Here is a 140,033-nt window from a genome sequence, read left to right as displayed (position 1 = left end):
TCATGTGTTTTTCCCCTTTGATGCAAAGCCGAGAGGAGGATGGAGAAGGAGGAGGAGGAAGAGAGCAACGAGACGGGGAAGGACAAGGGTGGAGGACGTAGGTGTAAAAGCAGCTGGGGAGAGGAGGCAGAGCTGACACACAAAGGTGGACGATGCTTCATTTCCAGGGAGAAGTCTTCCCATGAGTCCTCTGCCTCCTCCGTATACATCCAAAGAACGACTGAGCCCTGCAGCACCCGGACACTGAAGCAAGGATCTCTCTGGCTGTTATCTTGAAAACACACAGGTGAGACACAAGGTTAAGTACACAGGGAGGAGGAGGAGAATCCAACATTATACTGTGTAATATGTAACCCTGGGGAGGATGTGGGAGAAGAGCGAGTATGTAGGATGCTGGTTTGTCTGTGTATGTGTGTGGTAGCAATATGTTGAATTCTAGAATTCTAACAAGATGGGACAACTCCGGGGAACAATAGCACAAGTGTGTGCCTAAAACTCCCATAATCTTACCTGTGTTTGTATGTTCCCATATTTTTCTACAATTATGGGAAATTAAATTTCACAAAACAAAAGAAAATTGACCAATGGAAAGGGAATTGTGCTGTGTTCATGTTACAAATAACTGTATAACAATCAGCAAGTCAGCTGTCTTCTAACAGGAATAAACTGGATCTCTTCAGCTGAACTGCTGCTGTGGATTCGGAAGTATTTTGACAGAGCTTACATCTCATTATACAATCATGTAGTTACATGAGCGGGTGGAAAAATAGAAACAGCCCTAAAGCCTAAAAAGATTTCAGTTGCGATGCAGCTCAATAGAGTAAGATCTATCTACAACTGGGCTGAAACAAGTATCCTGTACCTATTACAAGTAGAAGTACCAAATAAGTCAAATATGCCTATATCCATACTTATATTCCAATATCATTATTCCAACTTTTATTTAACCCATATCAATTTCAGGCTTAAAGCTTCAGTGTGTAAAATTTAGGAGGATCTATTGTCAGAAATGGAATATAACGTTCATAGGTATGTTACCATTAGTGGATAATCACCAGAATATAAGAACTGACACAAAAATGCCAAAAATTGAACAAGTTCGAAAAATGGACGAAAGTTTCAGAGTCGGTGTTGTAAACAATATTGACAAAATGTGAGGTCGTACTTATTTTTAAATGTGCAACAATTTTGGACAAAAAATACTGGTGCAATGGCCTTTTGACGAAAATGCTTATCAGACTTGATTGGCAAAGCCCTCCATCAGGAGACCCTCCACCTGGAGCTGAAGACCTCCAGCCTGTGCCACATTTGGGGCCCTACCTGGAGATCACTTTGACAGTTCAATTACTATCTTTCCAGTGCCAGGAAGATGGTGGATTTGGGATCCTTGCTGTCCAGCAGAGACTCTACCACAGAGTGTTTGGTGTTTCACCAAAGGCAGCAGATTGCATCCTCCACAATTTCCTACGCTGGGAGGAGGCTGATGATGAAGAGGAAGGAAGGTGTGGACCCCTGCCATCGGCTTGCAGCCCTTCCAACAAGTAGGCAGCAACAACACCTCTAGGTAAGCACTGGAAGTTAGACAGAGGTACACCACCTACTTCTCATCTCCTGTATGCGTAGTTGTATGGCAGCATCCTGTCATCTAATGCCTCTCCAAGTCCCTCCACCATCAACCACCTATTTTTTCTTCACTAACATCAATGCAATGCAACCCATAAAACAGTAATCTAAATCAACAGTTTTAATTATATAATTTTATTATCAAGCACAGATCCATAGATAACAAAACAAAGTCTGAGTTGTGTTGTATTGGGTCTGGGTCAGGGATAGATGGGTTTCATCCAATTGTGAACATATCTTGACATCACCCATTGGTTTGTGGAGCACTGTTTTGCAGCTGAAAATCCAAAAACTATATATTATAAGCCAGACAGCTACACACTAGATGCTAGCCAGCTAACCGTTAAGCAGTGGCCATTGTTAGTTACAAGTTGGAAAGTTTGAGTAAGAATAGTAAACCACAGACTTTATTTCAGGCATCCAAAAACCCACTGACTTTGAGAACATGCTAAAAATGCTAAGGTTAGGGATCATTCCATCAGAACTCTATTTAACAGATTTATAGTTATTAGCTAACGGACTAGCAGCATGTTGTGTGGCTTTGCTTATGAATGGTCTAACATTACAGAATATTAGCATAAAATTAACATTTCCAAGTTCTGTTTTGGCTTGAGTCACTGATGATCTAATGGTGATTTCCCAATTAAAACGCAGTAGCTCAAAACAGTTTTGGAGGGAGGTTTTTTTTTCTTCTTCTTCTACACAAATATGATCAGTGATGAATACTAATTATTACAAACTCCTATTCAACCTATGAAAAATCATAACCATAAAGTTACTTCATACTTTTCGTGGAATAGTTAATTAGCCTCATTAGCTTTGTCATACTGTACAAGTTATGAGCTAATCAGTCATCAGCTATTAGCAGTTATATTTCTTGTAACTGCCCACAATTTTTGTAAAGTTACAAGTGGAGTGCAGTCAATAAAGAGTCAAACAACCTACCAGTCTCTCTCTTTGTATCTTTAGCTTAACTGTTGGAGAGCCAGTACAAACCCCTCATGTCCACTGTATGGAGCGACTTCAAGCAGTCCGTTATTTATGCACGCTACCTTATTAGGGGCCGAGCCAGCGACCACTGGAGGTCCCTATTTTATTTGCTATGTTTCTTCTTCTTACCTATTATTATTATTTTTAGCCCCCTTTGACTGCATTTTTGCCCCCCTCAACATATACGAAAACTCAATTTTATTTGGCAAAGTTGTCAGGCCTGGTGAAAATGGGGATATTCTACGCGTCGCTCTCGGGCTCTCGGCTACTAGGTGGCGCTACTATCATAAAAAATGCGTTTAGGCTAGTTTGTCTCACATTCAAAAACCTTGTATCCACGCGTTCGGTGAATAGAGCTGAATCTCCCCATATAGGCCACGCCCACTTCTGCATGTATTTTTCTCCGCTAGAGCATAAAATGTCCATAAACTACTTTTCCTTGTTACCCCCATGCGCTTTGTCCGATTCACACAAAGAAATTCACGTAGCATCTGGGGACAGTCCTAATACAAACTTATTCAAAGAATTTTGATATTTCAAAAAATAAGCACGTTATAAAATTAGCACTTCCTGTTTATTTTTCAGCAAAAAAGGAAGTGGACCATTTGTCCACATTGCTATGTCCGATTGTCACCAAGCTTAGGTCCATAGTTCCCCATGTCTTCCTTAGGCATCGTGCACAATTTAAGGCCATCACCACTAGGTGGCGCTCTTTAAAATGAAGAAGTTTATATCTCTGCAACGGCACATGTGATTACAATGAAAATTGGTACGATGCTTCCCCATGACTCCCTGAGGCTCACTAAAAAATGTGTCAACAATCCACAACTAGGTGGCGCTCTGGTGGCATGGTAAATCACTGTGCGGAGACCATAATAGTTATGAGTATGAAATTCACAGGGCACGTGCCGATATGTATGAGACTCGGTAGGCACGTGTAACATGTCGAGATGTACAAAAAAGCCTCTTGGACCCATACCCCAAACCCCACAGGAAGTTGGCCATTTTGATTTTGATTTTCACTTTCGGCTAACTTTTTGTGTTTTTTTTTAAAAAAAACCCCTTCGAGAATTTTTCACGATCTGCTTCAAAATTTGTCAGTACAGTCAAAAAATGGTGCTGATTAAAAGTTGTGCTATTTGAGACGTGAAGGGCGTGTCTGTGGCGTGCCATCAAAGTTGGCCATTTTGAATTGTGTGGTCATAAAAAACTGTAGATGAAAAGTCGAGCTATTTGTGATTTGAAGTCGAACCGCCTCCTAGGTTTGAATTTATCAGATCTGCTTCAAAATTCTGTCAGTACAAGTCATAAATTTAAATTTGTAGTCGCCTGCATTAAAAGTTGTGCTATTTGTTTGATAAATCCCGCCTTGCACGTTTGAAAAAGACTAGTGATAGGGTCTAGTGGCGCTTTTGGCTATTCACGTGAGTTATGTTGTGGTCCGCACGTTTTGAATAGTGTGTCCCCGCTGCTTTTTTTTTTTGTCATAAAAACTGTAGATGGGGGTCCTGAAAAGAAAAAGTCGAGACTATAAATGTGTGTTAATGAATTAGTTTCTGTTTGTGATTGCCTTTGCAATGTAGCATGTAGGAAGACTAGAAAGGCGCTATAAAAGTACAGTCCATTTACTGACAATTACATGCACAGCAATGCTAATTGTACAATCAAGTAACATTTTCACTTGTCACAATATGAATTTACTGTCCAATATCTAATAAACTTCATGGTTAGTGGAAAACTGTATTCTGAGGAGGAATTGGCAGTGTGAGCTCGCAGCTCCTCAAATGCAAGCTATCACTGAGTGTCCCATAAGTGCTGATCACCTGTACCTGCAATGAACTTGAGACACCTCATCACACTTGTAAGTTTCATATTGGAGCATGACTGGCTCCACACTAGTTGTGATGTCACAAAATCATCTTATATGTACTCGTCTTAAACTGATATTTAAGGTGAGAACTTTCCATTTTCAGCAGATGAATGTGAAAACAAGTGTCAAATTCTGCACATACATCATTCTGCGCAAACTCGAACATCTAAGTAATGGAACAATAACAAAACACATTTTTCCGAGGAGGGGGACTATGTAGCTGATCCGCCTGTTTTGAAGAAACTGCCATTATAAAAAGAAAAATGTCCTGTCATTACTTCCTCTCAGATTGCTGATACAGGGTGTTACTGTATGTGCAAAGGACCCACAACAAGATGCATTTTTTTATTCAAATTTCATTATATTTCATTATGTAACTTTCAAGGAACTAAAGGCTGTTGTGGTTAAGAATACAGTTGCTGCTGTGCTGTTGAATCATGGACAGCTGACAGTACTCAGGTCGGGGAATTCCAACAACGGCAACACACACACACACACACACACACACACACACACCTGTTCACCTGCACACATGCATTTGTTAGACTCACACACTCACATACATACATACATGCAGAAATGAAAACACTTGGTCACACATGGTTGTGATGGGTACTGTAATGGGGCAGGTAGGGTCCCCTCTAATTCAATTCAATTCAATTCAATTCAATTCAATTTTATTTGTATAGCGCCAATTCATAACAGAAGTTATCTCAGGACACTTTTCAAATAGAGCAGGCCTAGACCGAACTCCTTATGAGCCAGACTCACCCCAGACAGGATGGAAAGGCTTGACGGGGCACAAGAAAAATAAAACACTACACTGTTAAATCATGTCTGTACTCAACCAGTAGCCATGTAATGCCGTCCACCCGAGGTTGGGATGGAAAGAAGTTGATGAAATACTCTGTCAGTGCTCTAACTGTATCTTCCTTCCGGCACCTTCTTCCCTGAACCATGTCCACATCCTCTGCCCAGCTTCCCCACATACATCACCCAGAGAATAATACACATATCGTCATACGATATGCTAAAACTTTAGAGAAAGCAGCTAAAAAGCTTGTTCTCTGCTGCCCGTCGAAAGCTAAACTTGGCTGAAACAAAATGTCACTCAGCTCTGTAATGCCTCTCTGTGTCCTGCCCTACAATGGGAGAACATCTCGTTGACTTTTTCTCTAGTGCTTTCCCCATCAGAGCGGTGAAGGTTCAACTAGCTGCATCATAACGTACTGATGGATCAGCAGGGACAAGGACACTTGAGTGTCTGTCGCACAATATACAACTGGCCAACCCCCAAGAAATGGCAGACTGCTAAGACAGAAAGCATCCATTAAACCCATTTTGAAGTCTTTGTATTAGACTCAGTGTGCAAGGTTTCTATGCGTAACGATTTTAGTTAAATGGTGGGTTAAAAAAACACATACAAAAATAGTCTTACAGAAAAAGTCTTACCAGTTTGGGAAGAGAAAACATTTTATTTTCCCAGTATGAGTTAAATATAACAAGGCAAGACAGAAAAATACAGCGGAGTACTTGGCTTATAACCCTAGTCCTTTAACTTTTTTTAAACAGCCAAAATATGCAAATATGCTTTATTTTGTGCCCCACTACAATGAAAAATGTTTAGATGCCAGTGTGGTCATTATGTCATATGTTAGAAAAACACTTGAAAGGCATATGTGACAGAGCTGAAACTGTCGTCATCAAGATGACACATCTGGATGAAAAGGAGGTTTGAAAGGTAGAAGAGGATCAGAGAAGTTTCCAGCACTCAGAGTGAGAGGTGAGCTCTTGCCCGGGACACAAGTTCCCTCTGCAGAGAGAAAACAGAGGGGAAGTCCCTGTCCAAGGTGAAGGGAAATCACACACACAGAGACACACACATACAATGTCTGCATGCATGTGCACAAGCTTTTTTTTTTTCATGTTTTTCACATTCGTATTTCCCCGTCACTGTCACAGCCATATGGGCTTTTATAGCATATGAATAAGTGTAAGATTGCTGGCTGCTACAATCATATGGTGCATATAAGGTGATAATAAGGTTGTCTAAGTGTGTGTGTGTGTGTGTGTGTGTGTGTGTGTGTGTGTGTGTGTGTGTGTGTGTGTTCTGGGTGGGAGAAGACGGTTTGTGGCAAGTGTTTCCTGTCAGTGACAAGATCATGGGACCACCCGTCTCTCGGAAGAGGAGGGGATAACCCCCCCCATGTGTGTCTCCTGATACTAAACTAAACTCGGACTAAACTGCTATTTTGGAGTCATTACCTGCAACTGTATATCTCTCCAATAAGACTATAATGAAGACTACAATTTTTTTGTTAATCTAATGTTTTTCATTCCAGGAATTATTCTTATTCTTCTGTCAAAATATTAGATGGTGGCTCCATCTCTGCTCGTTGCACAGCCAACCATTGTTCAAGCCCACTCAGTTTTATTTTAAATTCTAGAAAAGAATTTCCAAACGTACCACATATGTAAACTTTTCAAAAACTGATTCACAAGACATCTAGAATATTTAATCTGCTGTAAAGCTATAAAAACATTCCAATTCATCAAGTGTATGTATGTATTGCCCCAAGGTGCATGTTTACAAAATTTTGGTTTCATTTTTGGGAAATCCTCACTTGTTTTGGTTTTCTCCGTCCCATAAGATTCACTGACACGGAAATCACAATAAAACTGAGGAGATGTGTGCTGTGAAACATCCACACAGTTTGTGTCATTTACTGTCACCACAACCATCCCAAACTTTCCAATGGACAATCCCTTCATCAACCGTGTGACGCCTAGGCATTAACAGGCAAAAGCAAAAGTACCTTTCTTGACAAAGAAACCCCTACTTTCAGAACATGACGTATGCAAACAATATCTGATTTCTCAAAAACCGGAGTTAATTTTTTTTGTTTCAACTGATGTGAAGAGAAACTGCAAATACTCTTCAACGATGCAGATTTTTGTCTATTTACATGAGTCATGTCCTTTTATCCTGTTGTGTGGTGTTGCGCAAGAAACTCAACATATATTACTTCAGTAAGAAAGAAAACTTTTTAAAAATCCTTTCAGATTTATCATAAATATATATATTTATCTGTATATATGTCCTTCATTTAACCAGGTAAAAGACAACTGAGATTAAAATAGCTTTAGACATTTTAATTTCAGTTGTTTTTGTGACCTGGCCAAGAAGGCAGCATAAACATTGTTACATTGTACATTGTAACAATAAACTCAAACAATAGACCTTTTTCACAGCAGCCATCTTAAATTCAAATAGTAGGGTAAACACAGGTGTTAACAATGACTCTAACTGAGGTTCAGTTCCATTCAGCTTGAACAGGGTCAGGATGCTACAGTTGTGCGTGTTGGCACACTAGAAAGGCTCTGCTACACTAAATGGAACAGAACCTTTATTAGTATCATTGGTAACAGTGTTTACCCTACTGTTTCATGTCAAAATGGCTGCTGTGAAAAAGGTCTGTTCAAACAAATAAATACAACTGTCACACTCACAAATGAGTGAACATAATATCCAGTTAATATGGAATGAATACAAGGGTTATTATGATGTATAAACATACAGACAGTTGAGCAGCAATCACATTGACTGGGTGTAGGACAACTCTCTCTGGGCCACTCCCCAAATTCATGGCTATTCATTCCAGTATCTTTGTGGGTCCTCCCACACTCCCGTACACTCAGTCCCCCCCCCGTACATTTTTCCAGGAAGAGGGGGCTTATTTAAAAGCATTTTTTCTGTTCTTACTCTGGGGACAGACATCTGTAGAATATTGTGATATCATGTGCAGACCATATTGATTTTGGTATGTATGTACACAGATAATAAGAAACCAGCCCATGGAGAGGTTTACATGTGAAAGCCAACAAAGGAAAGAGCCTGCAGACATACAGACATGTCCACTTGGCAGCAGCATACTGAGTGCAGTAATGTGTGTGATTTCCACAACGTAATCAATAATATTGCCAGGGGAAAAAAATAAAATGTTGCATATAAAGATCATATATATGAGATTTAAGACATTTATATAGCCGTAAACAACTATTCTCTATATAAAGATTTAGTGTCACATGGTGTCTCACTCCCTCTGCCTGTGTTGCTATCGCAGCCTCTCTGTGGTTTGTTTACACAGCCGGTCTGCTCGTGTGCAGCTGAGGAGAGCGACTGTAACTTCTGTTTTTCTATGTCGGTTAATTAAAGATTTATTTACAAACCAGAGTTGTACAGGGAAAGACGACAGACGGCTTTGGTCAGTTTTATTTTGTCCACTCTGAATGAAGTTATGATGTTATAATGGTCTGGGAGGTAAAATTACTGTTTTTGTCTATGGAGTCTGGTGGCCAGCAATAGCAATACTAGAACTGTTTCTGGTTAAACATAAGGTCCATCTCTGTAGGAATCATTTCATTAATGTTGTCAGATACTTAGAATAACGATCTGTGCTTGTCAGTGGTAAAAACAAGTGCGTACTTTGACAGGAGGATTTGTCCCCAAGGATTTAGATTAAGTTGCGTTGCAGCCATTGCAACCCTTGTCACAAATATTTTCACATCTAACTCAGTGAATTAGGGATTTATTTTTAACAAACCATAGCTGGTAACTGTAACTGAGAGAAAGACTAACAAAGCAAAATTACTTTTTTTTTCCCTTTTCTATGGAGTCTGGTGGTAAGCGATATTGCGGCTGTTTCTGGTTGAGCAAAAGCTCTGTCTCTTTTACTTTTTTAGTGCATTCGTCCCTATCGCAGCCCTAATTAAAAGTATTTTCAAAACTGACTTAGTGAATTGAAGATATATATCAACTAAACCGGTTTTGGTGGTTGTTGGAAAGACAAAAAAAGGCGATGAGTTTGTTTTTTTTTTACGTTTCTGTTCTTGTGTGGTCTGAAATGCTGGTGCTTTAGTGTGGCATTCAATAACCTTTACTCAATTTTACATCTCTCCAGAAGGTATCCCCGTCCAAAAACTCTTTTGTGTGGTTGAAGCAGATACAGGCTGCATGGCATAATATTTCATCAAGTTTTCAGCTGATGTTCAATGACAATTTAACTGCTGACACAACTGGCAGAAAAACGATTAGACCCTTTCACTGAAATTCATGTCATTTAACTGAACAACTACATTCATGGTAGCAGCTTGGCTGGATGATTGCCTTCCCTTCCACACGGGCTATTTTACTCTCCCACAGAGAGAATTCATTCTCCCATGTGTTTGGACGGCGCTCAAGCTCAGCCACTGACACGCTGCCACTGCCAAGCAAGACAAAAATTCTTTGATAACCAAATGATTGTAAATTTGTTATGAAAGAATGTCCTATTAGTATGCAGAGATGTTTAATTTTATTAGATTGCTCTCGTTACAGTTACGTCTCTTTGACTTGTGCAGGATCGAACAAAAAATTTGCAAATCAGAGCACTGTCAAGGAATTGTTTGCTGTTTACTTTCTGGTGCTAGGATTTATTCTGATCGGCAGCGATCACAACAACCTCTTGTTGAGTGATGTAAGAAAAGAAGAGAATGAGGCTTACATCGAGGCAGGGAATGAGAGACTAAAGAAAAGCAAGAGTAGGGAAAACATGAGTGAGGGAGTAAGAGAGAGAGAGAGAGAGGTGCTAGGTCCTCATCATCGTTCGCCCACACATATTCCATCCACTTCTATATCACTCCATTACCTCCATGCAAATGACAGCTCTCTGCGTCCCGCTGAGGGGAGAAAAAGGCCTATTAACACCACAGCAGAGAAAGCCCGGGCACTGTTCAGCCCACGCAGAGTGGTCCTCCTTCACCCTCACACTCCCACACACTCATACACACACACACACACACACACACACACACACACACACACACACACACACACAGCTGGCCAGGGGAAGAAGGGCGGATGCGAAGAGGACGTGGGCATGCAGGATGGTCATTCAGTAGAAAGGCTGTTCCCGAAGAGTTTTTAATCTGTGGTACAAAAGCAGAAAGCAAGATGAAATCACTTATCGTGCCTTGATTGTTGGCGGGTGTGGGCTCCGACAGTAGGCAGCGTGCCTCGTGGGGAAATTAAGCATTACAAATCAACCTACCTGCTCTTTTTCTCAGTTTCTAGCTTTCACGTCTAGTTTCTCACCGCCTATGGAGAATATATGCACCATAGTGGCAGACAGAACGGTGTGTCTGTGTTATTATGTGACATTACGGAGCACACTGGAGGAAGTTCCCTCTGTTGAGACGTCAGACTGGTCTTAATTTGTGTCAAAGACAGAAGGCAGGAAAAAACAACAAGGCATGTTTGACAAGACACACACATTCTCAGCTTGTTCGTCAAAAAACGGTTCATAGGGGAGTGACTGCTGCTACCTTCACGTGCAAAAGCACCCATCCACTTCCCTTCCATAATATTATGGAGCCGGTGGAAACATGGGATAATATTTGGAGGGGGAATGGAAAACACAACGGTAGATTATGGACAACATTCATCCCCTCTTGCAGCCCCCTGAGCTGTGTTTGGGTTGCCGCTACCCTACTAAACCACGTTTGGAATTCCTGATTGCAAACGTCAACACACGTATGTGTTTTTTTCAAAATAAAAGGGCTAAATGGGTTGTATGAAAACAAGAATAAATAGTGGGTATGTTGTCCAGTATGCTGCAGATAACGTGACAATCAGCCACTCAGAGCAGTGTGTAATTATTAGGGATGTAAGAAAATATCGCATTGCGACATTCTGTTTTGTGATATCACATGGATGTGATGAATACAGATGAAGAGTTCATCCTTGAAAAAAATTAACTGACTATTGTGAGTTACTGTTAACAGATAGCATATCCTGAAGCTCAAAAACGTTTTGTCACAAAAGCCGTTACAGTCTATTGAAAATGCAATTATAAGTTGATTTTTTACAGCAGAAAACACCAGTGGTATTTAAGCTGAAAAAATGTGTACATTCATGGACAGGAGTTTTAATGTTTGGCCGGGATTTTCAAAAGTAGCCTTTGATCTTATGTGTAATATCATCCATTAATGGGCTGTTTTTTTTGTTGTTGCAATTTTCAGCACTTTACCTTGTTTTAGCACTTGTTTTATGTTAAATAATGTTCAAATACAGTATTGCACTTAAAATAAGCTTTTATCATTTACATTTCATATTTTAACTCTAAAACATGAAATGTGGAGTCTGCTTTTGCAAAAAAAAAACTATTTAAATTTTTCAAATTTAGTTTAATTGTTTAATTTTGTAAGTTACCTGTATTTTATTGAGTTATTCTTACTTAATCAAAATAATCCAACTGCACTTTGATTGATATTACCTGGAATGCAAAAAAACATGATTTATGAAAATGAATAAAAACGGAGATATCTGTTTTTGCAAATGATCCCACTGTTTTGGTTGTATGAGAAAGTCAACTGTTGCAACTCATGCAACAACACACCTTTCATGTATATGGTGGTGTGTTCTATATGACAGCTTATAGTATCGCAATATATTGAATCGTAACCCCCTGTATGTTGATACGTATCTTATCGCCAGACACTTGCCAATACACAGCTCTAAGAATTATGCTAATTCAAATAAGACACTGTGCAAGTCCGAATTAATTGTTAATGCAGATATGTGAGGATGAAGTTCAGGCCAGATGAGCTATCATCTCAGGTAATGTGCTTTAACAATCAAAAAGGAATTGTACAATGGCTAACATGATGTGACTCACTTCTTAAAAGACAACCCTGATGTTTATATACCAATCATTTGCAGTAGCAAATATGCTTTGAAGAAAATGAGCATAGAAACACCAGCACAGACCGGGAATGTCTAGATTGTCTTCATTTATTAGTTCAGATGATTATGAATCCTTCCTTGGGTTTAGATGATCAGGTAGATGTTTTTAAAGCTCCTCCTTACATCCAGCACCTATCGCATTGTTTGCTTGTCCATTAGTCATTACATACAACTGACCTCATACAGTAAATGAAGATGATCTGGACATTCTGTGCTTATGTTGCTACATAGTTCCTGCTCTGCCTCGCTGCCCTGGAACATTGATGCGCTTATAGCTGCGCACAGGGCTGATCACGTTGAATTTATACTTATTAGTATCTGCAAGGTTCATACTGAACACATCTGCAAAATATTCACTGACAACTAACACAAGACCTGATTCACAGCAGCCATTTTGACAGGAAATAGTAAGGTAAACACAGGTGTTACAACTAAGGTGCCTGTTGGCTCACTTGGAAGGTTCTGCTACCCTAACTGGAACTTACTGGTAACACTTTTGTTTACCCTACTATTTGATGTCAAAATGGCTGCTGTGAAAAGGTCTATTGCCGTCTAAATAAAGCTTGACTGATATTTCATGGTTATGTTTTGGCAACCCAAAGGACTCGTTAGAGAAAGACTGATCTTGGTTAAATTTCGTATAAGTTAATGGTAGTACAGGATGTATTCCATTTTTTAGCATTGAACTAAAACCAAAATGATTTTGACAACATGTGACATGCAGGAAGTAACCTTTGCTCTCTGGTCCTGCACCATCATCCCCAATTCTATAATGGCATAGCACTTACTAGACAGGAAAGAAACATAACAAAATCCATGCAGCAATTTCCTCCAAATTGTATTCTACAAAGTCATTTAATAATATTTAAAGGCCATTTCTGTAGGTTGGATATTATAGTATTGTCACTATTTGTATGTGACTTAATTTAGCGGCTATGAAAAATATTGCATTACATTTCTTGAAAAATGTATGCTTTTGTTTTGAATCCTAGGGGCATAGTCCGGAAGGTGTGCTTCAAAATGAATCTGCACATGGATTGCTGAACTGAGCGTATGGTTTAACAACATGCATGCACATATTTCCACTCCGTACAAGGCCGACTTGTATGACCAAATCTCTGTCCCTGTCCTTCCATTTGTCCGTCTTTGACATTTTCCATTTCTCTCTCTATGCACCCTCTCTCCTCGGTGTGAACAGCGGAGACTGTGCAGGTGTTTCTTTAGAGAGAAACATACAGCAGAAATTAAGTAGAGGTGTCACTGTCACGGCAGGCAATGTGTAGGATCTGCACAGCAACTGTAAATTGACATGAGCAAGATTTGTGTGTGTGTGTGTGTGTGTGTGTGTGTGAATAAGTGAGAGAACAAAAAATGAGCAGAAAGTTAGATAAAGAAAAGGTAGACCAATAAAGAAAGAAAAACAAATGTGGCAGAAAAAAGACATGTGGAGGTGATGGACTGGCAAGGAAGCAAAACACACACATATATATACACACACACACACACACACAAGCCATGCGGCGTGGGGGGAGGAGAGAGACATTCTAGTTAAGACTGCCTTCATGGATCACTCTCACTTGCATAAAGAGGGACAACTTTATTGAGCGCAGGAAGAAGAAGTGCGAGGTGCAAAATGAGGGACAACTTTATTTTTTTCCAGGATAAAAAAAGCAGAAGTTTGTGTGAGAGTGAGAGGAGAGAGCTCATAGAGCACGAGAGGGGAGGAGAGAGGGAGAGAGAGAGAGAGAGAGAGAGAGGGGAAGGGGGAGAAAGACAAGAAAAGAGACTCAGAGAGACAGACAGATGGAGAGAGAAGCATGCAAGCGGCGGAGAGGAGGAGAAACAAAGCGTGTTGACTGAGGAAGTGTGCGTGCCATGCGGGCCATGTGCTCAGGTAGGTCCCATCTACTCTTTCAACGCAAGTGTCCGATTCTCACATTCACAGTTTCTTTCTCACCGCTCCCGTCCTCCCCTGTGTCTCTTTCTACAAAAGTCAATCAGTAATAACGCAAGGTAGGACTTTTCTCGGCTCTTAGTTCAAAAGAGTTGCAATTTTTGTGTTTTCACCTTTTCCAGCTTTTCAGTCCCACGCTGCGTGTTTTGCTGTGTTTTGGGTTTGATGATGCTTTTGTCAGTGGAAGTTTTTGCTATGTTTAAATGTTGCATGCTATGCTTTTCAAAAAAAAAAATTGTTCATGTTTGATGTCACACATTTAGTGCTAATGAGGAGATTTTATTCAGCTCTGGCGGTTGCCATTTGTGTTTGTGTGTGTGTGTGTAGCTGTGATGGTCTAGTATACTGGTAGGATATTGGCAGGACTGCGGAATGTGTGAGACTTCGCCTCAGATCTCTTTGTTCCCTGTCCTCTCTCATTTTCTTTCTTCTTTTTTCTCTCCGGGGTTGCACTCACTTTACACACACACACACACACACACACACACACACACACACACACACACACACACACACACACACACATGCAGTTGAACCAACTCTTGCAGAAAACCAGTTGAAACTTCCCACCGGCAGGAGAGAAATGTCTGGAATGTGATTATCACGTATTTGTGTTTATTTTATCACTGCGGGTCGCTCGCAAAGCAAAGAGGAAACCAGATCAGGCACATGCCCCGCATTTAATGTGAAAGTGTGTGTGTGTGTGTGTGTGTGTGTGTGTGTGTCTGCGTGTGTGTTGACATGTGTGGTGGTGGTGGTGGTCGGGAGGGGATAGGGTGGGAGGGTAAAGAGTGAGAGCTATTTGGCAGTGCACGTGAGTGTGTGGGTGGTTGTGTGGGTGTCAGGGTGAGTGGGTGCAGAGCTCTCTTTGAGTGAGAGCACATGTGACTCGGAGTGTGTGTGGGTGTTGAGTGTGTGTGCGTGTAGAAAAGGTGAAAAGTATGTGTGTGCAAAGGTAAGGTGATTGTGTGTTTCTGAGTCCAAGTGAGCACCTTTGCATCAAAAGGAGGTGGAGGAAAAAAGAAAAAAAATCCACTCCCCTTTCCAAAGCTCTCCGTCTTTCTTTCTGTTGTGTGCTGATTTACACGCATGTACATCCACACACACACATATGCACACACACACAGTTCAGGCGCCTGTCAAACCCAGTGCATTCCTGAGCGCTCGAACACACAGAGTCTGAATGGTGGGATGAATGCGGGGAAATTCAGCTGAAACGTGAGGACAAAAGCCAGGGGGACATTTAAGAGGGTTTAACTCCGCAGAACCCTGGGAATCAGGGAGGAAACACACCAACATACACACGCACGGCCACATTAACGCATGCCTACACGTGCACTGAAATGCGAATAACTGAACTGTGTATACATCCCCACACACACACACACACACACACACACACACACACACAAATGTACAGCTGCGGCTCCAACAGGCTGTTGGAGCCTGAAACAGGGGGGAATTCCCAGGGAGGAGACAGTGAAAACACACTACACCTCTGCCTTCATATACACAATGGGCCTGAGAGCCAACATATCAGCGGAGAAACACACTGGTAAAGTTATTGTAGTCTTACAACCCCTGCGGTACACCAAGGACGTCAATGGTAAACCATTGACTTCTACAGTGAGCCCCGGACTTGAATTTTAAAAACACCAATAGGTCAAACAAGACTTCTGCTTGGGACAAATAGTCAAACAACAACAGAAGGATAAATCGTGCTTGTAAAAATCACAATTGGCCAATTAACGTTTGATATAAAGTATTTCAGCTGCGGTGGAGAGATTTCCTCTAGAGCTTTACGATGTTAGCAGCATCAAACTGACTTTTTGGAACCTCCAGACTCTGCTGGGTTTCACCTTTTTTTCTGCTGCCGTACAGTGCATTGCCGACGTCGTGCGACGTGAAAGCATGCTCCTGCACGCGTCCTTATCTCTGACTTCAAAGCGAGCACAGTATCTCGAAGTTGCGATTTCGTCAGGTGTTTGTCGTCTGCGGACAGAGAAGAGACTGGAGTTCACTGGGCATTGCAGGTCAACCTTTGCCGGTGCCTCTGATGTCCTGTTGCATGCTTGCTCTGTGTAGCATGAGACGGGGGGGCATTTGTGTTGACCTGGAATCAATATTGCTCACTCCCAGTCAGATCAATACAGACAGAATCAAAAACACAGCCCCTCTGCTGAGAAACACGAAGGGGAAAGTGTGGGATTATCCCCAGTCACTTTGGTGTTTGCAAGTCCCGCAGTGGCAGACTGAGTTCATTAGTGTGTGTGTGTGTGTGTGTGTGTGTGTGTGTGTGGTTTTTGTTTCGTGTGTTGTGTGAGTTCGTAAGTGAGTGTTTTCTGAAATACACAGCTATGTTCTTGCATTAAAAGCACAATTTAGGCACCATTTTTTTTTTCAAAGTGGGTGTGATTTCCTGCTCATCTGCATCAGTCATGGGTGACCAAACGCCTGACAGCTAATTTAAAGGTCGGTTTGTGAATCTCAAGAACCAACAGGCAGTATAATTGAGGTAAATTTGATTTTATCTGCCCCCTTGATTGAGTAAATAGGCAAGATTAGCCCCAAGTCACATTTCATCGTGTCAGTAAATCAAACTACTGAACGAGGCAGAGTGAATTTAATCAAATGCAGCTCATCAAAAGCTCTCTGCAAGATATGAAAAAGCTGTCACTGTTTCATAATGTCTGTACCTTCTCTAAGATACGGACTGTCAGTCAAGGCGAAATCCTTTAATTAAAGAGCACAATATTCAACAATGAGGAAACAACCTGACACACAAAGGGTTAAAATAGTTTTGTCATAAGGCTGTTAATAAAGAATATTTCTGGGAAGTTTACATTGAAGAAATACCCATCCCAAATACCAGAAACTGAGGTCATAACTGTACTCATAACCAGATAAGAGAAAGAGTGGGCACTGTAATTTATTCAGGGAATTTCACAATATGAGCCCCAGTCATCATGCGGGTAATATTGTCAGCCGTCCTCAACCTGTGCCAGTGGAGTGAGAAAACAAGCAGCGAAAACATTTCTTAATTTCCCAGATTGCCGCAGCGAATCACTCTTGCTCTCAGACCAAGAGACAGAGAGCAGGGCCGGGGGGGGGCAAGGTGAGCAATAACAAATCATTTCGCACATTTCACAGGAAATTTATACAAATGCAGACTCATACATTTAACTAGCAGGTACAATCCCACTGCAGGTGTATTTCCCCCGGAGGGAGAGTGGCATGAGATAGAGACAGTTCTCAGTTATGATTTTAGAGTGTTTCACATTTACTGTTTGATTCAAATTGAGTGGAAACACAGACGACACAGAGATTTTTTGCTGAATCAAATTGTTTTAGAAATCCACCATTTCTATGCTACTTTATTGCTCTGTGCTTTTTGGTTAATTTATAAAGACACCTTGATGACTTAAATTCCAGTTTCTTGTGAGCAATTATGGTTTAAAGTTTTGAAAAAGTGGCAAGAGAATGAAGAAGCTGCTCTTTAAAAGGTTTTTATGATAATGCCAAATTGTGACATTTCTTACGTTATTAAAAAGTAGCAGTTAACACAGGGGTTCCTTTTAAATGTGCTTTTCATGAATCACCCAACTAAATAGAATCTGAGAATGAATCTTTCTGTGGAGGAACAATCTCTCTAATCTGCCCATCCTTCCTCGGTCACCTATTGGGCTTCAGTGGGATTTCAGTGAAATCCACCTCATGCTCATGTTTTTTGTTGGGGCCCACCTGGGAATCGGGACCTCTGGAGGTTCCTGAAGCCCCACTTTGGGAACCATAGCTGCTTTATATTTAAGCCATACACATGTGGAGCAAAGAGAAAAAAATTTGCATAATTTAGTCTAGAGCTAGAGCCAGAAATATAACAAGAAAAGGTAAGATTTGTTTAGCAAATATTGCAGTTTAAATTCTTGATACTATAAAGGAAAAAAAGAAATAAACATTTAAGATGTATATGGAAACATGATCATTTAGCTACCTTATTCTTTCTGGTATTTCTGTTTTTTTAAATTAAATAGGATTATAATATCTAATATTTGGCTCTTTCTTTTACTTGATAGGATTTTCATGATTGCGTCATCATCTCTTAAATGAAATGAAACAGTTTTTCGTTTAGTTTTTTATATTAAGGGTACTTTTTGTTATTAGTCCCAGACTCTACTGTCGAAATTTCCACTTTCGTCTCTATTCTTTGCATGCACCTTTAGGTGTTGTCACCGACAGTGGCACCACTATCCAGATATTACTGTCTTAGGGCGCACCGGGGACGGTCCCCGGAACCCGAGGGGGCGGCGGCGGTGGTGGGGAGGGGATTTCTTGCGGCCTGAGGTCGACTCTCGGCCGGCGGCGGGGACGGAGCTGAGGCTGATGTTGAGTTCCGAGTATCCGAGGTTGCAGAGCCTTCACTACGGCGAAAAGCCCCGCGGGCGGGTAGAGTGAGAGAGGAGATGAGTAATAGAGCAGAATATTACTCGAGCAAACTGCGAGAGACGCGATCAGTCGATCCAACTCCTCTGTGCGCATATACGTGCCACTGTCTCCGCTGAGACCTCGGTGATGTCCTGCTTCTGCCTTTGTATGTGTGAGTGTGTGTGCGCCGGGGAGATCCAGGAGCGCTGCACTCGAGGAAGGTCTCTGTGAATCGGACTGTTTTTCTGCTGCAACTTAAAACTCCAACTGCAGTGGCAGACCAGAGAATACAGGTACTACAAATTAAGATGATTTATAATTTGAATTCTGAATTTAAAAATTATGCTTTTTTATTCTTCCTCCCAAAAAAACAAATAGACGATCAATCTCCGATTAATTAAAAAACATTTTTGAGTTGAATTGGACTTCATTGTGATTGTGTATGAGCTCTGTGTGCGCTGGCATTGTTGCTGTGGTCGTGCAGCTCTGTGGTGAGACTGTTGAACATGGCATTGCAACAGTGTGTGGTCTGCTCTGGCTCTGACGAGACCATTGTGCGCTCTCCACATGCATTGTGTGTGCGTGTGTGCATGCGCGTACGCGCGCAAGCCCGTGCATATGTGTATGAGGGAGAGGGAGAGGGAGGAGAGGTGGTATGTGAGTTGGGCTGGAGGAAATTCTTGTGTTTTGGAATGCGTTTACCCCGGGGGAGACCCCGTGACTTCGGGATAGACAAGGGTAGCAGAGAGAGAGGAAGAGAGACAGAGATAAAGAGAGAGAGAGAAAGCAGTGTTAGTGGCTGACCTGTTGTCCGCGCATTGGCTTTCTAAGAAATAATTGATGTAGTGCTGTTTATCATGCTGATTTGACATTCAGTCAAATCTTTGCTGTTTGATTTTGTTATTTTTCTCTCTATAATTAAAACCATGCGCCCTTATTTGAGTGTTGCTGTATCCAATAGGGGGCACTTGTGGCACTTGTGGTAGTTGGAACTCTGGTTATTAGTGTGCCACTAATGTCTGTAATTTTTATTTATTTTTTTATTTTTTTTACAAATTAACACTCTTTTATTAGATTTATGAAGCAAAAACTCAATATAAAACATGTAAAAAAGCACCTGAAAACAGCATTTATTTCCACCTGTAGTGAAGTTTATATTTGTTTGTGGTTTTTAGCTTTAATAATAACTGGGTATTGTGGTCCTGCAAGGGCAGATCTAGAGGGGTAGCAAAAGATGCTCTGCCACTCCAGTCTGGTGTCAAATGCTGTCAGATTTAACATGTTAATTTAATGATTTGTTACATTTAGTAAAACTAGACATATTTAGAAAACTGAAGATTTGGAAATAAAACAATGTATTGGTTTCTAATGCCAACTCTAGATATTTCTATCCAATGCTTTACTAATGTGTCACAATTATGTAATGTTTGTGAGTTCAAATATCTTCATTTGGAGGCTTTTCCAAGCAAATATTGATATATGTCTCTGTGCCACCCTCTGGCCACTCCATGAACATTTCTCTAGATCTGCCCCTGCTGTCTTGTGAAAATCATGCATCTCCAGAATGTCAACTTTCATGACCTTGCATTCTTCAGATAATCCTCAGATTTAGAGCTTCTGTATTATTTTTCCCTGTACACTTTTCTATGCAGTTTTAGTTTTGGATGATTATCACCCTGATTGGGATGATCAACCACACCTGCCACCGTAGAGCTTGTCATTGATTGGCGTGCATAATAATAAATATGGGTGGGGTTTCAAGTCTTTCGAGCATCCTAACCTGACAAAGATCCAACAAGGATCACAATGTTGCCAAACTTTTGTAGCGTGATGCAAGCTTTTGTCACTGATGCTGGTTTCTGACTTTACTTTTCTTCTTCTAGAATGCTCTTAAAGCATACTTGATCCTAAAGTTTATCTGGAAATGTCAAAATCATGACGGTTTTCACTAGACGCCGACATTTCATCACATGCATTTGTTTTAAGGGCTGTCATTTGACGCAGGAACTCTCCTCATGATGCTCCCTCACCTTCATGTGTTGAGCAATCAGATCAGAAAGTGCATCCATCACTCCATATGTGTGCTGTTAAAGCTAAAACATCAGCATTCAGGCAAAATAAGCACTGAGTATTTAAACTGAGCATTTCAGGTCTGTTGGTACTGTGGATGTGTATATTTAAAAGTTGACATAACATGTCATACAGCACTTGAAATTTGGACAGAAGGTAGTACTTGGATTTACTTCTTTAGCGGACAGACTGGGGTTAGCATCCCGGATGGTATTGGACAGAGAACAGTGTTTCTGGAACAGCGCTGGGGACTAGAAAGGAGAAAGATTGCTGAAAAGCTCGCCCACACACAAATGTGAGATATTCTAATGAGCAATCTGGCCCTTCTGAATATTATTCCTCTTCGCAGCACAGGCATCCTACAACGTGTGATATTGTGCAAGTCTATCAATTTTCTGTTTAAAAAAAATTTGTTAGTCAGACGAAGGTGTCGGTGATGAGAATATTTGAAAAGGTTCGGTATGATGTGAGTGACGTGCTCCTCTGCCACCTGTTTTTCACAGCCTAAACTCCTTTTGATGCCCATCAGCGTAAAGGCGACAAAGACTTGTGATGGAGGGCTCCTGTCCCGCTGGTAAGAATCACACGTTATCTCTGATTTTAAATGAAAACAGTGTGAATTCATATATCAAAGGGATGCATGTAGAAACCAGACTCTCCTTGTCAAAATTAGGTTTTTGTTAAAGCTGCATTAGTTCATTTTTAGAAAAATAACTTTTTGTCATATTCACTGAAACTTTCAAAAATCAGGTTCCTCTGGCTCCTCCTAGTGCTCCTAATGGCATTTGCTAGAATCCACTGGGCCTGAACGAAATTATGAAGTTATTTTTATATAAGTTACCAACTGCAGCTTTAATGTAGCGTATTTGTTAATTAACTTTGGTTGAGTTTTACATGTCCTACTGCTTGCTCACACTTAAATGAACAAATCAATAAAAAAAAAGATATTTAGATCAAGATTTCACAATAAAATAGCACACTTCCCAATGCATCTACTACATCTAAAAACCCTTCATCACACTCAAGAGTGTCCTTTCATTTGATCAGAATGCTCCCTTGTAGCTTTGATTTAAAAATAACTGCAACCTACTGAGCTCAGCTGTGTGAGAAGCTTTTCACTTACAGTAGCCAACAGTACATGTGCACATAAAACATTTTAGTGTACTTAATGTAAACCACAAAAAAAAAAAAACGGCAGCATGATTCACACAAAAACACACACACACGAGTGTACAGCCCACACACTCCCACGTGTTTCCCCTGTCTCTGCTCTCTTCAGATGTAAGGCACATGACATCATTAAAGAGGTGCTCTAAAAATTAGTGTGGGTACTGCATGTGAGTAGGCAGTGTGTGTGTGTTTTTCTTTCTGTGTGGGTGAGGGAGAATGAAAGCCAAAGCTCCAGAGCCGTGGGCCCGTGCTGGCTGCATGTGTGTGCCCAGCCGGAGGCTCTGGTCCGGGGTGCGCTGCCTCCCACGCTGGGGTACGGCTGGGGCTGAGTGGGAGGGAGGAGTGGGAGGGAAGAGTGGGCTGGGGCTGTGAGTCAGCCTGCTGCAGAGCCCCCAGACAAGAGACCGCTGAGGGAAGGAACACACCGAGTCTGCTCCCTGCCAGCGTTCGAAGAAACATTTAAAGTATATTATGGGGGGTGTACTTGTCCTCGAGGATCAGCGAGAGAGGAAGCTGCTGAGAGGAAGCTGCTGAAATTGCAGAGAGGCGAGACAGTGGTGTGAGTGAGTGTCAAGATTATGGAGAAAAACACACTTGCTGGCAAACTGATGGCTGCTGAGGTTGCAGACTTGGTTACGAAGTACAGTAGTGGCACCAGGATGTAGTCTGCATATTCCTCTGTTATGTATTTTAATGATGCTAGTTTAGATTGGTTTAAATATCCCCTCCAGAGATCTATTAAGACATTATACAAATAGTCTGCTTGGAACAATAATGTTTGTCTGATAATCCACAAAAAAAGTATAATTTCCAGATTAAAAAACCTTTTATCTCATAAAAAATTCCAGAATCTACGAATATGCACATTTTCAAACTCTGCACATACATCCTTCTGCACAAACATCCAACTGTAGGAACAAGAAGAAGCACTGATTTCTGCCTGGGATGGGGGCTTTAAAGGTCTGTGTTAGCATAAGACAATAAGTGACTCACTGTAGGCTGCTCTGCGACTTCCCAGATCACTCCTGTATATTTTAGTCCCAGCCCGACTTCTCATTTTCTTGCGCTTCAGAGACAGATGGCCGTATCAGACCAGGCCCCATCTGCTGGAACCACTTGCTCTTTCTCACTCTGTCTGCTCACTGAAAGGAGGAGCTGAGAAAACACAACTCCATGCTGCATGTCCATTTAATCTTCTGTGAATGACATGCTCACATTCCACACTTGTGCATGCACATACATATGCATAGTCCATTAGTCATAGGGAGCGTTTGTCATCGGCGATCATGCCGGGTTAATAAGCTTGAGCTTGCACAAATGTGGCTTTCATCAAGCTCTGTGTGAATATGAGAGATAACTTACTCAAATAAATGCAATATAATTTTTCTAATTCTCAGTCAAGCGAGTTCACAAGTGTAGCTGCTATTGAAAGGTGTTATCTGAGCTGGACAAAACCCTGTATATGTACAGGATGATAATTCACCCTGGATGAGGGCTCCTTGATAAACTATAAAAATATTATATTGCTGTTATTCTGACAGATACTTTTTTGCATAACCATTTTCATTTTCACTGAAAAAACAACAAGAATTTGTTGAGGTCTGTAACAAACAAACAGTTTTTCTTAATTCTGGAGAAGATGATCTGTAGTCCACTGCATCTCTGCAGCACTACAGACTACATTACACTACTCTACATTATAATGCTGTTTTTTCATAGATTTTATCTTTATCAAAGAAATTGTGGCTATTGCAGATATATTGTGATTTTGATAATATTTCAATCAATTGTGCAGATTTAACCTGAATAGTGAGATACTTTGTGAGTCTGATCGTATGGAGGAAACTGATTAACTGACTAATCTGATTGATCATTTGGGCTATGAAATGTCAGAAAGTGTTTTTTTTTTTAAATAAATAAAGTCCAGGATGCCATCTACAGTTTGCTTGCTTTGTCATGTTGGTAGTGGGTAAAATTGACTGACCAGAATAGTTTTTTTTTTTTTTGAAAGATCCCAGTCCAACAAACCTCAAGAGTTCAGCAGGAACAAATCAGTCAGAGCTGGGGATGCTGAGAGAAAATCTGACCATATAATGACGTCATACTAAATTCTAACTGCATGATAGTCATGGTTTTTGAATTAATTTGAATGGGCAAGATAATTAGTAGCACATTTAATAGTTATTAAGGACATTTAACATAATTTCTATAACTTTTTTGAGGCTAAAACAGAAGGCAAAATCTTGTTTCCTGCCATAAATACCAGTAAAAAAGGATAAAGTCATATGTTTAAACATTTCTATGAATTAATGGTTATAGTTATGCCAGACTTTAGGGGGCCCTCAGCATCCCTACTTCCAGTGCCCATGGAGTTCAGTTTTAGCAGGTTTCAGAGGTGGAGGTCAGGCTCAGGGCCACAGTGACGCAGTGAGCTCATCAGCAGCAGCAGTGTTTCTGGGTTGGGCCAGTCGCTCTGATAATGGAAGGTGGTTCTCCAGGAAATCCAGAGGGAGTCCACCAGTCTGGGGCGTTTGGGGTGGGGGCTCGGAGCCAGGGGACTGGCCCAGGCGTGTGGAGCAGCAGTAGATGGGGCAGTGGGAATTACTGGAGGATAACATTGGCGTGTGGAGGCGATGCGGAGGTGGGACAGGCGAAAAGGAAGGAGGAGGGAAGGACAGGGAAGTGAGAACAGGAAACGCTGGTTGGAGCCGTGGGGGAGAGTGGAATGTTTCACAAGAAGCCCTTCTCCGCCCTGTAGCGTCAGGATGAGGGCGTCAACTGCCGGCATCGCTGCTCAGACGGCCACCAGCCAGCGGGGGAGCTCACGTGTGACACAGTCACCCACACAAACATGTCATTCCGCACACACATTCTCCACAGTGTGACCCCTCACCGCCTTGGCAATGCTCGCTGCAGCTCTTGTGTCCTGTGAGTGGACCAGCCAGCGGCGCAGTCACTGCCTTCACATAGCCCACGTTGTGTGGTTGTGGAGGAGAGTGAGAGTCTCATACTGAAGCTGTTTTTCCTCTGACACCTCTGAAGGAAAGAGGAAGAGGAAAGGGGGAGGACAGAGAGGAAAGGAGGAGTGGAGAGGAGAGGGACTCACAGGGCAGGGACAACGGGGTGGAGCGCTACACCGGTGGGTTCTTTAAAAGGGGTCACAATGCTGTCATGCAATTTCTAAGAGCACAAACGCAATTTGACAACCACTTGATACATTTTATTTTAGTATCCTTATTATGTATTTTTACTATAAAGGTTTTTACTATATTGTTTTACTAAAACATTCAATTATGGGATCATTCGGATTTATTAAAACTTTGGTCTTATTTGACCGTCCTTTCTCTTGCTAATGATTAGTGGTGGAAAATAATGAAGTTAATTTACTTTAAGCACAGTATTTAAATACAGTTTTACAGAACTTTCCTTAGGAAGTAAATAGTACTTTTGAGTTAAGTACATTTATTTGAGATATAGTTTTGCATCCAAAACACATGATGGGCTCATAAAATATTCTACATGGTTATAGATTATACTTTAGATTAGATTATACAAACTAAGTATTTATAATTGCAATATTAAAATGCAGCCCACATATTAAAGCCCTTAAAAACCTTCAATTCATAGTATTTGTCTGTAAAATTTTATACTGATGACAACATAAGAAGCCATTTAAGTAAATGTCTGGAAAATTGTGTGAACTCTGATATTTGAGAAAATGGAGAGGTCACAAACTTTGTCAGTTCTTTATCTTTTTTTTTACATTGTCACTGAACTGCAAATGTGTCCCATGGTGTGACGTTTTAAAAATTGTAGGGGAAATTAATCTAAATATATCTGAATATTAGATAACATACAAATACCATGAAAGAGATTTATCTTAATAGTTAGACACTTATTTTCAACTTTAAAACAATTGATTTTGCTGCATATATTTTGGCAGTTTTACTTCAGCACAACTTTGAATGGTACTACTATAGTATTACTCTTACTTAAGTAAAGGATCTTAATACTTTTTTCACCACTGCTAATGTTAACATTGTACTCACTGAGTTGATTGAGACCTTAGAATGACAAAGAAAATGCTGAAAAGACATCCAATTGGACAAGAGACACAAGTGACAGGTTGAAAACAAACTCAGGTAAAACCACCAGCAGCTTCTTGGTGAGCACAAAGTTATCACAGCTGACAGAGGTGATGACCAAATGCATTAAAATAAGACCCAAGTTGTAAAAAACAGGAATTATCCTTTAATAGTTCCATTGTTATGTCAGCTATTACTTTATATAGCTTAACCTCATAGTCAACCATTGCATCACAATAGAAGTATTTGTGTGTGATGTAATTAGAGACACTCGCATAAGTAATGGAAAATTCAAGTAGCACCAAAATGCATCACAACTCGAGCTGCACTGCTCTGCTCTGCGGGCCCAGAGGTGATTGTCTGTCACCAGAGCTGCTGAGGTATCCCTGTGTGTTGCTGAAAGGCCAGGGTTATCACAGGGTAAAGAGCACACACACATACACAGAAACACACGTAACCGCAGGGCAGCAGAGAGCAATGTAGAACAAGTAGAGCGGAGAGAGAGATACGATGTAGAGTCATGCCTCCCCAGCGTGACTGTGACATCACAGTTGTATCTGTGTGCTCACTGCCCCCCCACCACCCACGTGCTACAAACAGACTGGCCTAATATAGTCAGTGCAGACCATGCCACACACACACTGCCTCACAGGGCCAGGGGCAAGGGGGTCTGCATGCCATATTTCCACCTCCTGCCCTTGGTTGGTTGCAGGGATGTGTGTCTTCAGAGGTGTGTGTTTGTGTGTCTTTGAGTGAATGAAATGACGTCGCTGTTATGTCTGTTCTTGTCTGTCACTGGCTTTTCAGTCAGTTTCAGTCTTTGGCAGAGACAGGTGCATGTATGACAAACTCACCATACTGCCTCTGTGTGTGTGTTGTCATAAGATTATTGTCATTGAAAAATTCTGAATTAAAAATTTTGAGCTGAATAGAAATGGCAACATTTTACACTTGCTTTACTTGGGGGCGATGGAGAAATTTTTGGGAATTTTGATGGAAATGCATTTGTTGACAAAGCAGTGCTTGCTTAGGTTAAAGTGCGATTAGATCTCATTAGGGCCTCATTAATGTACCTCCATTGACATTTTCTTTCTGCCAAGTAACTGTCCGGTCAATTCATTTCCAATGTTACAATCCATCACTAAATTCATTGCAAACCAATTTTGTGTCATTGTGCAGTAACACTAAGATGGCATTGAAATTGCATTGAACTGTGTATTTTGGATAAGTAGAATCTAGTGAGAAATACCAGCTTGTGCTTCACTGAGGATCTTTGTCATTCTCTGTGGCATTGAGGAAACTGCAGTGAACTCTTTTCGTATAGTAGTTATTTTAGGTTTAGAAACATTGCTTTAGATGTATGGCCATTATTTGTTGTAGGAAGATATTCTGACTATAAAATCTGGCTGACACTGACATTGATAATTCATTTTCTCTTTCTTTATTATGCATATATTTAAATTCAGGAAGACAGTTTATTCACTGCACCCAGCTGGAGGAATCTAATGTTTCTGTTGTCTACTGCTTGAAAATGTTACTCCACAACTGCAGGGAAACACACTGTTCTGTCACTCCTTTTTTCTCACTGTCTGACCCTGTTTGCTCAGACCAAAAAAATGCAATTTAAAGACCATAATCTTATTTATTATGTTTCTCTAAGGGGGAGCTCATTGCCCTTTTTCATAATTTCGGGAATTACTCATGAATAGCCCATGTCATATCATTGAGTTATTATTAGCAGATGTGTTATTTTATAAATCACACACTGTGAATTGTTGAAAATAGTGATACACATGTCTTACATCCTCTCTGTCTCTCTGTCTCCTTCTCTTTCCTGTTGTTTAAATTCATTGACCTATTTCTCCAGCTATTTTGTGTGTGTGTGTGTGTGTGTGTGTGTGTGTGTGTGTGTGTGTGTGTGTGTGTGTGTGTGTGTGTGTGTGTCACAAGAAACTCTGGTGAGCCATTAAACTGCCTCTCAGGCCAACACGGCAGATTTCCCAGGCTGCTCGGCTGCCTCAGTTCACACCTTTTTGTCCACAGGAATCTCAGGAATCCCCAGCTTCCTCTCCACTGCAATCTCCATTGGTGTGTGTGTGTGTGTGTGTGTGTGTGTGTGTGCGTGCGTGTGTGTGTGTGTGTGTGTGAGTAACTACATGAAGGAAAGGTCCCCGCCTGTGCTGTGCGTGTGTGTTGAAACACATCTCCGCCCTTGTATCCACCCAGAGAAAGCGAGCAGGCGGTACTCAGTTTGTGCCCACAATAGACTGAGTCACATTCTAAAATGGCAAACCTCTCACTTACTGTGAAACTTTGCTCTTTAAGACAAACTCAAGTGGAGACTTTAATGTCAAACTGGGGCTCACGTGATATGAATGCCTCATTTACACCTGAATTAATCTGATTAAATCATAAAACGCTATTTTTGGAATTTGAACATTACAACATGAGGCATCGTCCTCTTAATTCTATAAAATAAATAATTAATAGGTAAACCATCAATTTAATTTTTCCTATTATGATTTTTATATTTAAAAAGTATTATTCCTTTCCAAGTGACTCATTATCCCTGGCTTTCAGAGCAGCTGAATAGCAAGATCAGGAATAATCTGTTAGATTGCTGTTTTTGGCAGGTAGCAGCCAATGAAATGGCTCAACTGAAATAACTCCACACAAGAATATAATTTGTTTTCATAACAGCCTGAAAGAAAATAGATACCTCCAGAACATCAGATGAGAGGTGACGGTGTGCCCGGTCAGACAAGAGGACAGTGCTGTGCAGGTTAACGCCGCTGTTTGGAGGGCAGGTCTGGAGTCATTTACCCGCTCCAACCCTGACTCATCCCCGGCTCGAGCCCAGCCTGCTGCGGATGGCTCAGCTGCTCCCATTGAACACAATGAGAAAAACACAGAAACCCATACGCTGGCTGTGATTCACCCACGCCCACTCGCTTTCTGTCCACACATAACCGACCACTGAGTGCTGCAGGGGGAGATGTATTTTTGTAGGTAAATTAGCATCATCTAGGTTCCAAAAAGCCGATAGGATTTTTCCATTGAATTTTGGATTATTGCAGAAAATAAGCTCTGTGGCAAACAAAGATTTATAATTGGTGATCTTTGAAGCGTAAATGCAATCGGCAGAAGTAAAAAGCATTACAAAAAACATTGGTTGTTTTCAACTAGGCCCGGTGGATTTTTGCCATTAGGAGCACTAGGAGGAGTCAGAGGAACCTGATTTATTCACAGATTATCTGTCTCATGTAGTACTCTCAGGATATAGGTAACGTTTTAGTGAATATGACAAAAAATTATTTTATAAAAATGATGTGTTGCAGCTTAAGGTTCAATGAAAAAATAACTGAAAAGTTACCTACTGCTGCTTAAATATCTACAAGTTTGAGATAGAATACTTGCGAGGGCGCGAGTATAAACACAATGAGGCTGTAAAGGTGGACTAGTGAGAAGACAGTCTCTGTGTTTTAATGTCACTGACAACCTCTGTAGTCTCTTTTAGCCACTTGTTAGCAACCGCCTTTTTAAAACACATAGAACTTCAGAATTCACAGGTGGGGTATTTACTGATGTATTTTATGACGTAGGAACGAAACTCTATTAAGCTTGTGTTAACCACAGACCTTATGTCAGGCCCAGTCCCAGGTTTTAGGACGGATTCCTGCAGCACTCTATAGGTTGATATCTTAGATGTTGAAGCGGCTACCTATGAGGAAGCCAGAGGTTCCCAATTTGGCGTCAGGGGTTGTCCGCAGAGTGCGAAACAAGAAAAAATCAAATCTGCTTATTCTTTTCCCTTGTGGAATACAAGACAGGACAATGTGAGACATGAGATTGGAAATGAAATTGGAATCGATATCAGGAAGTAAAAAGTTGTATCGGACCGCTAATATTGAGCGTGCCAAGAAGATTGGCAACCTCTGACCTGACAGATTGTTCTCAGGGATGCAGATGTGTGTATATAGGTCAAATATTACTTAACCCAACCCAGTTACATGACTCACTGAGGTTATTTAAATAGTCATGAATGGAGCCTGACAAAGGCAGTTCTCCGGCTCCACTAAAAAAGTCTGTGTGTGTGTGTGTGTGTGTGTGTGTGTGTGGTGTGTGTGTGTGTGTGTGTGTGTGTTTGCGCACCACAATATGTGTAATGGGAGCGTAGCTTGGGTGCAGCATGGCTTTTGATGAGTCACATGGCCTCCTGTGAGTAACAAACCAACTATGCAATTCCTGAAGTTTGAGACTCCCATTCAAAACCCGAGCCCACCCTCGCCCCAAACGCCATGAGGGAGGAGGAGGGAAGGGGCGGGGCGGGGTGGGCTAGGACAGGGCTGTTGATAGGTGTGGTTGGCAGGGATGGCATGGCAGAGAATAGATGTGGGGTAAAATAGCAGGATGTAGGTGAGAACCGGGATCCAAGAAGGGAGGCGGAGAACAGGGTGGAAGAGGGGCAGTTTCGGGTCAGGATTAGCAGCAAAGAGCTCCAAGTTAGGGGTCAGCAGATAGTAAATGACCCCTGTTGCTTTCATTAGGCTATCCTCACTTCTGTCATCGCCCACTGGTTTGTGCTTTTTTTGTCCGGACACTCAGGTACTTTCTGTATGGTCAGTGTGGTCACCGCGGGGTTACTCGTATGTTTATTGGCCCATAAGCTCTTGTAAACTCTGGTACTTTCTCTTTGTGGTCACAATCAGCTTCCCGTCTGTCTTTACCATCACAAATCTGCACCAGAAAACGTTTGTCTCATCTATAGGTGGATACATATATGGTATACTTGGATTGTTATGTGAGACAGTCCATTATGCTGAAACGTACAGGGCAGCCCAGACAAGATGCACATATAGTATTTGTTTGTGTGGGTGTGTGTGTGTGTGTGTATGGGTGGAGAGTGAAGGGCTGCCAGTGAAGCTGGAAGTCATAAAGACCTCTCTACTGTGGCCGCTGTGTGTGTTTTGAGTGTGGGGGGGCTGCTGCTTATGTCCCTGCCTCCCTTTCCTTATTTAGAGACGAGTCCCTTTTCTGCAGACGCCCCAACTCTCTGGCAGGGGAGTTTCCTGCTTTTGAAGACCCCGGGCGCGCGCGCACACACACACACACACACACACACACACACACAGAGTGAGAGACGGAGACGCTGCCCTTACTTTTTTTTCCTCCTCCCTCTCCCCCTCCCTCTTCCCTCCTCTCTTTTTTCTGAATGGATGTCCTCTCTCTAACCTCAATTGAGAGCTGTGTAACAGGACACTGCCCTCCGCTGCAATAGGCCCAGCCCCCCGCACTATAAGAGAGCACGGCGTCGGCTCCGTGTGAGAGAGTATGTCCGACAGTGTCAAGTCAGGGGGCTCAGGGAAAGAAGGGAGGGTGAAGGGTGAGTGAAAGAGAGAGGGAGAGAGGGAGAGCGCTGTGAAACATTTGATAGCGTAACTTTGACGGGGCTTATAGGGAGTTTAACGGCTGTGGTGACTCCAGAGCTCTGGGAAAGCACCTTTAGCCCAGAGGGAGCCTCACACGCTGTCTGTGTGTGTGTGTGTGTGTGTGTGAGAGAAAGTGTGTGTGTGTGTGTGTGTGTGTGAGCCAGCTATGTAGTGCTGCTGCTGTCACTTTAAGCCTGTTACTGATTACACTCAGAAGAATGTAACGGGAGGAGGAAAAGAGACAGGGAAAGAGATGGGGAGACATGTAAGGATGAAATGTTTTAGGAGTTGAGCTCCGGACAGTTTGGTGTGACTTGCGCTCTTCGCAGCCGTGGACAGTGACGTGGGTGAGAAGTTGTTACCCAATAGCGTCTCTCCCTCCCTCTCTCTCTCTCTCTCTCTCTCTTGTTCACTCTCTTTTGGACCAAGCAACAAGTGAAGGGGAACCCGGAATCCCTCTTTGAAGCAAGGACAGCGCAAAGGACACCCAGAAACAGAGGAAAAAACTCAAAGAAAGACACCAGAGGAAAAGAAATTTGGGGGAGCAAGGAGGATGGCTGGGGGGAGGGGGGGGGGGGGGGGGGGGTTCCCTCATTCCAAACTCAGCGCCGGGAAGAAACACTACTCTCACCCAGACGGGTAAGTGAAAAAAGAAAGAAAGGGAAAATACTCCCAGAAAGTAGAGCTGCTGCTGTTGATGGATATCATATGTTACAAGTTAAGGTTGAGAAACTGCTCCCAGATCCGTAATAGGCCGAGCAGCACACAGAACTGAGAGTGCCGGTATGAGACTGTCAGCAGTCTCTGATAGAGAGCAAAGTTTCTTCAAAAGTGTGAAATATAGAGGAAATGCCTGAGCGTGAAGTCACATGACGCGTCCTTATTTCTGAAGTCGGTGAATGATCGGCCTGTCACGTCTGTAGCTGCTCTGAGTTTGAATGGTCATTTTGTGGTGGAGGAAGCGTTACCTCACAATGTGATCACGTTACAGAAGAGCTGATTCACTGTTACATGGTCGACTGTGCGAGGATGACTTAAAGTACTGCGGCCCAGGGCTAGATGAAGTACAATGTATGGAATGTGCTCTTGTCAGTGATAATAATGTACCTGAGAGTCTTATCTATGTGAGGTGTAGCCATGTGATAAAAATAGTTGGTTTTTTTTTTTTCATACAAAGGCTCCACTTCCTCTCTTTCTGCTTTAGTGTTTCTTCCCCTGTTCGTTTCAGACAGATAGCACAGTCCACTCCTCCTGCTCGGCGGCATGAATGAATTGAGCGTATGGGTGGGTGGGTGGGGCAGGGGGGTGATACAGTATCATACATTACGGACAGCACTGTGGCTTTATGAATGGACATGGCAGCCGGCTGATGTGATTGGCTGCGACTGAGAGTGACGACTGATGACAGCACAGTCACTGCAGAGACTCCATGTTTAGATCCATTCTACCGTTACCATGTCACTCCTACCACCTCTTAAAGCACTGCTGCACGTGTGTGTGTATTTGTGTACATTTGTGTACATTTGTGTGTGTGTGTGTGACACACAGAAAGAGAGTGTTTCAGAGAGGTTGCGTGAATCAGCGCTAGTGGTTCTGGGTTGTCTAAGGGGGCTTAGTCACTGGCTCAACAGTGGTGTGTGTGTGTGTGTGTGTTTTAAAGCTGTGGACTTTTAAAAGTGGTGGCTCTCTGCCCAGCTGTTGTTCTTCTCCCACTCTCTCTGACTAAGACCATGCTCTCTCCAACTATCATTACTCTTACTCACTCGTCATGTAATAAGAGGGCAGGTCTCCAGTGTTAATACGTAATAATGCTCTGTGTTGAATCATGATGAACTTGAGAAACACATTTTCTCCTCTGCGCTGTTTGCATTTTTGCGTTCGTGTAAAACAAATGGAATAATAAAAAGGTAGTTTTTCAGGAAGTAATACTGTCAATCTGTGGATCTCATCAAAATTTTGTAACAGCTCCTCCTTAAAAAAAAAGTAACCACCAAAATGATCTCCAATTTCTTACAGACAGATAATACAAGGGATCACAGTCCCATCAGGGCTGTATGTGTGTGTTTGTGTGTTAGAGAGCCCATACCCACAAGGGCAGATCTAGACAAATATTCATGGGATGGTCAGAGGGTTGCAGAAATATCTGCTGATTTAATCACAAACATATATATAAATATTTGCTTGGAAAAGCCCAGAAAACTTATTGTGGCACATAAGTAAAGCACTGAATAGAAATATCTAAAGGTGGCATTAGAAATCAATACATTGTTGTCTTCCTAATCCTTACACATTTTTCCAAATAGTTATTTTTTCAATGAACCTAAAGCTGCAGTACATCATTTTTATAAAATATTTTGTTGTCATATTCACTGAAACTTTCACTATATCCTGACAGTAGTCCATGAGGAAGATAATGTGTGAAACAATCAGGTTCCTCTGGCTTGTTCTAGTGCTCCTAATGGCATTTGCAAGAATCCACAGACCTGGACAAAGACAACCAATCAGAGCAAAAATAAAATGCCATTAGGAACGCTAGAACGAGCCAGAAGAATAAGATTTTTTAAAATAAATTATCTGTCTCGTGCTATAGGGATATAGTGAAAGTTTCAGCAAATATGACAAAGTTACTTTTATAAAAGTTACCAGCTTTAAGCCTATCATTAAATTATTTTCCATTTTTCAACACGTTATTTTAAGAAATGAAACTAAATGAATGTGTTGAATTTGACAGCATTTGACACCAAACTGTGATGGCTAGGCATTTTTTGGGGTGCCACCCCATACCACCCCTCTAGATCTGCCCCTGCATCCCCACCATCACAATGTTAGCCCCTGCCAGCAAACTATAGCCACACATGCATGCACACCCTGCTCTGCCTCTGTTTTACTGCAGCACAATGACAGCCGCTCCTTCAGCTCCACCAAAGATTACTGCAGTTCCTTCACTCCCCCAGAACACCATCTGCCCCAGTTTTGGGCCACTCCGGCCCGACTTTACTCTGTAGTTTATGGCACCGGGAGGTGTGTGTGTGAGATAGAGCAAGAGTGTGTAAGGAGTGGTGATAAGGAGCCAGCTGTAAACTGTCATGTTGGAGCGCAAGAATCTATCAGCGCTTATCAAGGCAGCATTTCCGGAAGGAGTGTGTGATAGCAGGGAGATTGGCGGTGAGATGCATCGCAGGTATCTTGATGAGGGAGATTAAATTCCATGGTAGAGATTAGCATGGAATCTGCCCTCTGCCTTATCACTCTGCCTACAGAGTGAACCCTGCCCTGTCCTACTTGGCAGGAATTAGCCAAGCAGGCCAAGAAAAGTTGCAATTATTATTTTCAGTCTTGGATTATTGTGCAGTTCGGGCCAAAGTCAAATAGTATTAAAGCTGCAGTAGGTAACGTTTACAGAAAAAGTTTTGTCATATTCACTGAAACTTTAACTATATCCTGACAGTAGTACGTGAGACAGATAATCTGTGAAAAAACCAGGCTCCTCTGGCTCCGCCTAGTGCTCCCAATTGTATTTGCAAGAATCCACCGGGCCTGAACGAAAACAACCAATCAGCCGAGAAAGATAGTTGGTAGTTGAATCAACCTCATCTTTCATGTGCACAGCTTCAACTTTCATATGCTCATATGTCAGCAAAAATGACAAAAAGTTCCCTAGTGCAGCCTTTATCTATATGAATTGAGGTTGTACTTTAATTATATTTACTTTATATATACTTTTACTCTGGAAATTTCTCTGCTAAAAGTTTAGAAAATACTCAAACCAAGCCTGGCTATATATCTCTTATACATCAAGGTATAGGTTTTTTGGTTGGTAAGAGATTGTACAACAAAATCTCATGGTAGAAAGCTTGAGATTAAATTTAGAAAAGACTGGATAAGAGCAGGCTTTGCCATTGCCCTTACCATTAAAGTTTCAGTCTGCATTCTAAATTGCAGTAAAGATGATTAAACAGCCACTGTTGCATTTATAGAGTTGAACTTTTTGAATTGATTGTTAAGACTCAACAATGAATTGTCTTTCTTTGCTCTGATTGGTTGTTTTCGTTCAGGCCTAGTACATTCTTCCAAATGTCATTAGGAGCACTAGGAAGAGCCAGAGCAACCAGATTTTTTCACAGATTATCTGTCTCATGTACTACTGTCAGGATATAGGGAAATTTTCAGTGAATGTAACAAAAAGTTATTTTTAGTAGTTACCTACTACACCTTTAATGGACACCATGCAGCCAATCCAAATCGAGCACTTACCTAGACCATGGCATAATTTTAGTTACAGTTGTTTCATTTTGCTGTCAGACCTACAGTGGCTGACTGGAGGTGGTGGTGTGGAGGACAAGAGGCAGTGTTAAATGACTACTTTGGTCTTGTCAAATGTCCACGCCACACGTAGACGTCTACATAATAAAGGTGGCAGATGCAGAGGATTCCATGAGGTGGGAAAATCTGAAGGGAGTTAAGCCATAAGTCCCAGGTGGCAGGGTTCAGTTTGAACCACATTCTTTGGTGTAATAGAAACACACACACACTGGCTGGTGTCAGGAGGTAAGACATTGTGACATCGCCTACCGTAGTTATTCCAACACCGACAGCTATGTTACTAAAAGTGGAACAGTCTTAACTATCGCTTGACTCATTCCTTCTTTTCTTTCCCCCACTTTCCTTTTCGCATGACTCGTCTTTGTTTATACAGCAACAAGTCACTCACACAAGTCTGTCATTCACGGGCAGATTGTGCAGTTAAGAGCTTAGCAGCATAACTTAGACGTCAAAGGGCCGTAGAAGAAGCCCGTTAGAGTGTCTGCGTGTGTGCATGCGTCCCGTGTGTGTTTTTCTGTGTACTCAGGAACGCTCGTTCCAACGGTGTACTAACCACACACACCTGGCCTGTTTCCTCCTTTGCACATATATGGGCAGAGCTTCCCCTACCTGGGCCCCACTGAATTCCAATAAGTGCACAGTATGTGTGTGCGTACGCATGTGTGTGAAGAGGCTGTAGAGACGGATGCACGTCATGGAAAACCAGGATCAATGGGCATGGCCTGCTAAGTTACGTTTTTAAGGTGTTCCTTTTGTTTTCCAAAGGTAATCAGTTAACACAATGACTCATCCTGGTTGATTATTTAAAGTGGCTGCAGCAGGAGGACGTCAATAAGGAACTGTGGTCATGTAACTTTTATACAAGCTGAATACAAACATTGAAGTAGCTAGGACAAAATCCCTGTGATTCCTGTGGATCATTAGGATTATTAAAGCAAGCTTTTGATCAAGAGGTAGTTTCACCAGCAACAATACTTGACATCTGGCATATCAAACCCGCCTGTCTCTGAAGTATTTTTCCTACCTTTCTCTGGGCTGTTTATCAATGAGTGTTAGTATTTAGGGTGGAGGCGTTCAGGTATCAGTAGCCAGGTTGTAGCTCAAACAGAGCTTACATTATAACATCATACCTTCTCCGTTGCCTTGTGTTGGGACTAATGAAGCAGATTTATGGCTGTGTTTGCCAGGGTGCAACGCTCAAACCTTGTGACCCCACAAAAGCCAAGAAGGGGAATGGGGGCGCAGGAATGCCCTTACGCTGACTTTGGCGAATGGGACATTTTTCATCCCTCCTCTCGCTTGTACATTTCTATTTTTCCCCTCTTCTGCCGCCTTCTTTCTTTGGTCTCTGCGCATTTGCCAGGCCTTCATAAAGCAGCTTGAGGAGGGAGTTAGCTTTCCTTGGTCATCTTGCCAGCTCTTTCCCATCAGTCCAGCCCCCTGGAAGAGCCTGCAGACACCCCTCTCTCTCTCTAGGCCTGGGGCTGAGCCCGGGGCTGGGGCCGGGGTACAGGGCCGCGTGTTTGAGGCCGGGGCTCCCTCCGGAGAAGCTCTTTGGCTCTCCGGTCTATAGGCCTGGATTCAGTCTTCACCTCAACCGACAACCACCCATAGTAGCACCCAAAGGAGCCATTTAGGATCGCTTTACACGTGAAACCTGTTTCATCTCCTCGGTTTCGTAATGAGGGCAGAAAGGGGGGGGGAGGAATTCAGCAGTGTGTCTGGCAGTGACTGCTGGTTGGATAGCAGGAGAATATTCTGGGACGGGGAATGACTTTGGATAGCGAAAAGAGGTGGCAAGGAAGGCTGAGCTTCCATAACCTCTGTCTCCGAATCAGAATCAGAGCTGCTGGCTTCTTCTCTTAGCTGGACGCCTTCACTCGCCCATCACAACTAATCAGGCTGGATTCTAATGGAACCCGGGAAGCTGAGAACTGATATCCGATTGGCTGCTGGCCTCGTGGAATGGCTGCTTAATTGGTGGCAAGCACTGCATTGTTGGCTTGTCTCATCTTGCAAACTCTGCATCTCTTTCAGTCAGTGAAACCTTACTGATGGGTGCAGTGTCGGATTGTCCGTCTTCATTTCATGAACCCCAAAAAACTGATCAGGGTGTGAAAATGCTTTATACGTATATAAATGTTTGATTTTCACACTGACTTTACATGTTCAAAAGTTGCATTTCCTGCTGCAAAAAGACATTGCTGACAGCAGAGGTGGCAAAAGTGAACACATTCTTAAGACATCTACTTTACTCAAGTAGAAGTACCGATACTTGTGTAAAAAAGACTCCAGTATAAGTAGAAGTACCGATTCAACTTCTTAACTCAAGTGAAAATGAAAAAGTGCAGACTAAAAGTAAAAAGTACTCTCTGGAGGACATTTTTATCGGCTGTTTCTGTGCAAAGCTTCAAAAGGGTGAGGTGTCCTCCTTTTGTCTGTTTTCATCTTATTGCGCAATTTTTGGCCTTTTTCTTTTGTTACATCTGTCATGCATGATATGCGTGGTGTTCATTTTGGGAAGGCATGCAATTATGTGACGTAGTAGTAGTAATAATAATAATAATAATTATTATTTCCCATCAAATGCATTGGAAATAAAGTCTGTTTTGAGAATGTAGAAAGTACAGATATTTATATAAAAATGTATGGGGTAAAACTAAAAGTTGTCAGAAAAATAAATACTCAAGTTAAGTACAGATACTTGAAAAATACAAAAGTACAGTTACAAAGTAATACTGTTACTTCCCACCTTTGACTGACAGTAACAAGGTCTCCTTGTGATGAGCACAGCTGAGGCAGTCTTTCAGCAAGAGAGAGTGTAGAGAAAATGTGTTTGCGTTAGATTTTTAAAATCCAATTTCCTCAGCGATTGATTTTTGTGTCCAATTTTCATCATTCTAAACAAGCACTGATACATTTCCACATATTTTGTTTTGGAAGAATAACTGCAGATAATAAGCCATTGCGGTAGCAGCAGGGGACCGGAGCGAGGTCCATACTGTACACACTCAGAGAGAGAGAATACATCCACACCCAGCTTGCACATCCTACACACCCACCCACACACACACACCCACACATACTTGAGCAACAAACAGCACATGCACACAGCCAATGAATCAATGTCGCTTACTGCAGAAGTACAACTTATCGTTACACAAATACACACACACATACTTGTACAGTGGTCACCCCCTACTTTGAGGCTAAGGCAGGGTAATGATTCAGTTCCTCAATGTGCGTGTGTATGCACACATTGTGTGTGTGTTTGTGTGTAGAACTTGGTGTATATTTGCTGTATTTGTGTGCACAGTTGTCACTTTGTGTGTGTGTGTGTGTCTGTGTGTCTGTGTGTCTGTGTGTGAATGTGGATGTGGTCAGGCCCAGTCATCTTCCAGGCAGCTAAGAGGAAACCCACATCAACTGCCATATACCACACTCTAGGAATAGACTTGCCCAGCGCAGGCAGGAATGGAATGGCACGCCTGGCCTCACCCCTCCTCACAACGCCTCCCCTGGACTCCCAGTGCTCACCCCTTCCTAGATCCACCTTCTTTAACCTCTAGCATATGCGCCCTTCACTTAGACTTTTTTGATTCATTAATTCTTTTTTGGTGTCATTTCTCCTTTTCATGTGAATTTGATGTCATGTCATGCGCTGTCCCTTCTACATGCTAACCCTACATAGTGTTGATGAGCTTTATTGCGATGGCGTAAAATGCAGGATGTTCACGCTATCTCTCCTTTAACCCTCCATTTAAAAAAAACAGTACACCGTCACTTTAGCCATGGTACCACCATCTGTAATCGAACCTCTAGCCTCTGCCCCATTTTTAGATGAAATTTCTTCCTCAAACACTAGTGTTGCGTGCTAGTGCCACTTCTTTGAAAAGCCTGGCTATGGGATCAAACTTTGAGAGCGTTTTAGTTCCTCTGTTGTCTGCCTCAGCCTCTGACCTTGTCCTGTTAGCACGCCCTGTTTCACAAACCCAAGGCTTCACTTTCAGTGGAAAAATTGCTTTTGCGTACATTTGACCTCTCTGCGCAGTGGCAGCATCACCAAAGCATGGAAAAAAAGACAGAGATAAGACAGAGAAGACCATATCACCTTATTTGTAGCCCTGTGAGCTTACTCACAAGTCTGGACCTGTTATTATCACACTTGTACCACTAGTGCTGTTGACAGCTTTAACATACAGTGCTGCTTATTTTTTGCAGCGTGACATCCTGTATAAATCATTTCATATGTATTACTATGTTCCTGTATATCTGTTAAACTTATTGACCATAATTATTTTCTTTTTTATATTTTTCAGGTCCAGTTCTGCACAGATGTTTCCAGGAACACCACTGAACACCCATGTGTTCCCAAAGCCATTCCAAGAATAGGTAAGAAAGTCATTCATAGATATTTTGTGGGGGATTTTGCATCTTATCTTTATCTCTTTCCACTGTCACACACCTCGCTACCCTCTTTGTAGAAACTGTATTCCCTCTGGCAAAGAACAGAGCCTGACTTGACACTTTTCCACCCCCCCACATTTTAAAACTTCAGCAGGGAGAGCGATGATAAACTTTAAACATTAAAGTCCCCCTCCAGTCATAATCAGTGTTTGTTATTGTTCCTACAGCGTGCTGTTTGAATGCTGTATGTACAGAGTTTGACACTAGAAGGATGTTTTCACATTCATCTGCTGAAAGTGGAAAGTTTCTCTGAGCTCATTGAAAATCTGATTTTAAGGGGCGGGGCCTACCAGCAGGATTTGTGACATCACAAATAGTCAGGAAGTCAGTCCTGGTCCAGTATCAACTTGTACAGTGTGATGTAGAAACTTGAAGCCACCAGTGCACATCCACTGAGAATGAACTTTACAGTGAAGTAAATGTCCATCGAACAGAAACTAATGCATTCATACACATTCACACATGTCACAGTAGGAGACATCTTGTGTCCAGCAGGAAAACTTTTGAAACCAACATTTGTATATTCAGAGATTCTGGAAGGTTTAATGAGACAGAAGGAGGAGATGATTTCAATGTGGAAATTGTACTTTATTTTGCACATTATTGTTCCAAGCAGACTATTTATATATGTCTTAATACATGTCTGGAGGGGCTCTTTAAGTTCACAGTTAGCAGCAGTCATTGAGCTGTCATAGAGATTGCAGGAAAAAAAGGCAAATGACAAAGTTATGTGGGATAATTGAAACTATTCCTGACCTTTGTCATCAACAAAAGTGCAGCGTAGAGACGAGGAGAAGTGAGACAGAAGACGAGGAGAACGCAGACAGAAAGAACAGTAATGCTGACGGAGAGCTGGAATGCGAAGAGGGAGAAGGAGGAGGGTGGAGAAAAAGTGGCCAGCACATTTCCCTTAATAAAAAGAAATTGGAGTCAAGTGACCATCAGCTGGTCGGAGTATGTTTGATCAATATGGTCATGAGGGCTCAGGTATGCAGAGCCAGACTTTCCGAGAAAAAGAGGAGAAATCAGCCACGCTATCCTCCCTCTCCTCTCCTCTCCTCTCCTCTCCTCTCCTCTCCTCTCCTCTCCTCTCCTCTCCTGCAGGCACCTGTATCCAGCCATGATTTATTAAGATTGGGTCAGTGCTCCCATTATGTGTCAGACTAAGTGTTGGAGCCCGCATGGCTATGGCTACTGCCTGTCGCGCCTCAGGGCTAATTGGAAAGAATGACAGGAATCTGCAACTGATAATGCCACGCTTGGAGATGTTCGTCAGCAGATAATCTCCCATATCCTTCCCCTCCCTCAGGCTCCTCTTCCTCTCCTGCCTGATCCCCTCCCTTCAGTTCACTCTCTCCTCTATCCCTGCATCATCCCATCTCGACCACTGACTCCTTCGATTTCCCCTGCTTTTCATGAGTTATTTCCTCCTCTTTTGACCCCTGTATGTTTAATGGAGTTCTTTCTCTTTACTCTTTCTTCAGGCGGACTCAGCTGTGTCTACAGAAGTGTGGAGTCGTCCCACCCAGGCGTGACCAAAGCGTCCGGCCCTCACGGTTCAGGGCTCTGTGGCTGCTGTCAGTTGCTCAGTAGGCAGTGTAGATCCTGTGTAGCAATCAGCAGCTACATCTGGCTACTGGGTCTCTGACGGCTCTGCCTACTTCCCGGTCGTGTGTACCCAATCCATTCCCATTGGCTGCCGGCGCATACCAATCCCCTGATTGGCTGCAATGTCAGGGGGGCTCCATCCTGTGACCCCACAGACAGGATGTTCTCTGTGTCACAACTCCACAAGGGGCCCTTGTCAAGGCTTTTTGTGTTGTTTTTTTTTTTACTCCTTCCTCTTCCACCATTCTTCTTTTAGTTCTCCCTGTTTCTGCTTCTCAATTCAAATTCAAAATGGGCTTTATTGGCATGAAAGTTTTTTAAAAAACAATAAAGCAAAGCATTCAAATACAATACAATAAATCAAAGATATATACATTATGAACATTATATTAGTTATATACTGTGTGTGTGTATGTGTGTGTGTCTCTCTCTCTCTCTCTCTCTCTCTCTCTCTCTCTCCCTCCCTCCCTCCCTCCCTCCCTCCCTCCCTCCATCATGCTCTGCAGGGTCCTCTTTGTGTGCAGTGTCCTTGGTAGGTATTAAAGTTGAACTATAAAATGTTCGCGACAGAAACCTCAAGGAGCGATTTCGCCAGCGGAGAAGCGGTAATTGATGCACATTTGAAAAGCCTTTGAGACAAAGAGACATACCTTTGCTTTGTCCTGAACCTGGCATACAATGTAGATTTCTGTGTGGTTCAATTCTACAGCTACATTGTCTGCTGGGTTTCTGGCTAGCAATATAAGCAGCTGTTATATAAACCCGCTGCACTCAAAAAGGTAAGTATTCATCTATTCCATCAATGTGCCTCAAATGCCTGACCCTGACAATTCAATAAAAAGAAAATATTTCACATTAATGCCACTGAGTGACTCGTGCTGTCGTTTGTCAGACTGAATATCACATTTAAGGGGAGAGAAACACAAAAAATCTCAGCAGAATCTGGAATCTGCAAAATCTAAATTGATTCAGTGTTGCCTCTGCGTCCCAGGAGTTAACCCCGAGCAAGAGATGCCAGGAATATTCGAGTAACTCAGCATAAAGCTGTGTCGTTGTCTGTCAGGAGGTTGTCAGACTGCTGTCAGGCTGGCTCCTTATTAGTGGGACAGCCCTGTCTTCCCTGCAGCTAACCATACACACACACACACCTGGGATTATATCAAAACTTTACACAAACCAACAATGCTCTTAGAAGACATCCTGCATCCCTAGCTCAGCTGGGAACACTTTCTGACACCTATGGAACGCCAAAAACAACTTTTACATCCACAAGTTACTTCACACACAATTAAACAGTAATTTGGTGTCTGATTAATTCTGATGGGAGTCTCCTTTCCACACACACTCTGCAGATGTGTGAATAAAAGAGCAGACGTGGTGAGGCAGGTGAAACGGCTTTGTAAACATGTTTGAAGGCACCAACCCGTACAAGAAACTGAAAAAAGGGACATGATTCTACACCAAAAGATGAAGGATATGAGTGTGTGTTCTGCAGGGATGCTGCAGTGCTGTCCAGGTCCTGTCACAACCCTGCAGCAGTATACACTGGCAATGCTGGTGAAAATATAATGAGTGTCCACAGCTCACACAAGAGAAGAAACAGGAGGTGAAGCTCCCTCTCAACAGCAGGATGTTTTCTTTCATCGTCAAATCAAAGATGAATATTGAATTCATCCTGGCTCAGAAAGGGATCCCTTTCTAATGCGTTATCAAAGTAAAGAATAGGGAACAAATTCCTGTCCTTGTTACAGCAAAAATTCATGTGGAACTAATTATTTGATAAATTGATTAGTGGATTTACTTTTTTCATTTATGATTTAAGGTTGCAGTATATGAATATGTGCTGCTTTTCTCTGTTTTTTTACTATTGTAAACTAAATATCTTTGGGTTTTGGAATGTTGGTTGGACGAATCAAGACATTTGAAAACAACTGAGCCCTGGGCAATAGTGATTGTTATTTTTTATTAATTCATCGATCAAAAAAAATCAATTTCTGCAGCTAGGGGGTCTCTCACATCAAAAAGCTGAGCTGCTGCTAACGTTAGCTCAGCTTGTTTCTCTGATAACTTAAGATCCAGACGTCCAATGACTAAAATCCTTCATCCGGTTCAAATCTAGAGTTAAAAAGCACCAAGATCTAAACAGTGGATGGTAACAATGTGGCTTCAGACTGGATAAACAGTCAATATATGACAGCTTCTGGTAGACAACCACAACGCTGACGCAGGCACAAAGGGGGTATGACGCCATCGACAGGCGACCGGTGAAACGCAGCGTTACCTGAATAAAATGACAGATTTCTCTGAGTTTGAACATTGTTGGAAACATTTGGGATAATGGAAGTACACAACTCAACAACATATAGAACATAGAGCTAGAGTTTATAGACATGCGCGAATGTTATAGTATATCTTTAATTGTAAAATGAATTGTCAGAGTAATCCTGTGGTTCTAAAATTTTTCCCACCACCCCACAATTTCTGACAAACATTACCAATGACAGGGGAAGCAACTAATAAAAATGGATTCAAGTTGAATCTTAATGACATAAAGGTCAGCATGATAGCATCACCAAACTTTTGTTCATCTATTTTTACTACATAAATCCCATTCATTCAACCACGGCCACCCCACTGCAGTGGCTCTGTGCTCCACTGAATTGATCGATACTGAAAATAATACTTTCAGCCCTGAATATGGGGATTTGGCTGTCTGTGTTAGTCAAATCAAATCCATATCCTCCAAAGTTATAGTCTATTTAGTACAAAGCTCTCTCTCTGTGTTACTGACCCTCCTGTCTACCCTGGGGCACGTTACACCAGAAATTGTGTTCACCATAAGAGCTGCGATTTGCAAGTAAGCAGTGCTCACAAATCACTTTTGCGAACTTGCCCATGGGAAACACAAAGAGCTATTTTTGCACTTAAAAGTAAGGATGATGATATGAATTCTTTTAAACTGATGCGATGACCGATAATTACCTGCTTCGCATGGGCAATACCCATAAGATTACAGATAATCTGACATTTTTGTATTTTAAAAAAAGTTCATAACCTTTAGTTTTAACACACTTGATGGTAAGAGAGGCTAAGATGTAGTAAGTAAAGATGGATGATTTAATATTCCATAACTGATCCAACCGAATCTAACTGACATCACTATTGTTAACGCCACAGCAACAAACAATGGTTCTGACTCTTGTATATTTATTTTTATGTTAAAGTTCATCAAAAAACTTAAAGGATATCAAACTTTTTGCATAAGAATTCAAACTAAATTATAATTATGGAGTGATAATTTATCAGCCATAATACATAATAATATAAATTTCCCACTATCAACAGATAATTAATATTATATTGTGCATCCCTTCTTTAAAAAAGACTATCATCTTTAAAGATATCTACTTAGTTAGACTGTGTGGATAGGAGGAACAATTATAGCCACCAACAGCTCTTTCACTGTTATCATATATTTATATTGTCTTTCAGTTTACAGATGAACATGTGTGTACTGTATTAAGACTTGCATGAATGAATTATTTAGGTAAGAGGTTTTCAATAGTAAAAAAAACACATGCTGACATTGAAGTGAATAGTGTGTCTTCCAACTCATGTAAAAAGATTTGCATAAAGGCTTTACATGTAATCACACAGTAAATGGCAATGTATTCCTGTGGACACACAAAGAAACATTTCAAATACAATATAATGTATGCTATGAAAAAAAATTGATTTAAAAGATAAAATACTTACTGGAACTTTATTAAAACATTTTATTAATATATGTATCACAAAAAGACACCTACATAGCATCCTCGTTAGAGCACATATAAATCATATCTGTGGCTTTATTGGATAAAATCAACCTGAAGCATAATGAATATGCATGAATGCCCTCTACATCTCCGACACTGAATCATTGGACTTATTCCATCATCAATACAGGTCTTGTCTGTGTTTCACTACTCAAACCCTCAAGTTCAGCCACACAGACCCCTGTTTTTGTGACAGTATTACATGAACTGAACAGATCTTTCAGGAACCACTATGAGAATCCCAACAATGCGAGTGCTTGCTAATGGCTTGTAATGGGAGGGGTGTGTGGGTGGTTTATTGTTGCTTTGATAAGCTGTTGATGACGTGCGTGGTGCGAGGACTGCATACACAGTCAGAATGCAAAAAATTGGGAAAAAGAGAAGAGCTGGGGCCATCTGTCTTCCTCTGTCACACACATAAACGCTTTCAAGGAGGACGGGGTAGAAGGTGAAAGCGCTGTCATTTGAAGGTGGCATCAGTGATGTCACCAGCTGGTGTCCCGTCTCACCCCGTTCCTGCAAACACACATCCCCTGTCTCATCTGCGTCACTGCTGTAATCAGACCTCTGCAGTAGGGCTGGCAGTGGATTTACATCTTCTGCGATGACAGAGGTCACAGAGGTCATGAGGAGAGGGGGAATTTTTCATCCCTGACCCTGGAAGAAGATTTTCTCTATAATGCTGAAGGTTTTGTTATTGTAGCTCCTTACCACAAACATTTATTGAAAATTATCTGGTTGTGCTATAGATATCACAAGGGTCAGGGTACCTTTAAGCAAATGTTTATATATTTTTTAAAAACATTTTATCTAGGGTTAGGGTTAAGTTAGCAGTTAGCGGTTATGGTTATGGTTAGGGTTCAGGCTAGGTTTCTGCTTCTTAAAAGGCAGTTTTTCCTTGCCACCATCGCCAAGTGCTTGCTCATGGTGGGAACTGTTGGGTCTCTGTAAATAATGTTGTAAGGAGTTTGGTCTAGACCTGCTCTATTGTCCTGAGATAACTTCTGTTATGAATTGGCGCTATACAAATAAAAGTGAATTGAATTGAATTGAATTATTTTGCATTTTATGTCAAGTGTCCTTTATTGTCTAAAGGAAATCACAGGAAGGTAGCGTCCTTTTCCAGTGTAGAATAGACAGTCCATTTCTCCTGTTTTCTAAAGAAGTTTGCTCCTCTAGATCTCAGAGAGAAAGTCATCCTTTTCATTACAAAGACATTCTTTAACAACCATACACTGCTTGAGGCTTGGAGGCACAGGTTTCTACCGGTACTTTGTGATCGCTTTTTTACAAAACAATATCTTTTAAGTAAAACACCTTTTTTTAATAATCACTTCGGAAACCAAGATACAGGGCCTATACATCATCATTTGGTATTTCATATGCCAAAATCTTTAAGTACTATAATGACGGATATAGTTGAAATTTTGGACATCCAAAACTACATTTATTTGCTTTCAAGTTACAAAGCCCTCTAGCGACCACAGGAGTTATGACTCATCTGTCAGGAGCAAAGGAGGAAGTAGAGTAATGTGGTAGAGCCACAAAGTCCGCTCGGGATGGATGGGTCATCAAAGTGTGGAACTTTGACAAGTGAGGTCAGATCCCTGGAAATCATTTTAACCCAAACCACAACCTTTACTTGAATAAAGTACTTACCTAAACAATCTTAACCATAGCAGTGTCACATCATAAAACTGATTTATTTTTCATCAGTTTCGGGAGTCACAGACAAATGATGTTGTCTTGCGAGGCAGCTGGACGTGCAAGATCACAAAATTATGAAATTGAGAATCCATCTTAACACGTTTCAGTCTTTGTATTTGTGTACAAACTACAGTCATACTGGACCAATCAGACTCCTTTGAGGAAATACCGGCAGCTACAGGGGTTAGGCGCTAGGTGTGACGCAGCGAGATAAACAACAATGGCAGCTGCTAAAGATGTTAGCATAGATGCTGCTAGCATCAGTTATATAAGAACTGGCACTAGATATAGCTAAATAAACCGCTAGCCAAATCCAAACATTGCTTATTACATTGACAGCATGGAGAGAGCTTTTCTGGTCTGTGAAGTGAGGCCGATGCCAAAGTGTCTTAAACATGCATTCTTTCTAATGGCCAGCCAGGGCAGCTCCACTGGCTGCAAAAAAGACAGATACCATGTACATGTATGTTACAGATAAACGGGCCTACTTCTCACTTGATTTATGAGCTCAGTAAACAGTTTCCTAACAAGTTTATGGTCTCAAATTTCTAGTTTCTAGCTTCCACGATACACAATGTTCATTTAGTAAATGATGGTCCCATTTAAAGTAAAAAAGACGATAAAGCGGCATATGCTTTTGGGCGGGGTTATCTTTTGATTGACAGGTCGTTCTCAGTGAGTCCGTCCAGCTCAATGCACCAAACTCAGATCAAACTGTCAAACTAGGCAGTGCTGATCAAATATGGATCCAGATTCTGTTACTGCATTTCAAAAACATATTTTAGTGTACTTTTTATCAGGAAAACCAACAGCCAATGAGAGCAGTCATGGCGACGACCATAATGCCAAACTCGAGGCTTCACAACGGTACTCCACAAACCAATGGGTGACGTCATGATAGGGTTACATAACGATAGGTTCACACTGTCTTCAGACTAACAGTTGAACTTCACTGAGGACCGTGAGGAGTAGGATGTGGGCTGGTGGATAATCAAAGTGGGCAGATGACGCATCTCTTTCACTCTTGTTTTTGTATAATTAGCAGACCTATGACCCATTCTGAGCGGAGGAGAATTAAGTGGTCCACAGTCAATCTGTCACAGTCAAGAGATTTCCTGGTTAAATTAATGTTTAAAAAAATAAAACAAACAATAAATCAAGTTAAACCCCAACTGATAATGTGTTTATAGCAGCTGGAAATGTTACATTTGAAATATAAAAGTTCAGGTCACTCTGCGTTACCAAGATGGATCCAGAATGCTTGAGATGAGGAGGAAAAGAAGTTGCTGTTTAGAGTTTTCTCCCATGATCCCAGTTTGAGATATGAACTCATAACCCCTGTAGAAGCACAGTCCTTACACTGAGTTTGTCACATCCCTCAAGGTCTGTGAGTCATATTGAACTGAGAACTGTGTAGAAATGGAAGCAGGAGTAGCTCCAAAAACATTTCTCATTGTGCACTGATATTTTACAGGTTCATATATTCATCTTCCAGCCCAGTACTTTCCAATGCCAGAGTCTCATTCAGTCAAGTGCGCAACATTGGTTTGAGTGTGTAGGGGGTGGGTTCACAATAAAGCTGGTGGTATGAGGCGGTTACTGTAATATTATTACTGAAACTTATTTAGCTAGAAACTTAATTATACTATTAGTTATTGTGTAAAGTATATATATATATATATATATATATAACATAGGGGGCTGTGGCTCAGAGGTAGAGCAGGTCGTCCACTAATCAGAAGGTTGGTGGTTTGATCCCCGGCTCCTCTCGCTGCATGTTGAAGTATCCTTGAGCAAGACACTGAACCCCAAATTGCACCCGATGCTGTGCATTGGTGTATGATAGTGTAATGATTCGTTCTGGTGAGCAGTTGGCACCTTGCATTCAGTGTGTGAATGGGGTGAGTGTGGCATATAGTGTACAGCGCATTGAGTGGTCAAAAGACTAGAAAGGTGCTCTATAAGTACAGTCCATTTACCATTTTATATTATTACTAGTAATGCCTTGCTGCCCAACACTGCATATAAGACATGTACAGAAGTCACACACTGTGTTAGCTTTTGTTTAAGTCCAGTGTCTGTACTGTTTACCTTTTTTACTCTAATCCAATACGATTACTAATTACTTACGAATGTAGTCAGTATCCTAATCCAAATATCACAATATTTAAAGTAACATAACTTACTATTTACTTCCCAGCAGTTATGGATGTAAGTATGTTCTATAAGACAACAAAACCTTTGAAAAGAAAATGGAAACGGAAAGATTTTTAGCATCAAAAATGCGTCATAAGCACTCTTTTTTGCATCCTGATTATGTAACTGAGTTACATGTAACTGAGTTACTCCCCAAGCCTGTATGAAGAACATTTCCTTTTTTTTATACCAAGAATAATGTAAAATGGTGGTATTCTGGAAATAATAAGGTTTAGCATAATTACACTGAATAATTTAAGTAATTTATGTCGACAAATACCAATCATAGGTCAAAGCATTACTAAATTTGGCTGAATTATAAAAGCCGGAGGTGGTACTAAATCTAGAGTCATTTGGGGGTTGAAAGACTTATTGCTGAGCTGAGTCAAATGACTGGATCACTAAAAAGAGTTGCTGTTCCCATTACTATTGGGAGGGTGTCCAGCACCAGCCATCATACATAGTGACATCCTGATGAACCTCACAAACAGAATATCAAGCAAAACATGGAGGCATAAAGATGAGAGAGATGAAGGGCTGTGAGGCAGAGACACCTCGACATACGCAAATTGATCTAAACAACACATTTTGTCTCTATATTTGCTCCAGACATAACTTAATAAGGATGATGACACAGCAAAAAAAAAATCTTGGCGGTAAACAAACATGGTAGACCACATCCGCGTCTAGATAACCGCCTCACATCCGCATAGACAACCGCTACAAGGGCTGAACGTGAATGTATTTAATACTTGATGATGCACACTGAATCATGACAGTTACGTAAAACCTGAACTCAAAGCCGGTGACTAAACATCTCTTGGAAGATGATACCCTAGATCGTGGACTGGAGAGACCAGTAATTACTGCAGTGCAATGTAGGCTTCACATGCTATGCTTGCCTCTACTTTGGTTTGACCACATTTCACCAGAAATTCAAACTGCTGGTGAGCGAGGCAAATCACAGCACGTTCACCGCTCCATTATCTCATACCAAATCTGCTGACTCAGCAGGCAAAGGAGGAACCTACCACAGAGTTTGGTGTGAAGGCGTCCTGAGGGCCTGGCCCAACCTGACTGGGAGGCACAGTGAACAACATGTTTTTCCCACTTAGTCCAAACACAAACGCTAACGTGACTGCATAGAAACCCTCATAAGGGGACAGACACACCGACACACAGCCCTGTATTAACTCATAGAGGGCTGAGGTATAACCAAAGTAGGCAAATCTCATTCAGGGATCCAGAGCGTCCTGGTAGCTCACCTGGTAGAGCTGGCATCCCATTTACCAAAGGCTGCAGTGACCATGGGTTTGAGTTTGACTTGTGCCCCTGTCATCCCCCCTCTCTCCCCTCTTTCCGGTCCCTCTTCAGCTGTCACTATCAATTAAAGGTAGTAAAAGCCCAAAACAAGAAAAAGAAAATCTCTTTCAAAATCCTAATGACATATTTGTATATTAATGCTGATTACAAAAAATCCAACCTGACAACATAACCTTACTCAAGAAAATGATGAGTTATTGTTTGTTCAATATCTCTATTAAGCGATCCTCAAGAAACGCCATTTACAATTTTAAAAAGTCCTCCTTAGACTGCTGAACCCTCATATTAGCCTCAGATAAACTTTGCACAAAACGACAACTGCAGGTATTGTCCCCTATCACTTGGTAAATGGACCTGTACTTGTATAGCGCCTTTCTAGTCTTCTGACCACTCAAAGCACTTTTACACTACGTGCCACATTCAACAGAAACTAACATTCATACACATTCACAGCATCAGGAGCAATTTGGGGCTCAAAGGATACTTCGACATGTGGCACCAGGGGCTGGGGATCAAACCCACAACCTTCCGATTTAGGAACGACCCGCTCTGCCTCTGAGCCACAGCCGCCCCGTGCACTGGGAGCACATCAGGAAAGGATTGCTTGAAGGCTAGCATGAACAGGAGGAATAATTACAGCAAGGAAAACTTATTTCAGTGTTCATTAGGGCACCAGATTATTGCTTTAATACAGACTTCAAAATTTTTGAACCTGTCCTTTAAATCGACATTATGCAAAATCTCCATGTGTCTGCATTCCCATAACCGCCTAACATAGTGCAAGAACAGGCACTCAGGAGTAACAGAGGCACCATTCAAGCATGTATGAGCAACTATGGTGGAAACTTGTGAAAATGCATGTATTTTACATTTTGCACCTCAGTCAAAGCATGCTGTACAACCTTTACAATATACATGTAACTATATGTGTGTACAGACATTTAATTTAAACCTTGTACCATCTGCTTCAGCGATACTGTAAAGCAAATCTTAAAGTCCCCCTCCAGTCAGAAATCAGTGTTTCTCCTTGTTCCTACAATGTGCTGTCTGAATGCTGTCTGTGCAGAGTTTGACACTAGAAGGATGTTTTCACAGTAATCTACTGAAAGTGGAAAGTTTCTCTGTGCTCATTGAAAATCTGATTTTAAGGGGCGGGGCCTACCAGCAGGATTTGTGACATCAAATTTAATACATGTATGGAGGAGATCTTTAAATAAACTGAGAAATTTAACATGATGCCAATTCTGTACACATAGAATGTACTGTTTTGGGACAACCCTCCCACAACTCACACTCACACTCCACTACCTCTACAGCCTGAATGGAATAAGTCAGTCATGCATGCTGATGACTGTGTCAACCTTGGTTCACTGATACCATCCTAAAAATAGTACCCTCTTCATTGGCCCTCATCATGCAGGTGACACACAAGAAGATCATTCAGTCCCACTAGGTCACCCCAGGGTATTTCTGCAGCCACAAGAGGTCAGAGGCGTCAGCTACCAACACACTCTGGGGCAAGTGTCCATATCTGCTCTCACATCGGCCCCTAAGTTTAGCTCGACATGTGCACAGTCAGAGAAGGCTGAGAGAATCACTAAGACAAGCATGAGATCGGCATTCTGGACGGATTCCGTCCCGCTGAAGCCTGTGGGAAACCCTGACAACGCAAAAAAAAAAGCACGTTCCCTGTCATGTCAGACAGATGGACAGACAGGCAGCTGACCTCACCCCACCAAAGCATGTGACATGATGGGGCTAGAGGACACAGCCAGTGTCAGGGATGGACGCCGTCAAGGGGACAGCACTGTAAAATCTCTCTCTCTCTCTCTCTCTCTCTCTCTCTCTCTCTCTCTCTCTCTCTCTCTGCCAGTATTTCACAGTGTGGGAGGCAGAGAGAGATGAAGCAGCTGGGAGGATGCAGGGACTGAGGGGGGAGTGAGGGAACCAGCAGAGAATATCAGAAATGGCATGATGGAAATGAAGAGCACATGACAGGAGGTTGGAAGTGTGTCTCTGCTCCATTTGTTCTGTGTTTGTGTATATGTGTATCTGTTTGCATGCTTGTGCGCAAAGGTGCCCATTTACCTTGGTAATGACATTATAAGCACCTGACTGCAACCATGATTGACACATAGCGGCGGACTTTACTCCAGAGTAACCTGTAACTCATTAAAACAAAGCAATTCCTATAGCACACCCTAACTGGCTGCACATTTTCATGTTTCTTTATTTAAACAGGGTAGTTTTGCTGACAACCAAAGTGTTATCTGATGGCCTCTGAGAAATCTGGGCTTACCCCCAGCCCGTCAAATACTGCCACTTGGTCAGTGGCCCTCTGCTTCGAAATATGACGCTATAGGTATCCCTCCAGCATCATTACTGGACGCACCCACTGTCAAATTCCAGTGATGTAGTATAAAGAGCGAATTGAATTGAAGCAGTTTCATATCTTGTCTTTTTGCCAATGCTAGAACAAAGTAGCTGCAACATGAATTCCTCGTATGTCGAACTGACAATATGCAAAAATTAATTAAAATTAGTGTGACTGAACAGTTGTTGGTTCAACTTAATATCCTAAGCTCTTTAAACTGTTTAATCAAGGTCAAACTTTAGTTCAGATAACTTATCTCAATTAGTTTTACAACTCAAATAAGACTCTGACTGACTCACATTTGTAAAGCAGCAATTGAACTTATATTTTTAGGTTGAAACAGCTTAAACCTATTTACAGCATAATTTAAAAAATACCTTAATATTGATATCTTCAAGGGGATTTACCTGAATAAAGAACTTGTTTCAAGCCAGGTTTTTTACTTTGATTTTGTGGAAATTATACTTCTTCTTCTCCGCCATTGTATGTAAACCTCATAAAAATCCTATATCTGTACAACAGGATATTCTGATTTAATGTAGTGCTTTATGTTTGAGTTGGAGAGCACACACTGGTTCCAAAATATAGCAGATCACAATTCAATTTTCCTATATGACTCCTAAAAGTCTTTTTGGCCACAGCTGTCACTCTCACATTCCTCATTTGAAATAGCTGCATTGCACAAAGGTGAAGAGGAGCGCTCATGAGCCATTTTGCTGTACGAACTGTTTGATGTGTATGTCATTCACTCACTTGCTTTCTCATGAGAGTTGACGTTGAACCAAGAGACTGATGAGTCTGTGGACCTGCTGAGAGTGAAAGCTTTTCTGCGTGGGAGAGTCGCTTTCTTGTCTCTTGGAGCCCCCTTTCCTCACCCCCATCCCTCCTCTCCCCTCTCCTTTACTCTCCCTTTTTCTCTCCCGACATACTGGCTTAGAAATGGGGAGTAAGTCGCTCTGTTTCAAGAGGTTTGGAATTAGTTTGTCTCCTAGCAACACCCTGTACAATACAACATGGTTTTGTGTGAGACAGAGACACAGTGTGAGAGTGATGTGTGTGTAAGAAGTGTGAGAGACTTTAGGAACGGGTTGATCTGTGTGTTTGTGTATGTGTGCCCATGCATTAATCAGCTGAGCACACTTTTCCGCTGTCGTGCATGTTTGGTGGGTTTTACTCTCGTGTGGAAACCTGTTCCACTCCACACATTGTCTCTTCTCTTGTCTTCCTCCGTCCTCCAACACACTCACAAACACACACAAACATACACGCACACACAGATACATTCTTCATTCACAGCGGACAGCACTTCCTCCCCGGGTTGACGTTACGTAAGCGCTTAGAAGTTGAATGGAAACTGGTGATAAGCTGCTGTTTTATCACGAGGACAGAGCCAGTGACCATGAGAGTCCGGGTGGGACACTCTGTCCGTGGGTGCATAAATGGGGGAGAATATCCTCCACCACCCACATGGCCACCATGATGTCACCAACCCTGACTTTTAGCTCAAATGTAGGTCACAATCTGGAAAACCTCCTCCAGTAACACCAAAATTAAAACTTGATTGGGACAAATGTAGACTGATGTCTGAGTCTTATTTTTGGGCCGGGCCTTACTGTAGTCACTTCCTCCTTCCTCTGCTCTCAGATGTAGCTGAAACTGAAGGCTTTTTTTCTACTGGAAAGGAATGGGTTAAGTTGCCATGGCTGGAACTGTGAAATCTGAGAAGTGACGGGGAGAGGGAGACGGAAGGGGAGACTTCTGGGGACCAAAGAGAAAGAGGAAGAGCCAGAGCGCTCCCCTTTGCCCTCCTTCTCTCTGACAACTCTTTGCCTGTTTCCCGGTAGCATCAGGCTCATCTCTTTTTCTGCTTTCTCTGTCTTAAGCCTGTTTTTGAGTGGCAGCTGTTGTTAGCAGAACTCCTGAAATTACACGTGACAGCATGAGTTTGTCACAGGTTGCCGGGGGGACTCTTTTTACAGTTACACCGCTCCAGACCAGGTTCTTTCCCTGCTGGTGTTAAAGCTCAGCAGTAAGCGTTTCCCACTTCCTGCCCTACGCTGAATCAGCCTCCAAGAATGTACTAGCACTGACTCACACTTCCTCCTGGATATGACAGAGCTTCCTCTCCTCCGCCAACTGATTTAGCCTTTCTCTCCTCCCTCCCTCCCTCCACCCATCTTCCTTTCACTCCCACCCCCACCCCCACCCCCGAACCACCCAACCTCCTTCCTCTAACAGTTAAAGGTTTGAGAAGCAACCCAGAGTGGAATAAGTGACTCCCGGCTCGGCGTGCGTATGTTTGCAGAGCGTTGACCGACTGAAGCTGGGCACTGAGGAGGGATAAGTCACTCATCTCAGTCATCAAGCATCTGAGTCATTTGAATTTAATTTGTCCTGTCTATATTTAGATGCTTCAGTCTGGCCTTATGATCATTCATAGGGGCAGAACAGATGGGTCTCTGTTGTATTGCTCAAGCCAACAACAGGTCTACCACCAGTTCAACTCTAAATTACCTGAAAGCATGGTCAACTATGAACCATTACTCAATAGATCAATCAAATTATAAAACAATAATTTAGATTATATTGCACATTTAAAGGATTTACTTGTAGTAACATCAAGCCACAAAGAGAGTTTTGGTATTATTTGTCCAGGTTCTGAGACATCTGCCTCCATCCCACTACAATGAAGGTGATTAGACGTTACTAAGTCCGCCCCTTTTTGCTCTGTGCTCCAATCACAGCTGAGCAAGCCTCAGTCAGAACCTCAGTCAACTTTCTCCTTTCCTGTAGTTAAATATGCTATGTGCTAGGCTAATCTTTTGAAAAGATAAAAGATAAACACAACATATATATATAACCACATCTTAAGTAAGCTAGCTAATGTTAGCCAAATGATAGGTAACGGAAATTAGCAAGCTAGTTTACTAGTGTTTTGCTTTACTCTGCAATCCTTAAAACAGAGACTGTCAGCAGTTTTTAAATGGACTATAAAACCATTCACAGTGAGGTCTGTGCACCCAGGATATTGTTTTTAGAACACAAATATTTTGAGATTAATTTCTGAAAACCTGCTCAAATACAGTCAAAAGGTTCTGGATGGTAACCATTAGGACTGTATGTAACTTGTGTGAACTGACCCTTTAATTGAAAGGAAAGAAAATAAGAATGCTCTAAGCCATGGGCTGTAAGAGCAGCTCTTATTTCTTATCATTAAAATTACCATTGATCTGAAGTGAATCGTGTAACACATTCAGGTCAGAGCCGGTGAAGATTATGAATGTTTTGCCAAAAAAGACCCCACAGTGTCACACAGAAGTGGTCAGCAGAAGAGAAACTTGGCAGCCAAAAGATTCCAAATTCCTCATTCACAAAAATGTGCATTTTGGAAAGACAAGTTCCGCTTTAAAGTTGAACTTTATTTTGCAGCTGATTTACAAATTGCATGTATTTTAATTATTCTGTTTTGGATCAATGAATCAGTTTGTAATATTCATGAATGTAATAAATTCATAAATGTATAAACTTATTAACCCCTTCAAATATCCATTTAGAGGTCAAGCATAAAGTTGAGAAATGCAGAAAACAAACAAGTCTGTGCACAGCGCAGAATAAAGCACATTTCTCTGAATATAAACATTTTAAATAGCATCATTGACTTTTAGAACTTTTTAGAGTAAATCATTTATTTTTATGTAAAGTTGAGTATAAGGAGCACTCCATTACTCTCCTTAAGTTTACTTTCCTCAGCTTGACTTGACTAAATATGCTTCAGGTAGAGGTCCTCTGCAATTCAGTGACGTTATGCAAAGTGGTCATCAGCTTTACTTTATAACATAGTTTCCAGTGGTTTGACTTACATTGGAAATGAGTCTCAAATCAGATTTATAATGAGCATCCTGATCAGGCCATAACAGTATTATATGTTCTACTCAGTAATTATTTGCTCTATAAAATTAGTTGAACACAAAACACAAACCAATAAATCAATTTTTGGAAATAAGTTTATTCGCTTTCTTGGTGGGCGTTAGACCAAAAGATTTATATTCTGCAACCACTTAGTTTAGCCTAGCCTAAATACTGGAAAAGGGAAACAGCTAGCTGGGCTCTGTCTGAATGTAACAAAATCTGCATGAGGGCTGTCACAATAGCAGATATGTTATTATTGCAATATGTACAGAAATGCTATATTGTCAAATTCAGCTTTCACTTTTATTGTGTGTTAGCATATGAATTACACTCACGGAGTCTGTAACCACAACTGTACAAAAGTGTACAAAAGATGAATTACACAGAGTTAGAATGGAAAGAAGCGGAAATGATCAAGGCACTGGATAACATGATATTATACTATTTGTAATATGAACAGGATATCAGTATTTGTGCTGTTTTTACATTTCACTTTTTGTATAAACAAACCAGAGATGATATGGTTTTAGTGATCTTTCTGTGGACAGAGCCAGGCTAGCTGTTTCCAGGCCTGCCTCTGGACAATCTGTGTGCGTGAAATCTGATTCACCCCATTATCCCAACCTCTTCCACACTGCACTTTCAGATACTGCAGCGGGCTCAGTTTTAAAGCTAGAGTGAAGATACAAAACTACATGACCTTACTGGTACCGACCATGTCACGCTAGCTTGTTGGGAGGGGTGCTAAATAATGCTCCAAATTTAGGCAAATAAGGCAAATGTTGGTGATGGGAAAACTGGCAGGCCATTTTCAGACTCAATAACATGTGTGTGTCTGCATACAGACTTTCATGCCAGCCCTGCATAAGTTAGTGCTCCACTTGAGCCACCCCAGTCAAAAAAGTCTGGACATGCCTCTGACTGACCCCCCTGTTCTAATTTAATAACCAGCTAACTTTATCTGTATTTTTATTATTATTTATGACAGTCACAACAGTGGTATGGTCTTTTCAGCTAACTCTAAGTACATTTGTCTGCTATATTCGACTATAAACTAACTTGATATGACCTACAACAGGAACCTGACACACTGCTGTGCCACCTTTTACCTCCCATCAGTCCCATCTGTAAAAGTAGGCCATACCCTGACTACTCAAGTGTGAAGCGGAGGTCTTTTTCTCTGAGCACAGTGGAAAGTTTACCTTGTGACCAAGGTGTGCTGCTGTGCTGATTATGCAAACATCCCACAGCCAGCAGGAGCCAGTACACACACCCACACGCATGCATGCATGCATTCACCTGACTCATAGGTGACGTCACGTATGACAGGTGCCTCTGTAGATACAGCAGGGCCTGAGGCGATCAAGGTGTGTGTGCGTATGCGTGCGCTCTTGGAGTTGTTTGCGGTGTTTACACATAACAGTGCGATCGTTAGAGAGTGTATCACGCGTCAGGGGAACTGGGAAACAGCAAGCACTAAGAGGAGCCTGTGATGTCACACAGTCATAACCAAGGAAAATGTTGTGCAATACCTGCGTCATTCTGCGCCAGGACAACAGCAGGTCAAAGCTGGGAGCCGGCTGGTCAACCTCTAAACAACATCTGCCATATGGAGGCTGCAGGCAGCACAGAGGCAGCGGTGTTGTGCTGCTAGTTAGTCAAGGGCCAGTGACTTATACTGCATTAGTAGGTGGAAAGCACCGTACTGTCCAAAGTAAAGCCAGATAATTTGATGACTGTTGGAGGCACTTCAGATGACCAAATATTGTGGTATGTTTGTAAAAGGAAGTAACACAACCCCAAATTCCGCTGGCTTTCTTGTATCTGCTCGTCACACACACACATGCACACACACGCACACACACACACACACACACACACACACACACACACACACACACACACACACACACTTGTCCTTAAAGCTGCAGTAGGTAACTTTTATAAAAATATTTTTTGTTATACTGACATTTTCCCTGTGTCCTGACAGTAGTACATGAGACAGATAATCTGTGAGAAGTGACTTACTATTAATGATCGTTCTAATTAATGATCCACCGGGCCTGGACGGAAATACCTAATCAGAACCTTCTTGCAAATGCCTTTAGGAGCACTAAGAGGAGCCAGAGGAACTGGATTGTTTTCACAAATGATCTGTCTCATCCACTATTGTCAGGGTATAGTGAAAGTTTTAGTAATATTTCAAAAAGTTATTTTCATAAAATTACCTACTGCAGCTTTAAAATGCAGAAAATAATCTGTTCTATCCGGTGAAACCAATCTTTGTGCCAATTTTTCTCCTCCTTGGATTGCTTCTTGGAGGCCAGGTCAGTCATGAGTCACCCAGAAACAATGCACTGCAGTGCAGTTATAGAATCGGAGCAGTCTGGCCCAGTGTCTTGGACAGGTGAAATGATGTGATGAGATTATGTTATGTCAACAGAGTCTATAAAAAGAGCTCCTTCATTCACATCCGTTGGAGCGGTGGAGTTCCCCTCACAGCCCAGGTAGTGGAGCACCTGTCAGGAAGAACGTTGCTTTATGACTTCAACAAACAGAACCTCAAATCCACCAGATTTTTCTTGCTGCCAGTTTACAAATTGTTTATATTTTTGCTCCTAAATCAAGTCATCATTACTAATCATCTTTCTTATTCAGAGCGTTGACCTTTCCCCTACTTTACTCCTTGTGATGTTCCCTATATTCATAGCACCGAAATGTGACAAAAAAATGACTAAACAGCGCCACTGTGGGCTGATGTAACCACTGTTTCAAATTAGCAACGTGAACCATCAAATGGCTGTTAGATTGACCTCTGCGCTGATTGATGATTGTCGGAACAGTCATGGTGACTCAAGCATAACATGGGAAAGAATTTAAAGATTTTGGACACTTGCCCAGAGTGGCAGTTGGGTTGCCATGTTCATTCTACAGAGGTCTACTTTCAAATTTTGCCTTTTTGAGAATAAGATCACAGGGACATATCAGTTGGAGGAATGCTCTAGGAAGTAGGGAAGCCAGATTCAAGAAAGGGATTGTTTTCATGTGGACAATGAAGAGAAGCTGACAGTATTTGTGGACACTGCCACCATGTGGCTCCTCTCCAACCTGAGAGCTTCATTACAACCAGCAGTGAGCAAGGACGGGTGGTCCCTGCTTCTCCATACCACTATCGACATAAAGTGCTCCGATTAGATTCAAATGGCCATTGGATAAAAGCAGGTTCAGAATTCTGGTTTCATTTTGTTGACATATTAGAGTCAAAGGTTTTTACAGAGGGGGTTGTGGATATCTATTTTTATATCTTTTCTAAATTAATTTTTACCATGTTTTTAGGAATAAAATGTTATCTAAATCAGGCTGTGAATGATATATGAACAAAGCCCTCTGTAAAAACGTTCACAATATAGATAGGAATAAAACTGGAAGCTTTGGTGTACGTAAGTGCTACTGAAGTCGAGATTTCTAGCGTAACAAAAAACACCCTTTAAAGATATGTATTGTAAAACATTTTAACGAATAGATATCACCATGAAACTTCCCCAGTTGATCACTTACATTAAGACAATTAAAGTTTTATACAATTATGTTTTGACACGCAAATGAGGCATTATCCATTGCTAACCTTTTGTGAAATCTACAGACAAAATAGACTACGTTTAGTAGAATAAAGACCTAAATGTGTATTTTGGGTGTTTTCTTTCCACTAACCTGAAAGAAGACATGTTACGGAAGCAAAATATGCCCAAAATCTCAAAATTGACGTGTATATGAAAAAACATGTTTGTATATCAACAATTGGGAAATTGCTTCTGTTACAGTTTCAGTGATAATAAAACACAAAGACAATGTTAAAAAGCAAAAGTTACAGCAACAAGATGCTGGGATACTGAAATTATTTTCACTTTAAAACTGAAAAATCAGATAAACAGTGTGCAGCTTTGTTATTTAGTTGAAATAATAAATGTATAATGATTATTAAGTCTTTCAGGATGGGCACTGCAGAGCTGTAATGGAGAACAGGGACAGTAATATCCTAGTAATCCCTTTTTATCTGGTCAGAATGACTATGAGAGAATTGAATTAATTCATGGAAATTGATGTTAATGTATTAATGGACAGTGTTTAGGACCAGTGAATGACACTGAGTCCAATTGCTGTGAAAGCTTAAATTTCCTGTCATGCATCAAACCAACAAAAATCTTGTCAAACATTTACCTTCAAACATGATTATTTATTTTTTTTATTATTATATTTAGACATGTATTTGTTATTCATTTCAGTTCTGTGAGACACCATCTAATTCTATTAATATTAGGATAATTAATTTGTTGATATTAACAGGCTGACTGGGAAAACCGCAACAGAATGAGCAGCTACATAATTTCCCCCTGTACATTTTTAAACCATGATTCAGTGCTGAGCTCAACACCCACTAATGCAACCTCATGTTCTAATGCTTTATAACAGGAAAAAACATTTGAAAAATGTACCCTGGAGTTTTCCAGAGAAGGGACAATGCTATGTCAGAATGACAAATCCTTTTCCTGTGAAATAAATAACAATTTTATCCAGGAGAAATATATGTGTGGTTATAAGCTTCTGGAAGTGAGAGGACAGGATTGGGTTAACATTGCAAAGATGTCAAAGCGATCAAACTGTTTTTATCCCTGCAGGCTTCATGCAGTTCAACAATGTTGAAAGTAGAGGACATGTGATGAATTCATGTTTCAACTAGAAATAGTTGGATACAAAAAGAGAAGTTGCTCTTTCAGAAAATCGTTTTGCTCTCTCTCTCTTTCTAAAAGTAATTAGCAGACCAGTCGCCTGTCACTGTTAATGGACCATGCCAGTGTGTTTTCAATTCGTTTTCATTTTTTTCTGACCATTTTCAATTAATTCCAGGCAACCAGTTGTTTCCATTAATTTAATGTATGCTGTAAATCAGCCAGTTGAAACTTGTTTAAAGCACCATAATCAATATTTGTATTATAACAATCAGGGTTACTTTAAACATGATATCTAATACAATTACAAATGACCTGTTAAAAAAATGTTGTATCACAATATTAAAGCTGTAGTAGGTAACTTTTGTATTTTAGATAATCTGTGAAACAATCAGGTTCCTCTGGCTCCTCCTAGTGCTCCTAATGGTATTTGCGAGAATCCACCGGGTCTGAACAAAAACAACCAATCAGAGCCAAGAAAGATAATTGATTGTTGAGACTCTGATTGCCTGGACATCCAGTACGGATGCTGGAATGAGACTCAACAATCAATCTTCAGGCCACCAACCCATAGTGTCTTTATATCTTTCTCAGCTCTGATTGGTTGTTTTCGTTCAGGCCTGGTGGATTCTTACTGGGGACTTTAAAAGTTTGTGCAACTGAATACACTTAAATAATGAATTTGACCTTTGTTTAATGTAAAAGTCTCTCGTGGTACATGCACTATCCCCTTTTATAATAAGTAAAGACATATTGGCAGTGTAGAATAGTTAATTTACAACATACAGCACAATAAGAAAGGACAGTTACAATCTTTATAAGCATACAGCATATGTTTTGAACGTGGTGTTTGCACTTTCAAATCAAGTTTAACTTGCACATTATTCCAAGGCTGCATAAGGAAAACTGCAGCCAAGTTCAGACTAAACACTGGGGATGGGTACCCATCCATCTACATGATCCTGTATGATAAAAACAACACTTTTGCGTGTGTGTGTGTGTGTGTGTGTGTTTGTGTGCAAAATCACAAGATGTTCATCAAGTTAACCCGAAGCTTCCTGTGACTCATAGCTCCAAAACCCTTAGACTCATCCGAGAGGAATCTGGGGGACTTCTACCACATGGAGACCTTGTTGTTGTCTTGGCACAGACATAGTAGATGCTCTCTGAAATGGAGAGCCAGCTGTGCGCCAGACTTCGTGCACACTTGGCAGGCAGGACAGGTGAGCTGCCTCCGTCCCCTCTCCGGCAATACAGGAGGAGGAGTGAGATATGTGATGTGCTTCCGGTCCACCTGTTTGGAAAGATGGAGGTCACAGAGCATGCAATGCCTCCTCCTCCTCCCACAGCTTCCTCTAGGTGTTAATCATCAGCAGTGAATGCTGAGAAAAATACAGGTACTCGAGCTAAGTACAATTTTGAGGTACTCAAAATTTTTTTACATGTTCTTCTGCTTCATGAATTTTTACTCCACTACAGTAAAGAGGAAAATATTTTACTTTTTACTCTACTACATGTATTCAATAGTTAAACACAATTATTTTAATCTTGTATGTACAAATCCTGATCTGTAACACAAAACAAACAAATGGCATGACCAATCCATAAAATATGATGTGTCACTCCACCTCAACTTCCTACAATTTCAAAATACTGCTTATACCTTAATGCATGAAAACTAATGAGTGATGGGCTATTTACTCAAATTTTTTTATTTATTACTCATTACTCTTTTCAAAAGTAATATCATTACTCCTTGCCAACAGTATTTAGTTATATTACATTACTTTTCTGCTACTCCCCACAAAATTGGTAATTCAATTCAATTTTATTAAGTTATGTCAGGACACTTTTCAAATAGAGCAGGTCTAGACCGAACTCTTTATAACATTATTTACAGAGACCCAACAGTACCACCATGAGCAAGACCTTGGCGACAAGGGCAAGGAAAAACTGCCTGTTAAAAGGCAGAAACCTAGGACAGATCCTTCGGCTCTAGGTGGGTGGTCATCTACCTCAACCAGTTGGGGTGTGAGAGAGAGAGAGAGAGAGAAAGAGAGAGTAATTTTGCTCTTTCTCCCCAAAATTCAGACTTACAACGATTAAAATCCAGTTTTCTTTGTTAAAATCAAAGTAATGGAATACTTCCAGCTGCTAAATCTTAAAGTTTCCATCTTCCAAACTAGTTTCCTCCACGATTACAAAATGAATACAAGGATGTGATTGGATTTGAACAAAAGTAACAACATTACTTTCTGGGGGGGAGTCATTTTATTACTGTAATATTATTACTTGTAATGCCGTACTGCCCAGTATTAGGCATACTTTTACTTTTGATACTTAAAAGCTGCAGTAGGTAACTTTTATAAAAATAACTTTTAGTCATATTTCTCAAATATTGATGCTGGGAATGAGATTCAACAATCCACTATCTTCAAGCCACCAACCCAGTGTTTTTCCATCTTTCTTGGCTCTGATTGGCTGTTTTTATTCAGGTGGATTTTTACAAATGTCATTAGGAGCACAAGGAGGAGCCAGATGAACCTGATTGTTGCGCAGATTATCTGTCTCATGTACTACTGTCAGGATATAGTCAAAGTTTCAGTGAATATGACAAGAAGATATTTTTATAAAAGTTACCTACTGCAGCTTTAAAGTACTGATGATATTTATGTACTTGAGTAAATGTTTGACTGGAGAACTTTATCTGTATTTTCCTGTTGTGTTATTTTTAGTTTAGTAAAGAAGCAGAGTACTTCTTCCTGTAGCTGATAACGGAGGACAAATATCAACAAAGGTATGAATGAATGAATGTAAATGTTTGTGTATGTGTAAGATAAATATATGTAGAGGTAAGTTTATAATTTAATAGGTAAGAAGCAGAAGGCGGTAAGAATAAGTGTATAACAAACGAAATTGAAATCTAACAACAGGTAGCAGCACTCAGATGAGCTGGGGCCATTATCTGTCCACAGGTGGGAAATACCTAAGTACATTTACTCAAGTACTGGCTATGATTCTTTAGGATTTAAATGTAGGAGAGTGAATTCTACTTAAATAAAATAGAAATATTCTACTTTTTACTCATCTACTTAATCTGAAAGCTCACCAGCTACTGTGCAAGTTCAGATTTTGTTGGCTATTTGATATTTTGGGATAAAAAAATGTAAATAAAGTTTTTTTGCCCGACAGGTGGAGCATCACATTTACTGTGAGCATTGTAAGTATTTTAAGGCTTTATGTTTGAGTACATTTACTGAAAAACAAGACATTTTAAATGCATTTGCTTTTATTATTTCAGTACACAAGGTCAAACGGATACATAGTGTTATTGTTACATCAAAGGGAGCAGTATATGGCAAAAGGTAGATTCATATTCATAAACATATCTGTACATATCCTATACACACACGCACACACACACACACACACACACACACACACACACACACACAATATTTTTCCACTGTTTATACTTTGATCTAAGGATTGAGCTGTTCCACCGCCCATCTATCACATACACATAAATAACTAATAACTTCCACAGGAAATTAGTCACTCCTATGGTTACCACTCATATGTCGGGACTTTTTCCACACTTAATAATTTTATGAATGGACGCCTTCAATGCAAATATCTCCATTCATCTGTTTACCGGCGCCTCGCCACTCTCACCTCGTCTAATGTCGGGCATTTCTGTCAAAATTACAGCAGTGTCTGTCGCCCTTCAGGACCTCATGTGGTTTAATCATCCCGACAATAAACTTTCCTCGCGCCCTGCCAGACGCACGCGACCCACCGCAAAGGCGCTGAGTCGCGTGTGAGTCACCGGAGCACCGGCTGCCGCTCCCGCCTATTTCTGACGCTATATAAGGAGCGGAGCAGGGCTGATGGTGCACAGCCATCTAACATCCTCCCGGTCACTAATACAGAATCTATACAGGCACTTAGAATGTATCTGAAACAACCAGGCAGTGGAGAAATGAATGGATCATGAAAAAACTGAATAATGTATTAAAGTTTCAACAAAATAAAAGTACACAAAGAAGCCACATGTACAGGGCTGGATCTGGGGAATATTGATGGGGGGTCCAGATGGTGTCATGGAGACTTTAAGTGGTGGCAGCAATATCTGCTGATTTATTCACAATCAATCACAAATATCAATATTTGCTTGGAGAAGCCCCCAAATGAAGATATTTGAACTCAGAAACATTATTGTGGCACATTAGTAAAGCACTGAATAGAAATATCTAAAGGTGGCATTAGAAATCAATAAACTGTTTTAATTCCAAATCTTCTGACAGTTTTTTTTTTTCATTTAGTCTAAAATGTGGCCATAACAGATCATTAAATACATTTTAAGTTATTTTTCAAATTAAACTAAATGAATGGGTTAAATTTGTCACAATTTTTTTTAGGGGTGGCAGCTGCTACCCCTCTAGATCCTGCCAAGTATTCATAATTAATCTAGAAAGAAAAAAAGAAAAGACAGAATCCTGCATTAAAATTTAAACAAAGTAAAAGCACATATAGAAGTAAACTATACCAAAATACCTCAACTTAAAGAGCTCAATAAGAAGAAGAATTTATTTGAAAATGTTCAGTTATTATGCAATGTGAATTCGCTATTTAAATGTTAATTGGCGTAGGTGGAAGGTTGAATCGGCATAAAAGAATTAACTTACTTTTATGAGCTCCTTGTTTGTTTTTTCATCTCTTTTTTGTGTGAGTTTCCATGAAACTTCAGCTATGAAACTCAAATAGTTAAGTAAAAAATAACAATCTCTGTGTCTGGAGTGCAGTGCAGTAGAATGGAGGCACATTATGAAAAGAAAATACTTGAGTTCACAAACCATTAACCTGAAGGGCAGCACTTGAAAATATACTTTACTAAGATCCTTTTATACTACTATAAAATGTTATCTTATTAAGTATCACACAGCTTTTCTTTTCATATTCATATCTGTACTTCCCTCTGTGATATTTATATAACATTCTTCTAAAATGTCTTAAAGGACTTTTTCTCTTTTGTAACGGAAGCACTTTTCATTTTACTCTTAGAATGAGGGCTACTTCTCATTGTTTTTTTTAACTGATAACAATTCTGACATGAGTTGACTTAACCCATAATTAGTGACCAAGCTCAGGATGTTATTCCAATTTAAATTTCTAAAGGCCAATATTGTGATAATAGATTGTGAGCAATCTGCAAACTGAAGCAGCTGAATGCAAACTGCTTTATTTAAATAAATCAACAAGAGTGAAGGGAAAAAAATGAATACAGGCATCTCTCAAAATAAGAAGGTTTCACACTGTTGGGTGGCATTCACTTAAGCAGTCTGTCATTGCCTTGTCAGACTTGAGATATTTGGCTCTCTGTGTTAACAGTAGTCTGCGCTCCTCTCAGACACATTCCTCACAAACCCAGCACTTCCACAAATGACTATGATTTCCTCTTGGCTGCTGAAAGCACTTGATCAGTGCGGTCCAAGAAATATAATTTTTGCCCTTCTGTACATCCATTTCCTGTTCTAAAATACTTGCATATGTTTTCTCTGTCAACTCAAGTGTGAGTCACACAGTTTAAGAGTAAAAACAAATAGGAACGGAACAAATACAAGCTGAGTCACATGAGTGACTAAGACATCTGGAATACACCTTCAGGATTTAGGAAGAGTTTTGATCCTCTTTAATAGTGTGTGTGTGTGTGTGTGTGTGTGTGTGTGTGTGAGAGAGAGAGAGAGAGAGAGAGAGAGAGAGAGTGTGTTACCGCCTTAAGTTAGCATCCATCTCTTTCATAACTACAGTGACATCTGCTGGCTCCAGGTTACACTGGCTCTTGTTTCTGTGAAAAGAGAACGGTCAGAGGACCAGATAGACCGTGGTACAGTGTATCATCATGCCGACGCTAAGAGAAATAAAACTCACCTGGAAGAAAACATGAATTCTTTTAGTCTTATGTAGAACATGGGGCAGTGGTGCACTTCGTCCTCTATTCCTTTTTTTCTTAAGGAACTTAGAAAGATTATCCTGGAAAAACATTGTTTTTCACCTGCTCTTAAGTCAGAAACACAGGAGAGAAAACAATTTAGATCAGATTTAGAAAATGGATCACCAGACTTTCTTTTTTTTCTTACTTGCCTCAGGGCATTTTAACATTTAGTTAACATTTTGAAGATATATAACTTAAAACTTGTGAATTTACTGACTTGAATATATATAACCAGATTTTTTTTCTCTCACTTGCCTCTCCAGGCTTCCGTAGAGTTTTTACTGCAAGCAGAAATGCACACTTTGTCTGTCTGCTATTCAGTGCTGGACAAATAGAGTACACTACATTTTTCAAAAACTTTCAAGCCACAAAAATGGGAGAGAAAATGAATAACCTAATGCAGATGCTAAATAATCAACACATTTTTATTGCAAACTGAACTTCATAAATACATCCGTGTGTAAAGCAAAGGATCAAAACAGATGAGTCCAACTGCGTCTTCCTCACATAAAACCTAGAAGTTTGTACAGCTTCCAGCTACCAGCTACCAGCTTTGCTATTTTCTTAAATGTCAGCCTCCTCCCCCGTCTCACTCTTGAAGGTAAGTACAAATGGGGGGGAAAACACAACCTGCCAGCACTTTTTTTTAAAGCCTGAAAATTCAAAAGGAATGATGAATAAATTAAAGGTGTATTGGTTGAAGTGGTTGTCAGTCCATCAGACCAATGGAGCCACCTGTGGTTGTGATAATGAAATAACTGTCAATGCGATGCCTACAGGCCCCAGCACCGCTAAATGATCCCACACTTATGACTCATTTCGTTACAGGAGCACAATGAACGTCATCCAGCGAGCACAATGAACATCGCCCATCATAGATTTTCTAAAGTTTGGAGAAATGGTTCAGGTATTGTTAAATGATTCTGGCACCAATGAAGACCAAAAAGTCTCATTTCACTGTTATTATTATAAGCTTATTATTCATGGTTTCACACCCCGTGACTAAGTGTTCATGTAAAAGGTTGTCACACCAACTCAATCCACACTTTCTCACAGACTTTTTTGGGGTGTTTCGGTGAACTTTTTCACCCAAAAGGCAGAACTGAAAGGACAGTAGTGACTGCTTAGAGGCCAAATAAAGCAGCCAGAGTTATGACAGCATTACAATGTAGTGAGAGTTATCAGTGGAAGATAAATCTCCAGTACAGGCTGAATGAAACCTTTTGTGAGGAATCTGACAGGTGATTTCCAGTGTTGGCAGCCATGTTCCTCTCCCTCCACATCTCTCTGTCCATGGGCAGGCAGGGGTGCTGAAACATGCAGGCTGCCAACAGGGGTATGAATGGATTACCATTTATTAATTAATTAGTTTTTTTACACATTTGTGTGCAAAGATGAAGAACATACCTCTGGAAAATGTATAGTATTGAGTATACCTGGCAGCCTTTGGACTCAGAACTCCTGGTAGAGCATAAAGTCTACCTACACTATCTATTTCCCTGTCACTATTCAGCAACTCTATAAAATAAAGGCAATAAAAAGCCCAAGTATATGTAGTTGAGTTGTGTACTTCCATTATCCCAAATGTTTCCAACAATGAGAAATCTGTAATTTTATTCAGGTAACGCTGCGTTTCACCGGTTGCCTGTTTATGGCATCATATCCTCCTCTCACTTTAATGGTAATATTCTGTATATATTTTATCATAGTGAATAACAAAATAAATATTAAATAAAAAATAAACCAACAGTCCATCTCTCAGTACTTACCAACTTCCCTACCGTGTATTTTACCCTAAGTTTAAAGCCCATTCATTCCTACTAGAGATATACATCTTAAAAAATGCCTTTCTTTTATAAAAAGCTAAATAACTTCCTTAAAAAAAGAATGGACACTGGCATATTTAGAAAACATCACTAAAACAAGAATAAATGGTCCATAGATGTGGATTAATTTAATGTTTCAACAACAGAGGTCTATAAGCTCTACCAGGCTTTGACTAGTACTTGTTTTGGTCAAATACAGCTGAATGAAATACTGTGTTCAAATCTTAAAAAAATATATCTTTGTGGAATAATTTACAAATTACAAACAAGGAAAATAAGTTTATATAGCAGTAATGCTTCATCTGAATACAAAATCCATCAATCAGGTGAACTAGAGTGCAGCGGTGTGTGACGTGAGCGAACACTTTCCTCCTGCTGTGTTGAGTGATGGGCGAGGTGCATTAATAGTTTTAATGGAAAGCACTCTTCACACACGTAGAGCTTAATAACAAATATGTAAATACATTTGTCTAAGCTTTTTAGAGCACTTCTTGAAACAAAATTAGACACAAAATTAACACAGCAGCAGAGCACTAAAAGAACAGTAGATATATTCAATTAAAGCAATAAATACACGTTAACAGTGATTAGGGGAGGGATAAAAAATAAGATTAAGCAGGGATGTAAAAGAGGAAATGCATGGCCTGTAAAGCAGTGGACTGACCACCTCACTGACAAGGTGAGATTGAGAACAGCTACAAGGTGGTCTCATTATTATATAGGCAATAGTAATAATTAATTAATAATGGACTGGATGATAATGATATTCGTTATTTACAAAGTGCCTCACAAAAAATAAAACACAAGCTATAAAATCATCAATTTAAGAAAAACATTTAGGAAACAAAATGGTAATGGTAAATGTAACTGTACTTGTATGGCGTTTTCTAGTCTTCCGACCACTCAAAGCGCTTTAACACTACATGCCACATTTACCCTTTCACACACATTCACTCAGTGATGGCAAAGGCCATCAAACAGAAAATAACATTCATACACACTCACACAGTGATGCACAGCATCAGGAGCAATTTGGGGTTCAGTATCTTGCTCAAGGATACTTCGACATGAGGCAGCAGGAGCCGGGGATCGAACCAACAACCTTAACCTTAACCTTAACCTATAAAAAATACTTCAAAGAATTTAAATTCAAGTAAAATCAGGGTAAGCTCTCAGATAAAAGTATGTTTTAAACAGAGACTTTACTAACTCAGCAGACCTGACAATGTAAAGAGGCTAAAATGGCAGTGACGTGATCATATTTCTTGGTTCTAGTTAAAAGCCTTGCAGCTGGAATGACCTGTATCAGAATTGTGTTTTCATGTCATATATAGATCTGACTAGGAGATACGCCCTCACAGGGAAAGGTCACTTTTGGAAGTATCTACAAATTAGGAGCTGTCTCGCACAAGGGACTCAGTATAAGGAGAGAAATCCCATCACAGACTTTCTCAGATTGCCAACGGAACACCTTAAGGCCTCTATCTTCTATAGACTGACTAATGAACTACTCAGTAATAGCTGCGACAGCTTAAGAGGAGTGTGGTAGCAGGACTTAGGATGTATGTTGAATGAAGAGGAGTGGTTAAACATTCTGTCACATACTGGTAAATTTGTCAGAAGTAAATTTACTCTATACAAAATAATCCACAGGTATTACTGGACACCAACTAGACTGCATAGAACAGGACTATCAAACAATAACTTGTGTTGGAAATGTCAGGAAGAAAAAGGAACTTTTTTACATTGTATTTGGGAATGTTCACTTGTTCAACCCTTCTGGAGCAAAATTCTCAGATGTATGAGTGAGTGGCTGGGTAGGACATTACAAATATCCCCAAGGCTGTGTTTACTCAGAGACAAATCACAAGTACACAATATATCCAAAGAAGAACTTTCAGTGGTTATGACTGGGTTAACCACAGCTGCCAGAATGGTACTCACTTACTGGAAATCAGCCAAACCCCCAGAAATGAAGGAATGGGTTTCCTATATGATAAAAACTGCTTCATACGAATCCATGTTGATTAGGAGGAATGACGGAAACCACACTAAGGGACCAACATGGGGGGCCTTTTGGAATTATGTATCTCTGGCTGAAAACCCAGACTCATAGCTGTGGTTCTGTCTATCTCTCCCTGAATGTTACCTTCTTTATTTATTTATTTGATTTTTTTTTTTACTTATCTGCATATTCTTCAGGTTATTATTTTCACTATTTTTGCTGTAGCTCACTCTGTTATTGCTTGTTTTTGTTTGTTTGTTTGTTTGTTTGTTTTCCTGCTATTATTAATATTCTTACTTATTTAATAATCTGTTTATTGAATCATTTTTGGGAGTGATTGCAAACTGTGCCTTACCTTCTCTTGGGCGGACCTCCTTGTTCTACAGTCAATGGATTTTATTGTAGTGGCTGTTGAAATGTCTCACCTGGAGGGTTTCTATGTTATGTTGTACCAACCCTTTTAAATTCAATAAAAACTTGAATTACAAATTTAAAAAAGCCTTGCAGCTGAGTTCTGAACAGTCTGGAGTCGAGCACTAAATTTTTGGTTCAGGCAAAACAGCAGTGAATTGACACAAACGTTCATTCGCATTTTCTTTTTCCCAAATGACAAAAAATTGGGTAAAAGTAGGTGGTTTATGATACTCCTGATGCTGCAGGACAGATATCACACCAAAATTACAAGTATTCAAGGATGCACTTATCAATAAATATTCCATTCTGCAGCACCACATCGGCTGACAGCTGAACTGGCTGAATGAGAGTTCGGTCTGTGTGCAGCTGATACGTACAGTGATGTGGGTGGAAGGCATTGTATGGATGGAATGGATGCTCCACATGTGCCATGGCACAAGTGTCCGTTATAGAGGAGTTGGATTGGCACCACTTTGGCATGTTTGTTGTTGTTGAGTTTCTGGCAGAGAGCCAAAATCATCAGTTTTTGGAAATAACCTCCACTGAGTGGCTGATTGTAGGTTCCATTTGAAATGTTGAGCACTCTCTAACAAATGCAGCATGTTCGCTGCTCAAAGCAAGACAAGCCATTTTCCACCCACCATAATCAAAGTGTTATTGCTCTTAGTTCTTAGGAGGATCTATTGGCAGAAATGGGATATAATATTCATAGGTATGTTATCATTAGTGTATAATTACCTGAATATAGAAATCTTTGTGTTTTCATTACCTTAGAATGAGATGTTTTTATCTACAGAGGGAGTGTGTCCTCTTCTATGGACAAACACCGGTTCTAGATATTGGCTTTCACAGTTTTGCAGCCACCGTAGTCTCCTACACACTTCTAGGCCCGTTTTAGTTCCCAGGTCATCAAATACTAATGCAAGCAGTGCTCAGTAAGTTGCTATCTGCAACTTCACTACTAGATTTTCAATTCAATTCAATTTTATTTGTAAAGTGCCAATTCCTTCGGACATGTTTCAAATAAAGTAGGTCTACACCATACTCCTTATCAAATTATTAGACCCAACAGATGCCACTGAAGCCTACACACTGGTCCTTTAAAAGAGAGAACCTCTAACTGTATTCTTTGTATGGCGCAACAATTACATGTTTTAAAAACATGAAGGCTTATAACATCAATCGTCAATCATAATTTCTTTCCTATACATTAATTTTATGAATACTTTCTGGTTACATCTCTGATATCATGAGTCTTACTGTTCCACAAAGTGGGTTACTCAGGGCAGCATTAAGCAGTATTAGTTGTATTATTAGCGGTAACATTAGTACTAATTAGAGACCAATCAGCACAGTCATCATCATTAAGCCAGTGCATTAGGCACACAAAGAGAGGTGGCGTGTAACTGCAGGGTAGTGGTGGTGGGCTGTTTTCTTTGCAATTAAAGACCAATCAGTATGCCTGTTCATATTCTGTCTGGACCTGGTGGCTCATAACGCAAAAATGTACACCAAACCAGGGTGTGTTTCATGTAACATAGTGGAATTGGCTTCAATAAAAAGGCCACAACAGTCAGTGTGTTGGTTAACTGTCATAACTGGCTCTTTATTAGAGCATTTATTAAAATTCTGAGAAAGGAAGGAAAGAAGGAGAGCACAGACAGTTGTACCACAGCTGGGAAGCAAACCACTGACAGACGGTGCACTGGGAATATTCTAACTATGAGAAACATAAACCAAAACACAATTTAAATAAAACACTACACTAATAAAAATGTGCCCCCACAAACCATATAACCATCAAAAGTGAGTGAGCTCCCAGCACCACGACCAAACCAGGGATTGCAGGCCACCACCAGTCACAGCACAATAAGTTATTTTAACAAAAAAAAAATTGTTGCAACGAATTACCTTGACAATTGTAAGTAAAACAAATACATTTTTTTAAGTTTAAAATGATTCTTGATTTAGCAGCTTTTACAAGTAATTTTAAGTGACACTAACTTAGTTTAGAAAGTTACAGGAACACTCCTGATTACCGCAAAACTTCTAATAATAGCCCGGGCGTTTATTTGCTTAAATCACTGAACTCCCGTCTTTATTGGGAACAAGCGTCTATTGGGGATAGGCATTTAATTCCTTTAGCACAAATCTCAGATGGAAAACCTCTCTAACTGTACTGCTTCTCTTGAGTTCTGTCAAGTAAATTTGACAACTTAGAGTAACTTTCAGGTGGTATTTTTTTCCTCTATGCCAGCGCCATGACACTTGAACGTGAATGTCGCTTCACGGCAGCTGCGTACAATCAGTAAGCAACCGACTTCACATGATAATATTCACAACTCTGGTTAATTTTAATGAAATCCTTCGATTCTTTTGATCAGTGGACCCTTACGGACTAAAGGAATATAAATAATGGAGGAACGGACAGGGAACGCACCAACTTTACGATCGCTTTTCCGTCTTTCTTGTTAACAATGCTGGTAAGTCTGAATGTATTAACGTTATACTTTGGTGTTCATAGTTTCCATTATATAAAGTGATGGATGGAACTGTGCAAAACTGATCTAACGATGTGCAGCATCCATTTTGACAAAAGTTTAAACGTTTATATTTGTGTAGGCGATCTAAACGGCTTAAAACTCAGATAATTTCTATAAAATCCAAACCAGGCCTTTGTTGGAGACCTGCATTTATTTGTCAAAATGTGTAGCCACACCAGGCTTTTAAAGGAGACCTGCATCTAGGGACCCTACTTTTATTGGAAGTTTTACGGTAAGTACTTTTTAGTAGATATTTTGTTTTCACAGAACACAATTAAGTCAGAACTACTTAAAATTACTAAAGCTACTTGACAGTCTGAGTGTGGGTGCAGTTTGCAGTCTCCACACCTGCTGCCCCTGAGTCTACCTTGTTACGACCCGGCTCGATTTGGAGAGCTGTAACATACAACTGGAATTGGAAAAGAGATGGACTGCGACAATTGACAGGTTCAGGTTAAAATCAGGTGTTTAATTAACTAAGGCGAGTGCGCTTGCACAATGAAATATAACAAAAGAGAAGCTATACAGGTGCTGACAAATAACTAGTACACAAAATGAAGATGACTGAATGACACTAAAGAACAAAAACAGATCAGCACCCATAAGCTTACAAACTAGTGAACAAAAACAAACTAGCAGTTATTCTGCAACTTAAAAGGTCACAAAAGATTACGAAGGCACTGGCTGAATCCACTCAGATAACAGCCAGGCAATACTAGGAAATACAAACACTCTAGACTAACACAATGGTGTGCAACCAACAGCGAGGCGAACTGATCACTAGTTCACAGCCGCCCTGAACTGTGGACACACAAGCTATTTAAGTGCAGCTGGGGTTGATTGAAGACTCCTGATTGGTAGCTACGGTGGAATACAGCCACACCAATCACAGATGCCAGGGGACAGCAACCAGGAAGTAGGCGGTCTCTGCTCCAGAAGGACCAATCCTCAACAGGGAGTCACACATGAAACACCACAATGAATATACACTAAACGACAGCCAGCGGCGGCCGTAACAACCTATTACTCAGTTTTTGGTTTTCAGAGTACAAACAAAGATTAAGATTAAGATTAAGTAGACAAAATTAAGTCTGTCACTTACAATTACTACTAAAAGCTGCTTAATCAAGAATGTTTTAACTGTTTGATGTAATGATGTAAACAATTTTTTGAGTTAAATGACCTTATAAGGGTTTTATAACCTGCTATCTCCCTGTAAAGATCCCTGAACCAGAATGTGGGGATAGGGTGTTATTACCCACTGTCAGACTGAAACAAACCTCTTCACTGGCAACAAAATAGTCACAATGTACAGACAACATGATCAGAGTAAAAATCACTTCATTATATATGAGGGGCCGTACAAGACATAATTCATTCTGGCACTCTCACACACATATATTCTTTCTCCTTTCACATACATATACTTTCACTCTCACACACATACTTCTACTCACATATATATACACTTATTTTCACTCTCACTTACATATATTTACACTTTCACACACATTTATTCTTTACTCACATACATACATTCTAACTCTTACATATATTTTCATTCGCACATGTATAAAAATATACCGTACTCACACATACATATTATAGCTCACATTTAAAATCAGTCAACTCACGTATATATATTGTCACTTTCACATATATATATATATATAAAGACCTGACACTCACATGCATGTATTTTATCAAAGTTTTTTTAGTATCCATTACTTCCACTAACACAGGAAGCTCCTAATTTAAAAAGCAGGATGATTGGACAGCATCATTGTGTATCTGTTTTCTTATCAACTGCAGTTTTCCATATTGGGGGGAGGTGGGCACTGAGCCCCCCCCTTCTGCACTATTATGTCCTTTAGTGCATGTTACTAACTCCAAGTCTTGCTCAGCTTATCCTGACCTGATGGGTAAAAAGCAGGATGACACCTTGAACCGGAGCATCATTAGGTTTCTGTTTAACGGCAGTTTGCCCTTGTCGCAAGTCTTTCTTATGGTGCTACTGCAGTTTTTTCCATATTTGAAAGTGTCCTGAGGTAACTTCTGTTATGAATTGGTTCAAATAAATTGAATTGAATTGAATTGAATTGAAGGCAATGTAAATGACATTAGACATTTTTTAAATACCGTTTCCCAACATGGGGGTTGGGACTCCCACTAGGGGTCACCAAAGCTTCATGGGGGGTCATGAGGCCTTCTTGGTTTTAAGGGGAGTAAGAATACTTAAAAATATACACAGTAGGCCTTTTTCTAAGCGCGTCATTCATTACTGAGAAGAAAACTAAATTAGTTAAAAGACCAAAGAGCTAATACAAAAAGGCGAAGCATCAGATGAAATAAAACCCTGAATTTGTCTTACAAAAAGAGCCATATTAAGTAGTTAAGATAATAGAACAATACATAAATGTATAAAAAGTTTAATATCAGGAAAACTCATTTCTGATGCAATATTTAATAATCTGCTCAAAATTCATCCAAATCATTCATTTTATGCAAACTTTATGCAGTTATTGTGTTCACTGTTTGTTCAATGTATAGTTTATCAGTTCTTCTGTACTGTTATTGTTATGAATTTAATATATTATAGTCCTTGTATGGATAGTATTGTCTGACTACTAATAAAATTAGACAAAGAACCAGGTCTGAGAAAAATGTCCTGTTGCCTCCATCTCCAACCCCCATGACTGAACATCAAGCCAGACCATTATATAGTATTTGCATTTTCTTGACCTCTCTGATAATAGTTGAATATTTCTATGAGAATAGATCAAATGGAATTTTTTTGGCCTCTTTACAAAATAGTGATTGGTACATTATTATTTTTAAATGTGTTTGCCTGCTCATTCTCCTCTTATTTGTCCATTATGTTGGAAAGGTGTCAAAAATACCATGGCTATTTATTCTCATAGAAATATAAAGCTTTTTTTTTTTATCTGACAGGTTGAGCAAATGCATGGTTTTGAAATAAAATGTCTGTTACTTTGTTCACATATCAATTAAATCATTCATCAACATACCTTATCTGATGATCTATTCAGTGTGAACTAATCACAAAAAGTCATAGTAACATTGTTCTAATGGTGAGGGACAGGAAATCATGCTACATCCTATATTAATTCATGCAATAAATCCTCATGAGTCATGCATTAGTTAAGCATTATTTATGTATATGATTTGTACCCTTATGATAAAGTGTTACAGATTATTTTTCGCAGTGTGGTATTGGGAGCGTACTTTTACCTTTAAAAGGATCTGAATCCTTCTTCCGCCACTGGTAGTCAGTTTCCTAAAAGGTACTTGATGTGGTGGAAGAAGTACTTGAAGACTCTCTTTGAATGAAAGTAAATGCAAAAACACTGGATTATTTCCTGCGTTCACAATTTTTTAAGACTAGAGCAAAATGGACTGAGCATCAAAAACAAAAGAGCTCATTACTGATAATTGTTTATTTTAGTGTTAAATTATTGATGCACAACCCTAAACTAGATACATTTTTCCCACACATGATTTACTCTGATTTCATTTTCTTTAGGCACAACAGAGCCTCCTAGTGTTTTGTTACTTTTCATTGCGTCCATAACCTTGGAATACCGTCCAGGGTGAAGATGATCATTGACTGGAAAACACTGGTTTTGCCCGTTTCAATTCAATGCAATTCAATTTTATTTGTATAGCGCCAATTCATAACAGAAGTTATCTCAGGACACTTTTCAAATAGAGCAGGTCTAGACCGAACTCCTTATAACATTATTTACAGAGACCCAACAGCACATGGCGACGTTTCATGCTTTAAAGGAGAGGACTTAACATATCAATTTTAACTACCCCTCAAATACAGTTAAATTGAAAACACAAGTAGTAATACACAGTTGTACACAAATATTGAATGCTGAGAAGGAAGAATGCCCACAAAGTAAGCTATGCCAAAACCATGGGTGTTGCCCCAATGTTAAGTCCAGGTTTTCCTACAAGTCTGTGAGAGGTGTGCAGTGGTAACTTCAAATAACTGATGCAGGTGTTTGCAATGGGTAGTTTGAAGGGGTTCCCGTGTCATGCTCTTGGTGAGGAATTCAATTAAAGAGTTGAGAGAAACCCATTGGTGGAACAGTATTGGCTCCAGTGGCAAAAATTGGCCACAGCTTCTGTATTTCCTCTTGACCTAGAAATTAAATTTAGGAAAAAGATACAGTACATTATTAATTTCAAGTGAGAAGACATTTCAGTTCATTGAAAGAAACGCTTAAATGTTTCTACATTAACCTTCTGCATCTGTTAAGTAGTCTCTCCACAAAGGAACAATAACTTCCTCAGCACACCTTCTATTGCCACCAGATGGTGAAGAGGCTGTCAGCCAGGTCAGCGGTCAGGGTTGTAAGAGACCAGCATTGAGGGAAGTGAAAACTCTCCAGGTGAGCTTGGATTTTGTCCAGGACACCACATCCATCAGTCCATCCCAAAATCTGATTATAAATAATTGATTGGTGACTTCATGTATGAATCAGGAAATATAATAATTTGAAAAAACTCACACTTGTGATTATTATTTTTACAGATATTGCAATATGATTCACAATTATTGGGAATGATTATTTTTACTATTAAAATCATGATGTGAGATTTGTTGGGGTCTGTACCAAACAAATCTAATTCTAATATCTGGAGAACAAGATTTGTAGGTCAGGAAAGCTGATGGATAAACAGCAAAGACTAAAAAGGCTGCCATACAACAAACTACAATAAAACTCTTTTCTACTTTAAATTAGGCACTGTCAGTATCTTAAGAGGGTAACTAATGCCACTGTCACCGAGTGCTAAGAAATGTAATACTTTTCTGTCTTTGTGGTCTACATTCCATTAAACATACTGTATGTTTTGACAATATTTTGATATGGACTGACTAAACCTGCTACTGCTGAGAGCGCCCCACTTTACGTGCTTGAGCTAGAATTAACATTAGCTCTCAGTTATCTAAGCATGGGTAAAACATGGCAATAATGAAAACATTAAAAAAATAGGACCTGTAAGAATTTCCACTGAATCACAAGGCTTGAGTATTAGTAGGGGTGTGTTGCATATGCGCATGTGTAAGTGTCCATGGGTGCGTGGCTGCGTTTCATTAGTCGTTCAACATGCCCTCGTTCACTCGCCCTCGGGGGAATCCCCGCCGCCATCATAAGTGTTGTTCCAATTGTCTGGAAAACTGAAGTGAACTTGGTGAGATGGACCCTCGGAGGGCTGAGGGAGCGAGTGAACAACGATGGTCACTCCAAGGTGGATATCACCCACAATGCATTGCAGTTTACGTCATTGCCGCTATAACGCCGGCGGCTACCAATGAGTAGACTGCAAGGGCAAGTGCGTTTCATTTAAATCCCCCGCTCCTCCCCCGCCCACTTTCCCTCCACGCTCCAAGTGGCCTCCGTGCGACGTATGCTGTTACGTCATACCAAGGGCTGAGGGGAAGTGAACGAGGGGAAGTGGAACTACTAATGAAACACAGCCCGTGTGTGCACATAAGCCTGGAGAGTCTCTTTGTCTAGCCTCTCAATCAGTGCCTCAGTTCACATGGTGTCATCGCGATAACACAGCAGGTTGCCATGGAGACGTCCCTGATCGGGTCCTAAACAGAGTCGACTATCAACAGGTGTCCGTGTGGGAAGGGAGGGAGGAATAGGGCAGAGCGTCTCACTGAGCCTTGGCCAAGGCCGGTGCTACTGAGGGCCGGAATGCAGAACGCATAAAAAAGATTTCCAGCTTTTAATTTGACTTATTTTGAATCAATTAGGTTCACATAATACATAGGCTAATTGTCTCTTGTGGACAAGGGCGCCGCCAGGAATTTTGGGCCCCATGACAGAAAAATCAAATTGGGCCCCCTCTGCGCAGCTGTTGTCACCTCATCTCTAGGACCTTACTGTCCCATCAAAAAAGGCTTGCAACTGTCTTGCTTCTTCTAGTTCAATACTAGTACTAGCACAATATTTACTGCTGGTGATTTTCACATGCACGCAAGTCTGCATACAGTATGCAGTTCACTATTTGATGCAAGATTAAAATGAACCATAAAATGCATACTCACTGTTTCCAACTGTCCAGCATCCAGTACAGACACTAGGTTGTTGTTTTTTTATTTTATTTCATAATGATCATTATGTGAGAAAAGAATTGTTATTAATTTGTTGAATTTCTGTCATTAATAAATATTTCATTTTCTTTTTTGTAATGGTAAAAAGAGCAAGAGAGACAGAGAAATCCCCACAGACTCCCTGCAATGATGCTAACTGGCCTGTCATTGAACACAACGTTGCTCTGCTTCTTCACTGGGACGGGGAGGGGTACAGTGATGGGGAGACTGGGGTGCTGCTGACTCATCTGTTGTTAAGTCTGCTAAAAGGGGCAGGGACAATGATTTAATATGAATATGTTGCTAAACGTTTCCCTGAACTGATTAAATGGTGATTAAATGTAGGCTGACACTAGTCTGTAGCTGTATCTTATTTCCCTATGGACATTAAGCCAACAGGTTAATACCACTCACAGACTATAGGCTCCTTTCTTGGTGAAACACTGGGTTACAGATTGACATCCTTTCCTTTGTCTTTCCTCTCTCTCTTTTCTCTCTTTCCTTTTTTGAAAACCAGATTTTGATTTACTAGTTAACATTGTGATCACTGTAGTTCTGGCTCATCTACTGACTGCAACTTAACACCGTTGATAAGGCAGGACCAAACCATTTCATGCAGATACAGAGGGGTGGTCGGTCAATATGGATGTTTACTTTTTGGTCAATGGGGATATTTAACTTTTACTGCCAAAAACAAGTAAAAACAAAGAGATCATTAGTTTTATTATTATCTTTAAAATATATATACTGAATGATGATGGTTTAATCATTTTATAATAGGTTTTACCTATTTTTGGGGCCCCTGTCAGTCATGGGCCCTTGGAATTGTCCTAACTTTTCCTCCCTATACTGCCCCTGCTTGTGGATGACAGCAGGACTACATTTAAATCCTAGCACGCTTTAAATACCAGAAGTGCGCCCTTTTGTCAACATCCTATCCATATGACAGTCATACAGTCGTCTGATGATCAATCATATGGTCTACTGGAAGACTAAACAAGACGAGAAGAGAGTCATGTGTCAGCCATACTCTGCTCTAGAACGTTACACATACAGTATTTTCATTGACCTCTTCTAGCAAGATCAACTTAAGTCTGACTATTAACAGGATATAACAATAACCTTAACCCGAGCTGTCGTTAGGTAATGTAGCTACTGCTTATGCTAGAACATTAATATAGGATATTTAGACCAAAGTACCCTTAAAGTGAGACAGAATCATTGACACTGATTTTAGAAAAACAAAATAACCTTCCGTGATTTTCTGTCATTTAAAGATTCTTTAAATTCCCTTTGTTTTTGCACTTTAAACCTTAAACTTACGCATAGCCTGTTACTAAATTAGCAAACTAACATCTGGGATTAAGTAACGTCCAGTTAAGTTACCAATAACGCTACGTTTTTATCGAAGTGTCGCTGTGTCTGTAAAGCCTGCCGCAATCCTCCAGTTTGTCTTTATGTAGCGTTGGCGTTAGCTGCTTAGGCTGCGGAGGCGTTCTCACCTCAGCGGTGCTGTGAGTAACGTTAGGTGCAGATGAGCTTGTTCTCTGCCGCTCAAGGGACGAGGACAACGATATGACAGTTTAAAGTGATGATATAATATTTCCTAACAGCCCACTGGCTTGCTGCACTGCAGCCTCTCCCCTCTACCTTCCACGTTAATTGTGACCCGGACATGACCCTGCTGCACCTTCTCAGCCAATCACAGCGTGATACTTTGTCTCACACATACATACCGGTACATTCTTTTCTTACATACATATATTATTTATAATAGATGTATACATATGCATGAGAACAAAATGTAAAAATGTATGTGTTCAAATATATGAATATGAGAGTAAAATGTATATAATAGTGAATGAAAATATATATGGAAGTGAGTGTAAAGTGTATGAATGTGTGACTTAAAATATATAAATATAGGAATAAAAATCGGTGAGTGTAAGGATGAAAAAAAGGTGATGTGAGAGTAAATATATGTGTATGTGAAAGTAGAATGTATGTGTGAGCGGGCCAGAATGAATTATGTCTTGTACGGCCCCTCATATAATTATTCAGCAGGCTTGTTGCATCATTTCCATCCATTCATTCGTAAAGAGGAAACTGCTTTCTGTTCCTCCTTTACAAACCGCTAACTGTCTGACTTCCTCTTCTCCCCTCCCGTAAATCATAGCAACACCAGGTCTTTTTTTAGGAGGCTGTAAAGTAAATGTTTCAAAAACCGAGCTGCACACTGTTTAATTACCGCACATGATAACCTACTGAGGAGGGGGGGGCAAAAAGGATTGTATACGCAAAACCTTGATTGATCGCAGACAGAAACATCAGAAATGCGTTTGATTTCTCACAGTTACTTTGTTCTGATTCATTATATTTTTCCCCTTCTTCTACACTCAAAGACTTCATTCAGATAAAAAAACAGCTCCCTGCTGGAGCTGGTCAACTGGATGCCCCATGGGGACATTTAATGAGGCATTCTGTCTTTGTTATGGTGCAGGAGTCTGGCTGTGGACTGTTTGCTGCAGATTGTATACGGAGCAGATTCAAGCCACAATTTGCAGGGATAACAGGCTCCCCAGAAGGCCATGGCCGGAACCGACGTGCACCGGGGGAGAGACCTCAGCTGTGTTAAAAAGACATCGCTCCTGTGAAAAAGACAGGAAATCCGATTGTTGCTCTTTGAATTGCACAGAGACTGAATATGAAACCATAACTTTTTGGACATCCAACACACTGGCTCACTGTGTTACAGCTAAGATAGATAGATAGATAGATAGATAGATAGATAGATAGATAGATAGATAGATAGATAGATAGATAGATAGATAGATAGATAGATAGATAGATAGATAGATAGATAGATAGATAGATAGATAGATAGATAGATAGATAGATACTGTATTTATCCTGAGGGTAATTCAATTATTAACTCCTTAATACACTGACAGGCTGCAAAATCTTTTATAAATCTCAAGTGACTAAACCTAACATGTATAACTGCTTGGAGAATGTATCTTTCATCTGCCATCTGCTGTCTGTATTGTTCTCACTTGCTCAGCAGCCCAGAACTGATCTCTCATTTGCTTTTGGTTCAGATCCAGCGCTGCAGTACTTTCTTCCTCCAGTCTTCCTGGTTACAACTTGTACATTTAAAGCTTCACTCTGACCGAGATACCATATCACCACAGCCATGTGAAACAATTTAACAAAGACTGTATGTGAGAAACAGTTTTAATGGTCCCGGTGGTCAATTTGGCGAAGTTGGGATTTTCCTGCTGGAGACGAGAAGACCAACTGAGATGGACAAATGGCAGCCATGAACCTGCCATTCCCTCTCTGTGTTCTTCACACCAGACAGATGCAGATTTTTTAAAAATCTGAGCATGATTTAAATATTGATGTAATTATAATACTCTCCACATCTGAATGATATATTAAGACATATTTACAGTCTGTTTGGAAAAATATTGTGTGTGATAACTGTGTGAAACTGCAATGTGATATGTTTTTCTGCAGTAGTAAAAAAAAAAGGTATAATTTCAATATTAAAACCAGAGTCAATGGGGGATGACTGCTGCAGTAAGGAGCTTGGTGCATTGGGTGCCAGTTCTACCAGGTGAGCTACCAGGGCTCCAGGATAGATCTCTTACTGAACACAGGGAGCCCACATAGAAATCAGAAATATGTACCTACAGAATATTCGACCATTAAAGAGGATCAAAAAACACAATTAGTATGAAGTTTTGTCTTTGTTTGGCAGTCAGCAGCCTTTTAACTACTGTATTATCACAGGCTGTGTGTACATACTATAGCATTCTTATTAGTTTACACTGAAGCAGTCTCATATTTTTACTTTCAGGTTGGATTCACTGTATTTTTATTGGAATGTATTATGTTCCTGTTGTTGGATTAATAGACTAAACTCTGTTGATTTTGTGTAACTGACATTATTCCACATACTTCCAGCTCTTCTCACAACACAAGACTAATGCATAAGATGAATAACAGCACAGAGTAAAACCAGGACGAGCTTCAGGGTTTCAACAGGATCAATTTAAGACTTTTTAGGACCAATATGACCTATTTCGACACTGGAAAAAAAAAAAAATTTAGGATATGAAGGAAAATTCAAATCAATTCTGATTTATTGCACAGAAATGAATTTGTTGGCTGTTAACATGTTTTTTTTAAACATGGTCCATATCAGATTCCAGTCTGAACAGATCAAGGTCTTGAACTGACCCGCATGATGAATGTCAATCTAAAGTGACATAAGTCACATGAACTCTGATGTAACTGTTCACAATTCTTCCCCAAAATACATAAAAAATATTTTATTTTCAAAACTGTACATTAACCCAAACAGTGGACACAATAATTGCAGGACGTTTGTGTAAAATGAGTGGTTTGGATACATTTTGGGCAGATTTACTGTTTAGGGAACTTTTTATAGAGTCTGTATTATTTTTTAACAATCATATAGATTTAATAGGCTTCTTTTTTTGATAAATTCAGTTACGCTTGGCCATTAAAATGTGTGTTGTGTTGAAGAAATCTAAAGAAGCGATAAAAATCAACAACTAATATCTCATAGTTATTTAAAATCTCTACTATGGAGAGCCTCAGACACACACACACACACACACACACACACACACACACACACACACACACACACACACACACACACACACACACACACACACACACACACACACACACACACACACACACACACACACACACACACACACACACACACACACACACACACACACACACACACACACACACACAAACGATGCTAAGTGAAACAAGAAAAAGAAACTAATCCTATAAAAGTACAACAGAGCTTCAGATGTAAATAAAGACAATTTTTGTTTATTGACTCATAAAACATCCTTCAAACAATAAACCCATCTCGAGGGAAGGTCTCTGTACAACGCTGACTAAGCAGTTTTATTTATATAGAAAACGTATGAGGGGCCGAGCTTAAAATCACAAGGCTCCTTCAAATTTAATGGCAGGTACTCTGGAAAAAAATTACAGCATTCCATCAACAAATATTTTCAAGCAATAAATATGCATTTATAAATAGTGTAAGTTTACATCAAAATAAAAAAAAGAACACAAATTAAAGTTCACTCTTCTGTCTATGTGCAACCCTTTTTCTCTGTGACTTGGCTGTTTGTCTACAAATGATTTCCTCTTCCCCCACCACAAAGTAACCAAAAAAACTCATCCTCCAGGAAAATAAACTGATTTTAAAAAATTGGGGGAGAAAAATGTTGCAAAGAATGTTACTCAACTTTTTCACATTACAAAAACAGTTTTTTTAACCTTGTTTTCCTGACCAAGGAGGTGTCTAACATACAAAAGACCAGCTATGCTAATTACTCATCTCATTGAGGGAGGGGGGGCAAAGCTCTTGTGTCAACTCACAAACAGAATACAAAAAAAAATGGGGGAAAGAAAAGTCAGTAGTCTCTGTGTGACGATGTTGCCAGTTATGTACAAAACTTGAATTCATCATTTTTATGTGGGATTTTGTGGATTTTTCTAGTGAAGTCCAGCTGGGCCAGCAGTAGAACAGTCTGGTCATGGTGACAGGAGAGGAGCTGCCGACCCCCCACACTCCAGTCCACTAGGGGGTGTGGGGGTGGCGGGGCACACCACTCTGGGCAGGTTGCATAGACACACAGCTTTCACGCAGCTGCCTTATGGGAGAGCTACAGAGCGCTGTTTTGAGGACTGCCGGCTTACTTCCTGAATATCAGAAAACAAACAAACAAAAAAAAAAGGTTTCCGGAGAGTGTCCGATTTAAGTCCGTTGTGGCTCTAACTGTCCTCAGAACAACAGTGTTACCATCAAGAAGAGGAAGGCAGGGGACTCGCCTGTGGAAGGATAGAGGAGGCACACACTGAGCATGGGCATCACTGAGGGTCTCCCTGGATAAAAACCCACTACATTTTGTGCCTGATACTTACGAGTGTGAACTGGTCGTAAACCTGCATCAGGTCCTCTATCTTGTACTGCTCTAGCACCACAAAGTTGTCCAGGTTAGTGCTCCCCCTACGGGCACAGTCCTGGCAGTGCACCACGTACGTTTTCCTGCTGTTGCTCTCGCTGGTCACAAACAGCAGGTCAAACACCTCCACCTGTACAAGAAAGGGTAGACAGGAAGTGTCACTGACGCTACACAAATGCAGCAGAAAAGGACCTAGGTATTGTTTACAGGGTTTCCACTCTAAAGGCATTTCAAGCACTTTAAGGACAAATTATTTCAGTACTAAGGGCTGATAATTCACACAGATGTTCACATATACCAGTCTAACCCCCCACAGTGCTATACTAAGATATCAACTGTTTAACTTCATTAGATGGCAGAAGAAATATATATGTGCAATATGTAGTTTCTGCCACTAGGGGGTCTCACATCAAAACAATAACAAAAGAGTTTTCAGCTTCTCCCCGTTAGGATTCCTTCAGTGTTCATGGTTCAGGAGGTTTCTACCGGGAGCCCAATGATCCACAGAGGTCTCCTCCTCTCCAAAACAAACAGACCCGCTGATTAAAACCACTAAACACACTGAATAAAGCAGTTCCACCTTAACAATCACTGCTTCTCCCACACTGTTGGACAGACAAAGGACGTCCCGGAGGAGCTGCGAGCCGAGCTGCTGCTAACGTTAGCTCAGCTTGTTTCTCTGATAACTTAAGATCCAGATGTTTGATGACTAAAATCCTTCATCCGGTTCAAATCTAGAGTTAAAAAGCACCAAGATCTAAACAGTGGATGGTAACAATGTGGCTTCAGACTGGATAAACAGTCAATGTATGACAGCTTCTGACAGACAACCACAACGCTTCCATTTCTCTGAGTTTGAACATTGTTGGAAACATTTGGGATAATGGAAGGACACAACTCAACTACATACAGAACATAGAGCTAGAGTTTATAGACAGGACATGTTACAGATTATAACTGTAAGGCCAGTCACCACCTGGGAATTGGGGGGGGGGGTTAAATAAAATAGTTATTTCATCAGAATGAAACTTTGGCAGATGGATAAAGACCCAAATGCAAGATTTATTTGTATTATGAATTTTTAGATTTTGATCATTAAATTAGGACCATTGCTTCACATTAAATGCCTCATTAAATGAAAATGAAGAATGACATCACATTAAGTCTCTGACCATTACCGTCATAACCATTTCTTCAAGCAAAGTTAAGGAGGTATGTCCCTTTAAAACCAGATATGTATGTACAATTTGGAAACTATACCTACTAAGAATCCATAGATTTTTGGTTTCAAGTGTAAAACATTTTTTTTCCATCACCAATAGTCACCACTACAAAACAAAATCAACATGAATGGATGTTTTTTTTTAGAAGAAAATGGGCTTTCCTACCATAATGCAAATATTGTAGAACTTGTACACTCAAAATAAATAAACCTACATGGAGAGTGATAGATAGGAAGATTGGCCGGCACTCCAGGTGTATAACCTTCGAGGTATTGATTGTTATTTTTGAAATCCAAGCACTTTCAAGTACTTTCCAGACCCTCGGCAACCCTGTGTTTAGCATTACGACGTGTGCTTACCTCACAGATGCTGCAATAATGTGCCGGCTCATTCTGGGTCCTCCCGTGCCACACCAGCTCTTTCCCAGCAGCCAGCAGCAGTTCCCGCTGCATCTGACACTGCTTCAGAGTCCGTAACAAGCAATACCTAACATACACAAACAAACGTTAGGCGGTCAACACAAAGAACACACCCAGTAGTCCTCGCAGCCACTTCAGAAACAGTAAAGTTCTCACTTGATCATCTCAAAGAGCCTGTGGTCTGACACTTTGATGTTCCGGGCCATGTTCCAGGAGAGGTGGATCATGGGAACGATGGATTTGACGCTCTGCAGTTTGTTCCACTCGTAGCGCTCCACTGCCAACTTGTACTGATGGGCTAAGGACAGAACAACGAGATGCTCATTTTTATCTGCACATCAGTGGAAACAAAGCCCACGGGCTCTGTACGCAGTCCTTATTTCTTTCCTTTCTCACCTGTGAGGGGTCCAACATTCCACGCAATATTGTTGCACCAGCCAATGGCCTGCACCCAATGAATGGTGCCTGTGTTGAGCCACACCAGGTCCCCGGGACGCTGGATGAAGCGGTAAACAGGCACGTTGGTCTCGTACAGGTCCTCCAGGTTGGGCCACCAGGAGCCCATCAGGAAGTTGATGTTGTTCCTGTAAAAGGAGGGAGCCGTCAGTGTAAACCCTGTCGATTGGCTCAAACACTTTAAAAAGAGATCATTTCTGGTGATGTACTTTTCACAGAAGTCGTTGATGACACCCCAGTACGTCTCAGGCACAGCGAACCATTCACAGTCCCCTGGACCGATGTTGATGTTGACTGAGCAGAAGTTGTTGTTCTCTTGGTGACCTGGGAAGAAAACGGATGCGATTACTAACATAGCAGGAAAACACAGACAGCTGTGGTTTTTATTGTGTCCATGTGTACCTGGCGTCCTGCTCCCTGGCACCTTCATGTAGAGCTGGACCGTGTTCATGCCAAGGATGGTGTGCCCTACATGGCTGAGCAGGTTACCGGCTGACACCACCCTTGCAAAAGCTGGCAATTTAGACAACTCCTGAAGCTGCTGTTTCCACCTGTAAAAGGGCAAAGGTCACAGAAAGGCTTATTCCCTTCCCCCAACTAAAAAGATCCCAAACAACATGATGTGCGACTGGATGTTTTGTGGAGTTTTCAACAGTTCACTCACTTCTTTTCATCAGAGAGGTCAATGTTGGTGCCAAACTTTAGGTGTCTGAATGGCCCTTTCCTGCGCCGCATCACACTGACAGAGCATGAGAGTGTAATGTAGTTAGTAAGAGGGAAAATACACACACAGAACGCACATCTGAGCAGACAGAAAGGCAAAGGGGTTCCTACACATTTTCCATTTCAAAATCTTTACAGACTTCTCTGTAGACTACAAATAGCTAGACATAACGCAAACAACCAATCAGAACCGAGAAAGACAGAAAGACACTGTGGGTTGGAGGCTTGAAGAAAGTTGTTGTTGCGTCTCATCCCCCATATTTGATGTCCTGGCAATGAGACTCAACAACTATCTTTCTCGGCTCGGATTGGTTGTTTTTGTTTCAGCTAATTCTAGCAAATACCATTAGGAGCACTAGGAGGAGCCAGAGGAAGCTGATTGTTTCACAGATTATCTGTCTCATGTTCTACTGTCAGAATATAGTGAAAGTTTCAGTGAATATGACAAAAAGATATTTTAATAAAAGTTAGTGCAGCTTTAATAATGGTTATTGGTGATGCTGTGTAAATATGCATTTTAAAGATATTGCTGCGTTTTCTGCATAAGAGTGTGCATTTAGCTGCACACTGGGCATCTTGCCTAGCTTTCGATGATATAAGCTGGCTCTGGCACTCGCTCTCCCAGTGGTAAACTTTATGGCTGTGCTGGCTGCCGGCTCCAAACGCCATGAAATGCACTCTGCTTGTTTGATCCATTTACTTTTAGAAAACAGAACAGAGGCAATAGTCTTTGCCACACTCTTTTCTGTTTTCTTTCCCATTACAGACATTGAAACTAAGAAAAGCAAAATTCCATACTCTTCCATACTGTGTAGGAACCCAGAGGAAAAGAGAACTCACCTGTCTGAGGAACCTGCTTCAGCTTCCATCTCCTTCTTCTTCTCATTCTCCTCCTGTCACAGCAAAAGCATTACAAGTGTTGGCAACTTTAGAAAAAAAGGCTTTAGAACCCGCTAAACGTCAATTATTACATCAGCAGGGTTCACTCTCTTTTTAACCAATCATTTTCCAAGACATTTTCTTGACACAAATTGACCATCTCTGGAAAAAATGGAAAACTCACTGCAAGGCAGTTCCACATTGCATCTGGTAAACCCGCTTTGAAGAGTCATACAGTTTACCTAAGTAGACTTGTGTACCCTTTCTGACTGAGGGGTATAAATACAAATACATCAATTATTTCCAGGATATCTGGTCATTTTAATACCTTTCCAGGTCTGTAGTCTATAAATATCAAGGTGTTCCAGGATGTGTGGGAGCCCTGCATCAGTACAGGACCTGACACTACATTTCAGCCACTAGTATTATCATATCAGTAACATACTGATCAAAGTTAACAGGTACAATAGTACTAAATACTGTATTTACTTTAAGGCACACAATCTATAGAAATATAGATAAATAAATCTAAATATATATAATATTTAGCTAAACCGATATGTGTACATAACATCATGGATATGGGATGGCTGTGGCTCAGAGGCAGAGTGGGCCGTCCACTAATCGGAAGGTTGTATAGCGCCTTTATAGTCTTGCGACCACTCAAAGCGCTTTTACACTAACAACCTTCCGATTAGGGGACGACCCGCTTTGTTGTTGGTTCGATCCCCGGCTCCTCCTGCCACATGTCAAAGTATCCCTGAGCAAGATACTGAACCCCAAATTGCTCCCGATGCCGTGCATCGGTGTGTGAGTGTGTATGAATGATTAGTTTCTGTTCAATGGACTTTGCCATCACTGTGTGAATGTGTGTGAAAGGGTGAATGTGGCACGTAGTGTAAATGCACTTTGAGTGGTCAGAAGACTAGAAAGGCGCTATACAAGTACAGGTCCATTTACCATATAATACAGGATTCAAAGGTTTATAGTTTTGTGGTTGTTCAGTTTTTTAGTTGTGTGTTTAGTTGTGTGTGTGTGTGTGAGTGAGTGAGTGTGTGTGTCTGTGTGTGAGTGTCTCTGTCTGTGTGTGAGTGTCTCTGTCTGTGTGTGAGTGTCTGTGTGTACGCGTGTGTGTATCCGTCTCCCACTGACCCGCAGAGACTCCTGGAAGGAGGAGGCCTGGTACTGGGCGTATTTTATGATGGTGGTGTGGGAGCGGCTGCTCTCGCAGCGCCACATCTTCTTGGTGCCGCTGGGGTCCCAGTTCTCATCAGTGGGCTGAGCCAGCTGCGTTCGCACCTCCACCAGGTGGTCCGGGTTGGCCTCCACCAACGTCTTAGTAGAGAACAAGCCCAGATCTGTGTGTGCATGTTGGAAAGAAAAAAAGAGTAAGCAAGGCAAGTGTTACATTAAAAAATTAGATTTTGTTTATTCAACCTTTCACATGATTTAATTTTTAATTACTTCCTCTCATGTTCAAAATGTTTTTTTAAATATTGCATTATCTAATCACTGAAGGAGAGTAGTTACTTTAAGTTCAGGATTCATTTTGAGATTCTTTTAATAACTTTAAAGTAGAGCTAGGTGAGAAGTCGATTCATTCGAATGCATGTTTTAACACAACGCAAAAATGGCTGAATCTTAAAATTAAGATTTAAACTACAGCTGTTAGAGAGGGTCATTGTCAATCTCACACACACAATGCAGTCTGGGTAGAGGTAGTGGAGCAGGTGAGTTTGTAGGCTGTGTGTTCTGTGTCTATACTGTCTTATAGTACCTTTGGCTATATAACATCAGAAAATAAGCAGGGAACAATCTGTCAGATGACAGTATTACAGAATAGTGCAGCAACTCATTGTAATAGAAGAACAGATGTTAAATTATTGGCAAAGCCACATAATTATCTCTACAGCAAACATGTGCAGTAACATTTTCCACTTGCAGGTGGTGCTGTTGTCATGTTTCAAATTCATGGACACAGCTCCCTCCTGTTATCACTGAGACACACCCACAGAGCCACAGAGCCACGTGAGACTGTAGAAGACAAACATCAAGCTGCACATGCTCACAGCTGCTGTCACCGTCACATCACACATGTGCCATCAAACACATTTTAAATGCTTGAAACTTGAAAACTCAGCCTGTTGTCCACTTTAACAGAGTGGAGTGCATGTTTTGTTGTTTTTAATGCATCTCGTGCACTGCTTTGTACCTAGTTTGAGCGCTCCAGCCAGTCCTCTGATGACAGTGACCGGGTTGGCAGGGTTGGTGCAGAACTGATGAAGGGGAGGGAAGAAGGCGTCCCTCTTGTTTTCAAGCTGTATGTCAGAGAGGAGAGGAGGGGTCAGGGAACTCCAGACACATTAAAGAGAGCTAACTGCTGTAGCCAAGATAGTGCTGCTCCAACATTGCACATAACAACATCACAAGCACTTTTTCTATGGTGTGGCTGTACGCACATAAATACTGGGTGTTGGGGGATTGAGTTTGTCCTTTGGCAGCGGAGGAGAGGGTGGGCGAGGGGGTCGCGGAGGGGGACACTTGTCCAGGAGGATGCTGCTCGTTGACAGGCCGTTCTTCCCCAGGTTCCTGCAGCCAGAGAATGGGAAAAAGAGATCAGTCAGTTTATCAGCTCATTTTGTAACCTTGCCCCTTTCAAAGAATTATTTTACATCATTTCACTGAGCTTCAACACACCTAACAACAAAATATTTGGGATTAGATTGTAGTTTACAGAATCAGGACTTCATTTACCAGGAGAACCACATGGAGAGAGGGGTCAGCCTTTCCAGTCAGAAAGGATATGCTAAGCAGTAGCAGGGAAGTGCTACCTAGTAGTACACATATCACAGCTTTTGTAAATTTAAATCAGTTGTGTTATATAATGCCTGATCCACTTACAATCCTTTATTTATTGTTAACTACTAGAGATGCGTCATATTGGATTTTCTTCAGCAAGTTCATAACCTGTAATTTTTGCACACCTGAGATACAGTGAGCAAAGATAAATCATTTGATATTCCATAGCTCTGTTCTAACCAAATCTAACTGACATCACTGTTTAGTGATAAATTAACCAGGCTGATTATCCTAATGCTAAATATCAGCATCAGCCAGTTAAAAACCTGTATCAGTCAACCACTACTACTGGTAATACAACAACAAACAACAGTTCTGACACTCAAAATGCTAATTTATTTTTTCTAGTAAAGTTCATCAACAAACTTCAGAAACATAGTTTGGCTTTCAATAAAACACAGAGCCTATTAAACCTTTTGCATTAGGATTTAAAGATATTATTCTCAATTGATAATTTATCTGCCCCAATATATATATGGTGCCTCCTATTAATTGCTGTACTCTGAGTATGCCAAAATGTTTGTATTCATGTTCTGTTGCCCTTGCAACCAGTGAGCTAGGATACAGTGGTTCTGACTGATGGAAGAGTAGGAGGCAGCAGATTAGCTCTGCAGCTTTGGTGCATACCTACAACGGCTTGTAACAAAAAACAGCCCGACTTTAGAATTGCAACAAGGAACATTTTTTTTTATGGCTGCACATAATTACGGTCTGAATGACCTAATGTGAACATGACATAGGAGAGGGCCCAGCATGAGGATTGGGCCTAAGACTACGAGGCTCAGATTAGCAGACATATGCTGGCTTTTTACCGGTGTACTTGTCTGGCTGATGTAAATGTCAACAGACTAAAACATCCGCTTGTGCCGAGGAGTTGGACGACTTCAACTTTGCACAGGCTTAACAGACACCTAGCCATAAAGGAAGGAGTGTGTCTCTCTGTTCACACTTGGTAGGTGTATTTTTGGGGACCCAAGGAAGTTCAGTGTTGAATTCTGTGAAAATTGGACACGACATGTTCAGGAATAATAAACTCTGAATAAACAGCGCTCTCGATGCAAGACTGGTAGTTGTTATATGTGGCTGGAATTCTGGGATATTAACGGCCATATTGTCTGCAAAAAAGACAAAAGAAAAAGTCTAGTCTAGCATAAAGTCTGGTGTCTAAACAGTGACAAGAGAATCAGTACCCAAAAGCTGGTCTCAGATCTGTGTCTGACATTATCTCAGGGGCTCATGATGGTACAGTAAAACTGAATTACATCAAGTGGCAGTTATTATCCAAACAAGATGAGAAATGCAACTAGCAACACACGGTGTGGGGTCAAAATGCCATGACATTTTCCAGCTGCACCTAAGGATCAACACATTACTCACTACTACACGATTTCACATATGAATGAGTCTGCTGCGTAACTGTCGCAAACATTCAGCATCACACGAGTTGTCTTCAATTGGTAAAAGGCTGGTGTGAGCAGCGCTTTGATGCCCAGAAACGTCCCGCACACAACAAAATAAGAAAATACAGGCAGAGGTCTGCAGGTCCTCTGCAGATACAGACACTGCCACACACTTCCAGTGGCTAATAATTGATGATGTTTGTATGAGTCTATACATTGTTTTCTAGGAAAATCCTTTCTAGTATGCCTTTAAATGTCCAAAATACATTATGTTAAAGAAGCAAAAAACAACCAAAAAATGTTGCACATCACTGATTCCAAATGTATTCAGTCTTACAATGTCTCTCTCACAGACGCTTTCAATTTTTATATCTAATATTATGGTGGTGACATGAGAGCTTCTTACCTGCAAGCTCTGAGCACTTCACTGGAGCTGGGGTAGATGGAAACAGAGGACCAGGGTGCCAGACCAGCAGGGACAGTGCGTCTCTGAGCTCCCCCAGAAGGCTTTACCTTCAGTGGGCTCTGGGAGTCCTCCAGCCCCCTCCCATTGACAGTGGGCCCCTGGCTGTCGGTGTTGGACGGGCTGTTAAGGCAGGAGAGGCTGTTGGTAGTGTGCAGGTCCGCAGAGCGTGGAGAAGACGTGGCGGTGGTTAAAAGTGGCGGCTGCTCTGGTTTAGCGGCACCGTGGAGACCTGGGTGGACGTTGTTGATTTTCTCTGAGGAAGGCTCGCCATGGTTACTGTAGTTATTGTTATCGTCGTTACTGGTAGCATTGGCTTTTCCCTTTAGCAAGGCTGAGAGCTGAGGATTGTCTGAACTGAGCACGCCGGGGGCAGGAGAGCATGGCTGAGACAGGCTAGCAGAGCTGTCTGTCACCCGCGGCTGGACGTGATTAGTCAATCCCTGCGCGGGGGTGGTGCCGGGACTTAGGGGTGTCCCTGCGGAATGCCTGACGGCAGCCTCCGGACCTGATGGCAAAGCAGCAGCTGATCCGTTGCTGCCATTTTTGCCCCCTGAAGGCGTGGTGTCTTTGGTGTGGACCCCTGAGGTAGTAGCGGAGTGGGGAGGCGAGGACAAGTGGTTGGGTGTGGTCTGGGGAGACGTGGGGGACAAAGAGGAGGCTGAGGAAGAGGCAGTGCAGGGCCCAGAGGAATGTCCAACCTGATTCAGAATGCCAGAGGAAGAGAACGAGGTCTGAGGGGAGGAGGAGGAGGAAGAGAAAGGGGGTTCTCCATTGGGACCTGCCGAATGTGAACCTGGACCTTTTTGAAGCCCCTGGACAGAGAGGAAGACCACAAAATACAATAGTACCAGGTTAACAAAAAGAGAATACCAGAAAACGCAAAACACGGAAGGAACAGAGAAAAGCCTGGAAACATCTCAAGAACCAGAGGGATACCTGAGTGGTAGTGTTGCGTTGTTGGCTCCTCCATGTCTCGTCTGGATGACTGGGACTACTGGTAGTGCTGCTGGTGCTAGGGTGACTGGCGGCTGTGCAGTTGTGAGGTAGAGAGTTCTGCTGCGGGTAAGGCACGTTTCCGTTGCTTGCGCCACCACCTCCCAGTCCCAGATTTTTGTCCACGTGTCCCAGCAGCCCCGCTGAAGGACTCGAACAACAGGATCCGTTGGCTGTGGGCTGGGTGACACACGGGGGCCGGAGGGCTGTGTGATTGAGGGGGGAGGTGCGGGAGAGGCCTGCTTGGTGGTTAGAGGGCTCAGCTAAAGGACCGTTGGGAAGGCCGGGCCGCGGCTGGCCACCCGCTGCTGCCTGCTGCCTCATCTGACACAGAAGAGGGAAGATTAATGCTGAACAACAGTCTATGAACAACTAGCTGAGTGGCTACACTAGCAGCCACCAGGACAAACAGGAGCACGCACAAAACTCGTTATGACTGCAGTATAGTGTAGTATAATCAAGGTGTGTACCTGCTGCTGATGCTGTTGCATGAGAGAGTACTGATTCTCCAGCTGCTCCAACATCTGCACCTGGGGGGGCTTGAGGTTTGCTCGGTTGGTTCGCAAGTGATCCAGGTGCTGCACATTTACAGTGTCAAATTAATTCAGCAGCAGTATAGTGATATTTTGTTTGGTGATGTTGTTTTGATCCTCAAAAACACTATTGCTATATGTACAGTGGGTACGGAAAGTATTCAGACCCCTTTAAATTTTTCACTCTTTGTTTCATTGCAGCCATTTGCTAAAATCAAAAGAGTTCATTTTATTTCTCATTAATGTACACTCAGCACCCCATCTTGACAGAAAAAAACAGAAATGTAGAAATTTTTGCAAATTTATTAAAAAAGAAGAACTGAAATATCACATGGTCATAAGTATTCAGACCCTTTGCTCAGTATTGAGTAGAAGCACCCTTTTGAGCTAGTACAGCCATGAGTCTTCTTGGGAATGATGCAACAAGTTTTTCACACCTGGATTTGGGGATCCTCTGCCATTCTTCCTTGCAGATCCTCTCCAGTTCTGTCAGGTTGGATGGTGAACGTTGGTGGACAGCCATTTTCAGATCTCTCCAGAGATGCTCAATTGGGTTTAGGTCAGGGCTCTGGCTGGGCCAGTCAAGAATGGTCACAGAGTTGTTCCGAAGCCACTCCTTTGTTATTTTAGCTGTGTGCTTAGGGTTATTGTCTTGTTGGAAGGTGAACCTTCGGCCCAGAGCACTCTGAAAGAGGTTTTCTTCCAGGATATGTCTGTACTTGGCCGCATTCATCTTTCCTTCAATTGCAACCAGTCGTCCTGTCCCTGCAGCTGAAAAACATCCCCATAGCCTGATGCTGCCACCACCATGTTTCACTGTTGGGATTGTATTGGGCAGGTGTTGAGCAGTGCCTTGTTTTCTCCACACATACCGCTTAGAATTAACGCCTAAAAGTTCAATCTTGGTCTCATCAGACCAGAGAATCTTCTTTCTCATAGTCTGGGAGTCCTTCATGTGTTTTTTGGCAAACTCTATGCGGGCTTTCATATGTCTTGCACTGAGGAGAGGCTTCCGTCGGGCCACTCTGCCATAAAGCCCCGACTGGTGCAGGGCTGCAGTGATAGTTGACTTTGTGGAACTTTCTCCCATCTCCCTACTGCATCTCTGGAGCTCAGCCACAGTGATCTTTGGGTTCTTCTTTACCTCTCTCACCAAGGCTCTTCTCCCTCGATTGCTCAGTTTGGCTGGACGGCCAGGTCTAGGAAGAGTTCTGGTTGTCCCAAACTTCTTCCATTTAAGGATTATGGAGGCCACTGTGCTCTTAGGAACCTTGAGTGCTGCAGAAATTCTTTTGTAACCTTGGCCAGATCTGTGCCTTGCCACAATTCTGTCTCTGAGCTCCTTGGGCAGTTCCTTCGACCTCATGATTCTCATTTGCTCTGACATGCACTGTGAGCTGTAAGGTCTTATATAGACAGGTGTGTGCCTTTCCTAATCAAGTCCAATCAGTTTAATTAAACACAGCTAGACTCCAATGAAGGAGCAGGACCATCTCAAGGAGGATTAGAAGAAATGGACAGCATGTGAGTTAAATATGAGTGTCACAGCAAAGGGTCTGAATACTTATGACCATGTGATATTTCAGTTTTTCCTTTTTTAATAAATTTGCAAAGATTTCTACATTTCTATTTTTTTCTGTCAAGATGGGGTGCTGAGTGTACATTAATGAGAAATAAAATGAACTTTTTTGATTTTAGCAAATGGCTGCAATGAAACAAAGAGTGAAAATTTTAAAGGGGTCTGAATACTTTCCGTACCCACTGTATATATATATATATAAATATTTTTCTTTACAGTATTGCAATATATCGTGATATATTGAATCGTAACCCCTGTATTGTGATACGTATCATAAGAATAATGTCAATACACATTCCTATAAAACATGGCTGCTGCGGCTCAGGAGGTAGAGGGGGTCATCTACTAATCAAAAGGTCGTGGTTTGATCCTTGACTCCTCCCTCTACATGTCAAAGCGTCCCCATGCTGTGGTATCAGTGTGTGAGTGTGTGTATGGCCAAATGTGACATATAGAGTAAAGCGTTTTCAGTGGGTGGAAGACTAGAAAGGCTCTATACAAATGCAGTCCATTTAACGCAAATGTGGGTAATCCTCATGTGTAGTTTAATATATGTACACTGCAGTTAAATGGTGTGGTTTTTTTTTTTTTGTGAAACTCTTTAAAAAAAAATAAATAAATAAAAATAAATAATCATGAATGACCCCAGTTCAAGTCCAGCTAGGGACCTTTGTTACAACTCTCTCTCCCTCGTTTATAATATAGATAATATGCGGCTTAACCACTATCAAAAAGTAGTAGTATCTAGCATCAGCTCAGGAAAACGCCCTCTGCTGACACTTTCTTTTCTCATCAATGTGGAAGTATATTTGGATGCATTTTTGAGGAGGTTTACATTAACTGTGTGGAAGTATAAATTTGCAGATGTGACAGCCTCACAACTGCAACAGGACTGCATTGAGAACATTTATCTGACTCAGGAAAGTTTCTGTGTATAAAAGACCATTAATATCACACAAACAACAAACATAAATATGAATGCCCTACCTGTAGCTTCTGTGGCGTTAGGTACCAGCTGGGGATCTGCTGCTGACTGGGACTGTTTGCCCATGAGTCTGCAGCACCCTGTGAGTAAGACAGAAACATGTGAACCATGGCTCACCCTCTCAACTGCACAGCACAATAGTAATGTTAATGTTCTTAGCTGTACCTTAGCTGGGCTGGCAGTGCGTTTCCTCTTGGCAGGACTGGCCTGTGGGTCTGTGTGATTGCTGGCAGACTGGCCTCCCTCCCCCTTACAGGCCTAGAGAGCCGGCACAGAGACACAGCTTGTGAGGACTGACAATAAAAATATAGCTTATTCCAAGTTCTTCAAGTGGACTACAGTTCATAATAAAAAATGTAGTGTCTCAAATAGGGGGAAAACACAGCCATGAATCCAAATTTGTATGCACAACGACACTGATACACTGAATACTACATTACATGCACAAAAATGTGAGCATTTAAATACTGCATGTATGACAATACTCCGATTAATATACGGTTGGTGTTACCACCTTAATCTAATTGACAGAGGCTGATTAAGGTCATTATCAGAGTATTCATGCTGTGATTAAGATGTGATTAATGCAACAGCAGTTGCATTAGTGGAGGGTTGTTCGGACATGCAGACCACACATTCTGGTCTCTTCAGTTCCCACTGTCTCTGGACACTTTCTTTGCAACATTAATAATTACAGATAACAATGCTTACATTTACTTAATCAAATCTCAAAAAAAAAAAAAAAAAAAACATCTGATCTGGGAATTTTGTTTTTTAATAAAAACTATATTTCTGTTACTCCCATTTCTCTATGTTTGGTGACAGTGCAGATCAAGCAAGTGCTAATGATGGAAATTATGTTATTTGTAGCCAAAAGAGGATGAAGTCAAAAAGATTATAATAGACAAAAGTGCATGAAAAAGAAATTCAATGTGGAAAATAAGAGGACTAAATAAAACTGATGTGTTGATGGTGAGGGTCGACCTTCAGATCTATGTGCACGGCTCAGATTTGTCTCATTTTCCAAGACAAGTAAAAACTATTCATGCCAGTTTTTGTCAAATAAATTACACAAAAACACATAAATTCATTAAAGGGGACCTTTTACGCTTTTCCTTAATCACACACACGTACGCGCACGCACACACACACACGTACGCACACACGCACACACACACGTACACACACACACGCACACACACACGCACACGCACACACACACACACACACACACACACACACACACACACACACACACACTCTGTAAGCAAAAAGCTGAGAATTCACATTTCCAACTTCCGTTTCTACTTTGCGTGAATATCCGACTAAAAGGTTACTGAGGGATATTTACTTGTAGCTATTAGCTAACCACTAACTGCTGCTAACAGACTGAGAGCTTGAGGTAGCGACGGTCCCGGTGGTCCAAAGCTCCTGTACTAGAGATGTGAAGTTAAACACCAACACTGGGCAGAGTCACCTAATAGGACGGCTAATTTAGCTGCAGGCTAACCAGCCAACACCAGCAGGTAGTCAGCGGCTAAAGTAGCTAACAACAGTTAACGAAGTTCCATCAGGAAACTCTGTAAATCACTGACAGTTGAAGCAGAGCAGCCGGAGGACGTCAGAGGGAAGACCAGAAAATATTTTCTCCATAAAATATGATCCAGTTTCACCAAAATCACTGAATAAATGTAGAAAGTTGTGCACTTATGTACAGTAATCTGTGAGGCCCGGTCCCCACAAATGCTCATTTGTGGTCTGATAAGATAAATAAGCATGTGATCATGCAAAGCTACTCTAGTGGAGTCTCAGACGAAGAATATAGAGCTGGAAATTAGCATAATAGATCCCCTTTAATATACTGTCTATTAAGCATGCATTTTCATTTGCCATGACTGCACAAGATTTGTGCATCTTTGCATTAGGAATAAGAGTTGTGGGACATAATGAGGTCCTTGTACCATTGCTTTGTAATTTGAACACAAGTGACAGAGAGAGGCACAATGAAGGTCAACTAGTAATATGATTACTGAAATACGGGCCTAGCTCCAATCCCTTCAGATTGTTTCCCATTTTATCTTTTGGTCCACATTGGCCACAGATGCAAACCAGAATTTTAGAAATATGGATATTGTCTGATTTGGATAAAACATCTGAAAGTGTCAGAGCAAGGCCTCAGCTTTAATAGTCCTCGTGAATTTATATTGTTCAAGACATTTCCAAGAGGCTAGAGTCTCTTGTATAAGCTGGATCTCACCTGCTGTGCCTGTGCAGTGTTCAAGGCCCCCTGCCTGGATGTGAGCTCAGCAGGAATGGGTAGGCTCCACGCCTCCTCAATACTAGGAAGCATTTTACTCTTATTCTGCAGACTACCTGGCTGTAGGTTACACAACTGAGCCTAGGAGAAATTGTGTAAGACACAAACTTTAGTGCTGAACTTGGGTTTAACAAGAAAGGCACTACAAAGACTGCTGCTTACTCATAGGTGGTGTTTCAGGTAACCATATACAGAATATAACAGAAATGTTCAATGCCATGAAGGTATGCTTTACAATTACAAAAAGTGAGAAAATGTGTTTAAAAACACCAATATGAATTATTATTCATATCTCAGTGGTCAGAAATCAAAATGACAAAAGCACAATCTGCATTTTGCTTTGGCAATAAGCACAGCACTTCAATACACACACACACACACACACACACACACACACACACACCAAAATACTCCACAACATCTAACAAACTGGGCTGGCTGATGGTGTGATCAATGGACAGCCCTACCTGCAGCAGTTTGATGCGTTGTGTGAGTGCAGCAGTGTTGAGGCACGCCTTGCTGCGCGTAGCATTGATGTAACACTTGATAGCGTCATGCGGCTGGCCGCAGGATTCGTAGAGGGTACCCAGGTCCATCCAGGCGGCTGCGTGGCTGTGGTCCAGTTGAACGGCGCAGATGTAGGCCTGCAGTGCGTCCATAGGCTGGTTCTGCTGCTGGTAGAGCACCCTGAAGGCAGAGGCAAAGAGGGGGAGGTAATTCTCTTTCTATATTCCAGGATTTAGGGTCCTTACCTTTGAGGCACCTCAACGCTCAGAGGACATACCCAACCCTTCACCCATCTATCTATAGATCCTTTCTCAACCTCCTGCTGCTGTTACTGATCCTCTCCCTGATAACGTTCTCTGTCACACTGCAGCCCGAGCACACCCTTGAACAGATGAACTGTTATGTGCCAGCTATTCCCTCCCCTCTTAGGCCTTTTCCATTAACAGGGATTCTGGTTCAAGCACCTAGTTTTGAACCGCTCTGTGTATTGAAACATGGTTCCCAGCAGGAACCCAAGAAACAGCAGGTTTGTGGCCGTGTCATAATCTACAGGTCGTTGTGCATTGTGCAGCGCCCTCTTTTGATTATGCATTCAATTACTATGGTTATACTCAACACTGGTGGAAACACACACTTGTTTGCTAGAGAGCACCAAGGTGCCAGGAATCAGTTCAAGGGTCAGAGACGTACAGATAGTAGCATCACTTGGCTTGTGACCTTTGCTATGCTTCTATAGTTGCATTCTTACCCTATGGAGCACCAGGTGTCAGCGCTGGCCTCCGACTTATCAATGGACTGACGGTATGAGATGAAGGCATCCTGCACCTTCCCAATACTGGAGTAGCACCTAGAGGAGAGAAGAGGGACAGAGAGAAGGAATGAATGAAAGCCAAACAAAAAACATGTAGAGAAAGAAATCAAATTCAATGTGACATAGGTTTGGTGATCAGATCGCTTTCCTGCACCAATACTGAGGAGATTTAAATTGATTTATCATCAGAGCTTATAAACAATTATAATCTATAACCCTATTGTGCATTTAGAGATGTTTCTTACAGTGCGGCTCGTGGCTATGGCTCGTTCGTTAATCAGCACGAGTTAATTTTAAATCCTTAATTACAAAAACGTTTTGCAGTCTTAGATCCATGGATCTGACACCCTGCATCTCCGTCCTCCATACGGTGCTCACCAAAACTTTAGTCTGCGATCCATAAGAGAGAGAGAAAGATTGTATTTATTGATATAAATGATTATAATGTTAGAAGATGCTGTCACAAGCAGAGACACACTCACTTTGATTGTCTCAGTCCAAAGGGCATGAAGTGTTTATTCTATGCTTCAAGTCTATTTCTTTTTGACAATACACATGGAGACTATAAATACAAATACATATATTTATCCACATTTTGCAACCTAAGTGAAGCGCTTTTGTGGTTTATAGTTTTAACTATCAGATCCATTGGTGTCAGTACATTTATAAAACTACCACTGGCAAAACCCCTCCATATCCCTGTGCACTCCTCAATATGTCCAACAGTAACCACAATCTGCGTTCCTTCAGATTTATCTCTTTGGACAGTCGTACCTCCTTCGGCCCGTCACTCTTTACAGTCTGCCGCTCCCAGTGACTGGAACCAGTTGCAAAAGTAGCTGCAACTGCTCACCCTCATTCGGTTATCCTGCTTTAATAAGTCAGTACCTCCACCTGCTTTTGAAGTGACCTCTGTGGAACACAGTATGCCGATTTCCGTTGTGTACATACTGTATATATTGCGGTTTTAACTCGTCGTAATTGTTGTTGTTTTTTTGCCTTAGCTGTATGTATGTTGTACTTGATTTGTATTTGATTGACTCTTGATGCTGCCTCTTGGCCAGGTCGTCATTGTAAATGAGAATTGGTTCTCAATTGACTTATCTGATTAAACACAGGTAAAATAAATAAAATAAAAAAGTTCTTGACCGTGTTGTCTATGCTGGTGGTAAAATTGAGTCGGTTCGGTGTGTCCCGTGCCGTCGTCAGTCGGCGTTCATTTTGTAGTGGCCGTCGGCCTCAATGACCAATCTGATTGGTGGAGTGCTAGCCCTTGACTAGTGAATAAGTGAGTGCACAAGAAAACCGGAAGTGACGATGGTAAACAAACTAAGCCAACGGCAGTATCTTGTTATTATTAGCCATCGTATTTTCCGTTCAGCGAGTAATGACAATAACGATCCTTCTTGACTACTATCAACACTCTCTGATGAAAACAATGACTGACGATAGCGTGCTCTGTGTTTACTAGGTCTAGAGTGATCCGTCATTTCCGTTTCATTTTTTGGGGGGCAACAACACAGATTAGCGCCGCCTGCTGTTATGGGGACGTATTACGCCTCGTGCACGCACAGAACGTATGCTCCAGTCGGCGTCGGTTTGGTGTGTTCGGAGGCACTTTTTTGACCGACTCGGGGAGACAGGAGCCGACTGATCAGTCCGACTGCTTTTCTGCCAATGGTCGGCCGTCGGGTTGGTGTGTCCTGGCCTTCAAGGGACAGCATGGACCTAGAGGGGTGGGGGTATTTAGCCTGCTTATTTGCCCCAGGAGAAACCCACAACTCAACTGGACAGGAACAGGAGAATTTGGTTTGAAGCATGCGCCTCCATTGGGCCTACAAAGCATTAATCACTACCAACTACTCAACCAACAAAAAGCTCATGCAGCAAAGATTATTATCATAGCACACTGGCAGATGGCTTCTACGTAAAGCAAACAGTATAATCACTAAACGTAAGCTGCGAGAGCACGGGTTTGAGGCAAGCCCTGCAAAATACACAAACACTCACACCCTTGTTTGTCTTACCTGCCGAGAAAGTACCAGGACTGGCCAGAGTTTGGGTCTGCTTCTAAAGACTTCTGCAGACACTGGATGGCATAGCTGTCCTTGGTGCCTTTGTCCCCCAGCTGCTCCACTGTGTGATGCATCCAGCCTGCAAGAGCAGAGCAAAAGATCAATGGTGAGTCTAGATTCAGCTCCAACACCTCGAACAAAACCAGCTGGCTTTCTTGCTCCTGGGGTAGCACCAGGGTACCGAGCAGCAAAGTTAGAGCAGTGTGGAGTTAAATCACATAGAATCAAGCACCCGATGTGCAGTCAGAAAGGTAAGACCACTGTCTTGAAAAAGGATTAAACTAAACAAACAGCTCTTCCGGAGCTCTGTAACCCAAGAGGAAGGGCCAAAACATGCAGATGGGGGGGGGGTGTATTCTCACACACACACACACACAGACACAGATGGGCAATTTCCAACAAACAGCAGACCCAAGAAAAAGGCCTCCCTAGTTCTTCTCCTATACACCTGTGGCAAGCTCCACAGGTCACCATGGCAACCTCAGCAGACTAGACTAGAAAGGGTTTTTACAACTGGGTGAGGGGGGGGGGGGTGGCTGTCTACAAACAGGAAAGGAAGAAAATGGAAGTCTCTCTGCGTCTGCACACACAAATGTCTGATGGTTTTAATGGTCTGACTGCCACTTTGAGGAAGAAGGCAAAAAAAAGGTTTTCTTCTGATTAAGTTAATCTTCAAAGCACATTTCCAGGTTGATGTTCTAACCTTGGAGCTACACTTCATCTGCCACAGACTGTCTTACATAAAATTAATTTTGCGTTACGCTGATACGGTTTAACAAAATGCTTCTAAAATTAATCTTTCCCCTCTCAATGCAGCATACAACACTATGTAGACTTGTCCTTGGATCTCCTTTACATACTCATTGTTCAATGTATGAAAGACTCAACTCCAATTGCACTTTTCCCATCTTTTTACGTTATACCTCAAAACTATCACGTGAACAGTTGGAAAAAGAGCTTTTATGTTCAAGGCTCCATCTGAGTGGAATAATTAATTTGACATCATTAAGTATGTTTGAGAATGCTGTGATCTATTTAGATCCTAATTGCACAAGTTTTAATTTGGGCTGCACAATTAATCTAAATATTATCAAAATAGTAATATGCACAGGTGCAATAGGCAATTTGTAGAAGCTGCAATGTATTCATAAAAGGTCAAATGTGTGACAAACAGCATTGTAATGAAGTACTGTAGAGCTGCAGAGAAGCCAAGTTCTACAAATCTTTTTGCTTGGCACAGACCCCAACACATTTCATATGTTCTCATGGATCCTGGTGGTGCCTCCTGCCATGGTCCTTATTGACTGCCATTGCTAATATCACTGATATTACTGTTATTATTAATATTAGTACAGATACTATTATTACTATTGTCACTGCTCATTGTCCCCCATTGTTGCTGTTGTCGTTGCATCATCTTCTTCATGTTCATCATCAGTCACTATTAGTGTAGCTGTTGCTACTGTTGTGTCTCTCTCTCTCCCCCCTCTCTCTCCCCTCATCGTATAAATATATGTACAACCTACAGCAGCAGTTTTGGACCCGGTTCGGGCAGAGAATCAAAGCTTTATTCTGCATGTCTAACGAGTTGACCCATCTCAAGGGGCTTATCCTAAATGAACGAAATAAATGTGCATATATACCTTCATGTAGGAAAATCAAGGCAACTTAAAGTATTTCATATAAAAGGCAGTGGGATACCAAATCTTTTCATTACCAAGGCAACATGTCCAACAGTAAGTAAAGAAAAAAGACAAAGGGCCAGCTGCATTGTCCCTTTATTGCTACACAGCTACAACTGTCAGTACTGCCTTCCATAGTCTCCAGGCAAGTCCTGAAACCCAAATTTATAGCTCTAACATTAGCTTTCAGTGTGACTGTTTTGGAAATGACAATTGAAATCCGGCCCAGTAATATCATAAAATCAAAGAATAAAGTTTCTAGGAAGTGAATTTAAAAGATTTGTTCTGAGCTTTCAGAGCATTTATTTTATCTGGAACATTTCTCAGCCTTTTCTTAGGTCTTTATGTGGCGTCGCCTGTCAATGCATGAAATTATTTAACCTCTGGAAAAAGCTCTCTAGATGATCTGAAAACCTAGTGATCGACCAGATGACCTACAGCCTTGCAGCCTCTGGTGACTCAGTGTACAAAGATGTAACAGACCAGTACACAAAAGGAATTGTTGCAGTGTCATTTAGTTATTTCACTAAAATATTCCATTATAGATACATGAGATGGACAAAATTGATTCTATGATTCAATTTGACCTTCCTTTCTACTGCCTCTGACCCACATAATCAGCATAATCAGATTCCTAACATACAAGTTATACACTGCCACGTTTGTCATACATGGATCAATAAATCACATTTACAATGTTTTTTTTAAATCAACATAGCAGTGAAACTAGATGTGTGTAAAATAGAAATTATAATTCCAGAAATTAATTTCTGAAGCATGATATTTATTAACAAAACACTTTTCTTAATTAACTGCATTCATAAAGACATCCATGCAACATCATTTTGCATTTGAGTGCACGTGTATGTCTATACCCAGTGTGGGGGAAGGGAACCAGAGAAAACTATGCTCCACTGCAGCACACACACACTCCAAGCACTTTGAAAAAGAGGTAGAAAGTAGCAGAAAACTACTTAAACTACTGTGTGATGTGGGAATGGATTTCATTCAACAAAATGACAGCTAAAAGAAAACAAAAAGGCATCTCCAGAACACACAGCCTAATGCAGCCCCATCACAAACAGTACCCAAGTATCATGCACAAACCGTCATTGCAAAGCAGTTCATCATACAGAATGCTAAGATGTTACAGGACACTTAAGGCGGTGTAGTCTGTTAGACTTCACACAAGGACATGAGAGTATCAGCCTATGTGAGCAAGGGAGACTCACCAAGTTGTTGCAGTGTAGTCGCCTTCACCTGTGCAGGAAGATTTTCCGTCTGCAGCAGACTTTCATACGCTTCTTTCGCCGCTCTGTATTTCTTCTGCAGGCAGAATGAGAGGGGGAGGAAAACGAAGAGAGAGACAGACAGAGAGGTTGTTTAAGCCAGACAGGAGGGTTAAGTGTGTTTTATTGCTCTATCTGGACAGACACAAAGACTCTTAAGACCTCCTCACACTCGTAATGACCAGCCAGACACACACACGAACACACACAGGGGAGGGTCACCGTGGAAGAGGACAGGCCAGACTCAACACGTCTGGTGTGTGTGTGTGTGTGTGTGTGTGTGTGTGTGTGTGTGTGTGTGTGTGTGTGTGTGTGTGTGTGTGTGTGTGTGTGTCTGCGCTTAGGTGTACGCGTGTGTCCACTGCAGTGCATGCTTTGTATTTTGGGGAAACCTGAGCTGACTGGTCTGAGGTGAGCCCGCTGTTTGTTTTAACTTCCCGACCTTATTGACCTCGGGTCTGAACCGGTACGTTGAGGTGTGTGTGTGTGTGTGTGTGTGTGTGTGTGTGTGTGTGTGTGTGTGTGTGTGTGTGTGTGTGTGTGTGTGTGTGTGTGTGTGTGTGTGTGTGTGTGTGTGTGTATGCTGGCTGAATGTTCTCTTATCGGCTCAAGTGCAGCCTTCTGAAGAGCAACCCGCCCCCATCTCTACAGACCCAGAGTCTGGTCCTGGACTCTTCCTGTCTGCACACAATAAAGACACCTCGGGGTAAACGCTGACACTTGGGGCATATAAATGAGCAAGGCTCTTAGTGGCTCCTTCCTGCTTGGACTAATGGCTGTCATCGAGCCAGACAACAAACACTGATATGAATATATTAGTATAGCTGCTTGACTCCATGATCATGATGAATCTTGCATCACAACAAGGATGGTTCTTATTCAATGATTCAATGTTCCAAGAAGGGACGGGACAATATACGATATTATGGCTTATCATGGTAAAAAACACTCCATTTTTCAATTTTTCTCAATTTCCATTATTGTGATAATTGTGAATATCCTCACATGGCTTGACTTGAAGAAGCTGTCTAGCTCTCCAGCATAAGGTCCTATATTGATTTCCTGATTTATTAGTAGGTAAACTGAGTCCAGCATGTTTTAGTGCCATTTTAAAAGTATTATCGCAATAATATCCTCACAATTATTTTGGATAATCAGGTTGGTTAAATAATGAGTCAGAGATTTTTTATTTTTTTTTATTTGAATGATGAATTGTTGAGGAAGAATTGAACAGTCTCACTATCTGAGGGAAGAAGCGGTCTTTAAGTCTGGTGCTCTCTATTGTGTTTTATTCCTCTACTCCAACACATTGGCACGACAGATCCCTAAAAGTGAAGCCAAAACCTGCCTGGCTGTTAGTTTAGGAAGCGCTTGATTTAATATGCAGCAGAGCAGAGCACGCATTTTAAACATAAATATTGTAGCCGATTATGTTCATTTTATTGTGGGAAGCCAAAATCGTCATCATGATTAACATTTGATTTACTTTGCAGCCCTAATGCTGAAAGAAGTAGTGATGGATGAGGTGGAAGCAAAAAACACCTGCTGTGTCCTGTTATTTTTTTCATACTGGGACACTTTTTTAAGTTGCTTCAGCTATTCAACACCTTGTCTAGCAGCTGCTGCAGGCCACCCATCAGTGTCTGCATCAGATCTGGTAAGCTACAGTACTACAGTAGCAGCTACTGGGGGGGGCTTTTATTGCCTTTATGATAGTGACAGCTGAAGACAGACGGACGATACAGACCGGTATCTTCACCAATCAAGTCTTAACTGATCGGTATTGGCTATATTGAGCTTCATTGAACCGATCCGACCTTTTGTTTTACATCAAGCTTTCAGTTTCAGCAGGCAGGCTGATGTCTTATCACAGAGGCACTTAGAGATAGCAATACAAGCGCCAACAAGCTAGTCTTTGTGTTAAGATAGCCATAGTTGAAAATACTCCCCAATAATGTAATTATAGCCCTGCTAACGTGATACAAATCCAAAATCTCAAATGCAGTTGAAAACGTGGATTGATGGCTAGAAATGTCATAATAAAACAGAAATCTAAGTTTTCCATTAGTCAACCACCAGTACCAATGTAGTGGCAGAATGTCAGTCACATCTATACGCTTCATCTTTATACAAGCTTTTCATTTGATCAAGAGCCCATTAAAAGGCTAATGATAGGGCAGTTCTTTCTTTGTGCAGACAAATCCTCCTGTTCCTAAATGCTCTTACTTAAACAAAAAGACATGTAAGGGTTAATGAGGAACCCCGCAGGCCTACATAGCATTGAGCTTTTGAGAATGATACTGTCATTCATGTGCTTCAGAATCACAGGGCACAGGGATCAGTCGCCAGGTCCTCCCGCTGCATATCGAAGTCTCCTTGAGCGAGACCTGGCCGCAGATTAAGTTTTTGTGGCCACGGGCCATGGTCAATGTCGAACCCTGATTCTACCAATACAATTCAGACATAAGTGACCATAGTTGTGGTACATCACTGGGAAAAAAAGAGTAAGAGCAGTAATCTAATGCAATGACTCCAGTCAAGACAGTGACGAACTACCTTGTGTGTGTGTGTGTGTGTGTGTGTGTGTGTGTGTGTGTGTGTGTGTGTGTGTGTGTGTGTGTGTATCATGGCAAGATAAACCATTGCTCAATTGCTGTTAGTAACTTTACTTATTTCCTCTAACATTTAACCACAGGACCAAAGATACCACAGAAAAAGGTAACAAACTAACACCCTCTTGCTCGAGAGTATTAATATATGTCTATACATTAGGGCTGGGCGATAAATCGATTTTATCGATTAATTCGAATTCATAGTTAAACACGATTTATTTTAAGTTAAAATTGGTTTTCTCTTTAACATCCACAACCCCAGCACTCCCTTTGGGCTCCCGTAGGTCAGAGTGCGCTGACCCCTCCCCCCGCCTCTCCACAGATAAACACAACATGGCAGCAAGCCAGGATGAGCTCGTCCCCAAAAAAAGGCACAGTGTCGTCGGTTGTTTGGAACTGGTTTGGTTTTGTGGCATCAGACAGCGAACAAACCACGACCCACTGCAAAGTTTGTTTGAAAGCTGTTGCAACCAAAGGTAGCAGTTCAACCAATTTATTCCAGCACCTCAAGCAGAGGCATGCAGCCGAGTGGGAGAAATGTTGCTGTCTGCGAGATATACAGGACCACAGCCCACAAACACCCGCTAAAAAACAGTCTACCAAAAAAAACGCTTTAAATCGTAAATCGGGTTTGGTGTGAAAAAATCTGAGATTTTATTTTCAAGCCATATCGCCCAGCCCTACTATACATTAAACTGCCCTGAATTTTGAAACAGAAATTGGAACTGATTGCTTACCTGGATCTCATGCAAATGAGCGATGTGGAACTGAACTGTGGGGAAAAAGCAGAGGAAAGAAGAAGGGCTTACTTTATTATATTACTCCAATATATATCAGACTTACCCCATCGACCTCAGCGGGTACAGATTGCAAACAGTATGGAGCGCAGATGGGAGGGGGAGTAGGACAGTTTCCCCAGAGTGAACATGTAATCTGAAATCACAGTGTGTATGGGCAATGTGCTTGCAAGCACTTCCAGTTCTCTCCCTCTCCTTCTCCGTGCGCTGTCTCCTAGGCAACCCCAGTCTTGGGCAGAGTCAGCAGGGAAATGGCAGCAGAAAGGAAAAATTGTTCCGTAGAAATATTCCTGTGCCCTTTCAGTCTGTGCCATCTACCACTGACAAGCTGGTACATCAAATCTAATATTACATTACACAGCAGCCTATGGCTCTGCCTCAGGTAATTATAACAGTACTACTTACTTTCAGCTTTGGACAAAGTGCAGAGGTTGGAGTCGATCAAAGCCAGCTGAAAATGCTGCAGGGAAGAAAGGAGATGCTTTATTATCAACAGAAATGCATACACTTTTACACGACCAACAGTCTGCATAATTCATGTTACTAACACAACACACATATTCCCGACTGCTAATAAGTAGGCATTAAGCAGTAGATTGCTCATAAATCTTGATGTTTTCAAGGAAATCAGGGAGAATTTCTCTTTCACTGAAAGCCCTCACAGATCCACAACAAACCATGAATGAACCCTGCTGACTGCAACATGAGGACACAGATAGCTTGGGGGGGGGCTGAACCATAGATATTCTTGTCTTTGGATCACACATATTGCTCCAGCCTCGCCCCTTTCCCTCCTCCTGCCCAACCATAAGAATGGTTGCCTCAAAAGGAGGCACTGATAATTGCATCCTATACCATCAACTAAACTTAAGACAGCACTGCTGGGGTGAGGCACAGGTCTGCAGAGGCTTGGCCTGGCTGCCAAGGCGTGGCACTACTGGCCAGTATCTCAAGCCAGGGTCACTGAACTGATGCATACCCATGAATGCGTCACACAGCTGGAGACAACTCTCTTCTGGCTTCCTCCTGACCATCTTAAGGCTTCAATACAACTATTACCTCCCTCATATGTTGACATGTTGGTAAGCTACCATTACTTTGACATCATGCTTTACTAAAGTGTGTTGAAGTGCACTGTAGTGCTTGAGGGTATCAAATGTGCAGAGCAGACTTTCACCTGCTGGTAGGATGAAAATATTAAATTCCAGCAAGGTGTCTGATGCTGTGAATTTGTAAAAGGAGCATCTATAGGTGGCTTCAAGGTGACAGGTTTCATTGCAGTTACTAAATTGCATCATGACCCAATGCAGTCACAGAGACACACAGCTTCATGCATTTAAAGGCACCACCAGTCTCTCTTATCTGGGTCAGGGAAAAACTCACAGCTCTCAAGTGCGAGAACCTCCTGAAAGCACACAAGAATCTAGCACACAGTCAGAGAACAGACTGTACTGCCATTGTTGCCGTACTCCACCGGTCGGCTGTGCTGGAAGAAAAAACTGGCAAATATCAGTAACTAACATCTAGGCTGGGGCAAAAGATAGCTGTTAAAACACACACACACAGACACAGACACACAGACACACAGACACACAGACACACACACAGACACACACACGCACACACACAGACACACACACAGACACACACACAGACACACACACAGACACACAGACACACAGACACAGAAGGAGAAACCTGTAGCCTTGCAGCAGCAGCAACACAGAAATCAAGAAGTGTACGGCTGGATCTTCCTTTGCAAGCTTCACTCAGGGCCAGCAGAGCTTCTCACACATGTGCGCGCACACACACAGAAAAACACAGGACTGTGCTTAGAATTAACTCCTTTTAAGCAGAGCTATGAGCTGCAAAACATGACAAACACTCATCACAGCCAGATGCCTTAATGTTAGAGAATGTTACTCAAACACGCACATGCGTTACCTAGATCGCTGGCACATCACACTCCTCTTGGAACCCCACTGCATCTTCATGTGGCTCTCTCCCTCTGTCTCGTCTATCCTTCCCTTCCTTCTCTTTCACACTTGCTCTACCACCAGGCAGATAATGCAGCAGGATTGTCAGCTTGGCATTCCACCTCCCTCACCATGTCTCGCCTTCCTCACTCTCTCTCCCTCTTCGTCTCTTTTGCTATCATTCTTTCTCTCCCTCTCTCGCTCCCCCCCTATCCTGGTGTCACTGATTACTATTCAGCAGACGGCTGCAGTGGAGAGTGCAGAGAGATGACACACAATACCTCGAAGCTGGAACAGGCAGCGCACACCACCTCTCCCTTCTGTCTCCCCCCATCCCTCCCTCTATCTCACCTCCTTTTCTCAGCTCAAAGCTCTTTTCTGTGGCCGCACGGCTCTACAGAGACAGCCAGCTCATCACCTTACTAATATACAGTGCACAAACACTCCAGCAATCGCATTTCTCCTCCTCTCATTGGCCAAATTTGCAGCCACTAATGAAATGAAGCTAATGCGGGTGAAGAATACAAGGAGAAGTTAGGAGAAGTTATGAGCAAAATTACAGTGGCTGCCTCCTAATTAGGTTACAATGTAACTCAGAAACTGCAGGCATCTCTCCATCACTTGATCTCTTCCTCTAGTCAATGTGCTCCAAGGGAAAAGGGGGAAGGATGAAGAGGAAGCACCACGAAACATGCATCCTTCATAAAAATCTTTCTCCAAATTCCCTTCCTCCCCACACTCGTCATGTGCAGCAAACTGTCTTTTCTAACAATTTCCTGTTTTCCCCTCTCCAGTTCCCTTCTCTCTCTCCTACCTTTAGTCAATCTCAGCTCCTCTAAGCGTGCACCCACCCCTCCCTGTAGATAACTGGGGCAGTCGTGTGTGTGTGTGTGTGTGTGTGTGTGTGTGTGTGTGTGTGTGTGTGTGTGTGTGTGTGTGTTTTGCTGGCAAGGAGCCAGGACTGAGAGGGAGGGGTGCAACCAAGAGTGTGGACGTGCAGCACGTGCAGCCTACTTACTAGCTCAATACTGTATCAGCATCAACAGACAGTACACCACCTCATGCACATGCTTTAATTTAACTGTAAAAGGGTAGCCCATCATGAACATTTAAAGGAAACCCACTGTAATAGCCTACCAATAAATATTACCCAATGTACAATATTCCATTTGCTTGTTGAAACCGTGTCATTGCATAAAATGAAATTATAATAACATACTTCTAAAGAAGTGCCAGAATTTACCCTTCATACGCCATGCCCCTTTTTGGTCTGTCTCTTACCGTTTGGTCTCCAACAGTCAAGCAAACCTCGGTCAACTTTCTCCTTTCCTGTACTTAAATATGCTATATGCTAGGCTAATCTATGTTGAAAAGACAACTACAATCAGAAGACAGGCCTTCATCTTCAGAACTGTTCAACTGGACTGTTGATTGTAAGATATAGTTTTCATCACACTATTGTATTGTACTTTCAGTAGTTTGTAGAGTAATGGTACGTCAGGGGCAGGAAACCTGAGGCTCTTCAGCCACTCTCCAGCGGCTTCCAAAGCATCTTTCTTTCTATCTTTCTTAGCTCTGATTGCTTTTCTTCTTTCAGGTACAGTGGATTCCTACAAATGCAATTAGGAGCACTAGGAGGAGCCAGGGTAACCAGATTGTTTCACAGATGATCTGTCTCATGTTCTACTGTCAGGATATAGTGAAAGTTTCAGTGAATATGACAAAAAGTTAGTTTTTATAAACCTCAGCTACTTTTGTTGACAGATTTGTTTGCCGTCACTACGATGCTGCTGACTGTGCTGAGTAATTAGCTTTATAAAGCTCATATATGTTTTGCAGGTTGTTGTTTTATGATAGTAAAGGTTGCTGACCCCTGAACATGTATAGATGAATATGTGTATAGGTAGGTACATTACATTGCCAATGTATATGGTTATATGTGTGTTATGTATGTGAAGTATGTGTGCATCAACAATTTTGTGTAAATTATCTATAAATGTTTAATAATCTAATCTCTTAAAGACTCTTAGAAGATTAAAAAGAGATCAAAATAAATCCAATCAAATATAGTCACATCTTAAGTTAGCTAGCTAACGTTAGCAAGTTAATGCTAGCTAACTTATTTACACCAACTGTTAGCTAGCTACTTACATCTGAAAGCTAATGTTAGCAAAAATAAATAAATCTTTAGTTACATAGCATTTTGCTAATGAGTCAACTTAATATGTGACGTATGTCACTTATCTTTTTACCATCTTCACAATGTGGTTGTCTTTTCAACATAGATTAGCCTAGCACATAGCATATCTAAGTACAGGAAAGGAGGAAGCTGACTGAGGTTGTGGGCGAAGCTTGCTCAGCTGTGATTGAAACACAGAACAAAAAAGGGGCGGGACATACTAAGGGTCAATTAAAGAATTAACAGGAGTTAATCCATTAATCACATAGCCTTCTGGTTTAACTGTAAAACAATGCTCTGCAAAGCTTAACAGCATGCTAATGCATTAAAATGCATAATAAAACACTCCTGTGACAGAATGTCTGGAGCAGGACAAAGCCCAGGATCAGATAGCAGTCTGTCCCTAAAGGCAACCGGGACTCTCAGACAACAATAGATCCATAGGCTGCAGTCAGAAAGCCCTTCGTTACTGTCTGGACATCTATGGCTCACAGGTGTCAGGAGATAGAGGACGGGGTTTAGCGCAGACAGACGGGACAGATGATCCACCCGCCTTTGTTAATCTGAGGACTAGGGAGGTCACATCCATTTAGGCAGGAAGGAGGCTTCTATGACTACATATCAGGCATACAATACGGACTGGTACGAATGGAAAATGATTCCACTGTGTTACGCTGCTATTATTCACTGGATGGACAGACTGAAGCATGAAAAGAATAAAATCTATAAACATTACTTACAGATCAGTACATCATTTATCATCCATGTATCACTGTGCCACTACTGCTGTAACACTACTAAATATAGTTTGAAAACACTCAACATGTGGTTTTGAAAGTTAAATCCAACTGATAACTGGTTCTAAACCTCACCATCAGGCCCTGACAGAACTGAACCAATATAAAGCTCACTTAGATTTACCTTTAAACTAGACTCGTAGTCTGTGTTGACTTTGAACATGAGTCCCAGTCTCAGGTGAATCTCTTTAGCTCTTGAGAAACCGGGGTCAATGTAAAGCACCTCCTGGAACGCCTTGATTGCCCTGGAAAACACAGAAACAGAGTATGTTTAATAAAAACAGGAGCGTAAACAAATATTTAGGCCAAGACTAGCGACATATCTGAAAATAATCTATGTGGTTAATATCCCCTTGCCTCATTCTTCTACTGTCAAACTAGCTGAATCAGTGAGGGTTTACAATCATTCAGAGCTGGTTAATAGTGATAATCTCACATTTCACAATATGACTCAATACTTCATCATTGATGTTATAGAGATTTAGGTATGACTGTGACTACCTATCAGATATTTTAAAAAGAATTGGTCCGCATTCAGCGATGACCCGCTCTACTCTCTCTCTGATTGGTTGCATCAGAAAGCAATCACAGAAGACATTGTGTTGGATTTTTTTTTAGAGGTGTCACAATTTTGTCTTTTTTTCCTAGCACCGACTCCTATGCCATTGGAAGACTATGGAGTCTTGAGTTGAAAAGATCAACAGATCATTGACTGCTTTAAGATAGAGAAGGTCCAACCCAGATTAGCACATAGCACCTGATATGCCAGGCAGACCCAATCTTATCAGTGATCTGGCTAACAGACACACATAAGTGCATTTAAAATAAATTTTATCCACATGAGACACTTAAAATGACGTGTAGTGTAAATGGGGCCTACTGGTGCTTGCATACAATATTTAGTCTTAATTAGATGTGGGTGATACTGTAACAGGGAGAAAAATAGAAAAACACTACTGTGATGATATTGTCCAAACAGCTAGAGGGATTCTGTGCTTATTTCAACTAATTAGAACAGCCATATAAATTCAGGAAAATTTATCACTGAAGTGCGATGCAACCTTTAACATTAGGTTGTGCTCCCCTACATCCGAGCAGATGCCCTGGTTCAGTTTTTTAAATCACAGCCCATCTCCAAATTGCACTGTGACAGCTTTGACTGCTGACACCTGCTGTAGATTCTTCTGTATATAGATGTCTGAGACCCCACTAACACCTGATATTAAAATTCCACACAATACGACCCCCATCTGGAGAGACGGGGCTCTAATTACCGATTACACCTTTATTTTGTGCCATAAAAGTGCCAAAGATGCATTATTCATTTAATAGAACTGAGTGAAAAATATAATCAATACAGGTGTAAATGAATGATATACAGTGAGAAATTACATTTGTGTGCGATTGTGTGTTTCATTCATTTGTGCAGCTGTTCTACTGTTAACTGGGAACAGCGTAGCCTACACAGGTACTGCAACATACCAGGACAAACTAAAAATATTTTTTCATACAAAGAAAGGAATAACTTAACATTTGCCAAATTTACAATAAGGGATAAATAATGAAGAATTCGCCATAGACAGTGTTTTACAAAGTTTATAAAGTTTCCCGTAACGCAACTACACTCAAAACCCTGAGTTTGTTAAGGGAGTCTGGGGTTTACACCCCTAGTGTGTGTTTACTTTTCTTAGACTGTAATAGGGGTGGGTAAAAATATATCGATTCATCAATGTATTGCAATATATTTTTTCCCAATTCAATATCGATTCATTAAATCCTCTGAATCGATTCAAGCCCCTGGCCAGTGGGGGCGCCGTGAGCAACACCTTTGTGTGATGTGCATTGTACGGACGGAGGCCGCACTCGACCAAACAACAACATAGCAACTGAAGCGGGTAGCAGCAGTGTTAAACTGGCGCCTTCAACTTAAAAAGCAGACGTTTGGAGTCATTTTGAATTCCAGTGTAAACCCGGAACACAGGAAATAGACAAAAGTAAGGTAGTGTGTAAGCTGTGCAAGGCAGTACTAAAATACTGCAAACAACACAACAAATTTGCGTAACCACTTAAGCTGACACCATGCAGATGCTCTGCAGCAACCCAAAAACCTGTGGATTCAAAACAGACGCAACTCGACAGATCCAAACTGCCGCCCAACTCTGCCCGCACACAGAAGATAATGGAGTCTGTGGCCGTCTTCATATGTAAGGAACCACGATACGCCATACCAACACGCAAACACATGACTGAAGTCGCTGTCCCGAAGCTGTACACAGAGGTAAAGACAGCGGTTTTGGAGTTGTTGAAGTCTGCAATTAATTGAAATCATCAACAGGTAGTCTAATGAATTATTTGTGTAATTCTACTTATTAATGAATCGATACTGAAGCATTTAAATCAATATCGAATCGGACTGTGACCTAAAGAATAAAAATAGAATCGTGAGGTTCTTAACAATACCCAGCCCTAGACTGTACAGTTAAATATTGATTGCCACATACTATTAATGGTATTAAATGGTACACCTGGTATTAAAATGTGATCTGTATCCTTTATCTGCAAAATTACATCTAACCATGGGCCTTTGCATTTACACCTGGTATTACAGTGCTTGCATTGTGGTTGTGTCTCAGTATGCAAATTATTTAGGTGGAGCAGGCTGACTATCCAACAACCATTGCCCCAGGTCAAGGGAACTGGTGCTGCTGTATGGGCTGTACTTATGCATCTTTTCTCTGGGTTACAGGGCGTTCAGACTGAAAACAGCACTGCATGTGGGAAGGGCCATGTTGCTTCAGGTAAAACGAGAGAAGGGATGCGCCGATCCAACCTTTTCTCTTCCTATACTGATACTGAGTACCGATTGAATAGCTATGGAAGAACTGAAAGGCAAGTGAGAAAATAAGTCTGATCTTAATTGTTGTCTGTCCTGTACACATAAAATGTCTGTTAGCAAGTTATGTAACATTATTGTCATGGTTTCTTTTGCTTAGGAATGTGATGTGCTGAGAAAAAACTAATTTTCTCCTTTGTCTCTCAAAGCTTCCGTAGATAGCAGTACTCTCTTTTCCCCAAAAATATAATCCCTATATGTTGGAGTGCAGGACTCGGAATTGGAACAATTTATGCAAGGTAAGATAAGTCCAGGGACTGTTGCTATAAACTGAGTCAATGGTCCATCATCACTGAACGGCTGTGGCAGAGAGGCAGAGTGGGTCGTCTACTAATCGGAAGGTTGGTGGTTTGATCCCTGGCTTCCCTGGCTTCCCTCTCGCTGCATCCCTAACTCCCGTGTGAGTGTGTATGAATGATTAGTTTCCGTTCTGGTGAGCAGTTGGCACCTTGCCTGTATGAATGTGTGTGAATGGGGTAAGTGTGGCATGTAGTGTACAGCGCATTGAGTGGTCGAAAGATTAGAAAGGGGCTATATAAGTACAGTCTATTTACCATTTGCAATTTACTGAATAAATGTAACTGTACTGTGTTACTGGATAACTAACTGGTTTTATAAAAACGCTAAAAAACAATCATGAAGATGGAAGCCACTGCTCACCAGAAAATATTTCAAATTGATCCACAGACAAAAAAGTAAAGACAATGTCCAAACCTCCATTTAGAGCAAACTTTATTTCAGGCAGACATCACTGACTCTTTCACTGCTTGAGCTAATGTTAGCTTTCCAGTCTGAATACACTTCATGGTCCCCAAATCCCTGAGGTCTTGATTCAGAGCTTTTAAGATGATAAGCTTACAACAAAGTTCTTAAAAGTTTAACTGGAAGATTCCACATCCTGTCGACCAGCTGTCTGTCATTTATACTATAAAACTAAAGAGCTAGATGTCGACTGCTTGTCAGTATAATGTGAAGTCATCAGCTGGAGTGAGCACTGTATTGATTTTTATTTTATTTTTACAGAAAAGGACACACCCCAATCTTATCTTTTTCTTTTCTTTTTGAACAAAACCACCACGAGCAAACAGGCGTGTTTCCAGAGTTTTAAGACTGGGGGGGCACTGACTTATGCAAGGGTGGCATGAAGTATGTGCCTCAGCTTCCCAAACATTTCCAACTTATACAATTCCAACACTGTTCATGGACCCAGTGTGCAGAAATACTGTATGTAAAAACCTGCATGTTTTTGTCCAAAACTGCAAGGGATTAGCATAAAAAGGGCATGTCTGTAAAGGGGAGACTTGTGGGTACCCATAAAACCCATTTTCATTAAAATATCTTGAAGTCAGAGGTCAAGGGATCCATTTGAAAACATTTATCCATCCCTGAAATGTAGCTCGACATTGGATATATGTATATGTATGTGTGTGTGTGTGTGTGTGTGTGTGTGTGTGTGTGTGTGTGTGTGTGTGTGTGTATATATATACATACACAAAATTATAAACGCAACACTTTTGTTTTTGCCCCCATTCATCATGAGCTGAACTCAAAGATCTAAGACTTTCTCTATGTACACAAAAGGCCTATTTCTCTCAAATATTGTTCACAAATCTGTCAAAATCTGTGTTAGTGAGCACTTCTCCTTTGCCCAGATAATCCATCCACCTCACAGGTGTGGCATATCAAGATGCTGATCAGACAGCATGGGTATTGCACAGGTGTGCCTTTGAAAACGTGCAGTTCCATCACACAGCACAATACCACAGATGTCGCAAGTTTTGAGGGAGTGTGCAATTGGCATGCTGACTGCAGGAATGTCCGCCAGAGCTGTTGCCCGTGAATTGAATGTTCATTTCTCTACCATAAGCCGTCATATCTCTATCTATCTATCTATCTATCTATCTATCTATGCTATGCTATGCTATGCCCATGCTCCCCTCTGAGACACCCCTGACACAAAAAGAAGAGCCGACAGTTTGATCAACTGATATTAATACTGATGATCTACTGCTGACTAAATTTGCTATCATTGTCTACAAAATCAAGTCAAAGGATAATTATATCACCACTAACAGCTTGTCAAGAAATAGTTGTAATAATAAATAATAATGTACATCATAGCCTAATTGATGACATGCAGCAAAGAGCCACAGGTTGGAATCAAACCAGGGGCACTGGGGTAAGAACTCTCTGCATCCAGGTGGGCTACTAGGTGGCCCCCTTATGCGATTATTAGGAGTTGGTTCATCGAGATAAGCAGTAGGTGGTGGCAAGAACACGTAATTAAAAAAGCGGCAGCAGAAGCTAAAATGATGAAAAACTCAAACAATTCTGCAAGTTTTAATGTATTAATGTGAAGAAGGTTCCTTCAGATCTGGGTGTAGCGATCATGGATGTATTATAGAGCCATGGGAGCAATGAGGAGACTGCCGGAGCAGATGATCAGTCATGTGACTTAAATGTTTGCTACATCAGAACTTAGTTGGAATAATAGTTTACATCTGTCATTAAGCCCATTAACTACCGTATATTCCGGACTATAAGTCGCACTTTATTTATAGTTTGGCTGGTCCTGCGACTTATAGTCAGGTGCGACTTATATATGAAATTTAACATGTTTTAAGGCTTAACCAAAGTACTCCAGCCACTCGACATCTAAGTGAACCAGAGCTTTAAGGCAGTCTTGCGTCACCTGTGGGAGGAGTGGATGGTGGATGGAGAGCACAGCTTCACGGCAACCGGGAGGATGCGCCATGCAACTTTCCGCATGAACTTCAGTGACAACCGAAACCATGTGTTTAACTTGCATTTCCTGATTGAATGTCTGATCTTGGTCTTGGATGCTGTAAAATAAATTTCTAAATAAGGTAGCCTCCCGAGTACTTGCTCTACTGCCGGCGTTTGCCTAGACATCGCCCAAAATGCTTGATTGCATTGCATTCTCCACATTTTTAGCTAATTTTTTTTTGTTTAAATTGTGCCAAACTTTTCTAATGCAATGCTTCAAAGTATGCATACAAATGCACTGACACAGCTCATGACTGCAAGGCTGGCTTCAGAGGTGGGCCGTATGGTAGACAGTGTATGGTAAACACAAGCTGAAATGCTAGAAACTAGAAATATTTTAACAACTAGATACAAGAGCATTATTAAAACAAAAAACAAACCAGAGTTTCCAATTGAACCTGCTCACTGTGTAGCTATGACAACAATGGCAAGTGCGTGTCAGCATGAAGCCCCTCTCCTGTATGAAACGGCAGAGCACTGAGCTGACTGGGTGACACACACACACACACACACACACACACAACACACACCACCCCACACACACACACACACACACACACACACACACAGACACACACACACACACACACACACACACACACACACACACACACACAGAACTCATTGCCCCCATTCCCTCCGTCAGTCTCCCGCCTCCTCCTCCTCATTTATCTCGTTCCTCCTCTCTTCCTCCCTTCAATCTGTGCTCGGTGTTCACCCTGTCCTCCCTCACTGGCAGAATCCAAAGTGAATGCTTGGAGAGCACAGGTCTTCTGCAGAATAGGTGACACACAGCGTAAGGGCAGACTTCAGCCAAAAGATAAGCGAATAACTGCTCTCTCCTTTAGAAAAGAGCATCTGACAACAACCAAACTGAACATTCCTACGAATTCCTAACCTGATATTTTGGGGTGAAGCTCGTTTCGGATGGATTTTGGAGTGACCATGCAACATATTCATTTTTAATACTATCACAGTCTCGTATGGACAGGCTGGATAGTTGGGCCAGTGTCTCTCCGGGTGAGCACCACTTCAGCCCTGTGAAACAACAGTCACTGTTTGACAGCTCAGCATTCCTTTGGGCCTCAGGCTCAGGGTGACATAATCCATCCTCGAGAGCCCAACATGGCACCCTCCCTTCCCCCACTAACACATTCCCCGGGTCTCAGAGATGGGGACATACAAACTTGGCAGGGCGACAACGTTGGAGGCCTTCAAGGTCATGGATGAGGTATAGGGTGGCAGTGGGGTAAACAGAGGAAAGTCATGGCTTGGTTCGTAACAACTGTAAAATTGAAGGACTGAGTCTACTGTATAGCTGTCAGTGGTACAAGAAAAGAGCTTCAGTGAGTCTGTCAGTGTCAGTGGCAGTGATGTGCTGCTCCCTATGGGTGAGACAGATGGGGCTCATTGCACACAATGTAGTCCCAAAATGACTTCTAAATCTGTACGAGTAACACACATTTGACAGAGCAACCCGCTTGAGAGCCACGGTGAGTAACGGGCCCACATGGGTCTCTTGATGTCTCTTGATCACAGGACACCCAATGCATCCCAACAATAAAGATACTAGGGCTGTAGTCAACCAAAGAAAATCTGGTAGGGATCCACGCTAATACTGGGTGATCCCTTGCAGCTTAACAGCAGAAACTCAGGTCATCCAGTTAAAATGGATGTTAAAATGAACAGTATAGTTTAAGGCTTAAAGAACTCAAGAATTAGAACATACCAAAGTAATGTTCAGTAGTAGTTGCTTACTAAAGAAGAAGAAATCATGCCCAACAGGCACAAAAGTAGCAGGCAATGACAGATAATGCCAGGCTGGCTGCTACAGTTTGACATATTGGAAAGCTGTCTCTTTTATCCCTACTGCCCCATCAACAGGGTTGATTGAGGAAACTTAAGTGCCATGCTTTCCACAAGATCTGCCCCTATCAGAACATGATGGCTTCAGTTACACAAAACACATCTGCCTGCTGCTGATTTTCTCATGTAACAGATGTCAAAGCTTCCTACTTCTTTGCACATCGACACCCCATGGTGGACCACCACAAATAAATGCATTTAATCAAGCAGTAGTCATAAAGATACCCAAAGACAGAAAGCTCAACAATAAGCTGTCTAACTGTGTCAACTACACAGGGTAATGTATTACACCATCCATATGAATCAGGAATAATTCCACTCCATTCATAAAATCTTGAATTCATAAAGATTGCACACAAATAGAGAGTATATGGAGAGATATTTTGACTTGTCACAGCATTTTATGGAAAGGCATCAAATTAAACAATTCAATTCTGATATTGTGCAAGCTTGCTTACTTACTACTGAATGAAATGGAGCAGCTATCATCAATTATTTCTGTGCTTTTCCTGCTATGACGGATCACATTTTTTCATAAAACAAAATGCCTATTGCCGCCCAAGTTCTGAGCAAAATGACATCAGGTAGGTCATAAAAGACACACACTTTCCTGTATCTTTTATCCTGTACATCAACCCAGTTTAAAATGCAGCCTTTAGCATGGATACATATCTCACCTGTAGCTCACATCACATCACACAAACTATTCATCTTGCAGGTTCTAGCTCTCCTGGTGGCTTTTCTGTTTTCATAGATACAGACTCCTGTCTAGGCATGTACATTGGTGTGAATGAGTTCCTATCCAAATTGTGTTCAATTGTGTCATTACCCATTGACCAAACAATGTTCACAGAGTGGATTAAATTGAATGACAAATGTTTCAAATGTCTACTCAGTCCCCACGGATTGTATCTAGATTGTAGCTGCTTTTTTGTTAAGTTATGCAAAGCATGCAAACTGCATGCATCTTCACTGTGAGACCCAATTGTTAAGTTGATTTAGCAAACTGCCAAACTGCTGCTGTAGCTGCCGTTAGCAGCTTTGAAAGGTTGGAACAGAACCGGGCTCAGCAGCCCGGCAGTGAACACAACCTCTGAGACAGAGTACAGCAGTACTGAGGTGATTAACAGTTTCCTGATGGGATGCAGGAGCCAAAACCAGCAAAAAAAACAACCTGTACTGTATTCCCTGTCGTAAAAGCAGAGTCAGCTAAGAAGTCCTCTATAGCTGCTTGACCAGACGGATGTAATACACCTTTTAGTAAGCAAGGGTAGCCGTTGTTCATAGTGTTTGTGCTAAGCTAGGCTAAACACATATTTATCTGATACCAATGTTTTTATCTTGCTCCAAGTAAGAAAGCAGTTTTCAACATGTCAGGTATGCATGTAATGAAAAGGTTTTTCAAGCACTTACCAATGAAATGCGTTGTAATGGAAGTAAACCATGCCAAGGCCGTATAAAAAGGCAGCATTCTGAAAGAAAAGTGTTGGAAAATTGTTATAAACAGCAGTATAGAGGTTCTTCAGCACATTGTAATGATTACTGTCCACAACTTGGTAAAAATCTAAATGGCGGGCAGCTCAAACAAATGTTCACACAGTCAAAGAGACTCAAGGGTTATAACTCAATGCATCTCCATCATCAACATAATTAAGCTGACTTTCAACCACGTCACACCATGGCCAATAAGCTGTGCTTTTGGGCACCAAACGTAAAAATTCTATTTACATCACTGCTGCTACCAAGCAAAGTCTGCCCCACACTGTTATATAGCATGGGGGGTACTGGGGAGATCTGTAATCCCAAGGAGCCCAGAGCTGTCAGGTCCAATTAAAGTCGAACTCTCAGCACCTCTGCTTAATGGGCACTCCAAACAGTGAGACATTAAACCAAACGGGCCCATTCTTCCACACAGAGAGCATGGAGAAGACAGGCTGGACGACATATCACAGCTGATTGGACAATTTAAATCTCGCCCATGAGCAGGAACTGTAGGCAATCTACACTGAGACAAATATTTCTGCACACAATGCATTGTTATTTTCAATTCAAGCTTATTTATACAGTTAATACATAAATTTTATCTCAGGGCACTTTTCATATAGTGCAGGTTTAGACACCGTTATAATATTATAGATATATCAACAATAAAAGGTCCTCTGCCGGGTTCATTTAATGATGCATTAATCACTCTCATCCCTAAAAAGGACAGAAATTCATCAGACCCATCTCATTTCAGGCCTGTAAACCTTCTTGGGGTAGACGTAAAGATCCTGACAAAGACACTGGCGTCACGTATAGAAAAAGTACTACCAGACATCATAAATGGTGATCAAGTAGGATTCATTAAAAATAGGTCCTCAGTTGATAATATGCGTAGACTTATGCATCTAAAATATATGAGTCGTTCTAATTCGGTACCAGTTGCAGCCTTTTCACTTGATGCTAGGGCTGCTTGATTATGGAAAAAATCATAATCACGATTATTTGGGTCAAAATTGAAATCATCAATCATCAATCATTATTCAAACGATTATTTTTTTTAAACTTCAGAAACATGCTGCATTTATTGGACATTTGTCAAAAACACTTTGCAAGGCAGTCCTCAGTTACACTTTCCTTTCCCCATAAACATTTGTAAGTCTCCGCGTTACCTGTTCAAACGAAAACAACGTGACAGGAGAAGACTGCAACTAGCACCAGCGCAAGTATAAATAGTTACGGCGCTCCCGTGACTTCACATTGTCACGCGACAGGTCGGGAACGGCGAGTATACCGAGCGCATGACTCGTGCAGTGCATGCTGTGAGGGAGGGACGGAAATACGCATGCACGAAATACGCAGACTGTGGCTGTGTCCCAATTCAGGGGCTGCATCCCTGAATTGGGACACAGCTTTTTCCTATACAACGTTGCACAACAGAAAATGAAAAAAAAATCGTTTCCCCCTGATTTTATTAGTTTTAAGATCGTTTGGCCCCAAAATCGTAATCATGATCAATCAATTAATTGAGCAGCCTTACTTGATGCCGAGAAGGCTTTTGACCGGGTGGAGTGGGGGTTTCTTATGTTAGCGCTTTCCAAATTTGGATTCGGAACTGTTTTCTGTAACTGGGTAAAGATACTTTATTCCAACCCGAGAGCAGCTGTTCTCACAAATGGGCTGATATCAAACTTTTTCTGCCTTTCCAGGGGAACTAGACAGGGCTGCACCCTCTCCCCACTGCTTTTCACAATAGTATTAGAACCACTGGCCTCAGCAGTAAGAGCTAATGCGAGAATTAAGGGTGTACGTGCGGGGGGAGAGAGCACAAGCTGTTTATGTGTGTGTGGATGATATTTTAGCAGTGATAAAAGACCCTGTCGATTCTCTGCCAGTGTTATTAGAATGTATTAACGCATACTCCAAATTGTCAGGTTACAAGATAAATTGGCACAAATCGGAGGCCATGCCTTTATCAAACACATGCCATTCTAGTTATATTACTTCATTTAATTTCAAATGAATGCCTTCAGGTATGAAATACTTGGGTATCAAATTAAATCCAAATCTGGAGGAAATAATGTCACCAAATATGGAACCACTCAAAAGATAAAACTGAATCTGGACAAATGAGATAAATTGAAACTTACTTTATGGGGAAATATTTATGTGATAAAAATGGCGGTTGCCCCACAATTCAATTATGTCTCTATGATGTTACCTGTTTGTAGAACACCCCAGCTTTTTAAGCAATTTGACAGAATTATAAAATACTTTTTATGGGACAAGAAGAGACCGAGGATTAATATGAAGAAGATGTGGTCACCAAGGGACATAGGGGGAATGGCTCTACTCAATGTTAAACTATATAATCTATCATTTGAAAGGTCCAGATTGACTAAGCATTGGGAGGGAACTGACACAGAGCTGAGCTGGATCAAAATTGAGCAGGAACTTGTAAGCCCCTACAAACCTCTGGAGGTTCTCTCACATGGTTCAACTACTAATGGACATGATTATTCTTCAAACCCAGTATTGGCTCATTCTAAAGGCGGTATGGAGAGAAGTACACAGGATGTGTGGTGTGTCACACTTAAGATAATCATATGCCTCTATATGGCACAACCCTGCCATACGGATTGGGAAAAAGACTGTTTACTGGAAACAACGGCTTGTGAAAGGACTATGTAACGTAAATGACCTATATTCTGATGGAGCGTTTATTTCCTTCTCTGAACTTAAGCAAAAATATGATTTGGAAAGTAAAGATAATTTTTGGAAGTTCTTACAAATTAGGGACAGTATAACGAAGGGCCAGTTCACTCAAGACAAGAATCCAGTGATGGAATTCTTGGAACTACCTGGTATAGCACACAGGGCAGCTGTGTTTTACAAAATCTTTAATGGATTACAGAAAAATATAATATGTAAAAATCTGAGATTCGTTTGGCAGAAAGACCTAGGATGTGAGCTGAACGCTGAAATCTGGCTAAGAACATTAGCAAATACTGGGAAATATATAAAGGAGGCTAAGGGGAAATTTACTCAGTTCAGATTAATACATAGGTTTTATTTTACCCCATCTAAGCTCCACAGAATGGGCTTGTTGGCTAATAACCTATGCTGGAAATGTCAGGAGGAGACCTGAACATTCTTACATGCTATTTGGGAATGTAAATGTATTAACCCATTTTGGGAAAAAGCAATAGAATATATAGGGAAGTGGGTGGGGTTAATGATACCTGTATCACCAAGACTATGCCTACTGGAGGACCAAACAGAATTGCCCAATATATCAAAGTATGATCTTGCAGTGATAAAATTAGGGGTTGTTACAGCTGCCCGAATAATTCTCAGTGTTTGGAAAAATACAGCCCTTCAAGATCTCAAAAAAGGGATGGAATTAATGTTGGAGGCTGAATCATATGAACACATGTTAGCTAGAATCAATGATGATATGGATAACTTCAAGAGGTCATGGGACCGCTTTCTTGCTTGTAATAATGTTATGACACTGTGATGATGTAACTGACTGCCTTGATGATAATGTAATTGTGGAATATTTTGGTTGTTTTAAATATGAGCATTTACCATGGATCTAGATAAAAGGAACACTGTCCGTTTATATGTTTAAACAAATAAATAAAAACTTTAATAACAAAACAATAAAAGATCATATGCACATAAAAGTTGGAATGACAAACGCTAATCTAATAGCTACGTTATGCCAAAGCAATGTCATGATTGGCATCAGCGCTAGACAAGGTCATTATTCAACTGATCTTCTTGATCAGTTGAATAATAGTTTGGACAATATGACAAAACAGAAAATGTAATAATCACACTACAGATCAATTTTGCAATATAAAGACATGCCCTGATAGAGAGGCACCCCATTGTGGAGGACTTAACTGTGGAGTGGTAGAAATGTACGGGGACCCTGAAGGGTCACAGTGGGATTTTGTTCTTGAACTACTCTGATTCATAGGAACAGTTAGCGTGTTAGCCCGTCCCACTTATTATCCACTGACAGTTTAAGGAAATGCTCTGCAGACACTACAGAGGAGGAGACGATGCGACACTCGTCATACACGCTCATTCCTCCCTTCAAAAGGCCGAGCTCCGACAGCATACAGCCACTGGCTGTGGGCACAGCTGCAGCTCTGTCTGGCCCTGCTGGGTAAAACTGTGGATACAGTCACTGCTCAGACTACAGCTGCATTTGTGGTTGAATCTACAATGCTATCGATATGGTTACAGTGGCTGTGTTGTAAGAACTCTTTACTGCTCCTGTTAACATTAGCCAAAAAATCATTGTTAAGCCACACTGGGTCAGTCAGTGGTGAAGTAGCTCCACTAGTTATCTGTCTATCTGCTGATATAGTCTTGCACCCTTCTTTCACTGTGGTCACGACCAGAGGCCGTCTACTACATAATACTCAGGCATGAAAACCGGTCAGGGGTGAAAAAGGTGAGAAGGATATTACCCCTCTAGGGGGGTCCGGGCGCATGGTCCCCCTGAAGATAATTTAGAATATTCCATATTTTAAAGCATCAATCTGATTCATTTTCAGATGCATTTTTTGCCAACCTGGGGAGAGCTGGAGAAACTTAACTTCAGCCATGAGTCAAAAATAATATGTCCTCCTCACTGAGTATTATGCATTAACCATTGTCAGCCAGCCTGTCCCTGGGGCTAACATTTACAGTATATGAGGCACAATGTGGCTTAATGCATAACCCCCACAAGAGATGGTGGACATGCTGGAACTTAACTTGTCTACTCTTCCATCATGATTGACAGCCAATACAATGTTATGTAATTCAGATTTTAATACATTTTATTATTTCTTTTTTGTGATTTACTGTTAGCTATACAAGCTAGCAGCTAACTTTAGTAACAATATCTAGCTAATGTTAGGCTAACGTTAACAGTAATTTTCCACCCTAGCTTTAGCTGGCTAACGTTGCGTTCTCTCCTGCTGTGTTCAATGACTCAGTTCATCAAGCTGTAGCTAACGTTAGCTAAGCCTATGTCAACAGAGCTCCTGGGTAACTCTTAGATATACCAGAAAATATTAAAACACGAGCGAAGCGAACTGCTTGTAAACCAATCAGGTGATGGTATCCACCATCTCTGTGGATCTGGGGGGGATGCAAAACCTAGTGTGAGTAAGCTAAATCTATTACGAGGGAAAGCAAAATAATTTCAAAAGAGAAATTCCCACTGTGGCTTTTTAGTGGCTCCACAAAGTCCACAATGGCAGCATGTGTCACAAAGAGAGGCAGGAGTAGCCACTTTAGGTTTAAAGCTGCTATAATCAATATGTCTATAATACCAATGTATCGAAGGGCGCTGTGAAAACAATGTGATAATTGGGTGGCTTGTAGTGATAAACCTACAGAGAATCAGCACCCGACCTTGCTGTTCACCTCAGCTTTCCAGTGAGTTTTACTTCAGCGTTGGGTCACTCTCAGCGCTCTCATAGCGTTTGTAAACCAAGACGAGACATCTACTACTTAAAGGTCATAACCCTCTCTGACGCGCTGCGGTCGGTGGATCATTTCCGGTTGAGTGCTTCTGTGTTGTAACGTTGTGTAACGTGTCTTTGTTGCTGTAGCAGTTCGATTTGTTTTTCACACTCGTTGAGCTCAAGCACTCAAAGCTCTCTCCCTCTTTTAATGACTTTGTCCCTAGTCCCACTGTTGTTAACACACTATCCAGTTCTGCTAGCTACAGTCCTTTAGCTTCGCAGTTGGCGATGCCTCTCTCTACATCACTCTCCTGCTAGGTGTGAAATGTTTAAAAAATGTTTTTAGCTATTCCTCCTTTAGTATAACGGTACATGTAATAAATTTCATTTATTTGGGTGAGGGGTTTGAATTAGAAGGGCGGAAGCTAAATTGTTAGCTGCTGTAGTTAGCCAAGCGATGCAGCTCTTCTTATTTTCAAACTCGGCTCTTAAGATTGCTCAGTGTGCAAAGCAGTAGGGTTGGGAAACTCTCTGTCATCATTACCACACAGCTGTTGTTGAATTATGTTTACTCGTTTCAGCTTGGCCTACATTTCATTCTCAACAAGGAAAATGATGTGTGCCTCGTGTAGCGTAGTGACGGTACACGACAATTTTCATTTTGGATAGAGAAGATTTAGCGCAGTTTTTCTTGCGATGATCATCAACGACAACCCAAGTTCACCCAGGGTAAAGGGGACTTTGACCTTCCAATCACAATACCAGACTGACACTCCTGACCTGTTTGACTATTTCCAACTGTCAAATAAACTCTTACAACCACAAGTAGTCCATAGTCCAGTCTGCTCTGTATTAGCATATATCCCGATTTTACTTAATCTGCACAGCGACGGTAGGTTACTGAGGCTCTTGCTTAGTGGTGATGGTCAATCAACCACTCTTGAGCATCTGTGACCTTCCATTGCCCTCAGTTCTGGCAGTGTATCTCAGGCACTGTTGGTACAGGTCAGTTCTTCTTACTAGTTTAGTTTAGGCTAGTGTATCAGTGCACAGGGAAAAACATTTCTCTACACACAAAGTCACCATAAACTTGTAAATTCTGCTAATTCCATCTGAGTAATTCATGAATAATATATAGAATAATAGATGGGTCTTTGAGTACAAGATTTGCTGTTTACTGTGTTTCCTTTCACATTGGTGCACAATGTATACATGTGGATGTCATAAATGTAAACATTTATGCAAAATGTGAGCTGTTGAGCAGCTGTTTGTTGTTGCTGGTTCTTAGTGGCTTTACATGCACTGAAGTAAGTAGGTACAGTACTTACAGTGAAGTAAGTACACAAGTTGCCATTACTGCAGTGGTGTATCCCTGCAATATGCACGCATTTGAATGCAAGCTGTCAGAAGAAGTGTACCATTTTCTACCTTTCCCTTTACTTTCTATGTAATGTTTCTTTTGTGTAGGAACATGAGAAGAAGCTGTGCAGCTTTCAGCTGCTCCAACAGCAGATAGAATCTGTTTTTAATCTGTGAAAAAATGTGGTTCCTCCCAGCGCTTCTAATGGCATTTTGAGAGGATCCACCAAACCCTAACAAAAACAACCAATCAGAGGTGAGAAAGACAGAAAGACGCTCTGGGTTAGAGGCTTGAAGATTGTTGAGTTTCATTCCCAGTGTCTGTATTTGATGACCTGGGAATGAGACTCATCAACTGTCTTTCTTGGCTCTGATTGACAATTGTCGTTTGGGCCCTTTGGGTTCGTACAAACACCATCATTTTTTTCATGTACTACTGTCAGGATATAGTGAAAGTTTCAGTGAATATGCCAAACGGTTATTTTTATAAAAGTTACCTACGGCAGCTTTAAGTGTTTTTAATCACATCACGTTTTTGAAGCTAGTCGCTGATGCTAGCTCATAGCATTAGCATAACAAAAATTCCTCCCTAGAGGCCTGTTTTTACAGGAAACACGTAAATGTGTGGAAGCAAATAGCACTCTGCTTTCTGCTTCATGGGGACACCTTAAACTGGGAGAGTGTGTATAAAGAGAAAATGTGTCACTGTCCTGGTATGTTCTGACTGCTCTGACTTCCAACTGCAGTTAAGTGTACAGTGCAGTAGTCTGTATTCCAATGAGGACCATGTGGACCCAACAGCAGACAACAGGAGAGGACAGTAAGGAAGGTCAGAAAGAATAGTGGCTCCCTAGCCTGTAAAGTAGATTTTATTATTGGATCTTTTACACAGCAATAAGGAGTGTTGTGAAAACTCACCTTCCAGTAGTCCGACTGTAAACTGAAGTACCTCTGGTATGCAGATAATGCTGAGAAAGTGGCAAGATGGATAAAAGAAAGGAGACACGGACGGAAATAATGAACAGTTAGTGACAATGTTAAATACTCAATATATATAGTTTAGCTGCACTTTCAACACATTTCCAGCAGGAAAGTTTTCAATACAAGCACAAAATGTCTAATCAAATTGGTCATTTTTTCAGCAGATTTTAGCAGCCAACAACAGCTGACATCAAATGACAAGCCAAACATAACAATCAAAAGATACTCAACTGATCCCGAGATATAGATTTACACATGGAGACTCTCACCTTTTGGATAGTCCTCTAGCAGCAGGTTAAAGTGGCCCAGCTGACAGAAAATGTCAGGGTCCACTTTCCCTTCTGCTTTCAGGATGATGGCATCATAGCAGCTAACAGCCTAAATGAAAGAATGAGAGCAGGGTTGAGTTAAAACACAGGTGCAATGGATGGTTGGTAGATCCCATGCATATTACACAAAACTGATCATGTGAATGTGGCAGGAAGATTTGAGCCTGACCTTAATGCTTAGGTTTATTAAAAGGTGGGGACACAGCTGGCAGATACACTACCAAAGGGGTGTGTCCTCCCAGCCTACCAGGGCTGCTTTGCATACTACCAGCTGTATGCCCAAATATGGACATTGTCAGTATTTAAACAACGGCTAAACAAATTACTCTGATAACTCTCACTGCAGCCACTGAAGAGGGATGATTAGTGAGGATGACTGTGTGTGCACGCATCTGTGCCTCAACAAAACAATTATGGTGGATGCAATGTGCTATAACAGAAAATCATGGTAATGTTAACGGATACAACAAATACCAACTACAACTTTCTAAAGTCAAACAATCTAGCCACGTGAAATTGCTGTATTGTAACATACTAATTCTACTACAGTTCTGTTTGTTTTTACATTATGTTCTTGTACAGTTCATCCTTAAGTCAACAGAATACCATTAACAATGTTGTGTTTCTGTTTGTAACCTGGTAGGTGGGAGCGTGGGGTGGAAAATCTAATTGGCCATCCCATTATCTTTCCTTCATCCACTCCACAGTCTTTCAGATGCTGTAGCAGGCTTCGTTGTAAAGAATAGAGTTAAGATACTAGATAGAGCATGTCAGGAAGGAGGCAAAATAACGCTCCAAAGTTAAGCTACATTTTTGCAATGGAAAAACTGGCAAAGTTATTTTCAAAGGAATCCCTGTGATCTCTGACCTCAAGATATGTGAATGAAAAAGGGTTCTTTGGGTACCCATGAGCCTTCTCTTTGCAGATGTGCCCCCAATCCCATGCAGTTTTGGGGCAAAAACCATGTGGTATACATTTATTCCTATTGCATTTCTGCATACTGGGCTCCATAAACAGTGTTGGACTTGGAAATTGGGAATGACTGGAAAGTCGAGACACATAATTCATGCCACCCCTGTATAAGTCAGAGCCCCAATTGTGCCACCCAAGTCAAAAAGTCTGGAAACGCCCCTGCTGGTAAGTGATGCACTGAGGTTTTCAGTATTACAAAAGAAGATGAAGATCTCTCTCACACAGAATGTGCAAGAAGTTGTCAGCAACACATACAATAAATCTAGCTTGCAGGAGCAGGCAATGAATAATGTTTCTTATATCTGATCCTTCTGAATCCCTTGCATCTGTATCTAGCATAGACAACATTGAAATAACACAGTAAGCACACTATTGGTGGTGTTTGTTTGCAGCACATAGTTGCCAGTATACTGCCAAAGTAAGTCTTATAGGATTTTCAGGAAACTGACTGGCTCTCATTATCACAAGGATAAATTCCCAGATTCTTTTCAGTAAGCATGCTAAAGATCTAATTCTTGTACCAAACTACATTATTCTTTTTTAGCAGAAAAAGCAGATCACATCCCTCGGGCCCCATAGGTTAATACTGGGGATTTTATTTGTTAGCCTAATGATCATCACCCCTTTTGTGCACTACAGAACATGTTCTAAATCTTCATAAATTATGTGGCATAATTTACACAGTCATTACAGATTGTGGATACTACTGACCATATATTTGTAAAGTGACAATATCATGGTCCCACTCTTTAAAAAAATAACGCTTTCCAGGGCCTTTCCAGGACATTTTCCAGGACACAAGCTGATTTTTCCGCTTTCCAAATAGACCTTTTTCACAGCAGCCATTTTGACATGAAATCGTAGGTATTACCAACGATACTGATTAAGGCTTTGTTCTATTTAGTATAGCCGAGCCTTTCCAGTGAGCAAACATTGTTGTTTAACCTGAATGGAACAGAACCTTAATTAGTACCACTGGTAACAGCTGTGTTTACTCTACTATTTCTCATCAAAATGGCTGCTGTGAAAAAGGTCTACGGACTACAGCTTTCCCCTCGCTATAACATTAATTTGGCTGCAGCACAGGCTAAAATACAATAAGAATTTTCCAGGACAACGTAGATTATTTCCAGGATATTTGGTCATTTTAATCAATTTCCAAGTGTTTCCATGACTGGAAAACTAGTGTCTAAATTTCCAGGTTTTCCAGGACGTGTGTGAACCCTGTAATATGGACCTCCCTCAAAACATTAATGCTTTATTTATCACTGAAAAGCCAGCAACATTGATTTTGAAAGTTAGGCTCTATTAAAATGAATGCCTAAGTGTATACTGCATTTGTTTATTGCTATTGAAATAAATGTTGTTCTTTCGAACAAGTGCCTTGGTGTTAACATTTATGTATGTGTTTATACATTTATAACGACTTAGAGACAGCCACACATTTTCTCAGGTTTCAAAATTAAAATTGAATGGTAGGTTTTTATTGACTGCCATGACACATCTTTGCTATAAGAATCAAAATCAAATCATCTTGTGAGGAAATGCATCTAATGAATTCATGGTTTCACATGTTTGGCTGTGTTGACTCTCTATCAGTTTAAACAGCACCTCATGCTCAACTAATACATCCCTTCCCCCACATTTCAAAATGGTAGAGTCCAGAGAGACGATATAAAGGGAACTTATCAATATAGATGTTTCCCACCACACAGATGCAAAATGATTTAATGTGACTGCCTTATACACATACATGTGACGCTATCACAAATAAAGATCCCACAATCAGATCTTCTAAGTTTATTGATACAGTGTGCACAGGCCTGCCCCCGTGGCCAGGTATCCAGCAGAGTATGAAGGACAGCAACAAAAAATGGCAATAAGTGGGTGCATGTCTGGGCCTAACCTGAAAGTCCACCGTGACAAAACAATGTTACCCAGGAGCCACATGTTGAAGGCGCAGACCGAGCACAGGCAGCAGAGCGGTGTTAACATGGGCTGCGGGAACACGGTTGCTATGTGTGCATCAAGCACTATACCGTTAGCCAAGCGGGTGCCCCCGACTTCCGCTTCATAAATCAATCATCTTTGTCACACACACACACACACACACACACACACACACACACACACTCTTGAACGCCTTCATCGTGATATGCTTTTATGCGAATGGTGATTAGCCTAGCCACTGTTGCTGCTAGTTAGCTAGCAAACGTTTGCTGGGTATTTTCTTCCCATCCCCGCCATCTTGGGACAAGTCAAGCAGCCATTATTTTGCAACCCTAAACTACCACTATGTGTTTGTTTCTCCCTCGATAATGTCAGCTAAGTGGTGCCGTAGCAACGTTAGCTGTATGTGCGAGTGACGGAGGGAGAAACCCGCTGGACAGTTAGCCGCTACATGCTAACCACAGTGGGCTGACGCACAACCCAAACTCTGGCCGCCGTTAGAGGATGGGACGGACGGTTCAGTGCGCTACCAACATTGCTGTCAATCTCATGTCTCTTCTCTCGATAAACGTGGCGGAAATTGCGTTTGTCCTCTTTTTAAGCGTGTTGTCACACTTTCCAATGTCGCATAGAACAGGTAGCGAGGTGTTACATTTGTTAACCTCACATTAAAGCCCCCTTACTTTAGCCTGCAAGTGTAACTAGCAAAGTAACAGAACTGCGTTTTCTTCATACAAGCCTGTTTCCCCTCAAGACAAACACATCTACAACTGTCCATACAATGCTATCACCTAGCATGGTACCCATTCTCCCTACAACAGATGACACCACCGCGTCCAGCAGGGTGGAGATTCATATCGTCCTGCAGTTTAACTGTGCCACAACCTTGTTGTGTGTGTGTGTGTGTGTGTGTGTGTGTGTTAATTTGGGCCTGTTCAATATTACAGAACATTACAGAAATGTACTGGAGTAGTTATATGCTGTGTAAATGTTGCTGTGTCAATGCAATAATCACTTCCACCATTGAAAGCTGCCTTTGCAGTCAGGCGCTGGTTCAGCATCAAAGTTGGGGAAATTGAGGCTTGTGTGTGCCGCGGCTAGCCGTATAGCAAGAGTGGCGTTGGCAGGTCTGTGCCGCTCATTTGAGGTGGGATATGCACTAATCAGAGGACATATACGACAGAGGCGACTGTGATCCTATTCTGTGGCATACCTTTAACAGCAAGGCCTTCGTTCTGGCGCCATCTTCTTGAAGCCTATGAAATCCAAACAGTGTACTGCAAAGTAGAGGACAGACAACACACAGGCGGTTCCGTATTACTTGGGGGGGCAATCATATTTGTTGTTTTAAACTCAAACATATTGCAGAGAAAAAGCGAGTGAGAGTGTTCACACAACAGAGCGTCTAACCTGTCAGTTCCGACCAGGCTCTCTTTTTCTTGCGCTGTTAGCTTCGGAAAGTCCTCTTCGATTTCAGTCGCTGTTCCCGACGCCATTTTCTCCTCGTCATTACCAGCAACGCCGAGACTCCGGGCAGCAGCGGAGGCAGCGGCTGTGAGCGACACTCCGCACGATTTCATGGGAAAGAAAGAGGAAGATCGACGGGACCGAGCAACTCCGGCAAAACGCAATCACAACCAAAGTGTTGCACACCTATCCAGGACTAAAACGGGGCGTAACGCAATTCTTGCCAAATCCTCAAGGAAATCCCTTCAAGTTACCTTCCACACTCCTCATTGTGCATCGAAACACAGCGTGTATTCCAGTGCCAATTTATGCATGAAGTTGATGTAATGTTGGGTTTGAGGGGTGAGTGTTACTTGATATATCGCAAACTTCCCCAACCAGCGGCTCAAAGTTGTTGTAATTGTGTCACATAGGCAAACGCACGCCGCCACCGTCGGCACGCCCTCCGCTCAGCCTGACCAATAAATGGGCGGCATGAGCAGTCACGTGGCTGTCTCCAGTTGATGTGTTGCGAACACGCGGACGAACACGCTCACGCACACATCAAATGGGCTTGCAAGACCCGCCTCAAGTCCCGCGATTGGTTACCCAGGCTATATTATGATTACGTAACAACATTTTAAAGCAACCTATTGGTCAAAATTGCTTTCATTTTTGTCTATGGGGGGTGGCTGTCAAGGATGTTTGTTGCAACGTTGCACATATACAGTAGCCTACTTTTTAGATAGATAGAACAGCTATATCACATAAATAAAAACAATAGCTAAAAACATTAAATGAGGTATAAAGTCAAATAAAAAACATAAGTAATAAATATGAACCTAAAATGACCATGTAATCAACGTTTATTGAATATGTGACAGTAGTATGTGTAATAAATGTGTTGTCAGATCATTTGCAACTTTTGTGTCAATGGTCCTTTATACTTTATGCTTCTAGTGAATTTACTAGCTTATCCTCCCACCTTAAACAGAACTATTACTCTATGAAATTATTTCATAATTATTATCCATACTCTCTGTTACATATGAATAAATATGATAGGCTCTGCAATTAATAGTCTGTTATAATTTTCAATGCAATGGCACTGTGTAAGTAACTAAGAAAAGGAACAGTATCTTAATTCAAGAATTCTTTTTCAAACAGATGATTTCAGGGAGGACACAGTGTCACTTTATTGATATATATACCTGCTAGTGATGACTGCCTGGCTGTAAATCTGCCAACAATCTGTTTCCCTTATTTCTTACCTCTTTTCTGACAATAATTCCTCATGAATCATTTATTGATTGAACTCCACTAGCTATACTCGGTCTCCACTATATGTCCCATGACAACTTTGGTTCAGACATTTATTTAAAACATATATAAATATCTCTCTCTATAATTCATTCTAATTTTATTCTTACATTCAAACAAAATATGATGTTCATCTCCCAAATGATTGTCATTACAAAGGTTGCAGACCCTCTGGGTTCTAGCCCTTTAAGATATATTCCTTAACTGATCCCCTGCAGGGCAAATTCAAATTTGGCATAGCAGCACAGGGGAAATGTAGTAAGAGTAGGAAAAGATAAAAATACAATCAAATATAAATATAAAATATATAATAAAGTGGAATAGGGTCTAGATGGATAACTGCACATGTGCAATGTTTCAAGGTACTGTGCAAATAAAAAAGTTGGGTGCTGTGATATTGTCTGATGGCTGATAGCACAAATGAGCGTCCGAGGCACTTTGAGGCTCGGGGCTGGATCAGTCTGTAGCTGAAAGTGCTCCTGAGCTGCCTCAGCTCAGTGTAGAGAGGATGAGAGGGGTTGTCCATGATGGCTTTCAGCTTCCCTCTCATCCTCTTTGCAGTCACAGCCTCCACACCGTCCAGCTCCATCCCCACCACCGAGCTGGCCTTCCTCACCAGCTTGCCTAGTTTGTTGGCAGCACACCTCACCAACACACCACAGCAAAGAAGAAGACACTGGGCACTACAGACTGGTAGAACATCCATAGTAACCTATTCTGATGTTGATCACCCTAAAATTACAAATAGCCTGCCTTTTGGTTTTTGTACAACAAATACTTTTCCAACCTTTTCCCTCAGAATTTATTTTACCAAACT

The 140,033-nt window shown here is 41.2% G+C and overlaps 1 protein-coding gene across 3 annotated transcripts; it reads right to left on the bottom strand.

Annotated features, from left to right (window-relative positions):
* Positions 1 to 85,631: 85,631 nt before the first annotated feature.
* Positions 85,632 to 138,332, bottom strand: kdm6a (lysine (K)-specific demethylase 6A). Of its 3 annotated transcripts, XM_051403185.1 has the most exons (30): positions 137,861 to 138,332; positions 137,664 to 137,727; positions 133,468 to 133,576; positions 133,136 to 133,185; positions 125,316 to 125,374; positions 116,481 to 116,601; positions 111,810 to 111,864; positions 111,345 to 111,379; positions 107,939 to 108,032; positions 104,977 to 105,103; positions 102,887 to 102,985; positions 102,099 to 102,318; positions 101,572 to 101,712; positions 99,480 to 99,572; positions 99,317 to 99,394; positions 96,688 to 96,795; positions 96,161 to 96,541; positions 95,165 to 96,036; positions 92,959 to 93,088; positions 92,712 to 92,817; positions 91,652 to 91,857; positions 90,461 to 90,513; positions 89,562 to 89,636; positions 89,300 to 89,448; positions 89,107 to 89,221; positions 88,838 to 89,025; positions 88,598 to 88,739; positions 88,382 to 88,508; positions 86,759 to 86,929; positions 85,632 to 86,665 (listed from the first exon to the last, which is right to left on the bottom strand). In XM_051403185.1, the coding sequence occupies exons 1-30, from the start codon at positions 138,028 to 138,030 to the stop codon at positions 86,639 to 86,641; spliced, it is 4,365 nt and encodes a 1,454-aa protein (XP_051259145.1). In that variant the 5' UTR covers positions 138,031 to 138,332; the 3' UTR covers positions 85,632 to 86,638. The 3 variants fall into 3 exon arrangements, with proteins under 3 accessions (XP_051259145.1, XP_051259146.1, XP_051259147.1); XM_051403186.1 differs by lacking the exon at positions 101,572 to 101,712; XM_051403187.1 differs by lacking the exons at positions 116,481 to 116,601; positions 125,316 to 125,374; positions 133,136 to 133,185; ... (1 more) ...; positions 137,664 to 137,727; positions 137,861 to 138,332 and adding an exon at positions 113,349 to 114,696.
* Positions 138,333 to 140,033: the final 1,701 nt, after the last annotated feature.

The sequence above is a fragment of the Dicentrarchus labrax genome, unplaced genomic scaffold (genome assembly GCF_905237075.1).
Source record: "Dicentrarchus labrax unplaced genomic scaffold, dlabrax2021, whole genome shotgun sequence".
In the NCBI taxonomy this organism is placed as follows: domain Eukaryota; kingdom Metazoa; phylum Chordata; class Actinopteri; family Moronidae; genus Dicentrarchus; species Dicentrarchus labrax.
The sequence above is the reverse complement of the archived record's forward strand: the minus strand, read 5'-3'. Positions and strand labels throughout refer to the sequence as shown.

What these genes read in the sequence shown, in the direction of transcription:
- kdm6a (XM_051403185.1), bottom strand. Translation starts at nt 138,030, where the DNA reads ATGAAATCGTGCGGAGTGTCGCTCACAGCCGCTGCCTCCGCTGCTGCC. An exon ending in CTCATTTGCATGAGATCCAG is followed by an intron (nt 108,033 to 111,344) that starts GTAAGCAATCAG and finishes TTCTGCCTGCAG; the next exon opens with AAGAAATACAGAGCGGCGAA. An exon ending in GCACTGCCAGCCCAGCTAAG is followed by an intron (nt 99,395 to 99,479) that starts GTACAGCTAAGA and finishes TCTTACTCACAG; the next exon opens with GGTGCTGCAGACTCATGGGC.